The sequence below is a fragment of the Heteronotia binoei genome, chromosome 13 (assembly GCF_032191835.1).
Source record: "Heteronotia binoei isolate CCM8104 ecotype False Entrance Well chromosome 13, APGP_CSIRO_Hbin_v1, whole genome shotgun sequence".
Lineage (NCBI taxonomy): Eukaryota > Metazoa > Chordata > Lepidosauria > Squamata > Gekkonidae > Heteronotia > Heteronotia binoei.
Genome location: NC_083235.1, coordinates 68,913,496 through 69,028,317, shown reverse-complemented (window position 1 = coordinate 69,028,317; position 114,822 = coordinate 68,913,496). Strand labels below are relative to the sequence as shown.

General features: G+C 44.4%; 1 protein-coding gene and 1 non-coding gene across 3 annotated transcripts; both read left to right on the top strand.

Moving 5' to 3' along the window:
• The first annotated feature begins 202 nt into the window (after positions 1–202).
• On the top strand, positions 203–101,121 carry UNC13D (unc-13 homolog D). Of its 2 annotated transcripts, XM_060252904.1 has the most exons (34): positions 203–285; positions 380–533; positions 11,440–11,498; positions 19,557–19,589; positions 21,590–21,697; positions 27,078–27,137; positions 30,626–30,692; positions 31,496–31,688; positions 35,700–35,744; positions 36,482–36,550; positions 36,735–36,804; positions 38,186–38,290; positions 39,614–39,706; positions 44,278–44,381; positions 45,044–45,161; positions 45,597–45,721; positions 46,412–46,502; positions 46,957–47,013; positions 47,938–48,035; positions 51,079–51,130; positions 65,033–65,163; positions 69,140–69,260; positions 70,246–70,389; positions 75,588–75,689; positions 78,621–78,827; positions 80,685–80,753; positions 83,062–83,141; positions 85,079–85,184; positions 85,666–85,737; positions 90,795–90,878; positions 93,447–93,567; positions 96,497–96,620; positions 96,869–97,074; positions 100,237–101,121. In XM_060252904.1, the coding sequence occupies exons 4-34, from the start codon at positions 19,557–19,559 to the stop codon at positions 100,341–100,343; spliced, it is 3,162 nt and encodes a 1,053-aa protein (XP_060108887.1). In that variant the 5' UTR covers positions 203–285; positions 380–533; positions 11,440–11,498; the 3' UTR covers positions 100,344–101,121. The 2 variants fall into 2 exon arrangements, with proteins under 2 accessions (XP_060108887.1, XP_060108886.1); XM_060252903.1 differs by lacking the exons at positions 203–285; positions 380–533; positions 11,440–11,498 and adding an exon at positions 16,711–16,876.
• On the top strand, positions 84,254–84,320 carry TRNAN-GUU (transfer RNA asparagine (anticodon GUU)). Its single transcript has one exon. It is a non-coding gene; the product is annotated as a tRNA-Asn (tRNA).
• Positions 101,122–114,822: the final 13,701 nt, after the last annotated feature.

Sequence of the window (114,822 nt, the reverse complement as noted above, 5' to 3'; positions counted from 1 at the left end):
CCATCGTGCTCTTACTTTGGAAGAGTGATTTACAATATAGTCCCTCCCCCAAAGAAGCTGAAATACTGCCTCATCCAGGAAACAAGCCAGACCTGCCCCGAAGTATAAACAGTCCGTCTGAGCTCACAATACAGGGTTTTTTAAAAAGCTGCTGCTGATTAGGTCTCAAAGGAAGACCAAAACCAAATCTAGAGTTAATTAATTTTGGGGGACTGGAGCAGTCAATTAAAGTAGAGCAAGCCTCAGCTCTGGCATTACCAGCTGCCTGTTGTTAATGTCCTAAATGTATGTTTCCTATAAACAAGGATGGGTTTCTGGCTGCCTCAGTATAATCACCAGATAATTAAATCAGTGACTGATTTCTATTTCCTCTTTGCAGTGAATGGGATTGTCTGAGCTGAAGAGAGTCATTCTTGCCATTGGAACAATATCCCTTAGGGAATGTATCAGATGGGCTAAAATTTAGGTTGGCTTATTGGACAGGCAGTTGCTGAATGGAATATCAGCCTGGTTATCTGCTTCCATCTTCTCAGGTAAGTGTGTTTTATATAGGAGAGAGGATTTTTGTAGTTGTTAGGTTTGAATAGGTTTTATTCGATTGGAGGGGGTATTTGGAGTTTTATTGTTATATGATGTTTTACTTATGTATTGTAAGCAACCTTGAGCTGGGTGGAAACATGGGATAGAAATTACATAATAAAATTTTAAAAGTATGGACTCAACCAATGCTACTTTGGCTGGTAGGAAACTGTACTCTCCCAAGCATTCGCCCCCTTAATAGGAATGCTCCCTCATAGTTGAAAACGGAAATGCTTTGCTAACTCAGTTTGCCCCACATATGCCAGTAAAACTGCTGTTCAGTCTATGGTTCCCAACTCTGCTTTGGGAAATTCCTGGAGGTTTGGAGGTGGCACCTGGAGAGGGCAGTTTGGGGGGGAGGGATGGGACCTCATTGGGAAGAATGCCACAGAGTTCACCTTTCAAAGTTGCTATTTTCTCCAGGGGATCTGATCTCTGTAGTCTGGAGACCAGTTGTAATTATAGAACATTTCCAGGTCCCACCTGGAGATTGGCAACCTTGCTTCAGCCTCTCACATGCACTTGCGCATATATTTGGAACTGTTTGTTTTACCGGATTTTTTTTTTTTTAATCCTGCCCTTCAAAAAACGTAGGGTTGCAAATATAGTTCTCCTGTCATCCGTTTTAGACTTGTAACAACACTGCACAGTAGGTTAGGGTGAGACTGTGCAAGACTTTTAATTGTTTTAATTGTTTTAAGACTTTTAATTGTTTAAGACTTTTTATTGTTAATGTTAATTTTAATTATTTATAATCTGTTTTAACCATGTTTTTATAAGTATAACTGATGTACCGTATATTTTATGCTGTGAGCCGCCCTGAGCCTGCTCCGGTGGGGAGGGCGGGATAGAAATAAAAATTATTATTATTATTATTATTATTATTATAAGACTTCCAGGCCAGCACAGTGAGTACTACACCACAGTGGTTCTGCTTGTTTATGCTCGCTATAGACTAGAAGGAAGCCACTTAAAATTAATGTAGGGTTTATGTTTACTTCCAAAGATGAAAGCAATTCCAAATTTGATTCAGCGCTTGTTGCCCTCATCATGAATGCGTAAGACTGAACAGAAAACCTAACTCTAGGAAAAAGGGTTATTTTTCTTGCATTCTTAACTGCAGATAGTTAAACCAGTTCAATGACCTAATCTGGCAAATCTTGCATTCCTTAGGGTCATTTTAAGTGTTCAAAGCTCCCAATCTGGGACAAACAGGTGTGGTGACGACAGGGACTTGTTGGTGATCCATATCTCATCGATGGATCTGCTGCTGCCATATCTCGTGCGGTGCTTCTGTGGTTTATATAACATGACTTAGCCCCCTGGCTAACATTCTGTGCATAGCGGCTCTGATGCAGCATCTTGATAACTAGGCTGATAGAAGAATGCATGTGGGCCAGCATTATTATCCCCTCTGGTAGCTGTGTTCTCTCTCATCTCTCTTTTGCCTGCTGATTTTATAATAATAATAATAATAATAATATTTTATTTATATCCCGCCCTCCCCGCCGAAGCAGGCTCAGGGCGGCTAACAACATTTCATACAATACAGTACACAATGGGTATTAAAACAACATTAATCTTAAAACATTCTAATTATAAACTAAAATCGACATTTCTGGTGCTATTCTATCAGCGAATATGACGGCAAGCCACTTTGAGCAAGTCCTTTGATCATTCAATCGGCAAAGGCCATCTTAAAAAGGATGGTCTTGCAGGCCCTGCGAAACTGTTCGAGGCTCCGCAGGCCCCGCACTTCTTCCAGGAGCTCGTTCCAGAGGTGTGGCGCCGCAATAGAGAAGGCCCGTGTGCGAGTGTTCTGGAGTCTTGCCTCCTTTGGCCCGGGGATAGTCAGCTGGTTCTTCCCCGCTGACCTCAGTGCTCTCTGGGGTTCATAAGGGAAGAGACGGTCCCTTAGGTGGACAGGTCCTCGGCAGCGGTGTCACTAGGGCGGGGCCAAGGGGGCCATCGGCCCTCCCCCAGAGCATTCTCATTGGCCCCAGGCACTGACCCATGGCCCCCCCCCACAGGAAGGGGCTGGCCCTGGGACTAGAACGCTGCTGCTGTGTGGGCTGGCCGGGATTCTGAAACCGGGGCCGCGCTGCCGCCTCTACCACAAGAAGATCAGCATTCTGTTCAGCGGGGGTGAGTGGGCAGGCTGGCTGAGCTTCCCAGCTCACGCTGCCGCCGAGTTGCTTGCTTTCTGTGCAGGGGGGGGGGGGGGGCTGGGCTTCCAAAACTCCAATGGTGCCTCTGCTGAGTGAGGCCTGCCTGTTTTCTGTGTGCCTGGGGGGTGGGGGGGGCGGAGGGGCTTCCCAAACCGGTGCCGTGTTGCTGAGTTGCTTGCTTTCTGTGCATGCGGTGGGGGGGCTGGGCTTCCAAAACTCCAACGGGGTTGGATTACGGGGGCTGGTCATGTGACCAGAGGGTGGATGAGGGAGGGGCCATATGAAGTGGGCGGGGTTGTGTGCGGAGGGGGTGACGCAGCCCTCCAAAAGGGGTGATGCCCAATGGGGGAGGGTGACTTGAATCAGTTATACCCCAGGGTGCAACCCACCCTAGTGACGCCTCTGGTCCTCGGCCATACATTTTCAAGTGTAAGGGTCAGATAGATAGAGTTGCCAACTCTGGGGTGGGAGATTCTGGAGATTTTAAGTGGAGCCTGGAAAGGACAGTTTATTTTGGAGGGGGGGCGTGGAGCCCAGCAAGGACTTAATGCCATAGAATGCACTCTCTGAAACTGCCATTTCCTCAAGGGGAGCTGATCTCTGTAAGTCTAGGGCAGGGGTGGCCAAACTTGCTTAACATAAGAGCCACATAGAATGAACATCAGATGTTCAAGAGCCGCAAGACGTGAACGTCAGATGTTTGAGAGCCGCAAGGAAGGCAAATAGATGGGGGGAGGGGGAGGGGGAAAGAAAGCAACTTTAATTTCAAATGCATTTTCCAAGCTGCCAGCTGGCTTGGCTTGGAGAAGTGATTGAAAGAGACACATGCCTTTTCCAAGCCAGCCAGGTGGGAGCTTCAAGAGCCACACAATATGGGTGAATGAGCCACACGTGGCTCTCGAGCCACAGTTTGGCCACCCCTGGTCTTGAGATTGGCAACCCTATGTTTTGTGTTCCAGGGTGCTTCATGAATGTATAGGCAAATTGTAGGGTTGCCAGTTCCCAGTTGGGGGCAGAGGATCATCTGGTTTGGAGGCCCTCCCCCCCACTTCAGGGTTATCAGAAAATGGAGGGGAGGGGGAGGGAAATGCCCACTGAGCACTCCGTTATATGCTATGAAAACCAGTCCTCATAGAGTATAATAGAGAATCGATCTATGGGTATCTGGGGCTCTGGCGGGGCTGTTTTTTTGAGGTAGAGGCACCAAATTTTCAGCATAGCATCTGGTGCCTCTCCTCAAACACAAGTTTCAAAAAGATTGGAGCAGGGGGTGAGGGTTAGGCTTCCCAACCCTCCCGCCCTGGCGGGAGACCCCAGGATTTCCAGCCTCTTCCCCCGCTCCCCAAAAAAACGGAAGCGGGGGAGGGGGGAAATGGCGCCAAGGAGCGCGGCAAGCCGCCCCATCTCGGAGCGGCAATGCCGCTGCGCGGCTGCCGCCTCTTCTCCGCTCACAGTAGCTGCTCCTCTGAGATGGGCTCAGGTTGAGCCCATCTCGGAGGAGCAGCTAAGATGAAGCCGAGAAGAGGCGGCAGCAGCGCAGCGCCATTGCCCGCTCCGCCTCTGAGGTAAAATCAGAGAAGGGGAGGGTGGAGGCAGGCCAGGAGCGTGGCGAGCCACGAATCTGGGTCCTTCTAGCTCCACCTCAGTGTCTCCTGGCTCCACCCCCAAAGTCCCCAGATATTTCTGAAATTGGACTTGGCAACCCTAGTGAGGGTTCAGTTCTACCCAGAAGGTGAGAAGCCTGGGGGTGGTCCTGGATGCCTCACTTTCTATGGAGGCTTAGGTTGCTGCGGTAGTGAAATCTGCCTTTTACCATCTTTGGCAGGTTAAACGATCGGCACTTTACCTCTCCCCTCAGGACTTGGCTACAGTGACCCATGCAGTGGTCAGTTCCAAACTTGACTACTGTGACTTGTTCCATACTGGTTTGCCCTCGCAACTGTTCTGCAAACTCCAGCCGGTACAGAATACGGCAGCGCACCTGTTGATGGCATTGCCTGTGCAGGCCCACATTTGGCTGGTGCTCCGCCAAATGCACTGGTTACTGATTGAATACCGGATCCGTTTCAAGGTTTTGGTATTAACCTTTAAACCTTGTGCGGTCTGGGACTGACATACCTGAGGGGCCGGCTCTCCCCATACGTGTCTCCAGAGGGCCTTGCTCTCTGTGGATCAAAATCTTCACTCATTCACTGACTTCTCTCTGACTCCATGGCAAAGCTCCTACTCCTTCCTCATGCTGTTCCTGAGCTGGGGTGGGGAAGGAATAGGCCTGGGGCCTTGTTGTAGCAGGAGGTGTTGTGTGAGGAATTGGGCTCTGCAGGTATCTGTGGAAATCTTCCATGGGATCCAACCAACCATCCAGTACACTTTTGTTCCATTCTCCCTCCATGGAGCTCAGAATACTGTTGATAGTTCTTTTCTACATTCTGTCCATACAATGACCTCGCGAAGGAGGTTAGGCTGAAAGAGTTATTAGCCCATGGCCATCCAGTGAGCGTAGAGAACCAGTGTGGTAGAGTAGTTAAGAACAGCAGACTCTAATCCAAATTTGATTCCTCACTCCTCCTCTGCATGAAGCCAGCGGGGTGGCCTTGGGTCAGTCACAGTTCTCTCAGAGCTCTCACAGCCCTACCTACCTCACACAGGGTGTCTGTTGTGGGGAGAGGAAGGGAAGGTAATTGTTAGCTGCTTTCAGACTCCTTTGGGTAGTAGAAAAGCATGGTATAGAAATCAATTCTGATTCTGCTGCTGCTGCGGCGTGGTGTTTTGCACTCAGTTATCCCAGGTCCCATATAAGGTTGCTGCCAATACGGAATTCCTTGACTTCTGGGAACCTAAGATGAACAAGTGTCTAGATCTTTATTTAGCAATTGTAATTCAGTGCGTTTAAATTTAGGAACCCTTGTCAAAATTATGGGCCTCAAATACTGAGTCATCAAGAGGTAGTTTGGTTGGAAGTAGGGTTGCCAATCCCCAGGTGGGGGCAGGGGATCCCCCGGTTTGGAGGCCCTCCCCCCGCTTCAGGGTCGTCAGAAAGCCGGGGGAGGGGAGGGAAATGTCTGCTGGGAACTCTGTTGTTCCCTATGGAGATTTATTCCCATAGAAAATCATGGAGAATTGATCCACAGGTATCTGGGGCTCTGGGGGGGCTGTTTTTTGGGGTAGAGGCACCAAAATTTCAGCATAGCATCTAGTGCCTCTCCACAAAACACCCCCCCAAGTTTCAAAACGATTGGACCAGGGGGCCCAATTCTATGAGCCCCAAAAGACGTGTCCCTATCCTTCATAATGTCTCCTGGCTCCACCCCCAAAGTCTCCTGGCTCCACCCCCAAAGTCCCCAGATATTTCTTGAATTGGACTTGGCAATCCTATTTATTTATTTGTTTGTTTGTTTGTTTGTTTGTTTATTTCAATTTATATCCCGGCCTCTCCGCAAGCGGACTCAGGGCGGCTTACAACATCATAAAATACAATCAATCCAATAAAACATATAAAACCATAATTTACATATATCAACTAAAACCATTCTATGGTGCTATTTCAGTACAGTAACCCTAGTTGGAAGCCACTCTCTTTGAGCTATTGAGATGAACGCAGCCTTGCGTTTTTATATTTTGCTGGGAGATTTCAGCATGCAAAGAGTGAATCCTTTTGTGCCCTCGGAATGTGAAAGCCTCACGAGTGCTCGGAACAATTTTCTTTTTGACCAAAACAATCTTGGGTTGTGTTGAAATATTTTATTTTCTAGAATGTGTTATCTTATTGTTTCAAAAATTGGTTAGATATCAATAGCCCTTATCAGCTGAGATGGGGAAATCAGATGCTGCTAGAACTGTCTAGTAGAACTGGGCAAGACTCATAGCTAGCAGTTTTAATTTGATTGTGCAGGTAACACACAATTCTCTCTGTGGCTTTGTTTGAAATAGAAATTTACAGAAAGGCTATCCACTAAGGTATTAGTATTGAATAAATCGCAGTGTATCCTCTATGCACAAGTGTGCCAAAGCTGGACATTTGTAAGTATTAATGTGAGGAAAAAGTGAAAGTCTGTCCTAGAGTTGCCAACCTCCAGGTGGGGCCTGGAGATCTTCCAGAATTATTATTGGTTCTCAGGCTACAGAGATCAATTCTCCTGAAGAAAATAGCTGCTTTGAGGATGTACTCTATAGCATTATACCCTGCTGAGGTCCCTTTCCTCACCAAACCACACTCCACCCCAAATCTCCCAACCTGGAGTTGGCAATCCTGCCAGTGGCTTGTCAGCACAAGGGGGAAAATGTATTGCTTATAAAATATAAATGTTTTAATCTCATCATGTAATAAGCTATGCTGGGAAAGTTATATCATTATAAAATGATAACTTTTTTGTAGTATGTTTACAAGGCATACTAGACAGTTAGATGGTACTCTGGTATTCTATCTGTTGTAGTAGTAGTCAGGGTCACCAATGGACGGGTCGACATCAATATCGCCTGGCTGGCATTTTACCAACTGCGACAAGCCAGGCAACCTGTCTCACTTCGACCTAGCTAATGTAATCCATACAACAGTCACCTCCAGATTGGATTACTGTAACTCACTGTACATGGGCCTTACCTTGAGACTGACCTGGAAAATTCCTGCTGGTTTGGAATGCAGCGGCTCGGTTCCTTATGGGTTGGTTGCTACTTGTCTAGCCTCAGATGGCAGGGGCATCCAAAGCCAGGTCTCCAAAGACGACTAGAGTGGATGGGTAGGTTTAGTAAGGTTGCCATGCTCCAGGTGGGACCTGGAGATCTCTCAGAATTACAGGTGATCTCCAGACTATAGAGGTTCATTCCCTCGGAGAAAATGGCTGCTTTGGAGGGAGAACTCTATGGCATTACGCTCTGCTTCCAGTTTGTAGTCAACGTAAGAGTTCTCCATCCAAAGCAGCCATCTCTGTAGCCTGGAGATCCGCTGTAATTCTGGGAGACCTCCAGGCTCTACCTGAAGGTTGACAAACCTACTAAACCTATCCAACCACTCCGGTCATCTTCGGAGAACTTGCTTTGGGTGCACCTGTCATTTGAGGCTAGACAGGTAGCAAAACCATAAATGGCCTTCTTGCTCATGGTGCTGAAACTTTGGAATTCCCTCCCCAGGGAGATCTGTTTATCTCCTTCTATTGTTATCTCCTGCCAGTGAATGAACACTTTTTTGTTCTGTTTGGCATATCCCCAGTAACTATTATTGGTCTCTCCCCCCCCCCCCCGCCGGTGTTATGTTGGTTTATATACTTTTATTGAATTATTATATATAGATCTTTTTTTAAAAAATGTTATGTTTTAATTTTCACTGCCTTGGGGACACTGTTTGGGTGGAAAGGTGACATAGAAAATTTTAAAATTAATAACAGGATGGCCAATTTTAAATAAATAGGAGGATGGCCTAATTAAAGATCCATGGTTAGTAGCTGTGCAGTTAGGGTTGCCAGGTCGATTCCAATTTATCCCAGTCAATTGACCAGCAATATGTCAGACGTGTAACTTAGCCTTACTGTTATAACATATAGATGCAATGGCTTGACATGACTAACCCCATTTTGTAGCTTGCTACGACCCCTGTTCCCTACTAACCGTGAGAACAGCAATGTGCCTCTAAACCCAAAGCAATCACTAACCGCAAGGGGAGGAATTTCACACTTGGTACAAAGAACATCTGGAGCCTTTGAAGTTAACATGCCCAAGGTAACCAGCGGGGTGGCTTCCCGGGGAAAAGTGTGAGAATGATTCTATTGTTTTACTACTTTGAAATGTACAAAAGCCCAAGGCATAGCCTCAAGAGTTATCAAACTCAACTTGCTTCTAACCAGACTGATTGTTCTCAAATAAATGGATTAATTTTGCTACAAAATGATTCGTCTCTGTTTGAAGTTCCACGTCTGACACAATAACAATATACAAAATCTCATAGTCACAGACCACAGTATCCGATTACATAAAAGCATTCTTATATTCAAATTCCACCAATGTTAAGCCTTTAAAATGGCATTATTAACCATCTCTACTTTGTTAAAAAACTTCCACATATATGGCTAAAGAACAATATTTCACTACTGCCTGAGTTATAGACTTCTTAGTATCGTCCAACAAGTATTTCAGTAGCACGGCATCTGCAAATTTCAGATAATTATCCAAAGTAGTAGTGCCATTTACATTTAGAGAGCAATGGAAAGATTAACTGATGTCTCTCTCTGGAATAAAGCTCACAATGTGTTGGAAAATGCCTGTAGACTGGGGGTAGATCCGGGACTGGGTAGGGTTTGGGGAGGGGAGGGGCCTCAGCATGTTACAATGCCATAGAGCCCACCCTTCAAAGCAGCCATTTTCTCCAGGGGGAGCTGATCTCTGCCAGCTGAAGATCAGTTGTAAAAGAGGAAGATCTCCACCTGGAGGCTGACAACTCTTTGTGTGGTGTTTTGGGAATTTGACTTGGGCCATGTTTAACAAAGTGTTGATAAACAATGCCCTCCACCCAGTAGTGCCATTTTCTGACTGAAAATGTCCTGTTTGCTTCGAACCTTGGTACAGAAAAAAGGCATACATATTTATCTGTTTTAAAGCATCTGGGAAGGGGATCTGGAACAGAAAAATTGTTCTATATTTGAATTGCCTAAGTGGATTTGCAGTTATGGTTCACGTAATAGGCGGTTAGGTTGACTAACCTGGCTGAAGGAGCCCCGTGGCTCAGAGTGGTAAAGCTGCAGTACTGCAGTCCAAGCTCTCTGCTCATGACCTGAGTTCGATCCTGGCAGAAGCTGGGTTCAGGTAGCTGGTTCAAGGTTGTCTCAGCCTTCCATCCTTCCGAGGTCGGTAAAATGAGTACCCAGCTTGCTTGGGGGAAAAGTGTAGATGATTGAGGAAGGCAATGGCAAACCACCCCATTAAAAAAGTCTGCTGTGAAAACGTCGTGATGCGACGTCACCCCAGAGTCACAAACGACTGGTGCAGGGGCGGCCAAACTGCGGCTCGGGAGCCACATGTGGCTCTTTTGCGCATATTGTGTGGCTCTCGAAGCCTCCGCCACCCCATCAGCTAGCTTGAAGAAGGCATTTAAAAATTAAAGTTGCTTTCTTTCCACCTCTCTTTCCTCCCTCCCTCTCCCATCTATTTTCCTTCCTTCCTTCCTTGCGGCTCTCAAACATCTGACATTCCTATCTTGTGGCTCTCCAACATCTGATGTTTATTCTCTGTGGCTCTTATATTAAGCAAGTTTGGCCACCCTTGGACTGGTGCTTGCCCAGGGGACTACCTTTACCTTTAGGTTGACTCCGAATCCGCTATTCTGTTATAGCTCCTAGTTTTGTTCACCGTTGTTTGTTACTGAACAGAATACGATTGGTCATGAACCCAGCCTTGTGTGAGTTTTACGGAATAATTAATAACAAAATGTTTTACATAAATAGTACCAGTGGGGAGAGTTAAACATCTCCTTTTCAACATCATAACTGTCAATTCAGATTACTCCTTCCCCTCAGATGCTTTTCAGGACCAAATTACACATCTGCAGCTTTAGTCACTGATTTCTAGAGTCATGAGTACTTTGTCAGAATAGGCCTTGTTCCATAATCAGACCCTATTGTGTGAACCAGTGTGAGTAGACAATTACTGTTAGATGGAGCTCCATTACGGTTGCCAATCCCCAGGTGGGGGCAGGGAATCCCCCGGTTTGGAGACTCTCCCTCACTTCAGGGTTATCATAAAGTATGCGTGTGTGTGTGTGGGGGGGAAATGTCCATTCAGCACTCCATTATACCATATGGAGACTGGTTCCCACAGGGTATAATGGAGAATCAATTTGTGGGTGTCCGGGACTCTGAGGGGGCGCTGTTTTTTTTTAGCATCCAGTGCCTCTCCTCAAAACACGCCCCATGTTTCAAAAAGATTGGACCAGGGGGTCAAATTCTATGAGCCCCCAAAGAAGTTGCTCCTATCCTTTATTTCCAAATGGAGGAAATGCATTTAAAAGGTGTGCCGTCCCTTTAAATGCGACGGCCAGAACGCCCTTTGGAGTTCAGTCGTGCTTGTCACGCCCTTGCTCTTGGCTCCACCCCCAAAGTCTCCTGGCTGCACCCGCAAAGTCCCCAAATACTTATGGAGTTGGACCTGCCAACCCTAAACTCCTTACATTCTTACAGTTATTAGGGTTTGTAGAATCTTTCGGGCTCAAGTGCCGTGTTCTACTGGAGAAAGTTTTCCTTCCAGACGTTTCGTTCTCAGCTGCGGAGAACATCCTCAGTGGCTGTAGTGGCTCAGTGGCTGTTCTCCGCAGCTGAGAACGAAACGTCTGGAAGGAAAACTTTCTCCAGTAGAACACGGCACTTGAGCCCGAAAGATTCTACAAACCCTAATGATGATGCCAGCCGTGAAAACCTGAAATGTTTGATTCTTAAAGTTGCTTGTAACAGAATCTTTATCTATATGCTGTGATAATGGTATGATGAAACTGATTTCTGTTTCCACAGTGACTGTAAACTAGGTTCTTTCCAGAGAAGCAACATCAAAACACCTCATTTTGAATAATAGTCATTTAACTTGACCTTCCCCATACCATCTGACTGGAGGCGGAGATGGGGGGAAAGGTGCATATCATGTGAAACTGTTCTCTGTGTGTGTGTGTCTATGGGCATTTTCTTTCTTACAAAGCACCCTATTCATTTATTTCTAGGTTACTATTCCAGGTACAACCAAAGGAAAGGCAGAGCTAGAAGACAATCAAGGCAAGAGGTATGCAAGACACAACCTTCAGAATAATCTCTGAAGATTTCTTTTAACACTGGATTTTCAGTAAAAGGGAGGACCTTTTCCCCTTTAGATGAATGCAGGGCTTACCTTATATCTTCAGTGCAAATCCATTAAAAAGTGTTTTTCTAGTACCCTTAAAATACCTTTTAAAATATATTTAAAACATCTCATTAAAACATCTCAAAGGGTCTGTCTGCATGGCATGAGGTGAAGGTGGGGGTTTTTTTTCTTCCCAGATGACCGAGGGTTGTTGCAGTATACATTTTCTTGTATCCCTTTGAATTTTAGTGGAATTTATGAGTATGCTAAGGATTACAGCTTTGTTCTAAACAGACTTGAAAGAAAAGTGAATACATCCTGTTGCCCCCTCCTTTTTTCTACCTAACCATCTATGTAGCTATTTAGGACACAGGAAGCCTGCTAAGGGGGAAGGCGACACCCTCATGGATTAATTCATTATTTTAAGGATTGTTTTTTGCTCACCAACTCATGTTGTTATATTTTAATCTCTAGCATGTGTCAAAGCCATTTCATGTATTAAATGTGTGTCAGAGGCATATTAAGTTCTGAATATGGGACAGGATCATCTTAGGTAAGTGGCTTAACTAGCATGGGAGGAACCATGTATTATGTGATAAGTCTTTTTCCCCCTTTTAAGAACATAAGAGAAGCCATGTTGGAACAGGCCAATGGCCCATCCAGTCCAACACTCTGTGTCACGTAAGAACATAAGAGAAGCCATGTTGGATCAGGCCAATGGCCCATCCACTCCAACACTCTGTGTCACGTAAGAACATAAGAGAATCCTTGTTGGATCAGGCCAATGGCCCATCCAGTCCAACACTCTGTATCACGTAAGAACATAAGAGAAGCCATGTTGGATCAGGCCAATGGCCCATCCAGTCCAACACTCTGTGTCACGTAAGAACATAAGAGAAGGCATGTTGGATCAGGCCATGTTGGATCAGGATCCACTCCAACACTCTGTGCCATGTAAGAACATAAGAGAAGCCATGTTGGATCAGGCCAATGGCCCATCCAGTCCAACACTCTGTGTCACGTAAGAACATAAGAGAAGCCATGTTGGATCAGGCCAATGGCCCATCCAGTCCAACACTCTGTGTCACGTAAAAACATAAGAGAAGCCATGTTGGATCAGGCCAATGGCCCATCCAGTCCAACACTGTGTCACACATTGGCCAGAAAGAAAATACACACACACACACACACACACTGTGGCTAATAGCCACTGATGGACCTCTGCTCCATATTTTTATCTAACCCCCTCTTGAAGCTGGCTATGCTTGTAGCCGCCGCCACCTCCTGTGGCAGTGAATTCCACATGTTAATAACCCTTTGGGTGAAGAAGTACTTCCTTTTATCCGTTCTAACCTGACTGCTCTTTCTTTTGAGAAAGAAGAGATGCATCTTGCAACATCTGTATTTCCTAATGCTGTTCCTGTAATCATGCAAAGGAGCTCTTGACTTAAACTAGCATTATATTTAGAACGACTTGAGCAGATATGAGCCAAAAGGCAAGGAACTGGAGTTTAGCGAAGTGCTCTCTCAGTTTAGATCCCCACTGAGCCTTCAAGCTCACAGGGTGACCTTAGGCCACCCACATTCTCTCAGCCTAACCTACCTCACAGCTTGCTTAGGAGAATAAAGTATTTGTCACTTGAGCTTCTTGGAAGAACAGCAAAGTAAAAATGTAATAGACATAGGGCTTTTTCACACAGTCTATGTATTCCAGTATGGAAGCTGGTCAGTTACTGAACAGTAACGGGTTTCTGCTGGCATTTCAGACAGACCCGATTCAGTAACTGGCTGCTACCGGAATACTCTCACCTTTTCACACACTCCCGCGGCTGTCCCAGTAGTGAGGCGTGCCTGAGTCGTTACAAACAAAGAGCAGCTTCTTCCACTTTTCAACCCCTCCTTCCGGGTTGAAATCGCTATGGGGTGCTGTGTGAAATGTCCCGTATCTAACCCGGTAGCAGTTTTCGCGCCCTTTTTCGCCCGCCAGCGCGCGCGATCTCCGGCTTTTTTTTTTTTAAACGTCGGGCTAAGATCGCTATAGCGCTATAGCGATGTATCACAACAGCATCACCATAGGGATGTCTGGGCTCCATTAAGATGCCAGATATCGCCACCGCTGAAACCTGGTAACTTATCTCAATAGAGCCTAGCCATCTCTATGGTGTTGCTGTTGTGATACGTCGCTATAGCGATCTTAGCCCGACGTTCCCCCCCCCCCCAAAAAAGCTGGAGATCGCGAGCCGGCAGGCAAAAATGGCTGGCGCTGGTGGAAGCGAGATAAGAGCGGATAAGTGTGAAATGGCTCGCTTCAATCACGGAACCCTACCGGAAAAAAAAACATGTGTCTGAAAACTCCCATCCCTGTCTCGGATTACTGCAAGCGGCACAATACCGACTCCCTTCCGGTTTCCACTGGTAAGTGTGAAAAGGGCCATTATATAGATAGACTATGCCTCCATACCAGCATTAAGAAAGGAAAAGAGAGGACTTCTGGATAACTTGAACATCAGGCTCATAGAGATCTCTTTCACGAGGCTATTAAATCCCAACTTCATGTTGTTTCTTCCACATAGCTTAGTCAGCTTTTTTACTTATTTAATTTACCACGGTGTTTCTAAAATATACCAGATTTGAATTCAACAGTATTTCAGTAGAAGCAAGTATGAGCGTTTATCACGTCATTGAATTGTGAATGACAAATTTGCTCCTTGGTTTTTGTGGTTGGTTGACAGCAAGTCACATTGGCAATAGAACTGGAAAAAAAATGTTGTTTTTCAGTAACTCTGACTAAAAAGAAATAGAAGCTCTTAGAGAAAAATTAAACTGCCTTCCCTCTCAGAATCAGCTTCTCTAGGGATCCACTTGGGGAAGACTGCCCCCCTCCAAGCCTTGGCTTCCCCAGGCCACCTACAGCCAGGGGGCGCTTGGGGAAGCCAAGGGGAGGCAAACTGCCTCCCCTCCAAGCCTCCACTTCCCTAGGAATCCAATGACCATGGAGTGCTTGGGAAAGTCAGTCCTGGGAGGCAGGCCGGGCCCTGCCACTAGGCAAACTAGGTGAATGCCTAGGGCGCCAGCCTTCTGGGGCCACTGAATTGGGTGCCCTCATGTGACTTGGTGACGCTATCAAGGGTGTGTGTGCCAGACGTCAGCCTTGCCTAGGGTGCCAAACAGTCTGGGGCTGGCCCTGCTGGGAAGGAAGGCAGTTCAAGCTGCCTTTCTTCAGAGCCCCAGCTGAGCCCACAGGGAGACCCCTCTCCCTGATCTTTCTTCACTTCCCCAGCTGGCCTGCCAGGGCTGGCCAGCTGGGGAAGGGAAGAGAGAAGGGGAGAGATCTCTCCGCTGTACCCTATGGGCCCACAAAGTGCAATGGAGAAATCGTGCTGTTGCTGCAGCACAACTCTAGAGCAGGGGTCCCCAACTCCCAGTCCGTGGACCGGTACTAGTCTGTGGCTTGTTAGCGACCAGGCTGTGAGCTGTATAATTATTTCATTATATATTACATTGTAGGAATAATAAGACGATGACATTGGATTTATATCCTGCCCTCCGCTCCGAATTTCAGAGACTCAGAGTGGCTCACAATCTCCTTTCCCTTGCACCCCCGCAACGGACACCCGGTGAGGTGGGTGGGGCTGAGAGAGCTCTCCCCAGAAGCTGCCCTTTCAAGGACAGCTCTGCAAGAGCTATGGTGAACCCAAGGCCATTCCAGCAGCTGCAAGTGGAGGAGTGGGGAATCAAACCCGGTTCTCCCAGATAACAGTATGCACACTTAACCACCACCACAAAGTAATAGAAATAAAGTGCACAATTGTATAATCCTGAAACCTTCGCGCCCCCCCCTCCCCCGGTCCATGGAAAAATGGTCTTCTACAAAACCCTGGTGCCAAAAAGGTTGGGGACCACTGCTGTAGAGAGAAAGGTTTTAAACTTTAAACCCCTTCTCTCTAAAGTTGTGCCGCAGTAGTAGCATGATCTCTCCATTGTATCCTGTGGACCCTTAGGGTACTATGGAGAGGCCATGGGCTGAAGAAGGGAGAGGTGGCGTTTAAATACCTCCCCCTGCCTCCTCCAGCCATGTGCCTTTTGTCTAGTCCACTTTTGTCCCCAGTCTAGTGCCTTTTGTCCCCAGTCCACTTGCCACAGTAGGCTGGCTGGGGAAGGGGATGGGAGATAGAGTGGGCCAGTTTCATTCCCCTTGGCTTCCAAGCCGCCCTGAGCCACTTTGGTGGGAAGGGTGGGATATAAATCGAAATATAAATAAATAAATAAGCCCAGGGGAGTGAAACTGACTTGCTCTCTCCCACCTTTGCTTCCCCCAGCTGGTGACTGCTTGGCTGCAGAAGGCTGGCTGGGGAAAGGAAGGGGAGAGAGAGTGCTGGTCAGTTTCAGCCCACTGAAACTGACCGTCCCAAAGGAGAAGTGAGCTCCGAAGGCGTTTAAATGCTTTTGGAGCTCACTGGGGACAAGACAAACCGACAAATCACGAAACAGTTCAGGCAATCGAGCCAAGAACCAGAACGAACCACCGTTTTCCTGGTTCATGCCTATTCTTAATTTTGGAATCCTAATCCTATTTATAGACTCGACACAGTAACAAAGGGAGAACAGTAGGTGGCTCCAGTCTCTCTTAGTATGTCTTGCTGAGCAAGTGTGTTTCCTGGAAGTAGATCATCCATATTTCCTGGGTTGTTACATTACTGTTTTAATTGGTACTAATTCCTGCCTAATCGTGGAAGAATAGTTTCATGATGGCTAGGGCACAATTGAAAGGGTGGTGATACTGGGTTTATTAACGTTTTCAGCAGTGGTGAAAAACGTGTCCTCAGTGATTTGTTCAAAAATAAGCCCATTCAGAAAACATTGCCCTTACTCTGGATTTGTTGTGGCTGGGATGCTGAGAACTCCACCCGGCTTCCTCAGCACATGCGGTTGAGGACCCCATCTCTATGGTACTGGCTTCTCACATGAAAGTGCATAGGGTTCACAGAGCATGGAGAATTTCTTTGGGATTAGTCAACGGTGTACACAGGACTCCAGGATGTGTTGAGAAATTGCAGCTCTGTAGCTGTGAAAGGAGGGCTCTGCACATTTCCGTTTGCTGTTACAATGGTCGGAGTGTGATAAAGAATGTGGTTTCCTCCTAAGCATGTGAGCTGATGGGAACTGTGTGCTAGTAGGGTGATCTGCTTCAGTCTGAAGCATAAATATACTCCAGCAGAAATACGTCCTTTGCTCAGCTTGGGCTCTCCTTGGCCCATCCCAGCATGGAGCCCAATAGTGAGAACCAAATGGGAGAAATCCCCAAAGAAGACTGCAGAAAAGTATGTAGGACGATGTTTAAACTGAAACCACTACTTCTGTTTTTCCTTCTCTGCCACTCCTCTCCCTTTTATGGCCTGCTTCCACCTGCTAAGATACTTCTGGAGATGCTGGATTTAACTAGGTTGGGAAAAAGTTTTTGAGATGTTGAATGCCTTTTGGAGGGTGTTGGATTTAAGTTTTACATATTCTGCCTTTCCTTTGAAGAGCTCAGAGCAGCATTTTAGTTTTGCAACAACCTTGTGTGGTAGATTAGGCTAAGAGGCAGCGACTGGCTTCATAGATTTGAGCCAAGGTATCCAACATCTAAGACCAATATTCTAGCCACTACATTACCCTGAAAAGGGCACTGAGGTCTACTGTAACCTTAGTTTTTGTGGGTGGGTTAGGTGGATTTGAGAATCCTTTGAAAAAACATGGCACTTGGCCTGGGTCTTTCTCCTAGGATGGAGAAAGGACAGCTGAGTTTTAGGCCAGGAGTTCTTGGGCAGTTAGGGCCTCAATGAAGTTGGCATTATACTCAAAAGTATTGGGCATTGTGCCTCAAGGACCTTCTTTGCTATGTAATTTTAGCTGTTCTGGAACCCTGGTTAAACATTCAGTATAACTGGAGAGATTTTTGCACACAAATAGAATCACTTTCTAGAAAGGGAGCTTCTCTGGTCAGCTTGCTCAAAGTTGGAATGTCCTTGATAAAAGCATAATGACTATCCTGCGTACCTAAGGCAGGCAGTCCTAGATTTCCTGCAATAACTTCCCCAGAGCCCAACCAGCGGCCATTCTAAGTTTATGAATAATTCTATGACCAGCGCCGCTGATCAGCATGTATCTCTTGTTCTGGTCTCTTTAATGTATTGGGAATGGGGAGAACACTTTTTTATTATTTAAATGTTAATTTAAAAAAATTTCGACATACCAATCTGGGTTTTTCCGTTATCCTATATATTATGACAATAGGGAGAACACTTTTGATGCAGAACTGACTAGTAAGAATATAGCGTTGTGTCAGATCAGAGGTATGCAATTTCATACCTTGAGAATCGGTAGCTTTCAAGTTTCAGATCAAGATGCACATTTTTCTCATGAAGAATGCACAGGGCACGTAGCATGGCTGCCGATAACAAATTCTTGCTCTGTTTCCAAGACCAGAGATAAAAGTAATAGTAGTTTTGCCTCTGTCAAAGGTTTAATAATTAATACTCAGCGTCAAGAAACATCGTAAGAATGGTCACAGAACATCCTGGCTCCAAGATTTGAGCTGTATTCATTTTTGGGCTGAGTGTGGTTCCGCTGCTGAGGAACAGATTCATTTACAGGTTTGAAGCCTGTCTAAATCATGATCTTTCAAGTACTACAGTTCCCACTAGATAGGGACCAAGCCCCATATTTCACACACAAACATATGATATTCTCTTTAATCCAGACGTCTGTCAACGGTAGTGGATTGTCATGGCAACTATATGTTTTTCGCTTCCTGGAACATGCATTTGGAGTATTACATCCGGTTAATTTTCAAGATCAGCTTTCCAGGCATCCTAGTGTGTCTTTGATTAGTTATACATTTGTCCAGTCTGTTAACAAGCCATGTATGAGCCACTGGTTAATGCCAACTTTCTGTAGCAGACGATTCCTCAAATTAAGCATATCCGTATGTTTTTTTTCCTACAGACTTGCACATTAAGTTTGCTCTGCTAATAGTATGAGCAGCCTCACCCAAAATGAAAAGATCTGTCGTCTAAAACTTTTCCCACCAACCCCAGTGCAAAGTACAACACAACCGTTTAAGTTATGTAAACCCTTCCCATTTTTCTAGAATATAAAGCACTATTTCTGGTATGGTTACGGTTGCTACAGACTTCCACACAGAGCACATTATTAACATCATAAAGTTGCCAAGAACTATCTATATATATATCTATATATCTGTATATCTATATAGATATCTATATATATACACACACACATACATGTTGGCATATATATATATATATATATATAAATTTCTTGTGATTAATAATGCCACTTCCTTTCTACCTTTAATAAAACTTCATTGGTGTTAAACGTGCCACTGGACTCAAATGTTGTTCTGCTATTTCAGACCAGCACAGCTCCCCACCTGAATAGGGTTTCCCGCCTCTAGATCTCAGTGAGGAGTCCCCTTTTTTGAGGGCTTTGATCCACCCAAACAGGGACATTGCCACACAAACCCCTGATGCGATGATGTCACCTGGAAGTGGCATCATCGCACCACTCCCGAGGTCAGCATCACGATGACATCACTTCCATGCGATGTCATTGAGCCCCCTGTGCTTCGCGTGTGCAGGAGAAGATCCCAGAAAGGACCCAGGAGCCCCTCACCAGCTGCCAGGTAAGACCTGGTAACCCTATACCTGAATCTAACTTCTGGCATTGTTTGTGTCTTGTTTTGCAAAAGTATCATATTATTTTTACCAGGACTGACAAGACAGTTCTTGTGGCATCACTCTGATAGACTAGGACACTGGGATTTTGATGTTATTTCAATCTCTATGTTCCTGTGTGCAAGTAAAAATTTTCTTTCCAAAGGAAAAGAGCAAAAGCCTTTTATTTATACACTAGTTTATGTCTTAAAACTGTTATAGGGATGAATAGAACTGACGTGCAGCAATTTGGCTGAAAATCTGTTTTTCTAATTTCTTTTAGATGGATCTATCCCATAAATTTTCTAAGAAAGAGGTAAGACTCTACTTGATTCCCCAGCAGTGAACATTATGACCGTTTTCGCGCACAGCTCACCTTGCAGTCACCATCCTGTTCCCTCCGCAGCGTCTGTCGGATTTCCCACCATCTGTGCCGGAGTTACAGGAAGTGCCGCGGCTTTTGCATAGCAAACGTAAACTGGGTTTTAGCGGTTTACGTTTGCTAAGCAAAAGCTGCGGCACTTCCTGTAACTTCGGCGCAGATGGTGGGAAATCCGACAGACGCTGCGGAGGGAACAGGATGGTGACTGCGAGGTGAGCTGTGTGCGAAAACGGTGAAAGTAAGATGAGTTCTGCCAGATCAGGCCAGAGGGGCATTTAGCATAGCATCCTATTTCCAGCAATGACCATGCTGCTGGATGCTTCCAGGAATTCCACAAACAGAAGGTAACAACCCTCCCCTTCTGGGGACATCCCAGCACTGGTATCCACAGGCATGCCACCTATGGAATTGGGAGGATCCATTTAGCTAATACAGTTAATGGCCATTGCTAGTCCTGTTCTTCACGAATTTATCAGATTTCCTTTCAGAATTAGTGGCCACTGCCACATATTGTGGCAGCAAGTTGCATGGGCGAATAATGCATTGTATGAAAATAGTAGTACTCCCCCAATCTTAGACATTAGTTTTGTTGGGTAATTTCCAAGTACTACGTGATGTGATGTGAAATAAGGATTGTTTTTTTTAAACTGTGGAGATGCTGCAAACAGACAGTGCAAGCGGTATAGAAGCAGAGATAAGAAAGTAGTTGATAAATGTTTTAAGTTTCCAGCTTTCACGATTGAGAAGTAGCCCAAGAGTGATTCATTCTCCATCTCCTGTAAGTTGACGAACAAGGTTGCTTTTAAACAGTCCCTCTGAAATAGCCCTGTCATAGAATCAGCCCTGGATTGGACTGATTCAGCACAGAACATCTTGGGGTCCTCATGATAGTTGTAAATGCAGAGCTATCTGGTCTGGACGAGCAAACTCTGTGGTGCTTCCCACCACCTTTCCTGATCAGTTCACAGTTCTGTTTCTCTGACCAAGCCAAACTGACCAAGCCCTTCCTTAGAAAGCACATTCTAGGGTTGCCTAGCAACTGCAGCTCTGCTTCCTCTTTCCCTGAACCTGCTGGCCTGAACCATGACTAAAGCTGTAAATTGCATCAGTAGCAATATTGAAGGGGGAGCACTGAGGGGCTGATCCAGATTTCATGTACCCTCTGGTGGTCTGAAAGAGCCCCATGGGGAAGAGCGGTAAAGCTACAGAACTGTAGTCCTAAGATCTGCTTACGACCTGAGTTCGATCCTGGCGGAAGCTGGTTCAGGTAGCTGGCTCCAGGTTGACTCAGCCTTCCATCCTTCCGAGGTCGGTAAAATGAGTACCCAGTTTGCTGGGGGGAAAGTGTAGATGACTGGGGAAGGCAATGGCAAACCACCCCGTAAAAAAAGTCTCTCGTGAAAACGTTGTGAAAGCAATGTCACCTCAGAGTCAGAAATGACTGGTGCTTGCACAGGGGACCTTTCCTTTCCTGGTGGTCTGACCCTGCATCTTGGTGCTGGACAGATGGGGTGGTCTGGTCATTCCCTTCTGATTATTTTCTAGAATGAATGCAATTTCCTGACCACATCGCACTTTTCTCCTGTGCTTATAAGTTTTTTCGGAGCAGTTTTCTTTGCAGACATTTTTGGAGCATTATCTGTTCTTTTTGCTGAGGCAGACTGTGAAATTGTGTAGTTTGCTTGATGGGGATGAGGGTCATATGACATTGTTTTGAATGAGATGGTGTTTTGACTCCTTTAATATAATCTAACCAGCAGAGCTGCAAGTGAGTCAAACTTGAGCTGATTTTCTCGGAAGAACTCTTGTGAATGAGAACCAACTAAACATCTGCTCAGGATACTTTGATCAGCAAATCCCCAATATAGCAGGCAGGAATGCTAATTCATTAGATATTGACTTGATTATTATTTGATCCCAATATTCTTTTGCAGCTCACTTTGCTATATGAAGAAGTCCTATATACTATTCTCCATCGCTTGGGCAAACCAGAACCTAACCATGTTGCTGATCCAGAAGAGCTGTATGCATATGTGCAAAAGGTCAGACCAAAGGTCCACATCCATTTGTCTTGTTAACCAACCCAAAGTCTGAAGTTGCTTCTTTACTTTGGGTTGTATGTTTTTCCTTATCTATTTCCTTCACACCACCTATGAGGAAATGGCTGCCTCTGTTTCCCTAATCTCCCAAATAACTTCTTTCGATTAAACTACTGCTATTGTTAGTGGGATTAGAAATAATGCTCCCAGGGCCTTTAGTCCCAGATGAACTGTAAGAGAATAAAAGTGAGAGACGAAGTCAGCAGTCCGGAATGAAACAGAGCCCTTGTTGGTTGGGTGGTTTTAATCATGGTAGGACCTAGGATTTGGCAGTGAGAATACGACAGCTGGTGCCATTTTACTGGCAGAGTGGCTGTTCATAGGGCTAAGGATGAACTGTGAGTTTAATTAAGGAGTTAGCAACACTGGTTATAGTGTATGTCTGACCTGGTTCATTTTATACCACTTCTCCAAGGTACTAATGTGGGTGGGTAGGGTAGTTTGTGTAGTCTGCTTCCAGATTTTGAGTCGATACCCCATACAAACAGTGCTAGCTTTTTTGCAATATATCTTTTTTGTTTTGTCCTCCCCACATTTAATCTTGCTGTTGTGCATAGCCTTTCCATCATACAATATCCGCAACTTACAAATGTATCTCTTGGTTCCTAACAAAAATGACAAGGTTGTTGAAGTCTGCAGCAGCCCGCAGTTGTATTTGTGTAAGGATATTGCCGTCTAAACAATCCCTCTGCGACAGCCCTGTCATCCAAAGAAGCAGGCCCGGACCATTAAGGGAAACCAGAACCAAAGAGCCGTTGACAGATATTCCCTTAAATGGTTTGCAAGAGTCTGGATGTAGAACTCAAACATATGTCTCCCTGAGCCTGCTTCGGCGGGGAGGGTGGAATATAAATATGAGAAATAAATAAATAAATGTGAGTTTAGGGTATAAGAGATTCATCCCAAAACATTTGTTGGCTGAATCTCTTTCATAATGCTTTGGATAATGGGTTTCCTTTAGGGAGAAAATTGATTAGAAAATGGTATGGCATCGTTTATTTGGAAGAAAGCTTTAGTTTCATTTTCTAGAGATGTCACTATTTCTTCTGTAGTAAATCTCCATCTTCTCGATTTTTTAGACAATTTTGTAATCCACATTATTGGGTTATGATCAGCCCCTCTTTTAGGTAAAATCTCTATTTTCTTTGTTATAAGGCCTAAATCTTTAGTACCCCACAACATGTCAATTCTGGAAAAAGTTTTATGTCTTGCTGAAAAAAAGGTATAGTCCCGCACTTCAGGATTAAATTTCCTCCATATATCCTCCAAGTTTTCTTGTTTGACCAAATAAAAAAGATTTTGGCAATTTTCCTTCCTTATTATTTTCCCCCCCCCAGACCTATCCAGTGTGTTCTTAATTGTTCCATTAAAGTCCCCCATTATCAAAACTTGATCATATGTCACTTCATCAAATTGTTGTATAATGTCTTTTTAAAAAGCATCCTTTGCTCCATTTGGTGCATACAGTCCCAGTAACAACGTTTTTTTGCATTTAATATTATTTCTACCGCTACAAATCTTCCATCTTTATCTTTAAACACTAGTTTCGGGTCCAATTCTTGTTTAATTTAAAAAAATCACTCGCCTCTTCTTCTGTTCAGCCAATGAATGAAATTCTACTCCCAATTGTTTATTCCATAAAAATTTGTAATCCTTTTGTTTGATATGTACTTCTTGTAAACAAACTATATTACAATTTTGCTTTTTAATCCAATGAAACGTTGCCTTTTTTTGTGGTGAATTTAGTCCATTTACATTCCAAGATAATAATTTGTAATCCATCATGGTGCAAATTCTTTATGTTCTTCATAAAATCCACACAGTTCCTGTGTGCTTGTAATTGTAATACTTTTCCTTGTAGCTCAAAGCTCAAACATTTAGGTATTATCCATCTATACTTCATTTCATTGTCCCGTAATTTTTCTGTCAGTTTCTTATATGCTCTTCTGTCATTTATCACTTGTCTTGGCAACTCCTTCATAATTCTTACTCTGCTGCCTCCCACTATCAGTGTCTTTTCAAAGTTTTTATTCATGATTTTTCCCACTATTTCTTTTGTCATATATCTTATAACCACATCTCTTGGTAGATTAATTTTTTTGGCATATAGTGAGTTCACTCTATACATATAGTCATACATGTTTCTAGTCCCTTCAGGATCTTCCTCCAAAAATTCTGCAATTATTTTTATTATACTTTCAAATCAGTTTCTTCATCCTCAGGTACTCCTCTCAGAAGTATCTGGGTCTCCATCAATTTACAGACATGAATTGCCACTTGTATTTTTAACAAGGTGGAATCATGTACTTTCACTCTCCCTTCCACCTCTTGACTTTTTTTGATGTCACCACAGTCTCATTTCTGCGATCCTCTATATCTTTTTTTAGCTCTTCAATATCTTTTCTAATTTCTTTTTTTGGAAGCAGTTATCATCTCCCTCATCCCTTTCATTATCCTGGCTTCCATTGCATCTAATTGGTCCTGCATTTCTCCAGTGAAGCAGTCCTTGCACGGGTTTGCTTATGGTCTGACATGTAAAAACACCGAAAATTTTGACCTCACCAAATTAAATTTCACCTATCAGATTTAAAAGAGTGAGGCTTGCTCTTTTCAATAAGCCTAATTTTGCCACCAGATCCCGTTTTTGCTGGTAGAGAGATCTCACGATGCTTGATGTATTTCCTGTGTTGGCTGTGGGAGCTGCAAGTCTATGACATAAGAACATAAGAGAAGCCATGTTGGATCAGGCCAATGGCCCAACCAGTCCAACACTCTGTGTCACACAGTGGCCAAAATTTTTTTATATATATACATACACACACACATATACACACACACACACACACACACACACAGACTGTGGCTAATAGCCACTGATGGACCTCTGCTCCATATTTTTATCTAAACCCCTCTTGAAGGTGGCTATGCTTGTGGCTGCCACCACCTCCTGTGGCAGTGAATTTGGGGCTTTTTCTCCAAAACCGCAAGTAGACAAAACAATAAATTCCTTTCCACTTTTTAGCACTGTCCTTTAAATTTACAAAGTCCAAATTTTGCCCCTTCTCCCCTTCTTCTTCCAAGCTTTCTAGATTTCAATTTCCCACATTCTGATTTCATTTTGTTTAACTTTAATTAGTCCCGGAATGAAAGAGAGCCATCTGTACCTTTTCTGTAGTTATCCAGATCAACACCGGTCTTGTATAGCTTTAGATGTTTAGCAGTATCAAAGAAGATTAGGTTCCTGTCAAGCTTATGTCAAATAAATGACTCTGGAAACTTCTGCAGATGATGAAAATGCAACTAGTCTCTGGAGATCCCTCAAAGCCTCAAAGGAGCTCCCCCCGCCCGGGACTCCCTTTTAGCCAAGGTAAATCTCCTCAAAGTTTCTTGTGCATATCTTGGACTGATCTCTGACTGAGAAAAGTAGGCAGTAGGCATTAGATTGCCTTCCACTACCCCAAACAGAAGTTCCAGCCTGCTCCCCTTCTGAGTAGCAATTCAGCTCGGCATTTTCCAACCCCGGAAGAATTTCAGATGGTGTGGGATGCTTATAAAGCAGTAATGAGAGGAATATTGATTACATTGAATAATAAAGACAAGAGGGCAAAAGAAAAACAGATGTTGGACATTCAAAATGAAATAAAGAAAAAAAAAGGAACTGAGAAAAAGGCCAGGGAAAAAGAAAATTATGAGGGAGATTACAATATTACAAACACAAATGAGACAATTGTTAAATAAAGAACTGGAATGGAATCTGAAAAGGTTGCAGCAGAAATCTTTCGAGGGAGCAAATAAACCTGGAAAATATTTGGCCTGGCAATTGAAGTAAAATTATTAATAAAATTGTGGTGGAGGGAAGAGAGGTGGTAGATCAAGAAGGAATAAAAAGAGAATTCTTTAAGTATTATGCCAAATCATTTAAGAGTGTTAAAATAAAGACAGAAAAGATGGAAGAGTATTTACAAAAGATTAAAATAGCACCCTTAACAGAAAATATGGGGAAAGTCTTGAATGATCCAATTGAAAAAATAGAAATTGAAGCAGCAATTAATGCAATGAAAAATGGAAAAGCACCTGGGCCAGATGGATATACAGCTAAATTTTTTAAAACCTTCAAAGAGGAGTTAATTCCGAAACTTCAGAAATTGATGAACATGATAAGAATCAAAGGGAAAATACCAAATACATGGAAGGAAGCTGTTATTTCATTGATTCCAAAGGAAGATAGAGATGTCATGAATGTAAAAAATTATAGACCAATCTCACTATTAAATAATGACTATAAAATATATACAAAAATCTTGGCAGAACGGCTTAAACAATATTTGATAAATTTTATAAAGGAAGATCAAGTGAGGTTTCTCCCCAAAAGGCAAATGAGAGACAATATTAGAACTGTTGTAAATATTGTAGAATATTATGAAAGACATCCAGAAAAGGAAGTAGCATTATTCTTTGTGGATGCAGAGAAAGCATTTGATAATTTAAATTGGGACTTATGTTTGCAGTAATGGAGAAAATGGAGTTGGGGGGGAAACTTTATAAGGATGATAAAAGCAATATATACTGAACAATGTGCAAGGTTATGTATAAATGCAGATCTTACTGAAGCCATGATAATTAGCAAAGGTACAAGACAAGGCTGTCCACTTTCCCCACTGTTGTTTATATGTGGTGGACTTGTGAAAGAGCAAAAAAGTATTGGCAGTTGATTCAACAAGAAATTTCTAGGATCTTGGGATACGAATTTAAGAAAGTTGCAGAGACTTTTCTGTTGGGATTACAAATGGAAAAATTTCCAAAAGAAGACAGAACTATAATCTGGTACTTGCTTTCAGCTGCTAGGACACTCTATGCGCAGTTGTGGAAGCAAGAAAAAATACCAGAAAAATGGGATTGGATTGTAAAAGTTATGACATGGAGTGAAATGGACAAATTAACAAGAATTTTAAGAGACTATGACTTAGAAGTTTTTAAGATGGAGTGGAAAAAGTTTAGAAGAGATGTAGAAAGAGTGGAAAATAAAAGGACATTGGACAATTTTTGATAAAGCCTTAGAAGGAAGAAGAATATAAATCTTTGTTTTTATTAGTTAAGGGTACCTTTAAATGTTAGTATTTTAAGTAAATAACACCGGCGGGGGTCAAGTAACGGGGGGAGGGGTGGTTAGAAAGTAATATATGGAATAGATAAAAAGAAGTTATTAACGATGCAAGAAATAGATATTGTTACCATATGTTACTAAATAAAATTGTTTTAAACAGAGAAAATGGTATGGTATTAAAACTGAATTCTGTTTGAATTATGTCTGTTTAAATGACAGGTTTTTAACATGGATCCAGAAGAGCATAACATTATACTACAGAGGACCAAAGGGCTGGAGGTAAAATCTTATTCATGATACATGAAATGTGCATATGTAACTATGTGCGAACATGTACAGGTTGGGATATAAGCTTGTGTGTCCCTGGGGGGCAATGGTGATAGTACATGGGCGACACGTTCTTGATGGATTTAATGGTGCGTGTGACTGCTGCCCACGTGTAGAATCATGATCTGATCTGGGGTGCATCAAGTAAATGGTGACTCTGTAATCTCAGTGCAAGTGAAATACCTGCTATGTGCAAGAAAAAAGATTGTGGATGTGAAGGTGTGATGACTCCTAATACCGTAGTGTTATTTCCTAGACTGTGTTTATCCTGCAGATCCCTTATAGGATGTTTGGTGGGTACACGCATGCAAATGCAAAGATAAAGGGCACACTGCAAAAGCGTAGACTTGTTTCTTCTAATTACTTAGGGGATTAACATGTAAATGCTATGTAGAAGTGATCACCAGGGCTTTTTTTGAGCAGGAACACACAAGAACGCAGTTCTGGCTGGTTTGGCCAGGGCTCTGGCTCAGAAAAAGGACTCCGGCCAGGGCTCCAGCTCAGAAAAAGCTGGAGGAAAGGAACTAGGCAGCCACGCGCTCCCAGACTGTGCGCTCCACTTTCTCTGCCATCTCCAGCCTCCAATGGGCTTGTGAAGAAAGCAAGAGATGTGGAGCCACCCACAAGTTCCCCCTCCTGAGAGAAGCTGGGCCTGCTGCTGCCCACTCCACCACACATGGCTCTCTCTCTCTAGCCATGGCAGAGGGGGGGCAAAACAAAGTCTCTCATTGGGCTGTGTGAGATCACACATCCATGAAATGCAGCTGATGGCACGGCACTGTTCTGTGTCAATATGCAGAAAGTAACCTACTGAACAGGTGGCAGCACTTCTGGTGATGTCAGGGTGTGTGGCCTAATATGCAAATGAGTTCCTGCTGGGTTTTTTCTACAAAAAAAGCCCTGCTGATCACAGACATAGACTCTGCATTGATTAACTGAAGCAGTTCCTTCTTGCAGAAGCAACCATTTAAAGGGTGACTACAGCATTTTATTTATTAGGAAATAGAATGGTGAATAATCCATGGTTAGAAAGAAATAATCCATATGGCATGTTCTTTATTAGATACTCTGAAAGCACTGGTGTCCATTTTATTGGTTGTCCTATTGCTTTGAAACAGATAATCAGAGCATCAAGATAAATGTCAGCAGTGGCTCTAGCAAGACCAGCCTTCTAGCCATTGTAGCTCTACTGAGCAGGGCAAAATAGGGATAAGTGTCCCTTTCCCAGATAATCTCCTGCCCTTAATTTGCAAATGAGAGGGACTAGTGTTCATTATCTGTTTGAAAGTTGCTTCTGACTCATAAACTGCACCGTTCTCAATAGACGGTATCCAAAACTATTGCTGAATGTTTCCTCTGTATTTTGCGTTTGACTCAATGGAGCAGTACATGTTCCTATCTAAATGGGTTCCCAGAGGACCATCGAGTCCACAACTTAATATTATATAACTACCAGGATAATTCTGAATGTCTTTTCTGTATGGCTACTCCAGGGTTCAAGGAAACCACTGTGTTTGCATGTACAAGTGGAACAACGATGACGGAATTTGCAATCCTGCTGTTCTCGGCATGGGTCCTGCCTAGATTCTCATAGGCACAAAAGGGGGCAATTTCCCTCCCTTCCTTTAGAAGCTAACTCCCCACCACTGTAATAGAGACTTAAAAGCCTTGCCAGTAACACCACCACCATTGCTGCAATGCAGCCAAAAATGAATCAAACACATCTGGGACCGTTATAAGGCAAGCAAGGGTGGGATGGGAGGGCTTTTTACCGGCTTCTTGAAAGCCATCTATGAAAGTGTAAGTGGAACAGATAATGAGAATGCGCGTGTTCTGTAACTCTGAAGTTCTTACTGCTTGGTGATGCCTGTTATGCTGCCTGAGGGCTCTGGGGAGGGAGTTGTGTGGCAAAATATGCTTGCAGCCTCCGAACTATTGTCTAGAGAAAGGGTTTTCAAACTTTTTTTTGCTCATGGGGTCCCTTTGGAGCCTCATTTACCATTGCTGTCAGGGGTCATTTTGTAGAAAAACAAGTGCAGGAGCTCATTAGCATAACTCATTCGCATACGCCACACACTTCTGACTTCGGTAATTGTAGAATTGGGACTTGCCAAAGAAGACTTTGATTGCCAACTGTAATGTATGTGGACTCAAGTGAGAACTGAGTTGGGTGTTCCTGCCTGGCTCATTGGAGCCTGATGGCCAAAGCTTGGGGACTTGGGAACAATGGGCAGCAGGATCCTAAACCCTGCTGCCCTGCTCCAATCAGGGGCCCCCTACTGGTTTGAATGGACCAATCAAACGCTTGCGCAAGAACACAGGTGTGTATATAGTTGGCCTCGTTGGCCCAGTTCGCCAGTCTCATGCTTAGCCTTGATTATGCTGATGTCGCACTACCACCTCGCCTCATCATTGCTTCGAACCCACTATGTTATACCAACACAGATTTTCTGACACAGACCTAACAGCATCCCGATAACGGTTCTGATATTAAAAAGAAAGCTTCTTCAGCGTACTGATGCCATGTCCAAGAAAGACAGAAAGATCAGAAGGCAGGAAGGAAGGGTGTAGGAGTTGGGAATAAAGCAAATAGGGAGAAAGACAGAAAGAAAGAGAATGGACAGAAATAAATAGAGGGGAGTGGGGAAATAGGAAGGAAGGAAGGAAGGAAGGAAGGAAGGAAGGAAGGAAGGAAGGAAGGAAGGAAGTGGAGTGAGGGGGAGGAAAGAGGGAGGAAAGAAAGGAAGGGAGGGAGGGAAGAAGGAAGGAGGGAGGAAGAAGGAAGGAAGGAGGGAGGAAGAAGGAAAGAAAGAAAGATGGGGAGGGAGTTGGTAATAAATCAAATTGATAGGGAGAGAGACGCGAAGGCCAGAAAAAAAGAGAGCCACCTCCACCCCTCACTGAATGCAGGAGAAGGCAAGCCCAGGATCTTCTGTGTTGCTTGCTGGAGCAACATGCTCTGTGCTGCACAGAAGCCTGGATGCTCTCTGGCTGCCCCACCCCACCACCAGAAGGAAGAGTAGCCACCCACCACCACCGTGGGAGAAGCCAGGCTGGACCTAGGCTTCTCCAGGCCACCCAGGGCCAGGGAATGCCCGATGCAGCCTGGGTGCTCTCTGGCCAGCACCACCCGCTGCAAGGAACGGCAGCCACCCACCTCACAGGGTGTCTGCTGTGGGGAGGAGAAAGGAAAGGAGATGGTTAGACACTCTGAGACTCCTTCAGGTAGTTAAGGGTGGGGTCCTCCTCCTCCTCATTGTTGTTGTTTGCAGAATCCTGCTCCCAATCCATTTTATAGAAGGTACAAACAGTACTGTGAGTCTAGAGGTTCGATTATGGCATCAAGCTCCCTGGACTAAGTATGGTTCTCTGTGCGTGGTGGCTTGTGGCTAGCTTTAATTCTTCAAACGAGACCTATTTTTTTTTTTTGCCTCTTTCAGAGTCCAATCTTTTGTCTTAAAGCAACTGTGAAGCAAGCCAGGGGAATTCTAGGTAAAGATGTCAGTGGTGAGTAGGATGATGTCTACAATTTACAGAGAGAATCTTGGGAGCTCTACTCATGTGCAAGCCTGGGCTTTGCTTCTAAAACCTCTATTTGGGAATACCCATAACCTGATTTGAGAGCCAAACAGGGCCTCTGCCATGAAAACCTTTGTGCTCATCTCCACGCAATATCTTTTCTTTAAAAGTGAGAAAGTAGCTAACAGGCCAAGATTCAGAATGTCCTTGATTGGGAATTGGCTCCACAGACCAAATCTAAAAGCATTTACGGTACTTCCCTACAACTTAGTTCTGTTGATGATGCTGTTGCCCTGTCTTGTATGTACTGTACACTCTAAACACTACCAACAAAAAATCAGGGCTCAAAGCAACTGAGGCACAGAACCATCCAGCTTCTCTCTCCAACTGGATGTCCTTCACAGGGGAGAGTTAGAGGGGCATGTGTCTACAGCACTTTAGCAAGGTCCTTATCTATTCATTATAGGCCTTGGACTTTACAGTTAGAGTCCATGTCCCAGTCAACTGTTATTTTTGGCATCTCACTATTTGTTATCTTTAGCAAAGTTGAGGGCTCTCCACAGAGCATGTTGAGGCCAGGCTCTCCTGTCCTGCGATCCTGTTGCGGACTAGGGAGGGTGAGACTTTCCTCCTCCAGCTTCTGATTTATTCTCTAGGGTAAGGTGAGCACAACTGCAGTTTTGTGTTCTGGATTGCATAAAAATGTTACCTTTCTAGCTACTACAAACACTGGGGCCTTCACGTGTAAAGCTAATATAATTGTATTTCAGCAACTGCCTCTATGATTTCAGGGTTCAGTGACCCCTACTGCCTCTTAGGGATAGAAAATAAAAAGCTGGACTCTTCTGGTAACGATGGCACCCATCAGGAGAACAAAAAACGTTCCAAGGCCGTGGTGAAGAATCTGATCCCTGAAGACCAGACCCACCGCACCCAAGTCATCCCTCAGACGTTAAATCCTGTCTGGAATGAAACTTTTATACTGTAGGTCTCCTTGCCACATTTGTTTTGCTTCTGTCTTGATATATTTTCTTAATTTGCAAGGAGCCACAAGCAAAAACCTTTGCTCTAAAATTGCCTATCCTGTATGTATCCGCATTATCATGGAAATAGAGTAGCACTGGTAGATCACTTACAGGTGGTTGTTTCCTGCAGGCTAGATGCTGCTGGAAAGTGTCTCTCTCCCCTACCCGCCCCCCCCCCCCCCGCCACTGCTTCCTCACAGCATTGTGATGCCTCCGTATCTATCTTCTCGCTTTCTGTATCTATCTTCTCACTTTATCTATCTTCTCGCTCTATCGATATTGATCAATTGAGATCTATATATCTACATCGATATTGATCAATCAAGAGATCTATATATCTAGATAGATAGATAGATAGATAGATAGATAGATAGATAGATAGATAGATAGATAGATAGATAGATAGATAGATAGATATGGATTAGGCTAAAAGTGTGTGTTCAGACCAAATTCCTTTGCAGACTGGGGATTTTGAACTTAGACTTTCCAGACCGTATGCTGATACTGATTCCACTATACATTGCTGTTTCTATTTTTGCACTGCCACATAGGAATTGGGGTTATTTATCTGAAGAAGACTATAGTTTTGTAGACAGACACATAGCCCTCAGTCTGTACCACGGTGTCTTCACATGTTCCTGACCAGCACAATAAGCAATTCATGTACAAAATCTTGCGATGCCCAGCCACTTCATGTTTTCCTCTGGGTCTTAGGCTCAAAACATTGACCATGAGATTTCTGTAATGAATGCCAGGAAATCAAAAGTAGAATTGCAACTTACAGATGCACACCTGAACAACACCTGAAAAGCATACTCAAGATTGCTACAGTACAGACATTGTCTCCAGATTTTGATGCAGTAATTCAGAGTGAGAGGTGTCAGTTATCAGAGACTGTTAAATAAACAAAAAACCACAAGAGTACTGATCTTTTAAGCATGTTTTATTTTAAGATTTGAATTTAATTGTGTTTGTGTCCTTTATAAAGTTTATATTTATGGTTTCTGACAATACATTTTATGACACACATGGCTTGGCCCAACAAGATCTCATTTATGTCAGATCTGGCTCTCATAACAAATGCGTTGGACACCTATGGTCTAGAACTTGACCTCCAAAAACTTGTCTGTAGGTACTGTCTTATAGGAATACCTCTCAACTGTTCCTCATGATAAACAATATCCCCCATTTTGATCCTTTTCTTCAGGCTGAAAGTAGCCAAGAGAGATGAAAATATATAACTCAGGAATATGAGTTATAAACTGAGACCTAAAGCGAAACTGAGACCTAAAGCGAAATGTCCCTCACTGTAGGGAAGGCTTGAGAATTACAGGGTAACTCAACATGGCAGCACCTATAGGTTATTCTAAACCCTGCTGCAAGGGAGTGTCCCTTGCTGACTGCTTGCAGGCTTTCTCTTTGGCCTTTACAGCCATGTAGAACAGACTTCCAGAAGGCGTTATGAAGGCCCCATCCCTTTTGCAGTTTCCTAACAGCTGTAAGTTGGAACTCTTAGAAGAGGCACAGAAAAGGAAGGCTCCTGCTGGCTATTTCAATGGCTTGTTTTAAGTTTCTGTGACTGTTGTGTTTTGATTCTGTTTCTGCCTTGGAGTCCCAGTTGCCTGGGACAAAGGCAGATTTAGGAATGCTTTCACTAATAAGGTTGCTAGGGATGCCAAGTCCAATTTAAGAAATATCTGGGGACTTTGGGGGTGGAGCCAGGAGACTTTGGGGGAGGAGCCAGGAGACCTCAGGGTGGAGCCAAGATCAAGGCTGTGACAAGCATAATTGAACTCCAAAGGGAGTTCTGGCCATCACATTTAAAGGGACGGCACACCTTTTCCATGCCTTCCTTCCATGGAAAATAATGAAGGATAGGGGCACCTTCTTTTGGGGCTCATAGAATTGGACCCCCTGGTCCAATCGTTTTGAAACTTGGGGGATATTTTGGGGAGAGGCACTAGATGCTGTACTGAAAATTTGGTGCCTCTACCTCAAAAAACAGCTCCCCCAGATACCTGCAATCAATTCTCCATTATTTTCTATGGGAATAAATCTCTATAGGGAATAACAGAGTTCCCAGCAGACATTTCCCTCCCCTCCCCCCGCTTTCTGACGATCCTGAAGCAGGGGGAGGGCCTCCAAACCTTGGGATCCCCTGCCCCCACCTGGGGATTGGCAACCCTAAAGGTTGCAGCAGCAGGGAAGACTGCAAATCTAGGCATGCTGGGAAGGCTGCAAAGCAAGGTCGCATTATTAAAGTTAGTCTCTTTTGGTGTCTGCCTGTGAGAGTGAATACCGGAAAAAAAACCCAGTGAATGTTTCTTAGCGTCTAATCAAAATGGGGGGGTGCAGGCCTGTAGCTATGGTGGGGCCCTCAGGGTCCCGGGCCCACTACTAAACACCAAGGCCAGAGTCCAGGCCCCACTACTTACAATCACCCAAGTTCCAATTTCTAAATTTTATTTCTTGTGCTCATTACCGCTGCTGCTGTCTTCTCTTGCCAGCCAACGTTTTGAGGCGCCTGGTCCCCGCTGCCCTCCAGTCTCAACCCCACTCTCTCTTTGGAAGCCAAGCCCAGTCCTCCAATCCAATGTCATCCTCCAGTCCAACTCTTGTCTGCCGCTGTTTTGAAGCTCCCGCCCCTGCCTCCCTCTAATCTTAACCCTGCTCTCTCTCTGGAAGCCAAACCCCATACTCCAAAGGAGCCCTGCTGCTGTGTTCTCTTGTCTGCCTCTCTTGCATCTTGCTGGCTGGCAAGCCATCCCCAAGCTGTCAAGGCAAACACCGTTGTGCCTTCGAGTTCCTGGCCACCTCCATCCCTCAGATTCCCAAGCCGGCAAGGCAAGCACTGACAGATTCCAGGTGGGACCTGGCTGGGGAGCGGGGAGGGATTCTAGACTCCAGGTGGGTTTACTGTTTAACAAACCCTAATTTCTGCATGGCTATGTGTCCTACTAAATGAAAAATCCTCCCTATGTGTGCCCACTAAACAAAAAATCCTGTCTATGGCCCTGGGGGGATGGTTACTTTTATCTCTCCTATGTGTTCCTTATCTTCTAGTGTTGATAATGATTTGACTAAAAATGTAATCAGGGATTAATAGGGTATTATTTATCATCGTGACATGAAAAACTTCAGCTGCCCGTTTCTATACTTTAAGTCTTTGTTAAAGGAACAGGACTTTTTCTGCAGGCCTCTTTAGAACCCTTCTTTACTTTTTAACCTAATATCCCACCTGCGTAGAAATCTTGTGTATGTGTGTTATTGCCATTAAATTGCTTCTGAATTGTGGAGATCTTATGAATGAATGACCACCAAAGCATCCTTAATAGCCTTTTTCAGGTCTTTCAAACTGAAGGCCATGGCTTCCTTTATTGAATCGATATCGGGTCTCCCTCTTTTTCTGCTGCCTTCAACTTTTCCTAGCATTATATCTTTCCAATGAGTCTTCTCTTCTCATCAGTATGACCAGAAATACAATAGCCTCAATTTAGTCACTTTAGCTTGTAGGAAGAGTTTGGGTTTGATTTGATCTAGAACCTATTGATTTGTCTTTTGGGTGGTCTATGGAATCCATAAAACTTGCATTCAGCAGCATGTTTCAAATGATTCAGTGTTTTTCCTGACAGCTTTTTTTGTTGTCCAGCTTTCTCATTTGTATATACCATAGTATGAATGATCTTGATCTTTGGTGAAACTTCTGTACACTTAAGTATCTTTTCTTGTTCCTTCATGGCTGCATTTCCAAGCCTAAATCTCCTTCTGATTCCTTGGTTACAGTCTCCTTTTTGGTTGATGATTGAGCGAAGGAATATAGAATCTTGAACAATTTCAATCTTTAAACGGTCAACTTTAAAGCTGTGCAATTCTTCAGTCGTCTTTTTTTTTTTCATTTAATGGTCAGATGCAGTCCTGCTTTGGCACTTACTTAACCTCATTAATAATATATTCAAACTGTGTCTTGCAGTGAGTTTACAGATGTAGAGAATGCCAGATTCCATCTGGACGTGTGGTAAGTATGCTTGCATGTTGTTCTCCATACATTTTGGTATTGAGCTCTCAAAATGGGACTCAGTCAGGGTTGACCCAAAGGGTGTTGGGTGCAAAGGAGGAAGAGAACAGAACCCAGTGTGATGAAACTGGCAGCCACCTGTTCTTCCTCCCTTCCTCCTTCACAGGGGTGGGAGGGGATAGGGGAGCGAGGCAATCTGAGTGGTGGTGCTGGAGGTCCTGGAGGTCCTACTCAGGGCTGCTGCTCGCCACCAGAAAGCATCTTTGGTGTTTTGGGCAATCACCTAAGTCCGCCTAGTGTGTGGCTCACTTGTCTGACTCCTTAAGAAAGCAGCGTTTTAAACCTTCCAGGCCTATTTTCTCAGAGCCCATCAATAGGTCTCAGCAATACTTTTTGCATAAGACAGGCTCTGCTGAACAGAGAGAGGTAGGGTATCGGACAGTGTTTCTGTCAGGCTCCCAAAATGAAATAGCAATAAATACATAGAATAGCAATAGATATGTCAAATAAATTCATGATCATTGTAACCCTTTCTTCCAGTGACCTATATTGCAGGAATAAAACCTCAAAAGAGAACTCTCCTTCTTTAACAGTTGGTATGAGAATATCCTTGCTGGGCAGTTCAGGTGCTGCTTCTCTCTAGGCTGAGGCAGGGAGACAATTTCCATCTGTCATTGGAACTCTTAAAGGGTCACTGTCAACGCACACCCCACTTTTTAAATCTCCCTTTCTCACAGGGACTTTGACGAAGTTGAATCTGTACGCCACAAACTTGGAGAACTGTCAGACCTCCATGGCCTCAAAAGGTATGTGCTAATATCAGGGTTCTCCCCACCACCGTCTTTTTCAGATCTACCCTTAATTTAGGAGTGCTTGTTAAACAAATTTGGCAATCGAAGAACAAAATGCAGAATACTACTCTGTACTGCTTCGTATATGGCAGGTTTTGCTATTGTACTATTCTCCTAAGTTTGCTTTTTTATTCTCCAGGATTTTTAAGGATGCTCGGAAGGACAAAGGGCAACATGACTTCCTGGGGAATGTAGTTCTTCATGTGAAGGTGAGGAAGCAAACAGTGAGAACCATGCTTGAGAGAATTGGGCTGATGGGTGAAAAATGGGTAACACCCAGAGTAAATGTCCTTCTCAGTTTTTGGTACGAGTTGTCACTTCAGTCTTTATTGTGGCCGCTGGCGTTTCATGAGAACTCCTTGTGGCTATCTAGGGATAAGTAGATGCATCAGCTGCATAGTTACTTAGGAGCAAGTGAGTGGCAGAAAGTGTTTGCTTCCAAGCAAGATGTCAACACATTTTATAGACTTCACATGGCTGGTTGTCACCCCAAGAAATAACAGTCCATAGGGATTTCACCATATCTGTATGACTCAATCTCTTAATAAGACTGGGAATGAAGGAAAGTTAGCCCTTGCAGCACATGCATACAGGATCAATGAAATTAGTATTTAATAATATCATTTGATATTAATATAATAAAATAAAATAATAATCTCATTTAATCTTGAGATCTGTATCTGGAAAATAAATGAACAATAATTGACTGTGGTTCATGTTGAAAGCTACAGTGTTTGAAGTATATAAATTTACCAGAAATAATGTTTTTGGTTGTCCAGCTCTTTCATGCTCAGTATCCTAATACTCATGCTCTTCGTTGGGCTCCTGTGATGAAGGCAGACCAGTCTCAAGGTGATGTATGGCCAGTTGGAATGTCAAAGTAGGAATTCCCACTCTGACATAGAAGTTTGCCAGTTGATCTTGGTTCTGTGATTTTCTCTCAGTCTAACCTACTTCAGGAGTGTTATGAAGGCAAAATGGAGGAAAGAGAATTAGCTACACATCTTTGAACTCCTTGGAGGAAGGGAGGGGTAAAATGGATTAAATAAATAGTGGCTGTGGTGGAATCCTGTTTCTGTCCTAAAAATCCTGCAACCAGAAAAGTAGGAACATCAACCAATTAAAGGGCATTTAAGTCATTATCTTCATTTTTTTTTAAAAAAAAAAATTGTATGTTGCAAATTTTTATTGAGAGAATCTACCAGGCCCTTGAAGAGAAATAGCTTGAAATTGTAAGCTGTATGCTGGCTTTAGATTCATATCCAAAAAGAAAACTGCATTTGTTTATTTTTCATCAAATAGAAAAGGTAGAAGTATTCAAGGGACCCAAGATCCAGGATATTTTCAGGTTGTCACCTTTCCAGTGAACACATTTAAACCTGCAATTTAAAGCTTTCACTGATCAGTCATTAAATTGGCATGAAAATATACATTCTGCAAGCAGGATTATTACGATATTCCAACTCTATTCCAATTCTGTGATTCCATTATATTTACTTAACCCTCCTGCTATATCTGACAGAATTCAGTTCGTTCAGAACTATTTTATCTTTCTGATGTAAACTTTGACTTCTGTTATTGTTCTTACAGGACCTGCATTGTAGAGAAGACCGCTGGCACAATCTGGAACCTCGCACAGAAACCTACCCGAACCGAGGACAATGCCGCCTGCAGTTCCTCTTGATTCACAAAAAGGTAGGAGGAGGGGGTCTGCTGACATGAGAAGCTTGAAAAGGCCTGGTTGCATATTGCAGTCTTTTGAAGGTAGACTACAATGGGCATGGCCTTTTTTGTTGTGAATGATGGAAAGTCCCTCCCTCAGAAGGCTAGCATATCCCAAGCAATGGGAATGCATTACTTACCAACATTGGCTTTGTATTTGTATCAAATGGATCTAACCATGGGTAATGCATGTTCTAGTGACATCTAGTGACAATTGCATTAGTTACTAATGACAATTACATTAAGGTGCTCTGAGTGGGATTGTTCTTGAAAAATGTTCCGAACCCCCAGCTGGTTTGGGTTATTGGTTGGAGTGATCTATGGGGAACATATGCTAATTTTGTAACAATTTCACTTACTATCATTTGGTTTCTAGGCCCAATTCTAAGTACTGGTATTGAGCTTCAGAGCCCTAAATGGTCTGAGAGCCATACAGCAGCTAGAGGGAACAACTTTTTAAATAAATCAAGGAGAGTTCGAATGGGCTTGGAACTCTGCTGTGGGGGGAAGAAAGGTTCCTGCCTTCCCCCCAAGCCATTTTCCCTGTGCGAGAACAGTGCTGAGGAGTTATTTCCCTGTTTTGACTGTTTATTGTGCACAGAATATTCCACATGGAGCAGAAAAAAAATTGGGAGATAACTCCTTATCATTGCTGCTTCAGTGTGGGAAGACTGCTTGGAAGGGGGAATGAACCCTTCCTCCCACCATGACCATGTTCTGAGTCACTTTGGGCTCTTATTTATTTTTTTAAAGCCTTTATCCGCAGCTGCTGTGTGGCTGCAAAGAACACAAATTAGGACCCAGGTTGGGTCCAGGGAACCCAGATCTAACTCTTAAAAGCACAGTGGCCCTGGGATACATCCAAACTTCCCTTCTCCCATACCCAAACCAAAGATCATCCTCCCTGCTGTGAGTTTACCCTACCATCTCATTTTCTGCATTTTGTATCTTGTTATATGCTGATTTTAATTATTTCATGTGGTTTTCATTTGATTGTGAATAACTTTGGAGAACTTGGTTTGAAAGGTGAACTACAAATACATTTAAACAAATAAATTGTGTTTTAGAGAAAGGTTAACGTAATATAATAAGTAAGGAACAGCAGGCTGCCAGCTGTTCTACTGATATACCTGGGGCAAAAATATCTCGCTAAATTTGAACTGTCAAAGAGACTATCCCAAAGTTTTCTTGGTATTGTACACAAATATGCACAAGCAGGTGGTCACACAAGGATTTTCTCCATTTTCTTTAAGAACTGAATCCCAGGCTTTTATCCCCCCCCGCTTTTTTTTTTAGAGGGCAACCACAGCCAGTAAGACACAGCCAAGTTACACGGTCCAGCGGCACCTTCTTCAGCAGTTGGTTTCTTATGAGATTCTTCAGCACCAGGTAAATGGGACAGGGGACAAAAATGACTCGGGGACATTGAGGCAAAGATTATGGCAGTAAAGTACAGATTCATCTTCTCAAAATAGGCCAGGTGATATGTTCAATTATGCATCTGTATTTAGTCATATGCTCCTTTGAGTTCTCTATGGAAGTTCATCCACCTCTCTCACTTGGGTGTAGTTGCAGCATCTTAGTTAATCTCATGGGAAGGGGGGGGGGAACCCTCAAAATCACAGCAAACTCTTGAGCTGTAGACTGGCTGTTTAGTAGCTCCACCAACAGAAGTGCATCCACAGATAGGTTTGAGCAGTTGTGCAGCATGTAGACAAAAAAGAGTGGCATATCCGACCCTAGACTGGAGTATCTTTCTCTAGCCTAATAAGCCTTCCTCAGACTTATATGGGTCCTGCAATGGAAGAGCCATTTAAGTTGGACAAAGGCATCTTAGTTGGAGGAAAGCTTCAATCTTTGCTCAGATGAGCAGTAGGATATGTTCTATTACATGTGATGGAGGTGGAAATGAGGTACCATGCCTTTTAAATGTCAGAAGGTGTGGATATGCTGTGCCCAGATACTACAGTCAAGATGACTGACTATTATAAAACATATCTTACAGATATGATGTATTATGGGTGACACCATGAACATCCCTTGTGCCCCCTTGTAGTGGTAGTGAAATCTGGCCATTATAAACTATGTCCACAAAACTCAATTGAAAGTTTTATGTACTTATTTCTAATAAGAGAAATCTGTATTGGAGTTTGTAATGACCATTTTAACTTTTTAAAAGATACGTGTACTTAGTATCGACAAAGGCTAATGAGAACTGTAAGATTTTTACTTTAAATTTTTGAGGGTTGAACACCTGAGTTAAACGTAAATGTTTATTGGGGGCATTGAGTAAGATGAATGCAGGGATTGTCTTTCTTCAAGAAACATATATGAAGTGAACAGTCATCAAGCTGTTGAATGGTACTAGATTTCCCCTGCAATATTAAACCTCAGGATCATCACATTCGTGAGCGGTAGCTATTATTATCTCTTCCAAATTGAGATTTCAACCAGATCATTGCCTCAAAAATGGGCAAGGTAGATATATCTTCTTAAAAGGCACAGTGGATGGCCATAAAATTACTTTGGCATCACTGTATTCCCCCCAATAGTCGCCAAATCCCCCCTTTTAAAGAAACGTTGACAAGGCTTAATAATTTTTAGGAGGGCCATGTCTTAACTGGTGGAGATCTTTATTATCTAATTAACCCCATAATTGATTGATCTACCATCCACCCCTGATTGGAGGTATCTTGGGATGGTTATTCCATCAACGTTGGCTGAATTTATTAAATATAACCATTTGAATATAGTGAAGTCTTTCCAAGCAACAATACAGAATTGGAAAACAGTGCAATTATCTTGGCCTGAAAGACTTTCTCTTATAAAATCTTTTTTATTCCCAAAGCCAGGCCTCAGATTCTGCAGGAGCTCACAGGACCACAGCTCCTGAACATTTTTAAAGGTTCCCCCTCTTTCTCCCCACCTACCTTGTCCATTGAACAGGGCTGGATTAACAATTAGGCCAAGTAAGCAATGGCTTATGGACCCCCACACCTTTAGGGGCCCTGGGCCACCTCCCTCCCATTTCCCCCGCTTAGAGCCCTCCCAGCCTGCATGCGCAGCCAGCAACTGAGCCACTCTTTGCCCGACTTGCCTGATACAGCTGCTGCTGGTGTCGTCACCAAGTTTGCCTCTCTCTGCCTCTCCCACACAGCTTTGTCAAAGGGGCTTTTGAGAAGGTGCCTGCAGGCTGCAGTGGGGGCGGCGGGGTGGGCACAGCAGCTCTGAGGTAATATGCAAGGGTCCCCCTGAGATTTTGACTGCCAAGGGGGCCTCCACAGGGTTTAATCTGGCACTGCCGTTGAATGGTAGGTGCAGCTGAATTGCAATCCCTGGATTAGGAGAGTGGGCAGCCAGCCAGCCAGTCACCAGGGGCTTTGCCATGCCCCCAGCAGCCCTCATTAACCCCTGGAGAAGCCTGCGCTACCCTTTCTCCACGTCTTATGTGATCTTGGGTGGTGGGTGGCTTGCTGGCCTTTTGACTTGTGGGGGCGGCCCAGAATAGCCCCAGGTGAGCGGGGCCTGCTTGAGCTGGCTGGATCTCTAGCCAGCCCAAGGAGGCCTTGCTCACCCAGGCCTCTCCTTTCTTGCATCAGGTTGCTTTTGGCTAGGGGCAGGCGGCATAGGCTAATGACTTATGCTAATGAGCTCTGCCACCTATTTTTCTACAAAATGACTCCTGCCCAAAGCTATTATATTTTAAGGGCCTTACCTGTCAATATTCCTAAGTTGTTGTTAACAAAATGGCAAGCTTTATTACTTACATTTATGTGGAATCACAAGGCTCCTAGGATCACTTTTAAGGCACCAAGACATCCAATAGAATCAGGAGGCTTGTCAATCCCAAACATTAACATTTACTACAAGGCCATTATTCTCACAAATATACTTAAATATAGTGAGGTTGGGATATGTACTGATTGGAAATATATTGAGGAATCTTACACTGCCCCCTTGCAATTGAAAGAGATCTTGTGGATTCCAAATAGTCAGCGACCGATGTTAGCTAATGTAAATATATATTTAGGAACCACTCTGAAAGTAAAGTAAAGTAAGTAAGTTTATTTTTATATCCCGCCCTCCCCCGCCAAAGGCAGGCTCAGGGCGGCTCACAGACATGGAAACCATGATTTAGATAAAATACAATGTAAACAAGAGTTTTAAAATACAATTCAATTACATAAATTAATTAAAATAGATAAAACAGATACTATAAGGTGCTATAGGTCACAATCATACATAAGATGGCTAGATGGTTACAGGTCAGTTCCAATTTCAATTTAGCCGGGTTCTATCATAAAAGCAAGCTGGAAGAGAAAAGTTTTGCAAGCCCTGCGGAACTGATTCAGGTCCCGCAGGGCTTGCATCTTCTCTGGGAGTTGATTCCACCATCGAGGGGCCATTGCTGAAAAAGCTTGCTCCCTGGTTGCCTTCAGTCTAGCTTCTCTTGGCCCAGGGATTTTTAGAAGATTTTGAGAGCTAGATCTCAGTGCTCTCTGGGGGACATATGGGGATGAAAGTGTGGGATAGTTTTAGGAAAAGATACTTACCAAAGGTGTCCTCGTGCTTTTCCTTCACCAATCATTTGTGGTTCCCTCCTGCTCAGGCTAGATCTTCTTATATGCTCTGGGAGCGGGGGGGGGGAACAAATAACATAAGATTTATCGATATTGTTAAAAATGGAATAATATGCAGTAAATTGCAATTAGAAGCTAAAATCCAGGAGAAAATCCCATAGAGTATTTCCAAATACAGCATTTATACAATACACCAGAGATTAAGAAAGACTTGTTAAAACCTGCTACTCCCTTTGAAAAATTGCTTAGTATTCCGTTGACCTCCATTGATCAAAAGGCTTGATCTCAAAAAATTATAATATATTAATTAGCTATGATAGGTCTACTTTGTTATCTTTTCATAAAGCCTGGATGCATGATTGTGAGAATTCCTTAACAGATCAAACTTGGAAAAACATTTGGTCCTCTTGTTTTCTACATTCTAGTTATTTGAATTCTGTGTATCAGTCATATAAATTCATCACTCAATGGTATTCCACACCTACTAAAACAGTGCATGTTAACTCAAGATACATTTCTCATTGTTGGCGAGGATGTTGAGAGGAAGGAACTTACATTCACTGTTGGTGGTTTTGTCCAATAGTTAAGTTTTAGAAAGATATTGTGCAACAAATAACTTATATTACTGGACACATAATTCCTTTCATGATACATCCCCGACATACAAAAAAGATTTAAATTAAACATTATTATTGGTAGGCAAAAAAGTAATTGCTTCTCATTGGAAGGCCTCCCAATTGCCTGATGTAAAGGAGTGGTATGTGCCTGTGGGACTACATAGTTTTTAATAAAATAACTGATGTTAAGAGGTTAAATTAATATCCTTTGGTGGAATCAAACTTCTTGGAAAATGGTATCCAGTTTTGGAAAAACTTTTAAATAATGTAGATTCCCCATATTCTTTTAGTAACAATTGTTATTTTAAATTTATCTTATTCTTTTTTGGCAGCACAATAATTTTTATTATTATTTTTAATAATGCTTATTATTAATAAGTTTATTTAATAATACTTATTATTAATAAGTATCTTATTCATGTAATAACTTAGATTTATATAAGATAATGGTAATTTTAACTCTTTAGTAGTTTTAACTCTGTCGGTGATGGTCCATTGATGTGTTGCTGTAGTGCTGAAGAATAATTTTTTTAAAAAACCTATGTTCATTGTCATGTATATATAACTTGCCTCAGGGGAGAGGGCTGGACTCAGTGATAATGCGGTCTCTTTCATCTTTGCAGTTCTATGGATTATCTTAGATATCTGGAGCCAAATCAAAACTGAGTGAGGAAAAAGTACTAAGTAACTGAACTGCTGAGGTCTTGTTCTTTTCTACCTGACCCGTGTGCAGGAGGAACCATTTTTCTGTTGTCCTTCACAGGCTGGCAGCACTTCCTGGGATGGAGAGTTAAGCAAGCACGCCAGTACAATCTTGTATCTACATGCATCTCAGAAAGACCTTTCTAACTTCCATCAGGATATGGCGTGAGTATTCCCTGTTCTCCTCTGTTTGAGACAGTAGAATCTGTGCCAATTTGACTAGAGAGCTTACTTCTGGGAAGGGACTTCCTGTTCCCAGGTCTGCTCCTCTGTTCTCTGATTTTTAATAAATATTATTATTTTTCCCTATTGGATCAAGATGCTGGGAAATAAGTCTGCAGATATGTCATGCGACTGAGGGATGGTAGCATATTATAATAGCTGTTGTACTTAGATGCCTCTGCTGATTCTCTCCCCCACCAGATTAGAAACCTATTCATAAATTTGATTGATGTTTTTTCTTGATTCATTATAATGTGTTGCTTAGAGAATGTGACTGATTCCAAGGAACTTCTTATTAATTAGTATATAATTTCTGATTTATGTAATCTCTGCCTCTTCTGTCCTTCACTTTAATATAACAAATTCCAGTTTCTGTAAAAAGCTAGTTTTACTGCTAAGAGAAATTAGGAAAACCAAGGGCTAATATGCTTGATTTCCATATGCACATTTTCTGATTGCAGAAACTGAGAGTTCTTTGTTGGATTAATTTTAATCCCTGTAACTCAGAGGGAATATTGCTGCCTCCTTCTAGTTTTGTGGATAGATTCCTTCTGTTCATCATTATTTCAATGCTTGGTGCGATTCTTTCCTTCTCTTTGACACAGGAAGTGGTTGGCTTATAGCAAGCTCTACCTGATCTTGGAGTTCAACAGCAACTGCCTACTCCACCAGATTACCAGCATAGAGTACCAGTGGGTGCAAGAGCGACTAAAACCTGAACAGGTTAAAACCATACTTCAGTCCATAGGGCTGGAAGCGTATTCCAGTCCAACCAGTCAGCCTGAGAAACAATAAAGAATTATGTACCAGAAAATTCTACTGAGCTCCCAGTATGTATTTGTTTAGCAATACTGACACAAATTTACTACCAGCACCAGTGCACAAATTCAGCCGCTGTGTGGCAGCATCAGGTTTTTGCCTTCTACTGCTGAAAGGCGTATATTTGCACTGCACCTTTTCCCAGAATGGGAGATCTGTATAGGCTATCTTTGCTTCTAGAAGTGAGGGAAAGCCGTGTTTGAGTACTTTTTTCTTCCTGACCTTAGCCCCTTAGGCAGGGGACTTTCTGAACAACCTGAGAGATCCGTGCTGTCAAGAGATGCTGAACACTGCAGTGTCTTCACTAATGCTAATGTATCCTTTTGCTGCTCTGTTCAGAAAGCAGAATTGGCCGAGTCTTTCCAGTCCCTGTTGGCTTATGGGACATCTCTCCTCCAGAGGTACCGGATTGTCTTCCCACTGTCTGCTCCGAACTCTATACAGAGGCTGCAATCGCTGCTCAGGTTTGCCGTCTGAATGGTTATAGAGCTGTGTGCACTGTGTGCTGGGAAAACCCCTCTGTTCTTTGCTAAGAGAAACTGAATTTGGTGATTTTTATAAATGGTGCATCAGTAAGCACATGTCAGTTTACTGATTTATTATGCTTTTGCTAGTCACAGGTTAGGACAAGTGATATGAGGAAGTGAAGCCTAGCCTTATAACCACTGGCACGCTTCTTTACTTGCCTGAGTCTTCAAAACTGACTTTGTCCTACTTATAGAAATATGTGCAAGTTTTTGACCTTTCCATTGGGACTGCATATAGGGCTTTCACCATTTTTTCCAGCTTGCAATTAAAATTCCATCCTCTCTAAGGAGGAGCGCTCCTTTGAAAATTGAGTACTCCTTCAAATTATAGGATATGTTCTCCCAGGATATATTCTATTTTAGCAGGGCTTGGGTATTGTGTCAAAAATCAGTCCTGAATTGTCCCTGTGCTATCAAGAGAATGCTGGGTCTGTTCCAGTAGGGTGAAAACTTGACAATGAAAGCTTTCCCCATTACTGCAAACTCTGTCTGTCACATTATTCAATCTCTGTCTGTCACAACACTATGAAAAACACAGCCCAGCCAAGAGAAGTGAGTTATGCAAAAGAGAACCAGAAACATTAGTTCTTACATGCATTATTTCAGCAATGGTTTTAATCTTTGCAGGCTCTTGGTCCAGATTTATAAAATGAAAGCCTTCAGAGAACTTTGTACTGTGACCCCTGACCTTCAACAAATGGTGACAGAGGCACTCAAGGTACACAGCCACAGAGGCGTCTTGATGCTCTCGCCTTCCACGCTCCTTGGTGTAGTTCAGTGAGTCCCTTCACGAGGTCTTGAGAATTCCTATGTTCCTTCCTCCAGCAGTAATGTGAAATTGGGAAAAGGTGGGTCATCCATTCTCTTCCAGATTGGCCATAGATGCTGGCCTTGGATTGCCTCTTCCTGCCACTATGGAGAAATGTATGGGGCACTTTTTCTTCTGTAGAGAATGCTGTATTTCATAGGAATGCTCCGAAAATCTAGTTTTAATCCTAGATTTCTCTCTGTATTCTATACCACTGTTGGACATCTGGCATGGTATATGTTCTAACAGGCCAAATAATTATATATTTGTGTGTGAGTGGTGTTTGACCATTCCCCTCATGAGGGTTTTAAATGTGATTTGAATGCTGCTGCAGTGCTTCTCATTCCATGTACTGTTTTCTCAGTCAGGAACAGCAGAATGGTTTCAGATGAAGAAACAACACCTGAAGCCAATGGTCAAGGTAAATCTCTCTTTCCAGATGGGTTGCCATGGGTACTGGCTTGTGACTCCCAATGTGACAGGTCTTTTCTACACAATGAGAAGACTCACACAGCCTCCAACAATTTTGGAGGAACTAGATCCAGGTGGGAACTAGGTTTGTTTTAAACTAGAAACCTTTCCCTCAGTTACCGTGTGTTCTAAAGGTAACAAGTGTATAGGCTTTGGGTTCACTGCTGTGAGGTAAGCTTTGTGGTAGGCAAATAATGTGGAGATCACAGAAGCAGGAATGGTATACAAACAACATGGAAGATTTATTACAAGTTACAGTTTCAACAAACAGACCAGCAGCACCGGTCATCAGATAGTCAGGGGAGAAACCTGACTGAGGCACATAAATTTAAGCTTGCTGTGGCTTCAGAATGTGATTTGAATTTTTTTAATGCTTTCAAACTTTTACTGACTAGCCACTAAGTTGGCTCTTCTGACTAGCCACTAAGTTGGTGGGAAATCCGACAGACGCTGCGGAGGGAACAGGATTGTGACTGCGAGGTGAGCTGTGTGCGAAAACGGTCTAAGAGTCAGGATATGGAGATAAGCTCCTCTCCTTTCCCAGACTGGCTGTGGGAAGAGCATCCACAAAAATGCTCTGACCACAGCCACTCTGCAGTTTCGCCTTGAGCTGGAGAAAGATTTCCCCCTTCTCCAGGTAAACAGGGGAAAGTATGGGAGCCAGACAAGCCATGCTGTAAGTAAGTACAACATAAAGAAGGGGGATAGGATGTAAAAGAAAGGGTAGCTTGTAATTTCTGAAGTCTCCTGGGCAAGCATTTTGTCCCATGGAGAGATTAGAATCATCCACCAGTTTGACAGATGTTTGACCAGTGGAAACCAAACTGCTCTTTTGCAAAGAACTTCCTTCTCTTGTTGTCTTTCCCTTTTGTAGACCATGGAGGAGTGTGGCAAAACTTTGGTCAGTCTTGTCATAGAAGTGAATACAGATCTCCAGCAGTGTCGCAGAGTCTGGAACAAACATTTCACCAAGTAAGTCTCTGGAAGAAGTTGTTTGGAGTTTGCTGGGTGCTTACAAAATGAGAGAAAAGAAGCCTTTGAAGTGAATTGTTCAGGCCAAGGGAGTGAGCCCTCAAGCCTAGTAACAGCAATATTCCACCCCTTTGCCGGACTTGCCAGCTTTTCCCCCAGAAAAATAAAATAAACTGCTATTTATTGCCTATATATATTCATTTGAATATAGATTTGAATATGCCTACTATCGATCATCAAATTAGATAGAAAATCTAGAGGGAAAAACTGGCCAGAACAGTGTTGAAATGTCTCTAGATCTTTTTTGTTCCATTCACAAGCCAGAAATTTCTTTTGTTTTTGTTACTGGGCCATGGGAATTACACAGGGACCAATTTCTCACCAGGGTTGCCAAGTCCAATTTAAGAAATATCTGGGGACTTTGGGGGTGGAGTCAGGAGACTTTGGGGGTGGAACCAGGAGACTTTGGGGGTGGAGCCAAGATCAAGGCTGTGACAAGCATAATTGAACTCCAAAGGGAGTTCTGGCCATCACATTTAAAGGGCCATCACCTTTTCAATGCCTTCCTTCCATAGGAAATAACGAAGGATAGGGGCACCATCTTTTGGGGCTCATAGAATTGGACCCCCTGATCCAATCGTTTTGAAACTTGGGCGATATTTTGGGGAGAGGCACTAGATGCAGTACTGAAAATTTGGTGCCTCTACCTCAACAAACAGCCCCCCCCAGAGCCCCAGATACCCGCGGATCAGTTCTCCATGATTTTCTATGGGAATACATCTCCATAGGGAATAACAGAGTTCCTAGCAGACATTTCCCTCCCCTCCCCCCGCTTTTTGATGACCCTGAAGCGGGGGGAGGGCCTTCAAACCAGGGGATCCCCTGCCCTCACCTGGGGATTGGCAACCCTATTTCTCACTAACATTGCTCTGCCCCCCAGGCTTCTGTTTCCCCTGGTGCAAGCAACTGATTTCCCACCAGTTGCTCTGCGGGTGCATTCTGACACGGGGCTCCTTCCACTGCCCCATCTGCACACAAGGCCTTTCCTCATTCCCCAGGAGCTGGCTGCTCTCTCTCTCTCTCTCTGTCTCTCTCTCTCACACACACACACACAAACTCTCACTCACTCACAAGTCCTCTTACCTTTGCAGTGGAGGCCTTTGGGGGATGGGGGTATGTTCCGGGAGGTGGGTGGGGATGCAAATGAAGTTTTGGACCACTTCTGGTAAAAACAGAAGTAGCCCAAACAGAAAATGGCTGGCAGCCATTTGAGTGGTATTTAGGGGGATGAAAACGGACCGCTCAAATGGCTGCCAGCCATTTCATGACTAGTTTTGCTCCTCCCCCCCTTCTAATAGGGGGGAGGAGCAAAAATGATCCCTAAAAAGTGATAGGTGTTAGCCTAAACTGGCTACAAGCCAGCTCAGTGATCAGAATCACTGAAGGTTTGCAGCCATTTGAGTGGTCCTTTTTGTTTCCCCTGGAGAAGCAAAAGAGACCACTCAAGTTACTAGCAGTTACTAGCAGCCATTTGAGTGGTCTTTTGTGCTTCCCCACTCAAATGGTTGCTCTAGGGCAGCACTTCCGGTTTTTAGAGCCACTTCCGGTTTTACTGGAAATGGCAGAAAATGTCATTTGGGGGTGGGATTTCCCTCACTGGCTGGCGGCAGGGGAGCCCTCCCCAAATCAGGGGGTTCCTCACTGGGACCACGGGATTGAGATCCCTAGTCTTGTAGTAAAATATAAAAGTAAGCAAATGCACTTAACATCCTTCTGGGTACAGCATCATCCGTGTACAATAGCAAAGCGACAGCCTGGGAACCCAATTTAGGAAAATGGCCATCGATCATATACAAAGTAGGAGGTCATTTATAAATGGGTTAAATAAATGAGGAGCCCCAAAACAACCTTGAATCAGAGCAGACATTTAGTGGGAATTTTGTGTCTCCCAAATTCATGTGTGCCCTTTTCTTCTCATGACTGAGGTGCAGAGGCTTCAGCTTTCCCTTCCGTGTTGGTTTCTTCTCTTCAAAGTGGCCTGTGGAGCCACTATTGATTCTTTTGCAAAACTTGTGTGCAACCATATAAGAAGAGGAAATAAGAAGGAGGGGAAGACTGCAGCCACGTCTGCCCATACACTCCAGTTGCAATGAGGAAAGTACGCATGTGAGTTTGGGAGACACAAAACTCCTATTGAATCTCTGCTTCTAAGACCAAATACCACAAGGACTATGTCGTGTGCAAAGTCAGCCAGCTGCTGCTATTTAAAGGACTGCATTTGGCCCTCGGCCTCAGATTCAGTGGGAGCTCACAGGAGCGCAGCTCCTGAACCTTTCTGAGAGTTCCACCTCCTCCTTCTGAGAGTTCCACCTCCTTGTCCATTGAATAGTATTGCAGCTGCATAACAATCCCTGAATGAGCTCCTGTTCGGGTTTTACAGATAGTTTAGCGGAGTTGTGTGGAGAGAACCACAAAGATAAACAAGCCAGGCAGACGTTTTAGCTTAAGAATAAAAAGTAGTTTACTTTTACTATGAGGAAAGGGTTACTGGGATTACTAGAAAACAAGTAAGGACTCAATATCCTTACTAGCTTCTAAGCTACATCTCGACTCTCTCTGAGTCCAAACTCTAACTGCGTGGAGATCTGAGGGCTTTACACAAAGGGCAATGAAACTGACCAAATGGTTTCCCCCAGACCACCTCCCAAATATATGGATTAGCCAATTAGGGCTTTGCTTCAATGCTCACTATACATATCGACACCTAGCCTGAGCGGGAAGTACGTGCAAACATTCTCATTGGCTATACCTCTCACTGGCTAAACAGCAGCATGCATATGCATTCATTTAATTAACTCATGACAGCAGGAAGTGAAATTGCAATAGAAAGCCAACAGCTCCACCACCTGTTTTTTCTGTAAAATGACCCCTGCTAATTCCTGTATATCAACTAAAAGAATTTGCAATAAACCAGGTGGCTCAAAATCTCTGGAGTTTTCTAGCAAATTTCTGATTACCGGTTTTTCATTCTCCACCCGTGTAGTGCCATGCGACTGGATCTTTTCTCCATTGCATACTTGGAACTTCAGGAGCTGGTAAGTAGCTGCTTTATAGGAATCAGGACTCCAGTTTTATTCTCCAGGAGTGCAGAGGAGGGGATGGATGGATGAAGAGAGCGATTACATAGTCTCAGAACATTTAAAGATAATATAGGAAGGCTGGCCTCCTATAATATTCCTTGCCAGTCTGGCAAGTAGTGAAGTGCAGCCCCCCCCCCCGCCCCCTCCCTCCAGCATTTTTGAGGTTTGGGTATACTAGGGTTGCCAAGTCCAATTAGAGAAAAATCTGGGGACTTTGGGGGTGGAGCCAGGAGACTTTGGGGGTGGAGCCAGGAGACATTGGAGGTGGAGCCAAGAACAAGGATGTGACAAGCATAATTGAACTCCAAGGGAGTTCTGGCCATCACATTTAAAGGGACAGCACACCTTTTAAAATGCCTTTCTTCCATAGGAAATAATGAAGGATAGGGGCACCATCTTTTGGGGCTCATAGAATTGGACCCTCTGGTCCAATCGTTTTGAAACTTGGGGGGTATTTTGGAGAGAGGCACTAGATGCTATACTAAAAAATTGGTGCCTCTACCTCAAAAAATAGCCCCCCCCGAGCCCCCAATACCCACGGATGAATTCCCTATTATTCCCTATGGGAATCGTTCTCCATAGGGAATAATAGAGTGCCCTGTAGACATTTCCCTCCCCACCCCACGCTTTCTAAAGGGGGGAGGGCCTCCAAACCAGGGAATCCCCTGCCCTCTCCCTCTCTCACACACACAAATACTTACCAGATCTTCTTCCGGAGAACTCTTGCTGTGAAAACGAAAGCAAAAGAAAGGGAGGGGCCGTTCTCCCAAGCCCTTCCTGCCCAGCCTTAAAGGGGCATACATTTTACAAACGGCTCAGGAGCTCTATAATAACAGAAGCCTACAGGTATGTTCTCCCACCCCTCCACTCCCCACCCCCCGCTTCCCAATTTTTGAAGAGCGGGAGATGAGGCTGCGAACCCAGGGGTCTCCCGCCAGAGCGGGAGGTTTGGGAAGCCTAGGGTATACTGAACATGAAAAACATTGATATTTCCTGGTATTCCCAAATCCAAATAGTGATATGGTTTTTGGATTTGGTAAATATTTGAAATCTATACTCGGCCTTTAGTGTCACTAGCAACTCCCCAAACTTAATGAAAGCAGGATTTTACCAAAACAAGTTTGGTCCACTCCATTGACACCTAAAGTCAGAGTTGCAAATGTCGTTGCAACAAAGGATTATGTTTTTTTCTTAGAATTTATAAGTTAGGGAAACATTTAGAATTTGGCCCAGTGATGAGCTGAAATTCTGTTGGGCTTAAGAGAGCCCTTCAGGATCTGGAAATTCTACCTTGTTTTCAGAAATTTGATTGCTTGATATCCAGGAGACGTGGGTTTTGGAAGATATTTCTCTAACAGGTTTGATCTCCTATTTTGTAACTGCCCAGAGTAGGCAAGGGCACAAACCAGGAAAATGTTGGTTCATGGTTCATTTGATCTCAACTTAACCACTAACCACTATGAACCGCATAGGTGATTTGGTTCATAGTTCATTTGATTGCTCAAACTAGTTTGGGGTTCATTTGGTTTAGGAGGTGTAGAACATCCCCCTTACAAGTTAGAGATGCCAAACTCACGAAGAGACTTCAGCAGACCTTCCTCCACCACCACCCTAAAACCGACAAAGATTGGATTTGGAATGTCTGAGTTATAGCCCCCATGAAAGCTCAACTTCATCTCTTTCCATGCTGCAAAGTGAAAGCAGCTGAGAAAGGGTATCTGCTCCCATAAATCAGAATGGGAGCTTTGTGATTGGCTCCCAGATCTGCAAATCAAGGTACGGACAACTGCTATGTGTGTTTCTAGGGCTCCCAGAAGTCCAGCCCAAGCATTGCCTAGGAATTGACTGAATTGGTGCCAGGCTGTCTGGAAAAAATGAACCACAAAAACAAACCCAATGAACCACCATGGAAAAAAGGCAGTTCGTTTTCTAGTGTGGGCATGGTGTGACCAAACAAATCAGTTCAGAACAAACCACGAACCAGCCTGGTTTGTGCTCAAAATGCGGTTCATTTTCCAGTTCATGCCCATCCTAGCCCAGAGAACTAAAGGATGTCCTAGTGGTGGTATAACCACATATGTTTCTCAGAAATTCACCCAACAAAAGGTAATCGCTTCTGCTCCCAATAATATTGTTGTTGCTATTCAGATAATAATAAATTTATAATTTTGATTCACATCTCTCTCTCCTTGAGCTACACAAGAAGAAATAGATGATCAATGGGATTTATTAGAATGCTGTATACTGAATTTACAATTAAACCAGCCTGTTTGTAATACTCATACTTGCTGGTGATTTCAGTCAAGGATTGGTAACAAGAGAAATATCACCTGTAAATCTGATGTGTGGACTGTTAAAGCACCCAACTTTATAGATCTCTCCACTCATTGTATTTCTAAAAATCCTGGTTTAAATTATTCAGGGATCAAGATGTCAACTTTTATGGTTAATTTAGGCTTTAGACTATTAAATGGTGATCCTTGAGTCAACTTGGATGGAGAGTTTACATATTGTTCAAATAAAGGGGTGAGTATAATAGATTATTTTATGATTTCCAAATATAACGCAGATTTGGTAAGGAACCTTTCAATAGGGCATCTGCTTCCTATTACCCACTTCAGCTCACTATTACCCACTTCAGCGCTCTCTTTTTCCTGACATCCCTTTCAAATTTATAGGAAATAAAATTACAACTGTTACAATTAGTAAAAAGTGGAATTCTTAGATGGCTAGAGACTGTCAGAGAATACTGGGGTCCGAAGAAGTTAAAGCACTATGGACTTGTATAATTCAATCCAATAACATAGAAAACTCAACTGAAAATTTAGATCAATTTATTAGCCTTCTTTCTTCTGCTTTAGTGAACTCAATTAAGACATATCGAATACTGACAAAAACAGTTGATTTGACTGTGATTGTTGACAAAATTCAGTTAAAGTTTTTTAAAAAGCATATGCAGCATGGAGGAAGGCTGGAACTTTAGAAAGATAAAGGTTATTTCTTCTCTTAAAACGTCAGGAAAACTTAATTAAGCGGGGGGGGGGGAGGAAAGAGGGAACATGCTGAAGCAGGTAACTGCAGGCTTCTTAAATCATTAAAGAGAAAAACAAGGGAGCCATTTGGGAAGAACTTAGATCTTTTCAGCAAGGTGACAATTTAGAATCTGATATCCCATTGTACACCTGGGAACATTACTTTGAAGATATGTTTAAAGAAAGTGTGAGAGGATCCACTTTAGGGTTGCCAATCCCCAGGTGGGGGCAGGGGATCCCCCGGTTTGGAGGCCCTCCCCCCACTTCAGGGTCATCAGAAAGTGGGGGGAGGGGAGGGAAATGTCTGCTGGGAACTCTGTTATTCCCTATGGAGATTTATTCCCATAGAAAATCATGGAGAATTGATCCGCGGGTATCTGGGGCTCTGGGGGGGCTGTTTTTTGGGGTAGACGCACCAAATTTTCAGTATAGCATCTAGTGCCTCTCCCCAAAATACCCCCCCCCCCCCCATATTCATTTATGCAGCTACAAATTACCCATAAAATACTCTGATGTGGCTTGTAGACTGGTAAGTAACAGGGAAAGGAAACTGAGCTGCAAAGAGGAGCCAGTCCCACCTAAAGTGTCACGGAGCTGGCAGCTCCCAGTGCCTCATCTGATCCTGGACTGGCTCCTCTTTGCAGCTGGGTTGAAAATGAACTGCAAAGAGGAGCCAGCCCCAGCCAAGAGTTCTCTGCTGGGGCTTCGCTGGGCAGTCTGGTTTAAACTGGACTGCCCAACAGAGCCCACCAAGGAGCCAATCTTGCAAGGAGAGTTCTCTCTGCAGGCTCTGCTGGGGAGCCCTGTTTAGACCATGCTGCTCAAAAGAGACTGCTCAGGATCTGATCCTGCAGAGAGAGTTTAAACTGGACTGCCCAACAGAGCTGCCTCCATTTTCCATTGTTTCTAGTGGAGGGGGGAAAGGCATTTAAAGGGATTGTGGTCCTTATAAATGCCTTTTGCAAGCTGCAAGTGAACTCCAAAGACATTTAAAGGGTTCCTGATCCCTTAAATGTCTTGAAGCAGCAAGTTCATCAGCTATCCATCAGTCCCAAAAGTCCCAAATATTTTGGGATTTTTTTCCAGATCAGCCATTTTCTGATAGTCAAAGAAATACTGGGCTCTGTATCTAGTGGAAAAAATATCTGGAAAATACCAATAATATCTGGAAATACCAATATTTTTCGGTCATGTTTTCAGCTTTTGATGTAGGCTAAATGCACACTCCTATTGGCAACCTAGAAGTGAGGTGAGGGTTCAACTGAATCTTAGTAATAATTAAACTTCCCCAGCCAGTTATGTTCATGGTTTGGCTTTGGAGTAAATCATGCTAACTTTTCATCTTGGGTTAGATCACTGTGCAGCAACCAGTCATGTGGTATTGTTGTGAGCTTATCTTCTGGTTGCTATGGATCACTCTATCTTATAGGCTTGGTCTAGAGTGGCATGGCTGTGAAGAACCAAAGACAAAAGCGTAATGTTTCTTAATAATTACTGGTATTGCCTCATTGGATCTTAATTGTTAGGCTCTGTCCAAACACCCAACAGGGCTTGGAAGATATGAAGAGAGAGGCAGGTCTGTGTCTATGTGAGGGGAAAAAAAGCAGTTGAGATTCTGGAATAGTCAAAGAGAGAAGAAATGGTGACTGCTGTGAGCTGGCTGGGGCATCCTGGAGTGCAGGATCTCTGTTTTTTCACATGCAAGTTTTCCCATTGGTTGCCTGCCAGATTGCAGTGTGGTTTCCAACACCTCCCCCCCCCCAAAGCATCTTCATTTTCTGTTTGTTGCCTTTGGTGCCAGTTTGGTGTAGTGGACTCTTATCTGGGAGAACCGGGTTTGATTCCCCACTCCTCCACTTGCACCTGCTGGAATGGCCTTGGGTCAGCCATAGCTCTAGCAGAGGTTGTCCTTGAAAGGGCAGCTTCTGGGAGAGCCCTCTCAGCCCCACCCACCTCACAGGGTGTCTGTTGTGGGGGAGGAAGGGAAAGGAGATTGTGAGCCGCTCTGAGACTCTTCGGAGTGGAGGGCGGGATATAAATCCAATATCTTCATCTACCTCACAGGGTGTCTGTTGTGGGGGAGGAAGGTAAAGGAGATTGTGAGCCACTCTGAGACTCTTCGGAGTGGAGGGCAGGATATAAATCCAATATCATCTTCTTCTTTCTGTGGTTTCTTCATTGTTTCTCCATGCATTCTCAAATGGGATAAAAGGAAGTTTGTAAAATCATAAAGAAATGATGAGAAGGCCACAGAAAGACAGTTACAGTACTATGCTCTTCTATCATTGCAATGACTGACCTTAATTTCTTTTTTTTCTAAATTTTAATTAAATTAAATTTTATTGAAATATAACTTTATAACAACAAACACAAACATTTGTCAGCAGCAGTGATACCAGTGTAGATGAAAAACATAATAACAATGCGATCCAATACTTTCTGGATTGCAAAGTTAAATTATTTAAAAGTAATTTAAAAGTTATTAAGGTGTATAAATGATCGTCAGAATAGCATACCTTACGTAAAATTAATAACATCGTATAGTCGAGACGGTATATAGGATCTAGCAGCAGGTGTTTGAGAAAAAGATGACTCAAGGAAAGGTAGCCATTTGAGCAATAAGTTCTTAGTAAGTAAGTAAGTAAAATTTTATTTGTATCCCGCCCTCCCCGCCTAGGCGGGCTCAGGGCGGCTAACAACATTTCATACATATACAATAATAAATATAAAAACTTTAAATTTAACATATTTTAAAAACCAGTTAATGTATTTAAAATTCATAATTTGAATTGATCTTAGGAGTATTATATCTATCTAAAGGGGTTATAGAGCCTAGGATTTTGTCCATGGAATAAAATTCCCATATTGTTGAGTACCCAAATTTAATATATAACGGACCAGAGGTCTTCCAATTCTTAGCTATGACCATTTTGGCAGCCATAAGTAAAGTTGAAATTAAAGATTTGCTAAGCTGTGAAATTATTAAATCAGGCCACAGGTCTAATAATATCACTTCAGGAGTAAATGGGATGGTGTAACCAGTGATAGTTTTGATATGTGATACAACTGAAATCCAGAATTCTTTAAGAAGTCTGCCTCCCTCCCACAACCTTTCCAACAATAGGGAGGGTGTTCTGATGATATATGGTGTAATTTTTGGGGTGTTATGTACCACCTCAATAATATTTTATAACTTAAGTCTTTGAATATTTAAGGAGGAAGAGGTGTATGAGTGAGAAGACCAGATATGATGCCACTGATCATTGGTAAATTGTGCTTTACAGTCTAAGTGCCATGGGCACTGATAAGAGGGAGGGTGTGTGCAGTCTACAAGAATTAAGCCTTTGTATAAGAAGGAGACTAAGCCTTTGAATGTAGCAGGTGAATTAGATAAGAATTGTTCAAAAAAAGTAAGAGGCCTAGCCAAATTATGAGATTTTGATACCTGACCAATAAGGTGTTTTACCTGTAGATATTCAAACCAATTAAGGGGGTGGTGAATTTTGTCTTCTAACTGGCTTTTTCCCAGGAGCTTACCATCTGAAAGTATGTCAGGAAAACTTACTAGGTTGAAAGATTTCCAGACATGAAAGGAGTTTGTAAAAAAACCAGGTTGAAACCATGATTGGGTGAGAAAGTGAGAGATAGGTGAAACCTTAGGTGCAAGGTGAGGCTTTAGTTTGTCCCAAATGGATAGGGAGGCTTTTAGAAAAGGGTTGTTTAAGGAATTGGGTGGTCTCTTACTCAGTGGTCGTTTTCGCACTTAGCGTTTACTCCCCTTATTCCGCGGCGCAATTATGTCCGGATCATTTTTCTCGTTTTCGCACATTGCCTCTTTAGTGGAGTCGCTCAAATCGTTTTCGCACTAGCATCGACTTGAGTTCGATGCCCTGTCAATCATTTTTTTTTAAAGCGCAAGTCTGGTTGCGTAACTACGTAACAACGTAACAAGAGCGTCATGTGTGCCGCTTCTGCTTATGGATTGGCTGCAGCTGTAGCATCCTCCACAGCCCTTTATGTGTTAACAGAAGCATTCACAGTGGAGAATCTGGATGTCAACTTCCCGCCACTGATGGTGATTGGCGGGTGCTCAGCGCGCTCCGCGGAGTCGTCTGGGTGTCCCCAGTCTCCTCCGCTGGCTGCGTGGACTAACGCTATTTCGTTATAACGAAATGGTTGCGCCATAATGAAATGGTTATGGCGACACACTACACGTTGTTCAAACTGGAGAAAGCTTTTACATTTAAGCCTCCCAGCACTAGTGTGTGTGTGTTTGGCAGGTTCTTCCCTTCCCAGCCTCGCTCCCTCCCGGGTGGCGAAGCTGGGATTTCCTCCGCGCTTTGCCCTTTCCCCGGCTGGCGCTTGCAGCTGCAACGGCGACCTAACGAACTAACGAAATGGTTGCGCCATAATGAAATGGTTGCGTTATAACGAAATGGTTATGGCGACACACTACACGTTGTTCAAACTGGAGAAAGCTTTTACATTTAAGCCTCCCAGCACTAGTGTGTGTGTGTTTGGCAGGTTCTTCCCTTCCCAGCCTCGCTCCCTCCCGGGTGGCGAAGCTGGGATTTCCTCCGCGCTCTGCCCTTTCCCCGGCTGGCGCTTGCAGCTGTAACGGCGACCTAACGAACTAACGAAATGGTTGCGCCATAATGAAATGGTTGCGTTATAACGAAATGGTTATGGCGATACACTACACGTTGTTCAAACTGGAGAAAGCTTTTACATTTAAGCCTCCCAGCACTAGTGTGTGTGTGTGTGGCAGGTTCTTCCCTTCCCAGCCTCGCTCCCTCCCGGGTGGCGAAGCTGGGATTTCCTCCGCGCTCTTCCCCCTCCCCGGCTGGCGCTTGCAGCTGCAACAGGGACCTAACGAACTAACGAAATAACGCAACAGGGGAAAAGCAATAATATCGCTATTACGCAAGAAATATGAAGTTAAAAAAAAATGGCCGTGCGGGCACTTTTGGGAAGCGCCGCGAAGGGCTGATGATTGGCCAAGGGGGTGGATGGGGTGGGAGGACGGAAAGGGAGAGGGTGACGCCCACAAAGCAGTCGATCCGGCGTGGATGGATTTCCCACAGCAAACTCCGCGGAGTGGATCCGGAGTGGATCCGGAGGTTTTCAAAAACTCCGGAAGCAGGTGGATCAAGATACTCCGGCGTGAAACCCCTGCAGCACCAGAGCAAACCACAGCGCCGGAGCAACAGGTGCGAAAACCAGGAAAAGATCCGGAGGTAAATGGGGTGCTACGCCGGAGTAAACGCTAGTGCGAAAACGGCCAGTGTTTTCCAAAGAATACTTTGAAAAGATCTATTGTCTAAATATTCATGTTCAATCAGTTTCCAGTCTGATTTAAAATTTGAATTGTATTGTTTGAGAAGGCCAGATAAAATAGCTGCTTTGTAGTACTGTTTGAGATCTGGAAGGAAGAGTCCTCCTTGATCTGAAGGGCGAATCAGGGTGCTGTAACTAATTCTAGGTGATTTCTTATTCCAGATGTAGGAAATAAAAATGCTTCCAGGTTGTAAAGGGATAAGGATTGGAAAGGCTCTAAATAAAAATAGAAATTTAGCAAAAATGAAGGATTTTAATATTTGAATTTTTTCTATCCAAGGGGTAAAGTTAGAAGATTTGTTTTGCTGGAGTGACATTATGGATTTGTTTAGAAAATGATGATCGTATTTAAATAGTTCACCAAGATTTACAGGGATGTTCACCCCTAGATAGGTCCAATATTTAGCCGGCCACTTATAGTCAAAATGCAAATGAATGTATTCCTGGTGCTGCTTAGAAAGTATGATAGGGTACAAGACAGATTTGGATGGATTAACTTTAAGGCCCGAAACTAAAGGTGTAGCTGATTTGAAATTGCCTGAAGAGAGTGTTCTGGGTGTGTGGTAAAAATAACTAGATGATCTGCAAATAATGAAAGTTTTGTAGAATGATCTTTAAAAGAGATTCCAGGAATAAGGGGATCATGACGTATAGCATTTGCCAGGGGTTCAATGGCAAGGGCAAACAGTAGAGGGGAAAGGGGACAGCCCTGTCTTGTACCTCTGCACAACTCAAATTCTTCAGAGTCATGGTTATTAATGGAGATAATAGCTTTAGGAGAACTATATGAAGCCTGAATAGCTCGAAGAAAGTTTGGGCCAAAGTTAATGTGTTCTAAAAGGTTAAATAAGTAGGGGGCCTCAACAGTATCAAACGCTTTTTCAAAATCAATTGATATAATAAATGAAGAATCAACTTAAATTTTTTTGCAATAATTGATTATATTGATCAGTTTTCTGGAATTGTCTGTGAGTTCTCTGTTTGGGATAAAACCCGTCTGGTCGTGGTGAATATATTTGCCTATGAAGGATTTCAATCTAGCAACAAGGGTAGCTGTAAATATTTTATAATCTGTATTGAGCAAGGATATTGGTCTATATGAACCAGTATCCAGAGGGTCTTTCTCTTTTTGGGGGATTACTATGATCTTTGCTTCTAACCAGGTTGAGGGCATATCTCCAGTTTCAAGAACATGGTTGCATATATCAGCTAGATACGGAGACGGTAAAATATTAAAGTATTTGTAAAACTCTACTATGAAGCTGTCTCTTCCAGGAGACTTATTAGATTTCATTGAATGGAGCGTGTCCTGAATTTCTTGGGCAGTGATTGGTTGGTCCATGAAGGACTTAAGATTGAGTGAAATTTTTTTTAACTGAGAATGAGAATTGAGAAATGCTTTAATGCTGTCTGAAGAAGGTTTAGTAGAAGAAAATAACTGTTGGTAATATGATTTAAACACATCTGCTATGTCTTCGGTAGAATGTTTTATCAACCCTTTGGTATTTCTTATTGAGTGCACAAATATGGAGTTTTATCTTTTCTTGACTCTCCAAGCCAACAATTTGAGTGACTGAGGGCTTTTGTGCCAATATTTTTGTTTTGTAAAAAGCAACTGCTTTTGGATCTTTGTTACTTCTAGTGATTCAAGTTTTTGACGTTCTATAATCAATTTAGCATAAGTTTTTACTTCCAGATTTTTTTAGTACATCTTCCAATTTAGATATCTTAGCAACTAGTTCTGAACGTAATTGTGTTCTCTTTTATAAGTAGAGGCAATGGCTACAAGTTTGCCTCGAAGGACAGCTTTGAAGGCATCCCATATTATCTGTTTTGAGGTTCCACAGTGAGAGTTTATATTAAAGTATTCATTAATATCAGATTCCAAAGTGTCTGTGATTGATTTCATAGTTAACAAGTGCTTATTCACCTTCCAGTTGTAGCTGCAGGAGCTTTTCTCATCATCCACAAGAGATCACTCTAGCCAGGGGTGGTCGGACCATATTTTTGGGCCTATGTTAATTTTTAGGATGGAATCACGAATTGAGTTAGAGACTAAAAAATAGTCTATTCTAGTGTGAACTGAGTGGTGTGGGGAAAAATAAGTAAAGTCTTTTTCAGTGCCGTGTTTAGTTCTCCAGATATCACAGAGGTTATGGATGGCTAGTATGTTGGCTAGTTTGGTAACAGCCTTACTGTTCCGAGATCGTTTATGTGCTTGTGGAGGTGTACTAGATTTGTCTAGTAAGGAATTAATTATGTAATTTAAGTCGCCCCCAATAATGATAGGACCAGAGTGGAAATGATCCAATTCTGTTAAGGTATTATCTATGAAATCCAATTGATTTTCATTTGGTGCATAAATAGAGGATAAAGTTAATTTGTGCCCATTTAGAGAACCATTCAAAAAAAGAAATCTTCCTCATGGGTCAGTTTGTATGCTTTCCAAGTTGAATCTAACTGACTTACTAATCAGAATTGCTACACCCCTTGCCTTGGAGGAGCCTTGAGCTTGAAACTGATGTGTAAAAAGTGAACTAAATACCTTTGAATATGAATTTTTCAGGTGGGTTTCTTGAAGCATAACAACATCAGGTTTTTGCTGGAGGATGGCAGTCATAACCCTTTTTTTCTTAATCAAATTGTTGAGGCCTCGGCAATTAAAAGAAAGTAATTTAAGTTGAGGTAGAGTCATATTTATAGCAAACTATGAGAATGAGCATTCTTAATATAGCGTGAAAAAAGGGAATAATGATAATCTGAACTAGGTCTACAGTAGGCACAACCAGAATGCTAATGGGAATATGCGTACATAGTGTAAGGTTTCCCCATTTGAATAATACCAAACTTTACCAAATTCAAGTTGCTGATGATTCTGCTGCAGAAAAGATGAACTAAGAGAACAATGAACAAAACCAACATGTTTAAAACAAAATGCAGAACTAACTTGTGAGCTCTGCTTTCTCTTTAAATAGATAATATCTCAAAACGGATAACTATGAGGTTAAAACACACCTATGTCAACAGTAACCGATTACATGGGTCTTACTTAAAAAATACGATAGTTTAACGTAGATGATGAAACCAATAAGGAGCTAAAAACTGGAAGCTCCAACTCCCTCCCCGCCCCAGACAGCTAAATTAAAAAAAAAAAACAAGTTTAAGAAAAGGAGAAAAAGGGGGTGGAGAGAGAGACAGGGTAGGAGAAAGAGAGAAGAAAATACAGAGATAAAAGGGAGAAATCCATAAGGAAACAGGTCCCACCACCGCCCTTCTCCCCTCCCCTTAAATGCTCAGTGTGAAAGTTAAAGAAGACAGTCACCACCATAAAAGTCAAACAGTGATTAACAAGACAAGTTTCAGCAAGCTACTCAAGTGCAGCGTTGAAATTCTAGGAAATAAAACCATTGTGGGCAAGAGCGTTTGTCTCTGTAACGTTTCCCAGGAACTGTGTTCCATCTAGAAGGCATAGGGTGAGTCAGATCAGCATTTTCCTCATGCAGAAGGTCTGGAGGTATTGGGAAGTTCAAGTCTTTGAGAAGCTGCACTCCGGAGTCCAAATCAGAGGCATTGTAGGTATGGTCCTGAAGAGTTACTTGGAGTTTGCAATAAGCAGACCGGCGGAATTTTATTTGTGCATCATTTAAAGCAGTCACAATAGGCTTCAGAATTTTCCTTCTCTGAAGTGTTTCAGCTGAAAGATCTTGTAGTATTTGCACCTTGTGATTTTGAAGCAGCGGGGTTTCTTTAGCGCGTGCAAGAGAAATCATCTTTGCTTTGGCTTGAGAGTTAGTCAGCCGCACCAAAATGGCTCTGGGGAAGGTGCAATGTTGTTTACGGAGAGGTCCCGGTCTATAGGCAGCATCAGTCACAGGGCAATTCTCCTGGGTGTAGTTAAATGTTTGTATTAGCCAGTCCTTAATTAGGAGCTTAAGGTCAGAAGATGGACCCATTTGTTCAGGAAGGCCGTGCAGTTTCAAATGAGAGGCTTTAAGGTGGTTTTCCATTGTTATTAACTTGGCAGTGACCCATTTGTCTTGCTTATAAAAATACTGCGCGTCTTCTTGCAGAGCTAACGTTGCGGTCATCGCAGAATCGGCTGTTTCTGCTATTTTATTCACAGAGGATTTAAGTTCTGCCATTTGGTCTGAAATTGGCTGAATAAGGCTGGTAAATTTAGTCTCTAAGTTATGAAAAGCCTCCATTACCTCATTACCTCCATTACCTCAGTGATTCATGCAACAGTCACCTCGAGACTGGATTACTGTAATGCCCTCTACATGGGGCTGCCTTTGTGCCGAACCCGGAGGCTGCAGCTGGTGCAGACTGCGGCTGCTAGATTACTGTTGGGGCTCCCAAAGTGGAAGCACATACAGCCGGGGCTGCGTGAACTGCACTGGCTGCCAGTTATATACTGGATTCGTTACAAAGTGCTGGTTATTACCTTTAAAGCCCTATATGGCCGAGGACCTGCCTACCTTAGGGACCGTCTTTCCCCATACGAACCCCAAAGAGCGCTGAGGTCAGCTGGGAAGTACTTGCTGACTATCCCCGGGCCGAGAGAGGTAAAGCTTCAGAGTACCCGTGATCGGGCTTTCTCTGTTATGGCTCCACTCCTATGGAACCAGCTTCCAGAGGATCTGCGGGCCCTGCGGGAATTTGAACAGTTCCGCAGGGCCTGCAAGACTACCCTGTTTCGATTGGCCTTCACCGATTAATGGAAACTGCCAGGGAAACCTATACGATAGCACCAGTATATTAATGTTAAAGATTTTATTGATTTTTAGAGTTTTAGTAGAATTTTAATTGATGTGTTAATTAGTTATGTTTAAATACTTTGTAAACTAATGCATTGATTATGTTGTTAGCCGCCCTGAGCCTGCTTCGGCGGGGAGGGCGGGATATAAATAAAATTGATTGATTGATTGATTGTCTGAAGGCTGAGAAGTCCCCGTCGGGAGAGTTCCCTCTTCCTGACGCCATTTTGTCAGCCGATGTTGAAGGGGTCACTGGAGTGGAAGAGCGGGTCCCCCGAGAGAAATAAGCTTGTACTGAGCCTGGAGTTGTACCAGCCTTCTTGCTTTTATGTCCAGACTTCTTGCCCATAGCAAGGTGGTGAAATTTAAGGCGTCTGAGCGGTGTTTAAGTCGTCACAAGGGGGGGAAGGAGAGAGGAGCTCTGTGTTTAGGCGTCCATTCGCAAAGCCCACAACGCCGCGCCCCCTCCTTAACTTCAAGGTGGGTGACATGGTGTTATCAGATTTCCAGCTTGCGTCTGAGAGCAATGCAAATTATGCCCCTGTCATGTTTCTTTAAAAAATATTTTTAAAAAACATTTTCAGTATGCCAGCAATTGTACCATTTGAATTTCTAACATGGTTTTCAGAGGTAGCCCAAAGCTCAGTGTATTGAATATGTTTTTGGTAATACAGCTTATGTACTGGGGTCTCTTATTCTCAGTGACTATCGTTTATGTTGGTCTTCTACAGGTCTCCTGTTATGTCAAGGAGCAGCTGAGCAGAATGGACTGCGGCATGTCCCACCTGACAGCAGAGAGCCTTTTCCAGCTCTATCTCAACCTGCAGGAACTGCAGCGCATGAAAGAATTTCTGTGCAACAGGTGCTGACCTCTGCTGAGGGCAAGACGTAACTTTGCCAGATCACACATTTCAGGCCAGATGGCACATTTTTTGGGACCGTCGTATATTATTTATTTATTTAATTGGATTTATATCCCCCACCCCCACCCCTCGCCGAAGCAGGCTCAGGGCAGCTCACAACACATGACAATAAAACATACAATAAAACATTTACATTAAAACATCGACGGTGCGGTCTCATTTGGAATACTGTGTGCAATTCTGGTCACCGCACCTCAAAAAGGATATTATAGCATTGGGAAATGTGCAGAAAAGGGCGACTAGAATGATTAAAGGTTTGGAACACTTTCCCTATGAAGAAAGGTTAAAACGCTTGGGGCTCTTTAGCTTGGAGAAATGTTGACTTGGGATTGGATAAAAATATGGAGCAGAGGTCCATCTGTGGCCATTAGCCACAGTGTGTGTGTGTGTATACATATACATACACACACACACACACTATATATATATATATATATATATATATATATATATATTGTGTGTGTGTGTGTATATATATATACACGCACACATATATTGGCCACTGTGTAGCACAGAGTGTTGGACTGGATGGGCCATTGGCCTGATCCAACACGGCTTCTCTTATGTTCTTATTAAAAGTAGTTTAAGAACGATTTGGTGCTAGTTTCAGTACAGATTAAGATGCCGTTCAATGATCTTAAGCATCCACTAGATCTAACATCTTGGTAATGGAGGTCAGCATCTCAGTTAAATGCTAACTGAAAGAGTGTCGTCTTACAGGCCTTGCGAAACTGGGCAAGGTCCCACAAGGCTCTGACCTCCTCAGGCAGTTGGTTCCACCAGTGAGGGGTGACAACTGAGAAGGCTCTTTCTCATGTTGTTTTCAGTCTTGCCTCCCTTGGCCCAGGGATTGATAACAAGTTCTGTGTTCCTGATCTAAGTACTCTCTGGGGAACATTTGGGGAGAGATGGTCCCTAAGGTAAGCAGTTCCTCGGCCATATAGGACTTTAAAGGTAATAACCAGTACCTCGTAACAGATCTGGTATACCACTGGCAGCCAGTGCAGCATCTACAGCCCAGGCTGTATGTGCTCCGCATGGCTGCCACATTCTGCACTAGCTGCAGTTTTCAGATTTGGGACAAGGCAGCCCCATGTAGATGGCATTGCAGTAGTCCAGTCTTGAGGTGACCGTAGCATGGATCACAGTTGCCAAGTCACTGTGCTTGAAGAAGGGAACCAACTGCCTTCCTGCCTAAGATGCTTCAGCAGGGAGGGTGGGATATAAATTATTATTATTATTAAAAGGCGGATTTGGCAGCAACTGCTATCTGGACCTCCATTGTTAGGGAAGGCTCCAGTAGCACTCCCAGGCTTCTAACTTTGGGCGCCATTGTAAGTGGCACTCCGTCAAAAGCCGGTAAGGGGATTTCCCTGCCAGGACCGCCGTGACTCAGACAAAGGACCTCTGTCTTCATCGAATTCAGCCTTAGTCGACTCAATCTAAGCCAACCTACCATGGCTTGCAACGCCAGGTCCAGATTTTCTGGGGCACAGTCAGACCAGCCGTCCATCAGTAGGTAGAGCTGGGTGTCATCCGCATACTTATGGCAACCCAGCCCATAACTCCAGCCAATCTGGGCAAGGGGACGCATGTAATGTTAACATTGGGGAAAGCACCACTCCCTTAGGCACACCGCAATTAAGCGGGTGTCTCTGGGATGACTGTCCCCCAATTGCCACCCTTTGTCCCCGATGTTGAAAGAAAGAGGAAAGCCATTGTAAAGCTAACCCTTGAATCCCTGTGCCGGCGAGGCAGTGAGTCAGTAGCTGATGGCCGACTGTATCAAATGCAGCCGACAGATCTAGCAACGTCAGCACTGCCGAACCACTCCAATCCAGATGTCACCGGAGATCATCTACAAGAGCGACCAGTACTGTCTCCGCTCCATGGCCTGGGTGGAAACCGGATTGATGGGGATATAGAGACTGCTGTATATCTTGCCCGCTCCTAACAGCTATGAGCAGTTTTGTTGTACCTTGTATTTCTGAGAGAATATAGTGTGTTGTTGAATGCCTGATGTGAGGAAGGGTTTTTGGAACAGGTTTCTCACAAGACAAGAACTCGTGGGCATTCGGGTTAGAACGGATAAAAGGAAGTCCTTCTTCACCCAAAGGGTGATTAACATGTGGAATTCACTGCCACAGGAGGTGGTGACGGCCACAAGCATAGCCAGCTTCAAGAGGGGGTTGGATAAAAATATGGAGCAGAGGTCCATCAGTGGCTATTAGCCACAGTGTATATATATATATATATATACACACACACACACAGTGGCCAAAAAAATTATATATATATATATATATATATATATATATATATATATATATATATATATATATATATATATATATATATATATATATAATTTTTTTGGCCACTGTGTGACACAGAGTGTTGGACTGGATGGGCCATTGGACTGATCCAACATGGCTTCTCTTATGTTCTTATGTGACACAGAGTGTTGGACTGGAGGGGTCATTGGCCTGATCCAACATGGCTTCTCTTATGTTCTTATGTGACACAGAGTGTTGGACTGGATGGGCCATTGGACTGATCCAACATGGCTTCTCTTATGTTTTTATGTGACACAGAGTGTTGGACTGGAGGGGCCACTGGCCTGATCCAACATGGCTTCTCTTATGTTCTTATGTGACACAGAGTGTTGGACTGGAGGGGCCACTGGCCTGATCCAACATGGCTTCTCTTCTGTTCTTATGTGACACAAAGTGTTGGACTGGATGGGCCATTGGCCTGATCCAACATGGCTTCTCTTATGTTCTTATGTGACACAGAGTGTTGGACTGGATGGGCCATTGGCCTGATCCAACATGGCTTCTCTGATGTTCTTATGTGACACAGAGTGTTGGACTGGATGGGCCATTGGCCTGATCCAACATGGCTTCTCTTATGTTCTTATGTGACACAGAGTGTTGGACTGGATGGGCCATTGGCCTGATCCAACATGGCTTCTCTTATGTTCTTATGTGACACAGAGTGTTGGACTGGAGGGGCCACTGGCCTGATCCAACATGGCTTCTCTTATGTTCTTATGTGACACAGAGTGTTGGACTGGAGGGGCCACTGGCCTGATCCAACATGGCTTCTCTTATGTTCTTATGTGACACAGAGTGTTGGACTGGAGGGGTCATTGGCCTGATCCAACATGGCTTCTCTTATGTTCTTATGTGACACAGAGTGTTGGACTGGATGGGCCATTGGCCTGATCCAACATGGCTTCTCTTATGTTCTTATGTGACACAGAGTGTTGGACTGGAGGGGTCAGTGGCCTGATCCAACATGGCTTCTCTTATGTTCTTATGTGACACAGAGTGTTGGACTGGATGGGCCACTGGCCTGATCCAACATGGCTTCTCTTCTGTTCTTATGTGACACAGAGTGTTGGACTGGATGGGCCATTGGCCTGATCCAACATGGCTTCTCTGATGTTCTTATGTGACACAGAGTGTTGGACTGGATGGGCCACTGGCCTGATCCAACATGGCTTCTCTGATGTTCTTATGTGACACAGAGTGTTGGACTGGATGGGCCATTGGCCTGATCCAACATGGCTTCTCTGATGTTCTTATGTGACACAGAGTGTTGGACTGGATGGGCCATTGGCCTGTTCCAACATGGCTTCTCTTATGTTCTTTCGTGACGCAGAGTGTTGGACTGGAGGGGCCATTGGCCTGATCCAACATGGCTTCTCTTATGTTTCCAGTTGCAGTGCCTAATGACCAAACTGTAGAGCAAAACCAGGTTGGAACCGCTGAGTTGGTACAAATGGAAGGCTCTCAGTGCAATCCTATGTGGGGTTGATTCAGTGGGCTTAGACTGGAGTATTGCAGTGTCAGTGTCTCATCCATGAATCTGCCTTGTTACGTAGGCATTGTTGTGTCTCCTTATCTCCAGTGAAGCTCCTCTTGAACTGATGAATTTCCACCAGTGGTTTAAAGAAGTCATCCCCAAATGGCTCCAGAAGACGTACACAATAGGCCTGGAAAGGACTCAGAAAGCTGTACAAGTAGATCAGGTGAGGGATCCCCAGTAACAAAAAAGTCAGTTGTTCTTGACCATCAGCTGTCTTGATATTCTTGATGTGTATCTTTCACCTCCACCATGTTAATTTTCCCTTGAAATCCGCTCTTTATTCTATCAGTACATAATGTAGAAATGAAGTTACAGATTATTTTTTTCTAGATTAGCAGATATGCAAGGCAATAAATAGAAGCTGATGTCCTGCATATTCAAAGCTCTCTTGCACTGGGTTCACTGAAGGTCTCCCCAAAATGTGATCTTCTATAGGAGGTAAATTGCATGTGCGTCCAGCCCCAATCTGAACTGGAGCAACACAGGGAGCGGGTTTAATTCTTCAAACTCGCTCATAATTTTGATAATTGAAGCCAGGCTTCCTGGGCCTCTTTTAGTGGTTTTAAAAAAGAAGGATGTACTTTAATACCACAGTGTCCCCCCCCCTTAAAAATGCGAATAAAAATGCAGAGAACTCAGTTTTCATTAGCTTAACCAAATGGGGGTTGAAGGATCAGATATCCTCTTCCCCTTCCCATACGGCTGGAATAAAAGGTAGAGCTGCTTTCACAGACTGATCAGAGATCCATGATTTTTGTCATTTTTGCTTTAGCCCTTAAATATCAGAGACAAGCACCAGGATATTCTGACTCCATACAATGCCTTCAAAATACTTTCAACTTTATGCCAGAAAGAGAAAGAGGCATGAATGCTTCTTCATGGCTTTATAAACGTTGTTCAGCAAAGGTTAATTTCTTCTGCGCCTTTATAAACCGCTGTATTTGCCAAAGGATGCTCAAAGTGTCGCAGGTGGGCTGCAAACGAGCTGATTGGACATTCTGGATGAAGTGGTTAAGGATCAGAAATGTAGGTCTGAGTGCCCCATTTGTATTTCCTGGAAATTCCAAAAGTGACCAAAGACTTATAAAACAAACTCTACCTTTGATTAACTGTTGCGTTTGTATTTTTTTTGTTTCCCATTTGCCTAGCTGAAGCCACTGGGGGAGCTGAACAAACATAGTACATCCACTGTGGACTTATCTACCTGTTATGCTCAGATGGTCAAGACCTGGCAGCAGCTGGATTGGCCAGATCCTGAGGAAGCTTTCATGATCATGGTGAAGTTTGTTGAGGTTTGTTATCGATCACATTTTTATTTTGCCTCTTTCTTGAAAGAGCCCAAGAAAGTGTACATAGTTCTCCCTTTTCAATTTGACCGTTGTAACAGTCCTGTGAGATAGGTTAGAACGAGGGGGTGCAACTGGCCCAAAAGTCACGGCTGAATGGGTTTGAATCCAGGTCTCCTAGATCAAATCACTACAGCTTTCACCAGCTCTCCAAAGTTTGGGTAATATTAAGATGAGGAATAGTTATGTGCAGAAAATAAGAGGATGCTTCAGACTCTCTGTGGCAAATATCAGGAAGAATTTCTTTTCTTTTACAGTTGCTGTGAAGGAATGGACTCATAAGTTTGGTGTGGAGAGCCAGTTTGGTGTAGTGGTTAAGTGTGCGGACTCTTATCTGGGAGAACCGGGTTTGATTCCCCACTCCTCCACTTGCACCTGCTAGCATGGCCTTGGGTCAGCCATAGCTCTGGCAGAGGTTGTCCTTGAAAGGGCAGCTGCTGTGAGAGCCCTCTCCAGCCCCACCCACCTCACAGGGTGTCTGTTGTGGGGGAGGAAGGGAAAGGAGATTGTAGGCCGCTCTGAAGCTGTGTCCTTGGAAGGGCAGCTGCTGTGAGAGCGCTCTCCAGCCCCACCCACCTCACAGGGTGTCTGTTGTGGGGGAGGAAGGTAAAGGAGTTTGTGAGCCACTCTGAGACTCTTCGGAGTGGAGGGCAGGATATAAATCCAATATCTTCAAATAAGACCCTGTTTCTTTGGGTTCATGTGACATCAGGAAATCCTGTGGCTGTCCTTAGTCTCCCCTCAGCAACACTGACTCTTTTCCACCACCAAATCAGAAAATTTCTCCTGCTGAATGGCTTTGCACATACAGCACTCTATACCTGTGTTGCTGTTCAGAGGCTCTGCCTAGTTGCTGCATTTCCCACTTTGCACCTACCAACTAGCTCAGGACATTCAATGACATAGATAAGTGCCTTCTAGTCACACCTGACTTACGGCAGCCTCTAAGGGGCTTTCAAGGCAAGTGAAGTGGTTTGCCATTACCTTCCTTGGTGGTCTCCTATCCAAGTGCAGACCCTGCTTCACTTCTGATGTTGGACAAGATCAGGCTGTTCCATGCTACCTTCCCTCCATTCAGTTACATTTTTGCAATTGTGAGCTTTCATGCTCGAGGGATGGTGAGCTTACCTGCTGTCTCTTCCCATTACTGCACTACAGACAGCAAGACCGAATTAGGCGTGCTAGGTTTATAGAGATCAGGCTTAGGCCCTTTCTGCATGGGGCTTTCCCCCGCTCTCACAAATGGAAGGTGCAAGGAAGGAGGGGTGGAATGGAGATGGACAAACAAACAAACAAAGGGGAGTGATCGTCATCACCAGGATTGATACCAGGATGGGAAAGGTTTGCAAACATTTCTCCTTGTAATTTTTTGTGGGGGAGGACATTTTGGCAGTCTCCGGAAGCCTGGCATTACAATCCTTAAAATTTAAAAAAAAAACCTTGGGACACCATCTGAGCTGAAAGGAAAAGAGAGAAAGGGGGAGGGTGTGGTGTGCCCCATGCTTTGTGTGTGCACTTGGCCAAGTTGGTGACAACTGGACCCACCTCACACAGGTCACAAGTGATGTTAACCACAATTAAGCAGAAAATGAGGGGTTTGGTTCTAGGTGCCAACGGCTCCCCCGGTTTGGAGGCCCTCCCCCCATTTCAGGGTTGTCAGAAAGCGGGGGAAGGGGAGAGAAATGTCCGCTGGGAACTCTGTTATTCCCTATGGAAATTTATTCCCATAGAAAATCATGGAGATTTGATCCGTGGGTATCTGGGGCTCTGGGGGGGGGGCTGTTTTTTGGGGTAGAGGCACCAAATTTTCAGTATAGCATCTAGTGCCTCTCCCCAAAGTTCCCCCCTAGTTTCAAAAAGATTGGACCAGGGGGTCCAATTCTATGAGCCTCAAAAGAAGGTGCCCCTATCCTTCATTATTTCCTATGGAAGGAAGGAATTGAAAAGGTGTGCTGTCCCTTTTAATGTGAGGGCCAGAACTCCCTTTGGAGTTCAATTATGCTTGTCACAGCCTTGATCTTGGCTCCATCCTAATGTCTCCTGGCTCCACCCCCCAAAGTCTCCTGGCTCCATTTCCAAAGTCCCCAGATATTTCTTGAATTGGACTTGGCAACCCTAAGCATAGCAGAATCACTGTAAGGCAAAAGTGAAAGTTATGCGTCTGCTGCAGGTAAGGCTGGGATGTTAGTAACTCTTCTCTTCTTCTCAATCAGGCCTAGCTGTGTGTTAGCCCTTAAAGCTGTTAACTTGAGCAGACTAAACAGGCTTGAGGCCTCCCAACCACAGCATCCTAAATCTGAATCCATGAAAAGCTTTCTAGAAGAGGTCTGTGGGAACTACAGTACGCTGGCCACTCAGTGCAGTTTCTAAAACTAGCCTGTAGACTCTCATGGCTTCTATTTCCTCTGTCCTTTGCTTACAAGGCAGTATTTCCATTTGCAGAATATTTTTTTAAAAAACATAGAAAAGCATTCCAAAATGTGAAGCTCTGTGCTCTTCCTTCTGCAGTCTAAAATGGAACAATCCGTTCTCCTTATTCCTATCGCAGTCTCTTGCAGAGGTAACTCAAGGGTGAAAACATGCATGCTTTTGTCCTGGAAGTGGGGTTACCACCCTCCAGGGCAAATCTCCCAGAATTACAGTTGATCTCCATACTACAAAGATCGGCTCCTTGGGGAGAGGGGCTGTCTCTATGGCATTATACCCCACTGAGGTCCCACCTTTCCCCTTCCTTCCCTAAGCTTCCCATCAAATATCCAAGAGTTTGCCAATCTGGAGTTGGCAACTCTACCTGGCAGGCGGTTGGAAAGCTTAAGAGACCAGTTGATTCAAGGTAGATTGTCAGGGAAACTATAAAAAGTGGTGATGATGTGGAGAAAGATTTGAGGCTGACTGGGGAATGAAAAATGCTAGTAAAACAACTGGAGAATCTGTATTGGTACCTGGGAATTTGTAAGAAAAAGTGGTTGGCCTGAATAATAATAGGAAGTATAGGGAAAGGGGATTTGAAGCAACTGGGGTGCTGGGAGGTGTAGAAAAACAAGAGTGAGGCTTTGGAAAGAGTCAGGTGGTGGGAAATTCTGAAGTGATTAAAGAGAGATTCCTTTAGTCCACAACCTCCTGTTTTCTGAATTTCCTCCCTGTGCCTCTCCTGCTAGTTAAAAGCAGTTCAACTTGGAGCTGCTCTTCACCCATCACCAGGCATTTTGCATTTGAAATAGGGTTGGAGAGGAGAGGAGGTTCTCCCTTCTTGGCTGCCGTTTTGGTCCTCTCTTTTTGGCTGCTTTCAATCAGCAGCCAGAAAAAAGAGTCACATCTCTTTAAATGGCTCCAGGCTGTTGAGAAGAAAGTGTTTGTGTGTGAGACTGCACTTCTTGATGTGTGGATGAATCTCAGGACAATTGTTTGTGCTGCTTTAGGGTACGCCCTGCCTTCCCACACAGGAGGAGAAAAGAGGCAACCAAGCAGCTCCATAGCTAAGAGTCACAGGGCGAGGGGGCCACAGGGGGGCATAGGAGGGGGCATGGGGGTGAGAACAAGAAGCTGGAGAGACTGGGGGCTACCCCTCTCCCTCCCTCCTCCAGTGTGATTTAAATTGCATGTAAGCTCCAATTGCCTTTCTACCTTTCCTGGAGCTCAGCCTGCAGTGATCAGCTTCCAGTTCCAAAGTTCAAAAGAAGGCTGATTTGTATCTCTGCACTCCCTCCCCATGTCCCTGCTTTCCTGTGCCCTTTCCTAACCAGGAGCAGCAGGGAATGTGCATGGCTTGTACATACGGGCTGGGGGAGACATGTCCTGCCTGCCCTCTTCCCTTCCTCCCTCCCTCCCCACCCACCCAGAAATAGGCTTCCCAACCCCCCCCCCCGCCCTGGTGGGGGATTCCTGAATTTGCAGCCTCCTCCCCCGCTCTCCAAAAATCCAGAAGCGGGGGTGGAAGGTGGTGGGAAACGGCACCAATTTTAGTTCCACTCTTCCCCATTGAGTTTCCCAGTTAGGTTCTTCTGCTTTCCAAGGCTTCTTCTCGCACCCAGTCAGCTGGCCAGAGGGGGAAGCCCCGCCCCCAGAGGATCATGTGCCTTTCTACCTCCGGAGGCTTCAGTCTCCGATTGAAAGGCTTCAACTCTGGTGTGTCTGTTTTGCTGTAAAGAAGCTGGCAGCAACTTGTGAGTAGAGAGGCCAGATTTGCCAGACACCAGGCGAGGGGGGGGGGGGAGGAGAGGGAAACGTCTTCATTATTCCCTATGTGGAGATCGCTTCTCATAAGGTATAATGGGGAATTGATTTGGAGGTTTCGGGGGCTCTGGGGGAGCTGTTTTTTGAGATAGAGGCACCAGATTTTCAGTATAGTATCTAGTGCCTCTCCCCAAAGTACCCCCCAAGTTTCAAAAAGTTTGGACCAGGGGGTCCAATTCTATGAACCCCAAAAGAAGGTGCCCCTATTCTTCATTATTTCCTATGGAAGGAAGGCATTGAAAAGGTGTGCCATCCCTTTAAATGTGATGGCCAGAACTCTCTTGGAGTTCAATTATGCTTGTCACAGCCTTGTTCTTGGCTCCGCCCCCAATGTCTCCTGGTTCCACCCCCAAAGTCCCCAGATATTTCTTGAATTGGACTTGGCAACCCTACCTGGAAAGGACTCTAGCTGCCCTTGCAGCATGTGCAGTCTAGGGGCCTCTTCTCCCACTCACCCAAGAACTTACCGTTCAGCCTCATGGTGGTGGAAAACAAGGCAGCACATGGAGCCCGCAGCTATTCATGGCTGCACTAAGAGCTGCTGGGAGCACGGGCTGGGGCTGCCTGCTCACCTACCCACCCAACTTTTGGAATCTGCCCGCCCACCCACCCAACGCTGCTCAGAGTACTTCAGGGGAGAGCTTGCTGGTGCCGCTATCTGCTTCATGTGCTGAGGCGATCGGGGTGAGGGGTCCCAAGGGGGAGGGGGGAGCCAAGGCTTGGGGAGGGGGCCTGCAACATCCACAAGGAGGCTGGGCCCTGTGGGCCCCATGGAGTGCCACAGGCCTGCAAGCAAGTCTCCTTGTGGGATGTGATGGTGAAGCCAACCTTTGCCTTAGTTTGCCAAAAGCCTGCACTTCCCGAGATCACAGTTATACTTGGTAGCTTACACTTTCATTCTTCTTTGCTAGGACATGTGCAGGATTGCTCTGATGTACTGCCGGCTGATCAAGACAAGAGCAGAAGAATTGTCGTCTTCAAGCAAAAGTGAGGAGGGAGAAGCAGCAAACCGGGTAAGTGGTAGAGCCAGATTCTGACTGGTAGAAAGGGGTGGTTTCCACACAGGGCCAAGCTTTTGTGGTTTCCCAATTGCCGATGCAGCTGCTGATAAAGTGCAGTGGCAACGGGGCTTCCACCTGGCAGGTTTTCTCACCATTTCCTTGCCCCGTTTTCTCAGCAGTGGCCACCACCAAGCTAGGACACTGGGGCGTTTCCAGCTCTTTAAAGAAATCAACAAATGAATTCCGTTACTTCAGAGTAATGTTATAACAATAGTGATGGGAAGTATAGGGAAACAGGATCTCTGAATTCCCAGTTCTCATTAAAAATAGGTTTCTTGACTTTCCTTTTATATCTTTGCAATGAAAGGGGCTGGAGGCTGACTTTTAAACAAAAGCTGGGAATTCAGGAATCTGGTTATAATGTGATATAATGATATTCAACTGTCAATTAAAGAAAAATCCCATATAGAAGAAGAAGAAGATGATATTGGGTTTATATCCCGCCCTCCACTCTGAAGAGTCTCAGAGCGGCTGACAATCTCCTTTACCTTCCTCCCTCACAACAGACACCCTTTGAGGTGGGTGGGGCTGAGAGGGCTCTCACAGCAGCTGCCCTTTCAAGGACAGAGCCTCAGAGCGGCTGACAATCTCCTTTCCCTTCCTCCCCCACAACAGACACCCTGTGAGGTGGGTGGGGCTCAGAGGGCTCTCACAATAGCTGTCCTTTCAAGGACAGAGGTTCAGAGTGGCCTACAATCTCCTTTCCCTTCCTCCCCCACAACAGACATCCTGTGAGGTGGGTGGGGCTGGAGAGGGCTCTCACAGCAGTCGCCCTTTCAAGGACAGAGCCTCAGAGCGGCCTACAATCTCCTTTACCTTCCTCCCCCACAACAGACACCCTGTGAGGTAGATGAAGATATTGGATTTATATCCCGCCCTCCACTCCGAAGAGTCTCAGAGCAGCTCACAATCTCCGTTACCTTCCTCCCCACAACAGACACCCTGTGAGGTGGGTGGGGCTGGAGAGGGCTCTCACAGCAGCTGCCCTTTCAAGGACAACCTCTGCCAGAGCTATGGCTGACCCAAGGCCATGCCAGCAGGTGCAAGTGGAGGAGTGAGGAATCAAACCCGGTTCTCCCAGATAAGAGTCCGCAGACTTAACCACTACACCAAACTGGAAGGAAGGAAATGGCTGCCCTGGGGACAGTGTAAAAGGAAAATGACTGCCATGAGTGTGGGACTCAGAGAATCCAGGTTTTCCCCGCTAACATAGTATGGGTCAACTGGCAAGCTTTGGGAGCTGGGGTAGGGAGGCAACAAAAAGTGGCATTGCACAATGCTGTGATGTCATTTCTGATCATGTACCTGGAAGTGATGTCATGGCATTGCATGATGCTAAAGGATTTTCTAGAACATTGCAGAATGCCCATTGACCTTTCCTTATTTTGCTTCTGCTGCTCCACAAAGGATCAGCAAGGAGCCAGAAGCAGGAGGTTGCCTGTTGTAGTGGGCAACTTGGTCTCCCAACAGAGCACCCATCCAGGCTTTACTGCGATCAACCCCACAACTTTTCAGTAAAGAAGGTTTGAGAAATATTCAAGAAAAGCCAAGGTGACTCCTGGAGGTATATGAATGCAGCACAATGCTGTGCAGGAAAACACCTGCTTTCCAATAGCATTGGATCCAGGGCAGATAACCCATATGGAAATAGCCAGAGTTATCCTGCTGTCTAGCAGCGAAGTTGGATGATGTCATAAGAACATAAGAGAAGCCATGTTGGATCAGGCTAGTGGCCCATCCAGTCCAACATTCTGTGTCACATAAGAACATAAGAGAAGCCATGCTGGATCAGGCCAGTGGCCCCTCCAGTCCAACATTCTGTGTCACATAAGAACATAAGAGAAGCCATGTTGGATCAGGCCAGTGGCCCATCCAGTCCAACATTCTGTGTCACATAAGAACATAAGAGAAGCCATGTTGGATCAGGCCAATGGCCCATCCAGTCCAACACTCTGTGTCACACAGTGGCCAAAAAATTATACACACACACACACACACACACACACACACACTGTGGCTAATAGCCACTGATGGACCTCTGCTCCATATTTTTATCTAACCCCCTCTTGAAGCTGGCTATGCCTGTAGCTGCCACCACCTCCTGTGGCAGTGAATTCCACATGTTAATCACCCTTCGGGCGAAGAAGTACCTCCTTTTATCCGTTCTAACCCTTTTATCCCTTCTAATGTCATCGGGGCAGACAACTTTGTTTTGAAGATTAGTAAAAGACAGGGTTGGGGGCTGGAAAAGACAGGCCTGTCCTAGCTCTGTTATTACTGTGTGGTGTTAAATATCATCAGAAAGATACTGATCATGTCCCCAGGAATGTCCCTTCCTCTCAGCATCAGTTTGAACTGAAGATGATGGGAGTGCAAAGAATTGTCCAGGCTAATGTAGAAACTCCGTATTCCTTTGAAACTTAGTGAAGACCTTCTCTGGCAGAACTAAGAGCATCTACAGAGTGTTCCTGCGGTTTCTCACACTAGATCGGGCTGTTCTTCAGTTCTGCCAGACAGATTAGTTTTGCTGAAGACTCAAAGGCTCAGTTTTTAGGAAACAAAGATTTGTCCAGACTACGCTTATATGGTTTCTATTATATATTTAATTCCTTTTCAGAGAACGGGGGAATGTAGTTAAAAAGGTTCACCGATCCAGCCCTAGAGTCATCGGGAGGGGATAGCTTTCTTTAAGGTGTAGTTTGCAGTATAGCACTTGGGGAAAATCAAGCCAATTTCAGTTCCGTTATTGATATATCTGTATGTTTGGGATGTAGGGCTGGCTTCTAAAAGGAAAGAAGTAAAAGATCTAGCCACTCAGCTTGTTGGAGGACATGAACTCTTTTATCTGTTTAACAGACTTCTTTTGTTTCTCCCTGCCTCCAGCTCTGTGTTGTGGTGAACAATATTGAGCAGCTTCGCATGATCATCCTGAAGTTGCCGTCCCAGCTGGACTGGGCCCGCCTGAAGCAGCAGATAGGAGATGTTGTTGCTCCAGAACAGATCCAGAACACTTTGCACCATCAACTCCAGTCTACAGTTCAATGCCTCAACAATGAGATCCGAAGTGTGGTGCAGATCCTGGCAACCAAAGTAACCTCAGAGCCTTGGCGTTTTCTATTATTTCATCCAATAGTAAACCGTGTGTGAGAGGCATGGTAGTAAAACAGTATCAAACGAGAGATCATCTGTATGCTCATTACTTTTAAGTTTTGCTTCAGGACTTTGTGCGTTCTGCATTTCTACGCGTCCAGTACCTGCAGGTGGGAGGGTAATAGAGGGAGTATAATTCAGCATCTTAAGAATATCTGCTTCACTCATGGCTCTGCATGTGGGCTTGAAAGTATAGGCAGCGCAGATGGAAATTTCAGAAGTTGGGCAGGAATCGGGAGACGTTTGTGCCCCACAACTCCATGGCCAAAGCAGAAAAAGTGATGCAACATTTATTTATTTATTTATGTTCAACTTATAGGGCGTTTTCGCACCGACCTTAATCGGCAGCGACGTCCCTCTTCAGCGCGCAGGATCTGCCCGGATTTCGCAGCAATTGCCGCGGAGCACCCGGAAGAGCCGGAAAGTCCCGCGGCTTTTGCGGCGCAAATGGAAACTGGTTTTTGGCAGTTTCCATTTGCGCCGCAAAAGCCGCGGGACTTTCCGGCCCTTCCGGGTGCTCCGCGGCAATTGGTGCGAAATCCGGGCAGATCTTGCGTGCTGAAGAGGGGCGTCGCTGCCGATTAAGGTCAGTGCGAAAACGCCCATAGTCTTTGTTCCCTGAAGAGCAGGGCTCAGAGTGGGTAACATCCATAGCGTAACGATATTGAAACGATAAATATAAATTAATAATTCAATATAAATGAAGCATTAAAACCCACAGAACACAGTTACAGCTTAGAATCCGGTGGCAAGCAGTCCATCTCAATAGAGATTCTGCCTCGAGTGCATCTGTGGATGTCGAAATAAAAGCACAGCTGGGCAGATGAGCGAAGCAAAGTAAAGCAAAATAAAGCAAGGGGTGGACGATCCTGCTGGAATTTCTTCCACCTCAACCATACATACATGTGGTGGAACAGCTCTGTTTTGCAGGCCCCGCAGAACTGCATCAGGTCCCACAGGTCCTGGATCTGAAACATTGCTAGTCTTAAAAGCACTCTTTGTAGCTCTCCTGATGATGGGGAATGACAAAGGAAGATCTGGCTCTTTCATTCCTTCCCTGGGGCACGAGGAGGGGGAGGAGCCTCAGCCATTCATTAGAAGGAAGAGAGGCTTGTCTCAGTAGCTCTGCAGGGTGATTAATTGAGCCTGGCAAACTTAATCACCCAGCAGAGCTATAGAGCCAAGCTCCCTCATTGACTGAGGCTGCTCCTCCTTCCTTTGGGAAAAGGGAGGGGGGAAAGGGAAAGGCTGCTTTGCTGCTCTGGCCTATCCGGGGGGGGGGGGGGGAGAAACACAAAAAGGCAACCGAAAAAAGCAGGCAAGGGAAAATGAGGCAGACAACAGCCAGTTGCTGGGGGGTCTGATTGGAGCCCTCTGTGGGCCTGATCTGGCCCGCGGGCCATATGTTGATGTAGGACAATTTTCTTTTAAATATCTTCTCAGCAATGGTGGGTGTTGGCTGGCAGGAGGAAGCATAACCTTTTCTTCCAGGAAGAACATTGTATATTGTCTGGATTGTATTTAGCTTCAGCGGAACTAGGGTGGAGCAGAGTTATATCTCTGAGCATTAAGGTGTATAAAAAGACTGATAGCATGAATCAAGCATTCCTTAGTTCAGATCTTGGGTCAGACACTCAGTGGTGGTCTTAGGCAAACTCCTGACTCTTCTTTTCCTATGAGTTATAATGCTGGCCCAAGTCTCCAGGTTGTTGTAAGGATCACTAAAGAATGTGTATGAACTGTATGTATTTTTATCGCATCTATCCTAAGTCTCAATAAGCATGTGTGTTTTGACAGCTGGAAGCTGGGATTTCCAGATACATTCAGGAGCTGTCGACCTGTAGTGACTCCAAGGACCCAGAAGATGTGAGTTTTGGAATAACATTGGCTTCAGGAAGTGTTTTGCTTCTCTGCTCATCTCCCTTGAACTGTCAGCGTAGCAATAGAAGAGTAGATAGTCCCAGAGGTATCACAGGAAGCAACAACAGAAACCAGTGAAATATTCTTGTCCCTTCTATATCTTCCCAACTTCTGTCAAAATACTATTGACATTCTCCTTTTGCTTTGGACTACATGTCAGACCTTCTTATGGTTTGTTTGCAAAGGCAGAAAGTGGAGGGGAAAGTGCAAGGTGCACTTCTGAACTTGCTGGAATAAATGTGAGTGCTTAAGCTTATGCCTGAAAAAGTAGTAATACATAATTGCACGATGTCACCTTGATTCTTAGCTGTTGGTATTAATGATGATGTAGAACTGAGCCTGGACTCTCCTATTGGTCTGATCTATAAAAATTGGCCCTCAGTCTATTCGTGAATTCTGTGTAGGGTAAGATTATTTCCCCACTCACTTTATATGGTGATTTCCCTTAGCTTGGGCACAGGATCATTACCTTTCGCACTTCACATCTGTACTCCACCTATGCTGTACCAGGCCAGGGTGGGAATGACAGTCTGGCTTTTACAATTGCTATAAATGTTAATGTGAAGTTGAAGGTATATTAAAAGGGCTAACTTCTCCCTGCAGTGCCTGTACTGTTTAAAAGCCTCTTTCCATGTATGCATGCTCATTCATACACAGTGTATGTATACAAGTACTGCAGAATCCAAGCAGTGGCCATGGTGGTGTCCAGATGCCACATGAGTATGGTATAGTCTGTGAGAGTGGAGCCTTCTAAAGGTTGTGCTGGCCACGTGGAACCTCAAGAGGGATGGGCATTTTTCTGGGCCACTGTAGTTTACCACTTTCAACCCTGGCTCTGGCCTGGTGGAACATGCTCCCAAATGAGATTATTACCCTGTGGGACTTATTACAATTCCACAGGGCCTGCAAAACAGACCTGTTTCACCAGGCCTTTGGTTGAGGCAGTGGGTGTCTGATTACTTCGACCTCCCCTGCTCTAACCCACCTAGGCTATGAATGACAGAAACTTATTTTATAGTCATTAGCGTGGGCCCACCTGTTTGATATGCAGGTTTCCCGCATACATTTACACCATATGAACATATGAAGCTGCCTTATACTGAATCAGACCCTGGGTCCATCAAAGTCAGTATTGTCTTCTCAGACTGGCAGCGGCTCTCCAAAGGTCTCAAGCTGAGGTTTTTCACGCCTATTTGCCTGGACCCTTTTTTGGAGATGCCAGGGATTGAACCTGGGACCTTCTGCTTACCAAGCAGATGCTCTACCACTGAGCCACCGTCCCTCCCCTAATATGAACATGTGAAGCTGCCTTATACTGAATCAGACCCTTGGTCCATCAGAGTTAGTATTGTCTTCTCAGACTGGCAGCGGCTCTCCAGGGTCTCAAGCTGAGGTTTTTCACGCCTATTTGCCTGGACCCTTTTTTGGAGATGCCAGGGATTGAACCTGGGACCTTCTGCTTACCAAGCAGATGCTCTACCACTGAGCCACCGTCCCTCCCCTAATATGAACATATGAAGCTGCCTTATACTGAATCAGACCCTTGGTTCATCAAAGTCAGTATTGTCTTCTCAGACTGGCAGCGGCTCTCCAGGGTCTCAAGCTGAGGTTTTTCACACCTATTTGCCTGGACCCTTATTTTTTTTAGATGCCGGGGATTGAACCTGGGACTTTCTGCTTCCCAAGCAGCTGCTCTACCACTGAGCCACCGTCCCTCCCCTAATATGAACATATGAAGCTGCCTTATACTGAATCAGACCCTTGGTCCATCAAAGTCAGTATTGTCTTCTCAGACTGGCAGCGGCTCCCCAGGGTCTCAAGCTGAGGTTTTTCACACCTATTTGCCTGGACCCTTTTTTGGAGATGCCAGGGATTGAACCTGGGACTTTCTGCTTCCCAAGCAGATGCTCCACCACTGAGCCACCGTCCCTCCCCAAACCATATGCAGGTTTCCCGCATACATTTACACCATACTTGTGGGATGCTGTTGACTCTTGTTAATTTTAGCTTGCCATCAGTTGTTAAATTGGTTCTCTTTTTACCTTGGAGCATATGGATTATTTTTATACGTTTTACTAACCTGTTATAACCCGCCCTGAGCCAGCTTGTGGAGGAAAGCGGGATAGAAATTCCAATAAATAAATAAATAGTAGGGGCTCTTTAATGTTTAAATCTAACCATAAGGATGTGAGTTGTAAATACATTTCCCTCCGTCCCCTTGATTTCACTGATCCTTCTCTCCCTATTTCTCCAGTGTATCACCCCGTTAATGAAATTTTTGGAGTGTGAGTTTGAATACTTGCATGGGAACCTGGTTCAAGAGAACTTTAACAGGTGAGCCAGAACACTGGAATTGTGAGGATCATTCTTGGCTAGGTAGTCAGTGTTGTTCCTATTTAGAAAAATGCCTGTGTTTTAGCAAGCTGCAAATTGTATGGAACAAGGTGAGGGGCAGTTCTACTTGCCGAATCAACCATATCATATATTTATTTTTTTTAATTTTTTTATTTATCTAAGATTTACATCCCGCCCTTCCCACTAGGTGGCTCAGGGCGGCTTACAACATATAAAACTAACATAAAATCTAAAATTAAGCATTAAAATCAACATTTCATAAGTTATAGTTAAAAATCTAAACATTTGTTATATACATAGACATTAAAATCACAAAGCGGACCTACAGCTACACTCATCGGTTGCATGTTCAATATTCGATGTTCCGTGTTCGGTGTTCAGTACTCAGTGTTCTGTGCCGATTAGTTGTGGGCCAGCCGGAAGAGGGATGTCTTACAGGCCCTGCGGAATTGGGTAAGATCCCGCAGGGCCCTTACCTCTTCCGGCAGCTGGTTCCACCAAGATGGAGCCATTACGGAGAAGGCCCGGTCTCTTGTAACTCCGTAATATAGCAGTAGAAAACAGCAAGAATCCAGTAAAACCTTAATGACTAACAAAATTTGTGGCAGGGTATGAGCTTTCATGAGTCACAGATCACTTCCATAGGGAAGGGACGGTGGCTCGGTGGTAGAGCATCTGCTTGGGAAGCAGAAGATCCCAGTTTCAATCCCTGGTATCTCCACAAAAAGGGTCCGGGCAAATAGGTGTGAAAAACCTCAGCTTGAGACCCTGGAGAGCCACTGCTGGTCGGGGGAGGGACAGTGGCTCAGTGGTAGAGCATCTGCTTGGGAAGCAGAAGGTCCCAGGTTTAATCCCCGGCATCTCCAACTAAAAGGGTTCAGGCAAATAGGTGTGAAAAACCTCAGCTTGAGACCCTGGAGAGCCACTGCTGGTCAGGGGAGGGACAGTGGCTCAGGGGTAGAGCATCTGCTTGGGAATCAGAAGGTCCCAGGTTTAATCCCTGGCATCTCCAACTAAAAGGGTTCTGGCAAATAGGTGTGAAAAACCTCAGCTTGAGACCCTGGAGAGCCACTGCTGGTCAGGGGAGGGACGGTGGCTCAGTGGTAGAGCATCTGCTTGTTAAGCAGAAGGTCCCAGGTTCAATCCCCGACATCTCCAAAAAAGGGTCCTGGCAAATAGGTCCTGGCAAAAAACCTCAGCTGGAGACCCTGGAGAGCCGCTGCCAGTCTGAGTAGACAATACTGACTTCGATGGACCCAAGAGGGTCTGATTCAGTATAAGGCAGCTTCACATATCCATATAACTTCTTCAGATACAGCTAGAATGTGAGTCCATCTGTCCTATTTATTGGGAAGTGGAGTGATTTCAGATGCCAAATTATATGAGCAGGCAATGACAATAGCAGGAGTGTTTGGATTAGGTGTCACATGTGGAAGACAGAAGGAGTAGAGAAATCAGCCTTGGTAACGAGACAGGAAACCGAGGGCCAGTCTCTCTGAATTGCGACCGATAATGAATCTCAAGGCAATGTATCCCGCTGGATTTAATCAAGACCTAGGTTTCCCGTCTTGCTACCTATGCTGATTTCTCCACCCCTCCTCCTCCTCTGCATATCCCACCTAACCTAATCATGCCTGCTGTTGTCATTTGGCATCCGAAATCACTTCACTTTCCACTGTGTGTTTATTTTTCCCTTTCGGCATCCGTTTCACCCTTGCTAGCACTTTATTTAAAGCCGAGGGATGAAATGCTTGTTAAACGTCAGCGGGAAATGTGGGGGAGATGATAATTTGGTTCTGCGTTTTCTGCCCTACCTATCCCAATGCCTGATAGCATTTGTTGGCATCTGCTGAGCTTTATTAGAGCATGCTCCGAGTTGTGATCCAGTTTCCGTCTTTACTTTCCTCTACAAACAGCCTTCTGGAGCTTCTGTGGAATCACACCTTGGAGACATTGACGAGGGCCGCCAAACAGCAAGACGGCAACTTGCAGTACTTCCGGAAACTGCAGGTTGCCCTCCAGGTATTTAAGAATATGCAAAGAGACGGAGACTTCTTCCTGTTGTTGTTGTGCCTCAAGTCCAAACGACACACTACTTCTTCCATGCGATCGCCATGGGGACATGCAGCCACACGATAGCTGGAAGTTCTTTGTGGCAACTCAGTTTTGAAGCACAGCAGGGAGCTGGATTTGGATAGGGACCATGGTGCTGATGGGGAACAATCCTTACCCAAATTACCTTGTTTATGTCATCCAGGGACCCACGCATGCACTGAGTGAGTGCTTGCACATGCAGCCTCCAGTGGAGCATGCCCCCCCTCCAGGCAATTTCAGGTTTGCAAAGGGGCACAGGAGGAAGGCAGGAAACTCTCCTCTGCTCATGCTTAAGTCCCTACAGGAAACTTGTCCTGCTGCCAGTTCCCATGGTAATCACATAGTAGGTGTAATGTGTAGTTTGGCTCTCAGCAATGAACTACCTGTTTTTGTGTTTTGTCTCCCATAGAGCTTGGAACTTTCTTTCCATGCAGAGGGTGGTGGGCTGCCAAAGGACACCCTCTACACTGCAGCTTTTATGGTAAGGTGCTATGACTCCTCTTGCCCCTTTGGAGATGGAGACATTGGCAAAACATTTCCCAGCTCAGTGGTAGAGCATCTGCTTGGGAAGCAGAAGGTCCCAGGTTCAATCCCCGGCATCTCCAAAAAAGGGTCCAGGCAAATAGGTGTGAAAAACCTCAGCTTGAGACCCTGCAGAGCCGCTGCCAGTCTGAGAAGACAATACTGACTTTCAAAGATTTCAGGTTTTCACGGCTGGTAACATCATTAGGGTTTGTAGAATCTTTCGGGCTCGAGTGCTGTGTTCTACTGGACAAGACTCCACACTTGTCTCCTTTGATGCATTAATTCCTCCCTACATTTGGGCAGTGTTCTATTAAAAACTTTAAAAACATCCAGTTTCAATCAGAAAACAAGCTGTCATGTCAAGATGGAACATTTAAAGATTGTGTCGTACCGATTCTGCTGCTGAGTTTGTTAGAATTCCGACAGTATGGTCAGATCTGAGGGTTTCGGGTTTACCAGCTTCCGCCTGCCCCCCGGCAGACAGCTTGAGCAAAATGGGTCAGATATTAGACGTCCGCAGCCTTTGTTGCAGGTCTGGTGGAATAGCTCATTTTTACAGGTCCTGTAGCATTGTAATACTGACTTTGATGGACCGAGGGTCTGATTCAGTAGAAGGCAGCTTCATATGTCTATATGTTCAAAGGACAGTGCAATCTAGGCATGAACAAAGTCTCTTTAGAGAGCTCTTTGGTAAGTAGTGATGGTTTCTTCAATGTAAGTGAGCATTCACTCTTCCTTGCTATTCAGATTGCCTGCTCTAGGTTTCTTCTTACTAACTTCTGGATGATTTTCAGCCTGGTATGATGTAGCTCTTTTATAAGCAACACAAAAGAAGTGGCACAACTCAATCCCAAATGGCACTGGATACCTAAAGGATTGAGGGTACAGGCATATATAAAAAGATTAAACAAAATATAACTTTAATGTTACATATGGCCCAATTTCATGGGTTTAGTGTTTCCAATCAGTGCTAACAAGAGCATAGTGCATTGTATGCAATGTGTATGTTCTGTATGGCCTAAAGGCCTATTATGTTTTTAATGAACTGTTTAAGAAGAGTTGGATTTGTACCGCACCCTTCACTCGGAGTCTCAGCGCAGCCCACAACAGACACCCTGTGAGGTAGATGGGGCTGAGAGAGCTCTGAGAGAGCTGCTCTTGAGAGAACAGCTCTGAGAGAACTGTGACTGACCCAAGGTCACCCAGCTGCTGCATGTGGAGGAGCGGGGAATCAAACTCAGTTCTCTAGAGTCCACTGCTCTTAACCACTGCACCAAGTAGTGCACTCTAAATGCACTGTAAGATCAAAGATATGTTTTGTTTTATCTTGTTATATATGCTTGTAGTTCTTTAAGAAAACAGTGCTTTTTTTGTACAAACAAACTCAGGTGAATGCATTGCACATCTGTTTTTTTATGTACAGCTCAGACTGAATATGTCATGTTTCTCTGCCTGCCTTCTTTTTTTGAGGGGGGGGGGCATACATGCATTCCACTGCCTAGGAATAGCAGAAAGCTGAAATTCTTTTTCTTTTAGCAGCACAGCTAAGAAATAACGGAATACTTGAATCCTATGCCACACTCTCCACACTTGTCTCCTTTGATGCATTAATTCCTCCCATCATTTGGGCAGTGTTCATGCTCTGGGAATGGCCATGGAAATGATCCTGCCCTCCCCTTCTTAGGTAAAGAATAACTTAGTTCCTTGTTAGGTTGGGCAAGGTAATGCAGCCAGTGAATTCTCCCCTTCGCTAGTGGCTTGAAGTTCGTATTTATTTTTACTATTAAATTTGATTTCTATCCCATCCTCCCCACAAACAGGCTAAGGGCAGGTTACAGCATAAAATTGTAACAATAATAATATTAAAAACTTTAAAAACATCCAGTTTCAATCAGAAAACAAGCTGTCACGTCAAGATGGAACATTTCAAGATCGTGTCGTACCGATTCTGCTGCTGAGTTTGTTAGAATTCCGACAGCATGGTCAGATCTGAGGGTTTCGGGTTTACCAGCTTCCGCCTGCCACCTGGCAGACAGCTTGAGCAAAATGGGTCAGATGTGGTGTTTTAACAATTTATTAATAACATATGGTTACAATACTTAATTGTCTCTTTTCTATACTAACCCATATGATATTTCAGCCCCCCCTCCCTCCAATATTTGACTTCCCCAAGGTTATAAACTTAAATTCAATTATAAAGGTACCGCTAACCAATCAAAGTTCAATATTTTTCTTTTCTCGTTAATACTAAAAAACTGTCCAATGTCTTTTAACATTCCACTCTTTCTCCATATATCCTTTAAATTTCTTCCACTCCTTTTTGAATATATCTAAATCATAGTCTCTTAAGGTTTTCGTTAATTTGTCCATCTCACTCCACGATAAAACTTTCACAATCCAATCCCATTTCTCTGGTATTTTTCCCTGTTTCCACAGCTGCTCATACAATGTCCTAGCAGCTGAGAGCAAATACCAAATTAAAGTCCTGTCTTCAAAATGGGTCAGATGTTAGACGTCTGCAGCCTCCGCTGCAGGTCTGGTGGAATAGCTCATTTTTATAGGACCTGTAGCATTGGAAAAGATCCCGCAGGGCCCTGATATCTATTGGGAGTTCATTCCACCATGGGGGCCAAGGTCAAAAAAGCCCTGGTCCTAGTTGAAGCTAGATGGGATACCCTTTGGCCCAGGGACTACCAATATATGTTTATCAGCAGAATGTGAGGCCCTTCAGGGGACATCTGGGGAGAGGTGGTTCTGCAGGTATGCTGGTCCCTGGCTGCTCAGAGCATTCAAGGTAAGAACCAGCACCACGAAACAGAGCCACGACTCTTATCGGCAGCCAGTGCAGCTTGCACAGCACCAGCTGAATGTACGCCTACAGAGACGTCGCAGATAGCAAGCGCACTGCTGCGTTCTGCACTTACTGCAGCTTCCGGATCAGGCCCGCATAGAGCGAATTACAATAGTCCAGTCTGGAAGCGACTGTTGCATGGATCGTTGTAGTCAACTTGTGAGTGGAAAGGAAAGGGACTCGTTGCCGGACCTGCCAAAGATGACAAAAGGCTGATTTGGCAACTCTTGTGACCTGGGACTACATAAATAGGGAGGCATCCAGTATCTCTCCTAGACTCCAAATCCTGGGTGACAGTGTCAAGGGTTGGGAGTTGGATTCCCGTATCCAGCTCCCTGCGGCTCAGGTATAGGACCTCCATCTTCAGTGGATTCAACTTCAGCCGGTTCTGTTGCAAGCAACCAGCCGCAGCCCTCAATACCCGATCCAAGGCCTCTGGGGTTGAGTCTGGATGGCCATCCATTAACGGGTACAGCTGGGTGTCATCAGCATATTGGTGACACCCAAGTCCAAACCCACGGATCAGCTGGGCAAGAGGGTGCATATATTATTAGGGTTTGTAGAATCTTTCGGGCTCAAGTGCCGTGTTCTACTGGAAAAAGTTTTTCTTCCAGACGTTTCGTTCTCAGCTGCGGAGAACATCCTCAGTGGCGTTGCAGCCAGAGCAGGCGCTCTGACCTTCTTGGCTGCTGTGCATTGAGTGAGGCCAGGGCTGCTGGAGAGCTGCTATTTCTAGGCTGGAGGGGGTGTGGTGAATAGCAGCTCTCCAGCAGCCCTGGCCTCACTCAATGCACAGCAACCAAGAAGGTCAGAGCGCCTGCTCCGGCTGCAATGCCACTGAGGATGTTCTCCGCAGCTGAGAACGAAACGTCTGGAAGAAAAACTTTCTCCAGTAGAACACGGCACTTGAGCCCGAAAGATTCTACAAACCCTAATGATGTTGCCAGCCGTGAAAACCTGAAATCTTTGATAGGGTGCATATAGATGTTAAATAGGTTGGGGAGAGGATCAGTCTCTGAGGGGACCCCACAAGCCAATGGGAGCTGCTGGGAGATCCTCTCCACTTGTACAACTCTCTGATCCCGGGGAAAGGAGGAGAGCCGTTGCAGGGCAATCCCTCAAATCCCCACATCGGCGAGGCAGTGGGTCAAAAGATCATGATCGACCATGTTGAATGCTGCCGTCAGAATGAGAAGCAACAGCTGTGACTATTAAGACTATTGTGTGTGTGGCCTAATATGAAAATGAGTTCCTGCTGGGCTTTTTCTACCAAAACCCGTGTGTGTGTGTGTTTGTGTGGCCTTACATATTGAGTTAGCTACATTTCTGGTACTGCAGAGATTACTGTGCTGTAATAATGTTGGGGTGATGCTGGATATTCTTTGGCAACCTCCACTCTGTCGTTCTAACAGTTGGAGAGCTGGCTTTTCCTTCTAAAATCTGATTTTCAGAAGCAACTGGATAGCTATTAAGCTTGGTGGGATTTTGACTTGATTGGAAATGTAACGTAAACGTTAACCTTGTCATGGAATTCTAATCGTAAAAATGGAAAAGCTGATTCAGAAAAGTTGTTTTGTTTGCAACAAAAGTTTCCCCAGGTTCTCTTGCAGTTCTCTGTAAAAGGGATGGGTTTTTGAATGCGGCAATGATGCTTTGATGGCAACCATTCCAGCATAAAACCACTGGACTTCTTGGAGTTTGGACTTCCTTTTTAAAATTCCAAAATACCACACACCTTTTCTCCCCTTTGCCATGCAAGAGCTCACTGTTTAATTGAAGCATTGTTAATTTGTATTTAAAGTCTGCTCTCCCACCAAATGGCCTGCAGAATGGCTTTGAACAGTGGGAGTGCAAATAGATTGCTGGAGTCCCCCATCCCCATTCCATTGAGGTTTTGAAGAAGCATGAAGCAATTCCACAAGTTGCTAAGGGCAGGTAAGGTGGAGGGGGGATGCAAAGGAAGAAGAGAATGCTCTTTTCTGTTCTTTTCCAAATACTTTGATTCGCAGGCCTTTCCTCACACTCCTTTGATGTTCGTGTGTCATCTCTGAAACCTGTTCGAAGTCTGCAGTCCTCATTCTGATAAGGTTTGGTGTTCTTGAGTATCTGAGTCAGCTTAGTTTTTCATCTCTGGCATTCCTTCATATCCTGTTCTCTCCCAGGGTCTGGAGAAAGAGCTGGAACTCTGCTCTTCCACAACTAGAAAACTCATCCAGAAGTACTTTAGCGTCAGAATCCAGCAGCAGGTGAGACTTCATTTAGTCTGGCTCTTGTGTTTTTAAATGAGACAAACACCCTTTAACGGCATCTTCCTTTGCAAGACAATCTTGCTCCATTTTAGGGTCAAGAAAAGTATTTGCTGATTTTTGCTTGGAACAAGATGCTTATTGTGACTTTTTTTTTTTTTAAATGTAGGGGTGTGAAACTAATTTGCTATGAGGGCCAGATGTGACATAAATGAGACCTTGTCAGGCCGGGCCACGGGTGTCATAAAATGTCATGCCAGGTAGCGGAGATACAAACTTTATGAAAGACAGAAACACAACTAAAGATTTTTTAAAAAACTTAAAATATACTTAAAAGGTTAGCACTCTTGCAATATTTTGGTTATTTAATAGAATCTGATGACTGTCACATCTTTCTCTGAATTATTGCATCGACATCTGGAGACAAAGTCTGTGCTGTAGCAATCTTGAGTATGCTGTTCAGGTGTTGTTAAGGTGTGTGTGTATAAGTTACACACCTGCTTTTGATTTATTGACATTCATTACAGAAATCTCATGGGCAATGCTTTGAGCCTAATACCCAGGGGGAAACATGAAATGTCTGGGCACTGTGAGCTTCTGTACATAAGTTGCTTCGTGTGCTGGTCAGCCAATGGAGAGAATAGAGGCTTTGCTCTTTTTAATTTTTTTGATACAATAATGGAACTGGAAGCCTCTTGCCTGTCTTCAGGTCCAGTTTTGGACCATTTCAGCCTGCTTTCCCAGGATGAAGTTGACAGGACCATGGCTGATGTGAAACCTACCACTTGCCCCCTTGATCCTTGTCCGTCATGGCTGATTAAAGCCTGCAGTGACGGCATACGAACCCCCCTGAGGGAGATCATCAACTTGTCCCTCGGGGACCTTGAAGGAGGCAGTGGTCCGTCCTCTCCTGAAGAAACCATCTCTGGACCCTACGGTCCTAGCAAACTACTGCCCAGTTTCAAACTTGCCATTCCTGGGCAAGGTAGTGGAGAAGGTGATAGCAACGCAGCTTCAGCCTTTCTTGGAGGATGCTGTTGTCCTGGATCCCTTCCAGTCCGGCTTCCGCCCTGCCCATGGGACGGAGACGGTGTTGGTCACCTTGGTGGATGATCTCCGGAGGCATCTGGATCGAGGTGGTTCGGCACTGCTGATCCTTCTTGATCTGTCAGCAGCATTTGATACGGTTGACCATGAAGTGTTGGCCCACCGCCTCACCGATGCAGGGATACGGGGGCTGGCCCTACAATGGCTAGTCTCCTTTCTCCAAGGTTGGGGACAGAGGGTGGCGCTTTGGGGTGAACTATCCCAGCGGCACCCATTACAATGTGGTGTGCTGCAGGGAGCAATTCTCTCCCCAAGGTTATTCAACATCTATATGCGCCCCCTTGCCCACATCATCTGGAGGTATGGGCTGGGATGTCATCAATATGCAGATGACACCCAGCTCTATCTGCTGATGGATGGCCACCCGGATTGAGCCTCAGAGGAACTGGGTACGGCATTGCAAGCCGTGGCTGGTTGGTTGCAACAGAGCCGGCTGAAACGGAATCCATCGAAGACGGAGGTGCTGTGTCTAGGTTATAGGGGGCTGGGATCAGGGATCAGGCTCCCATCCTTTGATGGGGCTCCATTGATGCCCACATCGAGGGTGAAGAGCTTGGGGGTATTTCTGGATGCCTCTCTAACTATGGAGGCTCAGATTACCACCACTTCCAGATCGGCCTTTTTCCATCTGAGGCGGGTCAGGCAGTTGGTCCTGTATCTCGACCCCCATGACCTGGCCACAGTGACCCATGCAATGGTCACTTCCAGGCTAGATTATTGTAACTCTCTCTAGGTGGGGCTGCCCTTGACCCTCCTCCAGAAACTCCAGCTGGTGCAGAACGCTGCTGCACAGATGTTGACTTCGTCGCCTATACGGGCATGGATCCATCCTGTGCTGCATGAACTGCACTGGCTACCCATTGAGTACCAGATCCGGTTCAAGGTGTTGGTACTAACCTTTAAAGCCCTATACAGCCAGTGGCCAGCATACCTTTGGGACCGCCTCCCCCTGTATGAGCTCCGTAGGTCCTTACGGTCAGCAAACCAATAACTTCTGGTAATACCCGGCCCCAGAGACGTCCATTTGACTTCTTTAGCTCTTGTGCGATTGACCAAGCCTGGCAAAGCAAGCTGTGATGCAGAAGGAAGCCGATGACAGTGAGTTGCTCGGGGGCCTGATAAGAGTCCTCCAGGGGCCTGATCCGGCCCTCGAGCTGCATGTTTGACATCCCTGCTCTAAGATGAAGTATAGTTCTGCTGCTTTGTAAGCCACAGGAAAGGATGTTGAGCCCTAAAAGAAAGATGTCTAGCTATGACAGCTGGCTTCCCACTTTGAACTCTTTCCTTCTCTCTTCCCAGCTCTAGAAAAGTGTCTGTTCAGTGTTACCTACTTTAAAGATGCTTCTTAATACTTCATTGGGAGGGGGGGGGAAAGGGCAACCTAAATCATGAAAGGGCAGATTGCAGTGTTGAAAATGCATTTAAAGGTTTCCAGCTGACTCCTCTTCTGTTTGCTCTTAGACAGAGGCTAACTCTGAAAAATATGGGGCTGTGACCATTAAAGCCAGTTATCGCCACTCAGAGCAAAAGCTGCGCATTGAAGTGCTTAATGCGGTCAACCTTCTGCCCCTGGACTCAAACGGTGAGAAGCCTCAAGGGTCAAGGAACCCGTGCATCCTTCAAATAGAATTTCGCTTCCCTTGTTAATGCACCTTGTTGTTGACTCCAGAATTGCCTGCTGCTGTTTATTGCTGCACTCAAGTGCTTAGAATCCAGATTCATTTGAAAGTTGTTGGATCCAAGCAGCCTGCAATTAGCATGTTGGCTCAAGGGGTATAGCCACACTTCAACAGCAGGGGCCATCTTCCAGGCGTGTGGAGTCCTGCAGCCTATGTTAACGGAGATGGTTGTAGACAAATGCAGGCTATCCAAAACTACATTGGGAGAGGGAAAGAGGGCTCACCTGCTTTGTGTGGTGGTGTAGCTGTCCAATGTGTCGAGGCGCCACTTCACCTGTTCTGTAAGAAATATCCATGCTCTTTCTAGGCCATCATCTCATGCACTAGAGATTGTAGTCCCAGCGGTATTCCTTTTTTTGCAATGGCAAACCACCCCGTAAAAAGTCTGCCGTGAAAACATTGTGAGAGCAATGTCACCCCAGAGTCGGAAACAACTGGTGCTTGCACAGGGGACTACCTTTGCCTTTTTACCATATTAACAGCATAGCATCTGGTGCCACTTCTCAAAGCAACCTCCAAGTTTCAAAAAGATTGGACCAGGGGGTCCAATTCTGTGAGCCCCAAAAGAAGGTGCCGCTATCCTTCATTATTTCCAATGGGGGGAAGGCATTTAAAAGGTGTGTGGTCCCTTTAAACAAGACTGTCAGAACTCCCTTTGGAATTTTAATTATACTTTTCACAAACTTGCTACTGGCTCCACCTCCAATGTCTCCTGGCTCCACCCTCAAAGCCCCCGGATATTTCTTGAATTGGACTTGGCAACCTTACCTTCTAAAGCAGTTATTTTCTCCAGGATGGGGAGAGAAATCAGTTCTGATCACAGGAGATCTTCAGGCTCGAAGTGGGGATTGGCTACCCTAGGCCTGAAAGCACCCTCTGCGTGACTAGATGTCACCCAGCTGGCATGACTTAACTAGGCCCAGCTGCTTGCTCCTGTTCAGCAGTACTCACTCTATGACAGCTAATGTGAATTAGCAGTTGCCAACTCCGGGTTGGGAAATCCCTGGAGATTTGGTGGGTGGGGCCTGGAGAGGGTGAGTTTGAGAAAGGGTGGGACCTCAGCCAGGTACCATGGCATAGAATCCATTCTTAAAATTAGCTATTTCTGCCTGGAGAACCATTGTTGCCAATCTCCAGCGAGGGCTGCGTCATTACACCCTGCTGAGGTCGCTTGCTTCCTGCTTTTGTCCCAATTGTGGAGAAAGACTGTAGACGAAGATGAAGAAGATATTGGATTTATATCCCGCCCTCCGCTCCGAAGAGTCTCAGAGCGGCTGACAATCTCCTTTCCCTTCCTCCCCCACAACAGACACCCTGTGAGGTGGGTGGGGCTGAGAGGGCTCTCAGCAGCTGCCCTTTCAAGGACAGAGCCTCAGAGCAGCTGACAATCTCCTTTATCTTCCTCCCCCACAACAGACACCCTGTGAGGTGGGTGGGGCTGGAGAGGGCTCTCACAGCAGCTGCCCTTTCAAGGACAACCTCTGCCAGAGCTATGGCTGACCCAAGGCCATGCTAGCAGGTGCAAATGGAGGAGTGGGGAATCAGACCCGGTTCTCCCAGATAAGAGTCCGCACACTTCACCACTACACCAAACTGTACTTTTAACAGGTTGATGCTGCAGGGAGGGGGGGGGGGGAGAAGATGGAAAACTGAAATCAGATACATTCTCCTACAGAAGATACCTGCCTTGAGGTGCATACTCTATAACACAACTAGGCCAGGCCAAAAAAAAAAAAAAAAATCATGCCACAAGCTGATGCTAAACGCCACAAGGCTGGATATGACAGGAAACGGTGGCAACAGTGCACTGCAAACAAAAGGAATGATGTGCTTCAGTGTCTGTGTGACCGTTGTCATGCTCCCCCTGCATCCTTCCCCCCATTATTCTTCCTTCTTGGAATCCTGGACCTGTTTCAGGGTTTAAAGCCACCACAGACACTGGGAATGGAAAGCCGGTGTCTGTTTCAGTTGCAGGATGGGTGGGAAGACAGCAAGGGGTGAGGTCTCGGAAGTGAGTGAAAGCCACGGTTGGGCGGGGGGGCTTCAGAGTGGGGTCTGCCAGACCAAGGTTTTTGCTGTGGAAGCTGACAATGATTTTGGGCCAGTCACAGACTTGCAGCCTAACCTAATTTACAAGGTTGTGCAGATCCAAGTGAGGAGAGGAGAATGATGTCAGCTGCTTTGGTCTCCCCTCGCCCCCACCAGTGTGAAGAAAGGTTGTCCTTTTCCTATGTAGAAGGTGCATGGAGGGGAAAGGCAATGGAATGCCGAAAGAGGGACAGATAAAGGGAAAGAGATATGGCTGCCAACTCCAGGTTAGGAAATTCCTGAAGATTTAAAGGGTGGGGTTTGAGGAGGGATGAGACCTCAGATACAATGCCATTTTCTCCTGGGGAACCATTGTTGCCAATCTCCAGGAGAGGGCTGGAGAGCATTCAGAATTAAAACTGCTCTCCAGATGACAGACATCAGCTCCCCTTCAGGTCTGCGGGGGGGCGGGGCGGGGAGTGCATGCCTTCACTTGGGTGGTGGAAGACAGCAAAGGTGGGGGGGCACTCACCCAGAGCCTCTTTCTAGAGCCCGTTGTATTTTTTGGACGAAGGCATCCTCCAAAGGAAAGAGTGCTGAATTGCACTCTAGAGAAGCTGAAATTTAAATATCCGCTGCCCTGGGGACTTCACTCTTGGCCTCAGTTAAAAAGCTTATACGACGGAAGACATGACTTCTGCAGAGAGGGATGACTTGTGCTCTTGAAATCATGGATATCACAGGGCAGTTAAATAAGGGTCCCAGGGCAGATTAGTTGAATGATCAGTCTTGGTTTCTTTCAAGGCTCGAGTGACCCCTTTGTCCAGCTGACCCTGGAGCCAAGGCATGAATTCCCTGAAGTGGTAACGAGGACAACCCAGTGCATCAAGAACAACCTCCACCCTTTGTTTGATGAAGTCTTTGATTTGTATGTATAAGTACTTGCCATTCTTTCCTGTTCTGCACACACACCCTTGTTTCCCCATGGGTTGACCCAAGCTGAATGAATAACACAGGCATTGTCAATGGGATTGGCCCATATTCTTCTAATGGTTGACTCAGGAACCCCCCATCTGCAAGCTTGAGGCTTTCTTCTTCTCTGGTACTTTTCCATGCATGGTGGTCTTGTTTCTACAGAGGTGCCTCAATTCCCTCATGTGTTTCTCTCTCTTGCAGTTTAATTCCTCCCGAAAAATGCCGACAGGATGGGGCATGCTTATTGCTCACAGTATTTGACTATGATACTGTAGGAGCCAATGATTTGGAAGGAGAAGCCTTCCTGCCTCTCTGTAGGGTGCTGGGACTGAATGAGGATGAGGACGCAGCCAGCTCATCCAGAGTACCCCAGACTCGTTTATTTTTGATGCATCCTGGAACCACCGGTAATTCCCTCTCAGTGTTCCCAACCTTGCGCATCCTATTTAATCCCTGCTGTCTTTTGGCACAACAAAGCTATTTCCTGGGGGAAACAGATGGAAAATAGTGATTGAAAGAAGCATGTTTTGTTCTAGGTTGTGTATCACAATAGTAGGGTATCAGCAGTGTGATTTGTGGGACAGATTTCTGCAAAGGGAGCTGAAGGGTCTAACAAGCGACGACATCCCAACCTAGGGGTGGTAACAAACTGGGAAAATGCGGTTCATTTGTGGTAGCCCCATGAACCAAACCGAACAAAAATGGCCTCGTATGAACTGACATTAAAGAAGTATTCTGCGTTAAAGCTTATAAACATTCATTTAAGACTCTAATATCATGCCATAAACATGCATATATTCAAATACATTAAATATAACTCCCCAATACCATTTATACCTGTTAACTTTACTTTTTTTTTTTTACCAAACAACATCATATCCCAATGTCCAAAGCACTGATATGACAAATGCTAACAGTCCTCAATTTCTATAAATAACAGGACGTTCTTCAGTCTATGATGGACGTTATTAAGACTCCACAAAGCCAGTTTGGTGTAGTGGTTAAGTGTGCGAACTCTTATCTGGGAGAACCGGGTTTGATTCCCCACTCCTCCACTTGCACCTGCTGGAATGGCCTTGGGTCAGCCATAGCTCTGGCAGAGGTTGTCCTTGAAAGGGCAGCTTCCGTGAGAGCCCTCTCCAGCCCCACCCACCTCACAGGGTGTCTGTTGTGGGGGAGGAAGGTAAAGGAGATTGTGAGCCGCTCTGAGACTCTTCGGAGTGGAGGGCGGGATATAAATTCACTATCTTCTTCTATCTTCACAAAGGAATAAATGATCTCAAAACCATTTAAATGAGGCCCCGGTGGGACTTCTAGCTTCATTAATACTTTTTCACTGGACAATTACTCCCGTCCATCCAGCATAGTCAGACTATAAAACAATACAGAGGATAAAATCTTTCACTCATTAGATGAAGGTATGTGAGCCAGTAATAAGAGCTGATGAAGATTTTGTCCTCCATGTTATCTTGTAGTCCAGCTATGCTGGATGGACACGAGCAATTGTCCACTGAAAAAGTATTAATGAAATGAGAAGTACCATCAGGACTTTGTTTGGATGTTTTTGGGATCATTTGAACATATGAAGCTGCCTTCTACTGAATCAGACCCCTGGTCCATCAAAGTCAGTATTGTCTTTTCAGACTGGCAGCGGCTCTCCAGGGTCTCAAGCTGAGGTTTTTCACACCTATTTGCCTGGACCCTTTTTAGTTGGAGATGCTGGGGATTGAACCTGGGACCTTCTGCTTATCAAGCAGATGCTCTACCATAAAGCCACCGTCCCTCCCCATGAACATATGAAGCTGCCTTATACTGAATCAGACCCTTGGTCCATCAAAGTCAGTATTGTCTTCTCAGACTGGCAGCGGCTCTCCAGGGTCTCAAGCAGAGGTTTTTTCACACCTATTTGCCTGGACCCTTTTTTGGAGATGCTGGGGATTGAACCTGGGACCTTCTGCTTCCCAAGCAGATGCTCTACCACTGAGCCACCGTCCCTCCCTTATTCCTTTGTGGAGTCTTAATAATGTACACCATAGACTGAAGAATGTCCTGTCATTTACAGAAATTGAGGAAAGAACATACCACTTTTAATGAATGTTTTTAAGCAGAGAGAAAGGGAGAGAGAACAGAGGATCACCAAAACCCCAGAACAAAGCATTCACCTTGCCAGCAGTCCATGTGAGACTGGCTCAAAGTCTACCCAACACCCAATGGGAAAAAGCAGACCAAAACTGGAATGGGGTTGCTCAAACCTGCTGCCAGTGTTCTATTCCCAGGAATGGTTAGCTACGCACAGCTATCATCTTGTCAGCAGGCTGAACGAGAGGCTGTCTTGAATGCCCAACAGAAAGCAGTGTAACAGTGACAAGTGGAAGGATTGGCCATGCATTGCAATCAATCCCCTTGCCAGCAGAGAGAGGGTCACTCAAACTCCAGAGCAAACCCCTGGGAAAAAAATCTCTGCCATGTGCAATTATCATCTTGATACCAAGCCCTGTGAGAGGCTGGCTGGCTCAAAGCCCAGTGCAGCAAACATCCAAATGCGCATGAAGGGTTGGCCATGCACAGCTATAATCTTGGCAGTAGGGCGAGTAAAAGGGGATGGCTATAAAGCCTTGGAACAAATGGTGCTACAATAAGAAACACCTACAAGTTGCCTTGGGAAATGCCTTGCTCGTGCACAACCACCCCCTTACCAGTTATGCTAGTGAAAGGGGATGGCTCTGGAGCCATGGAAAAAGGGGAGTCACCTAACTCTCAAATCCCCTGCGTTGTGCCCTCCACCCAGGCTCTGGTCACTCAGATCTGTGACCCCCAGCAAATACCCTGGAAAGACTGGCCATTTACTGCTGTAACCTTGCCAGCAGTGTGAGTAAAAGGGGAGGACCTTCCGGCTCCCAAATGCCCTATATCATGTTCCCCACCCAGGCCATGGTTTGCAGCCAGTATCCAAAGAGGCAGAACCTCTGAGTGGAATGTGACTGGATGTGGTGACTCACATCTGTGACCACCAATGAACATGCTGGAAGGATTGGCCTGGCCAGTAGGCAGTGAGGCTGGCTCAAAGCTGAGTCGACCCAACAGTGCGACAAAATTGGAACGGGGTGGGTGGGCCATGCACAGCTATCATCTTGACAGTAGTGTGAGTGAAAAGGGATGGCCTCACTCATGTTTCATATATCCAAAGCTTTCCCTTTGGCAGCCGGAGATTTTCTACCCATACCTTTTGGTTTTTTACTTAAGGGGCAACCATCTACCCCAAAGGGTTGAGAGTTATGCAGGAGATAGCTGCTTGAAAAGGAGGATGGTGGTGGGGAAGAGAAACCTCCCTTTGGCTTAGAATAAGGAAGTTCTGATAGCCTGTCCTCCCTCCCCACTCTTGTGGTAGCTAGCTGCAAAACTTAAGATTAGTCTAGAAGGCCTCCTGCACTGAAAACATGGCAGATGACTATGGGCTTTTTTTAAGTTACAGAAAGGCAGATTTAATATTTCACGGTAAGAGAAGCCTCTGAACTATAGGCGCAGCTCTGTGCCTTGTCGAAGGTTCCATCTGTTCTGTTTTATCCTAGGCAATGAAATCCTGAAGCTTCTGGAGAACCGAAAAGGAGACAAGGAAGCTCAGGCATTTGTGAAGCTGCGCAGACAACGGGCAAAGCAGTCCAAGGAATTTAAATGATAGCAGCCAAGCAAGAGAGGGTTGAAGCAGGCCTGAGATGAGGTACAGCAGGACTTGTGCTACCATGGCAACAGAAAATGACACAGGGCGGGGAGTAAGCCATTAGCTGTTTTGACAGGATGCTTTCATACAAGAGACATATGGGAGTTTGGCTCTGCTCACTGGATCCCAGACCTCTTTGTTGGTGCGACTGGAACAGTTGTGGCAAGTGCAAGCTCTCGTCATGCTTGCTGTATTTTGATCTGTGCGCTCCCCCCCTCTTTCTCTCCCCCTTTCAGCATTTTCCACTGGGAGTGCAGATTTTTCGAAATGGAGACATGGTACTGTTCAATGCTGCTTCAAGCTAAGGAAAGCATGGCCAAGTACATGTATGTAAGCATGCACATATGGGAAAGATCCTGTTTGGCCAGCAAACCTTGAAGTGCGTTTCCCTTGGGACGTACATATGAACACATAAATCTGTTCTCTAGATGGTACACACAGTGGCAGTTGTGGTACATCAGGATACCAAAAGTGTGGGTGGGTGGGGCCAGCATTTGGAAGGGGAAAATAGATCTGTGATGTCTCTGCCGTAGGGACTGACTGTTCCTTCTGAGTTAAGAACCATTGACTTGAAAGGGAATTAAATGGAGATGCTGGCAATGCACTGTAATGGATTCCATGCTCATATACCCCGAGGGCACAGTTTGGATTATTATGCAGAAGGCACAGATGTTGCTGGATAGTGAAAACGCTTAAATCAGCAGAGGATTTAATAAAACATATTCTATTAACAGTGCTGCTCCTATATATGTGCTAGCTATATTTGGCTCACATTTGATGTCCATTGGGCCATGAAGCCTATAAAATACATGTGTTGTAATACCAGTACTTCAAAGGGTACTGAAATTTCATCTCCCACATGCGCTTTGAGAGAATGTACTGCTGATGTGAACTTAAATTTCAGCTGAATCCATTGCAAGGGTACGAGTCAGAGCTGGTGTGGTAGTGTTTCTTAACCTATTCCTAATTTTGAAAAGTTTTTGGAGCGTTACCTTTCTAATTCAAACTGGTCTTACTGCTTGCAGTAAGAGCAAGAGGCACGAGTTATATGTATTGGCTACTCTTATGAGTCCTTACAAGGACAGAGATAACGAGGTCAACTAACTACATAAGGATAGTGTAGTGTGGTGTTTGCTGTTGGTCTGAATACAAAGACTATGGAATTATGTATTTTTTTTTTTTTTTACCATTCCATAGATGAACCTTTGAGCAGCTCAAAGATGCTAGCATACAGGTGGGGTTGGGGGTACAGCTAGATGGCTTCCAAAAAAAACATTATAGAGAATGTGGTTCTCTGACCTCCTTTTGCAGTAAAAACCTGCTGGTCCTGCACGTAACCAGGACAGCTAAGGGGTGAGGTAGGCTATTTCAGTCACATTAATGGTCACCACTGTAAGAGACGGAAGGGCTAGCACAAGCAAAACCATTTCCTGTTCTGTAGCGGTATGCTGAATGGGAGATACTTATGCCGTGGTTTTAAAGAACTTCAACCGGTTCAGCATTTTGAAGCCTTTAACGTAAACAGGAAGACGGCTCTTGTACGGTCTGCTTTCTTTGTACAGGTACCTAGAAAAGACTGCTCGTGGCTTATGTAGTATAAATATGTGTAACTTTAATCTATTTCAGAGGAATGACAGTATATATTGCAAGTTAGCTACCTATGAATGTAGCTGGGGGGGGGGGAGTTTCACTAGATGTGATAGCGTTCATCACAAGGGTACCATCAAGGGTTTCTGCAGATCATGGAGAGCTACATTCATAATTATCAACCAGAAGAGCCACATTCACTCCCATCCCTGGCACGAGGTCTGAACTTCAGAAAGGCACATCGCTTTTATGTCCTCTTGCAGCAGCTGCTTCAAGGTGGGAACCAAATGCCAACTGCAGTGCTCCCTGACAAAGGGCACTCCCTACGGAAACCTGGGCTAGGGAAGCTATTAACTTACTAGGCTTCACTGTTTAGGCTGTGAACGTTCGCCTTCGTTTTTTTTAAGGGCTGTCTAAAATCAGGATTGGCATGCGTAGTCTCAACAGCACTAAATTGCTCCAGTGGAACTTTAATTGCTTCCTTACAGTTTGCGCTTGCATTGCTGCTATAGTTTCCACTGCTCTATGTCATTACTGTTACAATTTATTTTTCTCTAAACACCATGCAGTGAAGTTTTAGCACTCTGGAAGAAGCTATGGGCCTTTTTGGATATGATTACTGAACAGTACCCCAGAGTCCTATTATGGTTAGCAGGTGATTTTTAACACCTGTATTAGGCAAAACGAAGCCCTCTTAGCATCGGGGGTAATGGCATCTTAAATGATCTACCTATGTGAAAGAACATCTGAAGACTCTAAGGTAAATTTTGCTGGTAAACCATGATTTAACGGTGTTTTAAACTATGGTCTGGTGATTTTAAATCGATTCAGAGAATTGGACCCTACAACAGAGTGTTGGACTGGATGGCCATTGGCCTGATCCAACATGGCTTCTCTTATGTGACACAGAGTGTTGGGCTGAATGGGCCGTTGGCCTGATCCAACATGGCTTCTCTTATGTTCTTATGTGACACAGAGTGTTGGACTGGATGGGCCGTTGGCCAGATCCAACATGGCTTCTCTTATGTTCTTATGTGACACAGAGTGTTGGACTGGATGGGCCATTGGACTGATCCAACATGGCTTCTCTTATGTTCTTATGTGACATAGAGTGTTGGACTGGATGGGCCGTTGGCCTGATCCAACATGGCTTCTCTTATGTTCTTAGTTAGAGTGAGCTAGATCACCGTTTTTTAGCCTCCAGTTCACACATTTTTGTCTTAGCTCAGCAAATGGCCCCAGAGTAAACTAATTTATGCAGTAGCTCACAACATTCATGCCAGTAATTCATGAAGCAGAATCTTTGCAAACAAGCTCCCACAGCTTACAGGGAGCATTGCCTACAGGGGATTACACCTCTGTGACACATAGAGGTTGCAGTGTAACGGACTACATGTTGGTTTCACCAGTTTGCTCTCCCAGATTTGAGATTTCGAGAAAGGTTATTATGGAGGTGATCATTTGCCCCTGCAACTTATTTAATCTTTTCCAGATTGTTGTCACCCAGGCCCCTCTTTTGAGCTGCTGCGAGGAGAAAACCCCGAGACCAATTAGGTGATCACCTGAGTTAAATCCTACAGCAATGAATATTATGTATTCCAATGATTGCAAGTTTATGCCTGCGGAATTTTCGAGACGGAGGGATACTGTAAGAATGACAGAACTACTATCCAATATTCTGGATCTTTTAAAGACACTCTGTACAAAATTCCCAGTGTCCTCTAGTCTAAACTGAGTGGAAAAATACTTGGTTCAATGAGTATGGAAGATATATCTGAAGAATTAGAGCCAAACTCTATCTCTTAAAATGCATTAATCTACATGCTCATGTATTAGATTTTATATTACTGAAGCATGTGTTTAGAATCTTGATAAAGCATAAAAAGTTGCTTGCTTTATGTAAAGGATTGAAGTTTCTTATTTCAGTTATTAATAATACTGAGACATAGACCTTTTGGAACATGGTTAACGGAGGTCTTTCTGCAGTAGCTATTTTTCCCAGGACTTAGGAACATCATTTCACCTCTATCGTTTCAAAGGCCCTTGGATCTGACTTTGAGAGGGCTATGATCGACCCCTCTCAAACTGACTTACGGCCTCCGGTTCTCCTTGAGACAGTAGGCTCTTTAATAGAGCAAATGTAGAAGAAGATGAAGATATTGGATTTATATCCCGCCCTCCACTCCGAAGAGTCTCAGAGCGGCTCACAATCTCCTTTCCCTTCCTCTCCCACAACAGACACCCTGTGAGGTGGGTGGGGCTGGAGAGGGCTCTCCCAGCAGCTGCCCTTTCAAGGACAACCTCTGCCAGAGCTATGGCTGACCCAAGGCCATTCCAGCAGGTGCAAGTGGAGGAGTGGGGAATCAAAACCAGTTCTCCCGGATAAGAGTCCGCACACTTAACCACTACACCGAACTGGCTCTCCAACACAGGCAAAGTCCTTGGGTCTGACCTAATACCAGCTGACCTCCTGAAAACTAATTTGCTCTGGTGGAGCAATCTAGTGACCCTTCTTTTCACTCAAATCAATACTTTAGGTATTATTCCCACTGCTTGGAAACACACAATAATAGTTCCGGTCTTACTGTCAGCCTGCTGTCAACAGTAGGCAAGTGTGTGGGGATGATACGTAGATGATAGGTTCTATCTTCTGGGTCTTTCCCTCACAACATTTAGGAATCTAAATTATTTGGCAGTGTCAAAGCAGATCAGGATGCAGGTGATTGCTCTGAACCGAGCCAGGACACTAGCCTGCAAGATGCACTGGGGATCCCACCCCCTACAACTCTCCCCTTGTAATTGAAATGCCTCACAATCCCTAATCCTAGACGCACTTTTATGCCAGATTGAATACCCTGCCGATTGCATAACTGCGAGGACATTTTGCCGAACTCTCATGGTCAAACCACCTGTGTGGCAGTGCATCTGGTACAGCAGAGACATTAGACCACCTTTTGCTATTCTGCAATCAATGGACAGTCCCCAGGACTCTTTGGATTACTCCTATTCTGTCCAAACAGCAGTTTCCTGTTAAGCCCTGGGTGAGATCTCCATCATTAACAAACTTTGATCTAGAAATAACTCGAGCTGTTGCAAAATGCCTGACAGCGGTGGCCTTCTTAGAACGCTGATAAAATGAGTCTTACTTTGCGGACCGTAAGAGAAATGACTGGGGCTCACTCATTTCTCCTAACTAAGGGGTTACAGATTGGATGCGTTTAAGACTTTAAGGCGATATAGTTTATCCTTCCTTGTTTCGTCATATTATCATATGTCACTTGTGGAACACTATAAACTATATATCTATTTAATCTGTTGTAGATTTTTGTGACGATCTATATATTTTACCGTGCCGGATGTTACTTTTATGTGCCTTGCTATGACATGTTTGTTTTATATTGCGAAGATGTCTTGGTTTTACGCTTAAGGCATTTGGTCAAACGAGCTGATAATAAAAGGGAAGGGCATTACCTTCTTTCCTGGAACAGAGAGTGGCTGTCACTCTGGGGAATTGTGCTCAGAAGAGCCACAGGCAGCACATCAAATTGCTCCCGAGTCACTGAGGAAGATTTCACAAACTACTGTTTGTTGGGATTACTGCAAAGCACATTGGTCTGAGTAGACCTTAGCTAGAGCTGCTAAGAAAGTTCTTATATGTCTAAGAAAAAGTCAACCCTGTTATCACAGCACATATGCCTTAACGGTTCCATAGCCTGATGCTCTGCAGCTCCAGGGTAGCACTCCAAATTCATTGGCAGCCCCCAGCTATTACAAAATAATTACAATAGACGATAGCCTACAACTGTTCTAAGAACTAGAGAAAAGCCTACTTTGATTAGCTTCTTCCAAGAAGCCACCTATACAAACCGGAACAATTCACAAATGCTTGCTCGTTGCTAGGTGCCGTCTCTGGGCAAAGGCGTCATGACGCATTAAATTCTCATATTACATCAATTCACAATGCTGTTCAAGAGAGTTTTTTCAGTCAGCAATGTGTAGTCATATAGGCCCTTTTCACACCAGTGGAAACCGGAAGGGAATCAGTATTGTGCCGCCTTGCAGTAATCCGAGACAGGGATGGGAGTTTTCAGAAACATGGTTTTTTTTTTCCCGGTAGTGTTCCGTGATTGAAGCGAGCCATTTCACACTGTTCTGCTTTTATCTTGCTTCCACCAGCACCAGCCGTTTTGTGCCCTTTTTTGCCCACCAGCGCATGATCTCCAGCTTTTTTTTTGGGGGGGGGGGACGTCTTTTAAGATTGCTATAGCGATGTCTCACAACAGCACCACCATAGGGATAGCTGGGCGACATTGAGATACCAGAGATGGCTGCCGCTGAAACTTCGTAACAGGTGCCCCATTGGATACACAGTTCAAGCGGGAGATCAGGGTACCAGGCATTGGTCTGTCACCTGTTGCTATCACTTCCATGCCCACAAGGGAGTCAGGGGAATGTGATTGGTTTGTAGGTGACTGAGGCACATTTTATTTTTGGGGGGGCCGTTGCCCCTTGGAGAGGGGTTACCCATAGGGCAGCAGGTTTCGGCGGGAAAACAGACCAAGTTATTGGTGAGACAGATGTTGCTAACTCAGCCTGGTGTGCACCCATCCATGCCCACAGTCCTGCCATGGTCTGATGGCTGATCACCCAGAAAGGTGATGGCAGACAGCCTTCTTGACTGAACGCTTCCTTCCCCCTTCAGTATTCTATGAAGCTCCTTATAAAAGGGGCATGTGACATTTTTATTTCCGGGATTGGAATTATGTGCAATTACCTGCCTGTACTCTGCTCTCAGACTTTTGGTTTTACTCCTACATTCCTCTGTTGTCCTGTCATGGCCACGTTTGGCCATCTCTGCTGAGACTTTTTGATAGCAAGCATAATTCCTATTGGATGTCTGCAGAGCTTCTTGGATTTCATCATCTCCCCATACTGCTAGGAGATCCAGAATCTCCTGCTCACTCCAAGCTGCACCTCTTGACCCACTCATCCTCCTCACAATTCCTGACAAACCACTCACCACCAACCTATTAAACCAGACAATCCGCTCACCAACTACAACCCACAGAAATCTGTGGCTCCCCCCCCCCCTAACATTTATACCTGCTGCAGCTTGGGCACAAGTCACTTTCTAGCCAATAGCCTGTGGGCATGGATGGGGGCACACCAGGCTGAGTTAGCAACATCTGTCTCACCAATCACCGTTGGTCTGTTCTCCCGCCGAAACCTGCTGCCCTATGGGCAACCCCTCTTCAGGTGGCAACGGTCCCCCCCTCCAAAAAAATGTGCCTCAGAGTCACCTACAAACCAATCACATTCCCCTGAGTCCCGTGTGGGCATGGGAGTGATAGCAACAGGTGACAGACCAATGCCTGGTGCCCTGATCTCCCGCTTGAACTGTGTATCCAATGCGGCACCTGTTACCAAGTTGCGGTGGCGATCTCTGGCATCTCAATGGCGCCCAGGCATCCCTGTGGTGCTGCTGTTGTGAGCCATCGCTATAGCGATCTTAAGACATTAAAAAAAAAAAAAAAGCCGGAGACCAGGTGCAAAAGGGCGCGAAAACTGCTCCCGGATTAGATACTGGACATTTCCCACAGCGCCCCATACCGATTTCAACCCGGAAGGAGGGGTTGAAAACCGGAAGAAGCTGCTCTTTGTTAGTAACGACTCAGGCATGCCTCACTACCGGGACAGCCGCGGGACTGTGTGAAAAGGTGACAGTATTCCAGTAGCAGCTGAGTCGGGTCTGTCTGAAATGCCAGCAGAAACCCGTGACTGTTCAGTAACTGACCAGCTTCCATACCGGAATCCTTAGGCTGTGTGAAAAAGCTCATCATGTACGTGTGTATATATAAACCAGAGTAAGAATGTAGTAACTATCTACAAGAAGGTGATAGCCTCAAACTCCCAAACCTTTGGACTCGAGCAGGCTGGCTTTAAGCACAGAAAAGGGGTATCTGTCGAATCTACACTTAACACATCAGGGACGAAGGAGTTTATTTTAAGGTTCAGTCACTGCACTGACTATGTGCTGCACATGGTAACTGCAAGAATCTCATGAGAAAACAGCAGCTTGGAGGCATTAGAGTCCAGCTGCAACTCTAAATATTTTGTATCCGGATTGGATTCAACTAACCCTTTCCTCTAACCGAAAAAGTGAGATAGTAATTTTTACCACTCTTATTGCTGACACATTTCATTCTACTAATTAACAGAAATGCTTTTGGGACCATTCTACACAATTTCCACTATGTGGACATGGTGAGTAGATTAGGGACAAAAAGCATTAACAAGAGGGAACGGGACTGTCTTTTTTTTTAGATTTCCTGGAAGCTGCCAGTACCTGCTTCATTCCTAATCCTATACTATTAGGGTTTGTAGAATCTTTCGGGCTCAAGTGCCGTGTTCTACTGGAGAAAGTTTTCCTTCCAGACGTTTCGTTCTCAGCTGCGGAGAACATCCTCAGTGGCGTTACAGCCGGAGCAGGCGCTCTGACCTTCTTGGCTGCTGTGCATTGAGGATACTCCGCAGCTGAGAATGAAATGCAGCTGAGAACGAATACTCAATGCACAGCAGCCAAGAAGGCCAGAGCGCCTGCTCCGGCTACAACGCCACTGAAGATGTTCTCCGCAGCTGAGAACGAAACGTCTGGAAGGAAAACTTTCTCCAGTAGAACACGGCACTTGAGCCCGAAAGATTCTACAAACCCTAATGATGTTACCAGCCGTGAAAACCTGAAATCTTTGATAATCCTATACTATCTACCATGTGTTACATACCACTGATAAAGTTCCAGTATTCACTCAAGGCTTGAAACTGTGCTCATCTACAGGCAGACAGTTTAAGATATGAGTGTATTCGCATACACTTGCATACTGTACAAACACATACTGGGATGGGATGCACAAAACGACAAAGACGACAAAAAGGAAAAAAAAATGACCGTATGAATGGATATCAATTCAGTTCTAACTTTTCTGCTTCTCACTGCAGAAATAATATGCTCTGTTAGCAGAAAAACTTTGTGTAAATCCAGATTGGATCATAAACCTGGAATGTACCTTTTTTGTCTGTTTGCTACTAATAATACACCACTGAAACAAGATTGAGGGGAGGGGATCACCACACCACTAGAGACCACGGTGGATGGGATAGTCACTGTAGAGACAAAATTACAAGTATACAACAACTTGGACAGAAAACACACAAAGGTAGGTGGGAAAAGGCTGTGCCTTAGTTCACAGAAATAGGTCAATCTTCATACCCAGTGGGCCAAGTTAGTGGACTGTTCATTGTGATTCCCTTGTCCCATTGTTTTTGAAAGAACATTAAGCTAATTGTCTCTGGTCTGGAGTTGTTTCTAACTTCCCATGTTCTAAACCTACACCTCTCACATTCTCTCATGAGAGTTACATAATTATATAGACAAAATTAGATAAATGTCCTTCTAGAGGCAAAATCTTGTGATATAAGTTATACAGAATGTTCTTCTTTCTGAGGTTGACAGAAAGGCAAGATGACACAGTGGTAAACTCTGATGTTGAAGTTAAGTGGGAAATATGGAATGGCCTAGAGTTTTAAGAAACACCATTTCTAGTTGCATTCTGAAAAGTGTATATGATGGCAAGTAACTCCTCCCATACATGGACACCCTCCATTATTTTCTCTGTAAGGCTGGAACTGAATTTTCTCTGTAGTAGGGATTTTCTCTGTAGTAGGAATTATTTTCTAAGAGTGCTTTGTTTCATTTAATAATCTTCAGGTGGCTTCAGAAATAGCCAAAACCTACAAGAGAGAAGGAGAAAGGGGTTGTTTCAAAATTGCCTCCAGCTGTTCTCTTCGAGATGCCCCTTTCCTGGTCTCCTTGTTGGTCTTCCACAAAATATGAAGCCACTTACAGCAGCTTTACATAACAGAACATCCTTAGTAGTGAGAACAGACATAGGTTTTCTTCAAGCATCTGTATTTATAGTGGGAATCTTTTAAACACTTGAAACCATCCTTTATCTACAGTATATGGCAGGGATAGAATTATATGAAAAATGTACTACTGAAAAATTAAAATGGAGTTACGCTGACTTTGGTAACAGTGGTATAATTAGAGAATTGCACATCAGGAGGTCAAATCAGTATGTTATATTCTTAAAACACAATGAAAAAGGAGCCTTTTGGGGGGGGGGGGGACAAGCTCAACCGGAATGCAAGAACGTTAATTTAATTGTGCAGATTCCCACATTTTCATTCCTTCCCACAGAGCTTGGGGAATGCAGTGGATTGTGAAACAAAACAAAAAAGAAATGGCTTACTGCAGGTATAAGGTATAATCTTCCTACTTACATGGGCTTGAAGTCACTCTGCAAATTTGAATTATGCCACAGGTGCACTCTAAACACATACATATGCATACACAAGGCTTCTGCCTTTTTTTTTTCTTAGCAAAAAAATAAAAAAATTTATTGTCTTCTAGAAAATCCATCCTGCCCTTGGAAAGTGTGACACAAGATTGCATTATTATTTTTTTTTTTAGCTCCACATGCAAATCCACTTTGTCAAGAGTGTCTAAAACCAGATTTCTGGACAGCCAAACACACATATATACAGAATACGAGAACAACAGCTGAAATCACAGTTCTGCATTACAGTCTATAATAATGGAATCAAACACCACGTTGTACGCACCACCTATTTACCTTTCGGCTGACTACAACATAGATGTGAGTAGCCCTCTTTCTCGGCCACCCCCCCCCCCCACCTAAAATCCGAGGAGACAGGCTGGTCAAGAATTGCCACTATAAATACTGTAGTGTGTAGTTAGAATTGATATTGTATTTTTGTTTTGAACATTGGAAGCAACAGAATGGGGAAGCCCCGCAGAGATCTTTGATCCATAGTCACCAGTTTGCAGGAATACTTCGCTTGTAATACTTTTTCACCAGCAACATCTATATTCGGATTGCATTGCTCCAGAGACATATACAAACCCCCAGAGGGGAATTTCAAACAAAAACAAACAAACCTTCACACTGGTAATAAATACTTTCCTTTTTGGAGGAGGAAAACAGTAGGAAAAATGCTAACTAAATTGTAATCATTTATTGGGTTCTAAAAAAGAAAGAAAGAAATTCTCTTCATTGGTCTGAGCTATGCCAGCCCTTGCAGTGGCTCAGATTAAGCACGGAGACATACAGAAAGTTAAAAAGCATTTCCCCCTTGCCTTCGCTAACAGCTGCAGGCATTTTGAGCGGGGAACCTGTGCGCTGCAAACGGGCCATTGGGTTAGGTGCCACCCTTTCTGCTGTGCTGTGGGCGGGGCTGAAGCACTGCAGGATAGGGACATGTTCTAGTGCCACACACACACACCCGTGTGCTTATTCAGCTGTCTGATCCAATGTGTGGAAAGGAAATCCTTCAGCCCCACAAAGACACCTCTCTGACAGGAAGCCGGCTGAACCAATAAGCTTCCTCAATCATTCCTCATTCAAGTAACTGGTGGTCTCCCACGCCCTGTAAATCAAAATCAAGGTTTACTGACTTTTTAAAATGCCGTAGCTTATCCAAACACTAACAAATATACCTTGCTTCAGAGCCAAAGCGAGGAAAAAAAACTACCAGGTGTAAGTGACTCATAGTGACAGACTCTCCTAAGTCTAAGATCTTTGGGAAGGAAAACATCCATTTAGGCCTCTACATGGAAGGAAGAGATAGGAGAAAAGAGGCCTTCTGTTCAATACTGCGCAGCCTTCTATGATTAAAAAAAATTCACTGGGCTGTCCTTTGGGGATGATTTACTCTAGCACCAGGCAAAAGCCATTCACAGACACCTGTTGGTTAAAAAGCAATACTGAGCAGGTATTAACAAGATAGGGACTGCTCAGCACAGCCAAGAACTCTTTTTTGTTAATTTAAAAAAAATCATTCATGGTTCGCCTCACCCCATCCCAGTAAACTAAGTTTCCTATGCAGAACCCCCCCAAAGTAATTCCTTACAAAACAAAGAGAGAGATCGTTTTTCCTTTTAGACTTGGGACCTGAACAATGCATTCACAGGTATTTCATTTCAACATTAAAATTCATAGAAATCTAGGAGTTTTTTTTTTTTTAAAGTGCTTCTTAAATAACTTGTCGGAGATGGAGAAGCTTGTCACTTCTACAAGCCCAATTCCTCGGTATGGATAAACCACCCGGCTACACCTTATTTCCTGCATATCACAATGACCAAAATGAGGCGGGGGGGAAACATAATTGGCAGGGTCAGAGATTTGTAGGGTTGGGGGAATTTTTTTTTTTAAATCACAGTTTGGATTCTTTGGTCCTTTGCAATAGAATAGACAGGTTGTGTTGTGGCACTGCATGTAAACAGACTTTGCTTCTGGCAGAATTTCTCACATTCTACCAATAAAGCAATTTGCCAGTGGGGAGGGGGAAGAAGAATCTGATAACCAACAAGATTTCTATTACAGTAGCCAGGTCTGAAGAGGACAAAGATGCTACTTCTAAACGATCCTTGGGCAGGTGTGTTACACCCCCTCCACAGGATTCTGTTGGAATTACACAACACTGTGGCAATTAAGGACAAAATTGTCCCACAAAATAATTGTCTCACTATAGACAAATACACAGAAAGGCATAAGCAATAAAACACAATGTTTACAAAATTAAGTGTTACGAACCAGTTTCCACTAAAGAGCCCGGACATGGCCTGCAATTCTCTATAAACACTGTAGAACCGATTCAAAGAGTTTATTTCCTATGATCTTTAAATTAGTTACCAAAATAGTTTAGTACAACATTTGATTTCAAGCAGAGTATTACTCCCCCATAATTTAAATGTGTGTATGTTTGTTTGTTTTTTTTAAAAAAAGTTCACATATTTTAAACTAACGAGCTTTCCTTAAGACTGAGGCATATTTCCTGGTTCCGGAGACCAGGATTTGCCTCATGGCACAGACATTCAGAGGCTACAACCAAACAACACGACCACAAGAGTCAGCCAACAGTGTCTCTCCAAAAAAAAAAGCCAATTATGTGTTTTTACAAAAAAAAAAATTCCAAAAACAAAAAACAAGATACTAGTATAGTATACACATTGAAAGAAAGCAGTTTTACCAAACATAAAAGTTAATTAAAAAAACACTAAACAGAGCTGCACTTTGAGATTATTTGGGAATGCATATTAACCCCTCCCAAATGTGGGAGGGTGGAATCATGGAAGCAAATCTATCAATGTCCTTGCATTAAATATAAAAACACTTTGGAGAAAAAACCTGATAGTGAATAGCTGAATGACTTTTATGAAAAAACAAGGATTGCTAGAGTTTCCAGTGCTTTTCCAGGTTGGGGAAAGGTGGGACAACGATCACTAAGCAAGCAGAGATGGCGATAAAGGGAGTGAGATTATAAATCGAAATCTTGCACTTTTACATCTTGATTAAACTCCCGGCACAAAATGGCAGATTATTTAAAGTCCCTTTGGACTGGGGTTGCTGCTTTTCAAACTATATTTCTAGAGGCAGCTGCAATGTTTGAACAAGTCAAAGAAAACTGCACTGGGGATTCTACCACGCAGAGACTGTAGGACGATACATTTACTGGATACAAGCCTAAAACAAAAGCATTGCAAGCCACAAATTTTCTTGAAAGTCAAATTGGATTTAGGTCTAATATTTACGTTTAGAAGCATAATATATAATGAAAGTTTAACACAGAATTAGTGAGTTCGTGCTCCCTGTAATATGCTCTGGCAAGAGTGCAAATTTATTTGCAAGGGAATTTTTCAGTATGCGTTTTCCTTAATCTGAGCTCTGAAGACAGCTTTGCTCAGAGTTGGGGAATTAACTTCACACTGGCTCACACAGCCCTCAAAAAAAACATTTTGAATGATTCTCTGTCTGCTGCTTTAAACCCAAACAGATTGCTGACAGTCTGTGAGAGTTAGAAGTGATACTAATGAAGTGTGCCCCAGAGATAAAATTCAACGTGCACAATAAGAGGTGAAAACAGAAGAAGTAACCTTTGTCATCTGTTACTCAAGACAAACGATTATCTGGTTATGGCTGGTGTAAATGCATGTCCAATATTAAAAAAAGAACTCCTTTAAGAGAAGCCTTCATATATAACCTTGGAAGGATATACACCAGCTGTATAAATGCTGTCTTCTGCAATAACCAGCTGATGAAACAAATTCACAGCCACACTAAAGTGACCCAGAAGAAGCAACTGCGATGCTAACCTATGGGCACAAGTAGAAGATATTTTCTGAGAAAAGGAAGAACAGCGGTAAGGATATGTCTGCACGGGAGTTTCTATCACTTTCAGTCTGGTGCTTTTAATGCCAAAGCTGCACCAACACAAGCCCTTTCCAATTAATCATGTAACATGGTACAACCCTATTCCGAAAATCCTTGGACTGAGTAGACGCTGTTTGTCCCATACAGATGTATGCATCTGCTAAGGAACAGCACAGGGTAAGCAGTCATAGGTATGTGGGCTGCAGAGAGCAGTTGCACAGAAGGTGCACAACAAACACAAGTGATCTCTAAAGCACGCCTTGTGCAGATGCAGCCCGTGATTAGAATGCCCAGATCAGAGCTATTTGCTGCACGATCAACCCAATGCTCTGGCAAAGGAGGCAATCAGGCTTTGTGGAAAGCTAAACTGGAAAAGAGTTAAGATGGGAGCAGGCTAGAGAAATCGGAAAGAAATGAGAAGATCTTCGTGGTCGCAAGGAATGCTTCAGAGGAAATGATGCGCTGAATTCTGAGACCTCTTCCCTTTCTTGCCTAGGTTTGTGGCATTCACTATAATCGTTTGGAAGAATCACACTCCCCTGATATGTACGTACCTAACA

What these genes read in the sequence shown, in the direction of transcription:
- UNC13D (XM_060252903.1), top strand. Translation starts at nt 16,820, where the DNA reads ATGGAGCCCAATAGTGAGAACCAAATGGGAGAAATCCCCAAAGAAGAC. An exon ending in AGAGGACCAAAGGGCTGGAG is followed by an intron (nt 27,138 to 30,625) that starts GTAAAATCTTAT and finishes TGCCTCTTTCAG; the next exon opens with AGTCCAATCTTTTGTCTTAA. An exon ending in AGGGAGAAGCAGCAAACCGG is followed by an intron (nt 75,690 to 78,620) that starts GTAAGTGGTAGA and finishes CCCTGCCTCCAG; the next exon opens with CTCTGTGTTGTGGTGAACAA.